The sequence below is a fragment of the Pipistrellus hanaki genome, assembly GCF_964339955.1.
Source record: "Pipistrellus hanaki genome assembly, chromosome: 4".
NCBI lineage: Eukaryota > Metazoa > Chordata > Mammalia > Chiroptera > Vespertilionidae > Pipistrellus > Pipistrellus hanaki.
The window spans coordinates 99,567,030-99,710,828 of NC_140506.1; the positions used below are offsets into that span (position 1 = coordinate 99,567,030).

At 53.7% G+C, this 143,799-nt stretch overlaps 1 protein-coding gene and 1 pseudogene across 2 annotated transcripts in view; one reads left to right on the plus strand and one right to left on the minus strand.

Moving 5' to 3' along the window:
• Positions 1 to 14,413: 14,413 nt before the first annotated feature.
• OTOA (otoancorin) lies at positions 14,414 to 90,322 on the plus strand. Its single transcript, XM_084882707.1, has 28 exons — positions 14,414 to 14,502; positions 14,875 to 14,903; positions 15,059 to 15,089; positions 15,191 to 15,218; positions 16,790 to 16,877; positions 18,877 to 19,008; positions 21,399 to 21,634; positions 25,200 to 25,303; positions 30,120 to 30,220; positions 31,482 to 31,621; positions 33,293 to 33,416; positions 34,669 to 34,884; positions 60,001 to 60,168; positions 61,192 to 61,332; positions 62,146 to 62,201; positions 62,343 to 62,460; positions 64,353 to 64,426; positions 67,558 to 67,693; positions 68,563 to 68,753; positions 71,004 to 71,097; positions 71,619 to 71,748; positions 74,173 to 74,360; positions 76,745 to 76,900; positions 83,374 to 83,516; positions 83,692 to 83,828; positions 84,270 to 84,367; positions 87,665 to 87,860; positions 89,974 to 90,322. Exons 1-28 carry the CDS (start codon positions 14,415 to 14,417, stop codon positions 90,042 to 90,044), a joined length of 3,414 nt encoding a protein of 1,137 aa, XP_084738833.1. The 5' UTR covers position 14,414; the 3' UTR covers positions 90,045 to 90,322.
• Positions 90,323 to 135,648: 45,326 nt separating this feature from the next.
• Positions 135,649 to 143,799, minus strand: part of LOC311621776 — an 8,883-nt pseudogene continuing 732 nt past the window's right edge. Inside the window, exons 2-3 of the transcript in view lie at positions 137,387 to 137,451; positions 135,649 to 137,019 (exon numbers count right to left, since the gene is read on the minus strand). The product of the transcript in view is annotated as an uncharacterized misc_RNA (transcript). The remainder of the gene's footprint in view (positions 137,020 to 137,386; positions 137,452 to 143,799) is intronic.

Genomic DNA, 143,799 nt, shown 5'->3' on the forward strand with positions numbered 1-143,799 from the left:
GAGTGTATGTGTGTGTGAGTGTGTGTGTGAGAGTTTGTGTGAGAATGTGTGTGTGAGTGCTTGTGTGTGTGTATGTGTGAGTATGTGTGTGAGTGTATGTGTGTGTGAGTGTGTGTGTGAGTGTGTGTGAGAATGTATGTGTGTGTGTGAGTGCGTGTGTGTGTGTGATGACTGTCCAGGAAAGGGACACGAGCCCACTTAGGAACGGCAATGACGGAAACTTTGTAGTATTCCAGCGGCAAAAACAATGGTAATAATGGCTGCTGGTCGGTAAGTGTGTGTGCAGTGCTGGGCTTAGTCCTGTCATGTTACCTAGTTTCCCTCCGGATTTTGTAAGCAAGAAGTGGGAAATGCAGGGAGGGCAAGTGCACGGAGACCGCATGAGCGTCCGTCATGTCGGCAGCTTCGCCAGGGAGCCGCCGTTGCCGCCCCCACAGAGGAGGAACCGAGCCCAGCGAGGGTGAGGGCTGGCCCAGCGGCACACAGCTGGGCGCCCGCCTTAGCGCCGCTCCTGCTCCCGAGGTGGTGCCAGCTGCCGAGCTTCGGTTCATGGCCGCTGAGCAGAGGCCAGCAAGCAGAGCTGGGAAATGCTGGGTTTGGGGTGTGGTCCTGACACTTCACAGCTATGTGACCTGGGCAGGTTCTTGGCCTCTTAGAGCCCCTTCCTGGTCTGTGAAATAGATAATTGTAATGTTTGCCTCCGAGATTCTGCAAGGATGAAGTGACAAGTGTGTAGAGGGCTTACATGGAGTTCTCTCCTACTCAGTGGTTGCTGGGATATGCGCCCCTGGCACCCCCGCCGTTTGGGGGATCTCTGTGGGGCCTGACTCCTCTAGGAGACTAACTGGGTGGTGGGAAGAGCAGGGGGGAGGGCAGGGCCTGGGCGCCCGAAGATGCTCAGTAAGACCATCTCTCTCTCCTCCTTTCATTATGGAACCTCCAGCCTTCTGACTTCTTCCCCCGAGACCGAGAGGAAGAGGCCTGGCTGTCCCGAGTCGAGTCTCACCGGCAGGGCAGGGCTGGGGCAGGAGGGGCCCCGTGCCCCTCGCCCAGACAGCTCTCACCCTGGGAGTTCTGCGCCCTTGTGAGCTGCCATCCCAACACCAAGGTTTGAAACAGCACCAAATCCAGTTCAATCAGCCCGGTATCCTACAAGCTGGACAAGTTAGGGCATTTGCATTATAGTAATGAAAATGGTATCTTTTTGGGGGGTGGGGGGTGGGGGAGGGAATCTCCAAGTGGGGATCTGCAGGCCCATACGGGTGTCTGTGGTACAGATCTCAGACCGCCGCCTCGCAGGCAGTAAAGCCGTCACTGTGAATTGTTGGTTTGCTTCTGGATGGATGGCCCAGCGGTGGAGGAACCTCCGGCATCTTTGCCAGTTTCCTGGGAAATGAAATGTTTCTCATCCGTAAGGTGAACCACTTGTCCTGGCTCCCCGGGGACAGGCCCGGAAACGGGGCTGCTGGTCTCCCTACCCATCCACATGCGTGTGATGTCTCAGGAAACTGTTTGTAAGGCATGTGGTCATTTTTGCGTTATCATTTTAGGTTCCAACAGGGCGGTCCTGCTCGCCTGATTTCCACCTCCCCCCCCACCCCCAACCAATGGGGGTTCCAAGGGGCGGGGCCCAGGGAGAAAACCATTGACTCCCTAATCACCAGGGCCCTGTGGGGCCTTCCAGCCCTTTTGGCCGGTCTCCTAAATGAGAATGACCCGAAGGACTTTCATTCAAACCCATGGGCTGGGTTTCCTTGGAACGGGCCTCGTCAGTAATCGTAAACTTCTCGGCAGCCTTAATGAGACGCTGTGCCAGGGGCACAAGAAGCTCGTTGTCTGGGAAACTGGAGAAGGTGACTGAGGCCAGTGCCCAGGGCAGCGGGCCGAAGGGCAGGGACAAAGCAGGAGCCAAAGAGACCCAACCAGTAGGGTTGTGGGAGGTTGGGAAGAAGCCTGGGGCAGGATGGGTGGGTGAGCGCATCTACAAAGTGCTTTGAAACCCAGAGTGGAAGGTGCAGCTTTGGTGTCTGGAGGTTTCAAAAGTTTTAGTTTGTTTTTGTCCTGGGCAGTAAAACGAGCATAACTGTTTGCAAAGTTGGTTGTGGAAGCCCCCTCGGGGGATAAAGAATCTGTTTGCATACAGGCTAGACCACCAGGGAACTCTCCAAGAAAGAACTTGGATTCCTCTGAAACACTCTGGAAAGTTGTGCTTTTGGGTTTCCCATCAAGTTCCTGTTAAGAGGGGGTACCTGCTTTAGGGTGTAAGCATAGTGTAATTCCCAGACTTCACCTGACCTGACCCAGGAGCAGCTCTGAGTGGTCCCCCCTTCTCCACTTCACCAAGAGGACACCAAATCCTCATGTTTTCCTCAGCCCTCTGCCCATTCCTCACAGCCCCGTTCCTCACACCTATCCACCCTCTTTTACTTCATTTTTTAAATATATACATTTTTAATAGTTGATAGTATTACAGATGTTTCCTGTTTCCACCCCTCCCATAACCCCCCTTCTCCAAGGCCCTATCCACCCACCCAGGTCTTCACCACCCTATTGCCCGTGTCCATATATGCATATCTCTATATGTAAAAAGCCAGGGACCTGAATGCCATAATGACCGGTGGCTGTGACACCCACAGCAGCCAGTGAACTGCCTGCAGCCCCTCACCCAGCTAGCTCCTCCCCCGATGGCCCCCCTACCCCATTTGGGGGTGGGGCTGACCGGCCAACCTCTCACGGCCCCTCCCCCCAGCTGGCCCTGCCCTGATTGAACTCTGATTGGCAGGCCTCCGAACAACCTCCTGCCGTCTCCTCCTCCCGATAGGCCCAGCCCCCGACCCACCCCAATTAGGGCCAGGCCGGCAGGACCCCACGGGCACATGAATGCATGCACTGGGCCTCTAGTAACAATATAAGTGCTCTGGTTTGTATCTTATTGGCCCCCATTTCCACACCGAGGTATGTCAGTCTGTTCCATGCCTCCATTCTTCAGGTCCTATTTTGTTGGTCAATTCATTTTGTTTATTAGATTCCAAAAATAAGTGAGATCATGTGATATTTGTCTTTCTCAGTTTGGCTTGTTTCACTTAGCATAATAGTCTCCAGTTCCATCCAGGCTGCCCCAAAGGATAAGAGACACCTCCTTTTTACAGCTGCATAGTATCCGTTGTATAAATGTCCCACAGCTTTATCATCTATTCATCTTCTGAAGGGCACTTGGGCTGTTTCCAAGTCTTACCTATGAACATAGGGGTGCATATATTCTTTCTGATTGGTATTTTAGAGGTTTTAGGATATATTCCCAGAAGTGGAATCACTGGGTCAAACAGAAGTTCTATTTTTAATTTTTTTGAGGAAACTCCATACTGTTCTCCACAGTGGCTGCTCCAGTCTGCATTCTCACCAGCAGTGAACTAGTGATCCCTTTTCTCCACATCCTCACCAGCACTTATTTGTTGATTTTTTGATGATATTCTGACAGGTGTGAGGTGATATCTCATTGTGGTTCTAATTTGCATCTCTCTGATGATTAGTAGCTTTGAGCATATTTTCATGTCTCTTGGTCATTTGTATGTCCTTTTGGAGAAATGTCTATTCAGGTTCTTCTGCCCATTTTTTAATTGCACTGTTTGTCTTCCTTTTGTTGAGTTGTATGTGTTCCTTATATATTTTGGATATTAATCTCTTATCAGATGTATCATTGCCAAATATGTTCTCCCTGTGGTGGGCTCCAATTTTGTTTTGTTGATGGGTTTCTTTGCTGTGACGAAGCTTTTTATTTTGATGTAGTCCCATTTGTTTATTTTCTCCTTAGTTTCTATCAGCGAAAATTCTGCTATGTGAGATGTCTGAGATTTTACTGCCTATGTTTTCTTCTAAGATTTTTATGGTTTTATGCCTTACATTTAACCATTTTATCCATTTTGAGTTTATCCTTGTGTATGGTATAAGTTGGTGGTCTAGTTTCATCTCTTTGCATGTGTCTGTACAGTTTTCCCAATACCATTGTTGAGGAAAACTGTACAGGTGTAGGTCAATTTCTGGGTCCTCTGTTCTGATCCATTGGTCTATATGCCTTTTCTTGTGCCAGTACCAGGCTGTTTTGGTTATAATGGTTTTGAAATATAGTTTGATATCTGTTATTGTGATCCCTTTAACTTTGTTCTTCTTTCTCAAGATTGCTGCAGCTGATATCCAAGTTCTTTTATAATTCCATATAAATTTTTGGAGTATTTGTTCTAGTTCTGTGAACTGTTGGTATTTTAATAGGGATTGTGTTGAATCTATATATTGCTTTGGGTAGTATACACATTTTAATGATGTTAATTCTTCCAATCCATGAATATGGTATACATTTCTATTTCTTTGAATTTTTCTCTATCTTTTCAATGTCCTGTAGTTTTCCAAGTACAGGTATTTTCCTCCTTAGTTAAGTTTATTCCTAGGTATCTTTTTGTGTTTTTTTTTTTTTGTTGCAATAGTAAATGGGATTTAATTTTTTTTCTCTTTCTGAGAATTCATTATTGGTGTTTAAAAATGCCATCAATTTCTGGAGGTTGATTTTGCATCCTGCTACCTTGCCTAATTCGTTAAAAAATATAATTTTTATTTCAGAGAGGAAGTGAGAGGGAGAGAGAGATAGAAACATCAATGATGAGAGAGAATCTTTGATTGGTTGCCTCCTAAATGCCCCACACTGGGGATCATTTGGGAATGGAACCACAACCTCCTGGTTCATAGGTCGACGCTCAACCACTGAGCCACACCAGCTGGGCCCTAATTCATTTATTAAGACTAGTAGTTTCCTGGTGGAATCTTTAGGGTTTTCTATGTACAATATCATGTCACCTGTGAATAATGACAGTTTTACTTCCTCTTTTCCAATTAGGATGCCTTTTATCTCTTCTTCTTGTATGATTGCTGTGGAATTCCAGTACTACATTGAATAAGAGTGGTGAAAACAGATATCCTTGTCTTGTTCCTGTTGTTAGGGGAAACGTTTTCAGTTTTTTCCTATTGAATATTGTGTTTGCTGTAGGTTTGTCATGTATGGCCTTTATTATGTTAAGGTCTGATCTCTCTGTTCACAGTTTGCTGAGAGTTTTTGTCAAAAAAGGGTGCTGAATTTTGTTGAATGCTTTTTCTGCATTTATTGATGTGATCATGTGATTTTAAACTTTCATTTGATTTATATGATGTATCATATTTGTTGATTTGCAAATATTGTACCAGTCTTACATCCCTGGAATAAATTCCACTTGAGCATGGTGTATGATCTTTTTAATAATTTGATGGATCTGATTTGCTAATATTTTGTTGAGAATTTTAGCATCAGTTTTCATCAGGGATATTGGCCTGTAATTTTCTTTCTTTGTAGTGTTTTATCTGGTTTTGTATTAGGATAATACTGGCTTCATAAAAAGAGCTTGTAAGTGTTCCTTCTTCTGGAATTTTAAAGAATATTTTGAGGAGGATAGGTGTTAGTTATTCTTTTAATGTTTGGCAAAATTTACCTGTAAATCCATCAAGTCCGGGACTTTTGTTTGTTGGGAGTTTTAAAATTATTGCTTCAATTTCATTGGTTGTAGTTCCCTTACTCATGTTTTCTGATTCTTCCTGATTGAGTTTTGGAAGATTGTATGTTTCTAGGAATTTGTCCATTTCATCCAGATTGTCCAGTTTGTTCCATATAGTTGTTCATAGTATTTATTTACAATCCATTGTATTTCTGTGGTGTCTGTTTTTAATATCTCCTCTTTCATTTCTGATTTTATTTATTTGGGTTCTTTCTCTTTGTTTCTTGATGAGTCTGGCTAAGAGTTCAACAATCTTGTTTATCTTTTCAAAGAACCAGTTTTTGTATTCATTGATCTTTTGTATTGTATTTTTTTAAAATATATTTTTTATTGATTTTATACAGAGAGGAAGGGAGAGAGATAGAGAGTTAGAAACATTGATGAGAGAGAGTCATCGATCAGCTGCCTCTTGCACACCCACTACTGGGGATATGCCCGCAACCGGAATCGAACCCGGGACCCTTCAGTCCCCAAGCTGACGCTCTATCCATTAAGCCAAACCGGTCCCAGCTTGTATTGTATTTTTTGTTCTCTGTGCATTTATTTCCACTCTGATCTTTATTATTTCTTTTATTCTATTTCCTCTGGGCTTTTCTTGATTCTCTCTTTCTAATTCATTTAGTTGTAGGGTTAGATAGCTTAGAGTGCTTTTCTTGTTTTTTTTTTTTGTTTGTTTGTTTGTTTACTTTATATTTTTTTTATTTTTTACTTTTTATTTATTTATTTTTTCGAGGTAGGCCTATGGTCTATGAACTTCCTTCTCAGAACTGCTTTTCCCATGTCCCATAGGTTTTGGGTGGTTGTGTATTCATTTTCATTTGTTTCCAGGAAGTTTTTAATTTCTTACTTGATCTCATTGGTAACCCTTTCACTGTTTAATAGCATATTATTTAGCCTCCATATATTTGTTTTTGATTTTTTTATTGTAATTGATTTCTAACATCATGCCATTGTGATCCAAGAAGATAATTGGTATTATATAAATCTTGAATTTGTACAGACTTGTTTTGTGCCCTAACATGTGGTCTATCTTTGAAAATGTTCCATGTGCGCTTGGGAAGAACGTATATTCTGTTGCTTTTGGGTGAAATGTTCTGTAAATATCAGTTAGATCCATTTGATCTAGTGTGTCACTTAAGGCCTCTGTTTTTCATTTTCTATAGCTTTTGCAGAGAGATTCCAGCTTAAGACAATTTAAATGTCTGAAATCGGACCATGCACGCATTCTGTCTTACAGCTAGGTTCTCTCCCCACAAGCACATAGATTCCAGACATATTTCTAAATTTTTAGGACTTTTTTATGGCGAAAAAGGAAACTTTAATTTAGCCTACTGAGAGAGTGGGCTTCCATATTGGATCGCCATGTGTCTCCCTTCCCCCACATTCTGCTTACTTCAGGGGAAGCATCAGCAACAGAGCTGGCTGAATTTCTTTTCATGCTTAATAGATAAAGATAGATCTTAAATTTTTTCTTTCTTTTTTGCTTTTTTAAGTAATAACTAATCACCCAATTTGGCCAAGGTTTGCATTTCCCTACCATATTCCTCCACTCCCATTTTGGAGTGGGCTCTAGACAGTCCCCAATCAGGGACCACAGACTGAAAGTAGAGGCAGGCATTTCCTCTGGATCTTCAGCTATATAATGATTGTGAAGTTGTTTTCCTACCTTCTCCCATGCCTCTATATTTACCTTTTCTTCCTCAGAAAAACATGGGCAGGTTTTACTCACAAAATCCAAAAATTGAAAAGCTGTTCATACCACACAGAACAGCCCCTTGCTTGAAGTATAGCCTTACGCAGGGATACGCAGACATTCTTTCCCTTCGATTCTGAATTTCCCATGTTTTAGACCATGTTTTATCTGCACTTCTTACCTTCCTTTTTGCTTTTTGCATGTGCTTCACTGGAGCGTCCTTTCACCTGACAATTGCAGTTCTCTCACACTCAGGCCCGCATTGAGTGCACTTGGGCTGAACGCAGCCTCGAGTTGGGTGCCACTTGTGCCGAGCCAGCACAGCCAAGGGTTTGGCGAGCCTGAGAGAGGGCTGGTGAAGGATGAAGAAAAGACAGACAAAGAGAATAAGCTGGGTCTAGGTGGATTTTCTCTGCCTGTCTGAGGCCACAGAACAGGTCCAGACTGCAAAGCTGATGCTTTATTTATAGTCAGGGGCAAATAAGGTAATTTACAATGTTCTTGTAAGTTTCACTTGTTTTGGCAGCACTTGCTGCACCTCCCACAGCCCATTAGCTACCCAGGAAAGATCTAGGGAGCAGTCACAAGATCAAGCTAAATTATGCTTAGAGGACTGTGCCCTCCAAGCTGGGACTTGTTTGAGACTTTGCCAGCAGGTCAGTCTGTGGCTTAACCCTATAACCTCTCCCTACAAACAATAATTCTTTAAAATCTTAAATATCCAGTCAGGGCTCAAATTTCCCCAGATGTCTCGTATTTTTATTTTATGGTTTTCTTGAGGATCCAAATAAAGTCTCTAATTGGCTGATGTAGCTAGGTTTTTATTTTTATGTTCACAGTTCCTCCCTCCATCTCTCCCCCCACCCCCCATTCTTTGCAATATATTTGCTGAAGAAACTAGGTTGTTTGTTCTTGGGGAATCACCCACTCTTGATTTGCTGGTTGTAGCTGGTTTACCCAATATCTTAAGGAAGGAAATGTGCTGGAATCAGCCCTTAAAACTCGCGTCGTTTCTCCTTGGGCACTTTCTTGGTAATCTCCTCCAGCATTATGGGTTTAAGGATATGTTGAATGCTCTGTATGTGGAGCATTGTTTCATATACCAAAAGGTTTAAGGTTAAGTTCCCAGTCAGGGCACATACGGAAGGCAACTAAGCTCTCCCCTACTGCAGACTCTAAGAGCAGAATGCCTACTTGCTGTCTCCACTCAGATATATAGGTGGCATCTAAGTTAGTATGCCCACTTCCAGTGTGTTGGCTGTGCCTTCCCAATACATCCAGCATCCAACCATTTCTCACCACCTCCCTGCCATCTACGACAAAGTCATTATTGTCGCCTCGTACTGGTTTCCCTTGCTCAACCACTGCCTCCTCCATGATAGTCTCAGGGTTATTGGTTCAGGTTTAAAAAGTAAGAGCGTGCCTCTCGCTCTTGTGCTTATGTCCCTTCAGTGGCTCTCATCGCCCTACAAGTAAAAGTAAAGGTGCTTAGCAATGGCCTTATCTCACCTTTTTCTAGACCATTCTTTCCACAGACATTCCATGTTTGAATTTTGAAAATATCAATCTGGATTTTTGTTGTTATTTAATAAACATACATATAGAGCTTTATTTGTGTCAAGCATTGTTTCCAAGTGATTTACTATTTTAAAAAAAATCCTCACCTGAGGATTAGCTAATAGATTTTAGAGAGAGGGGAAGAGAGAAAGAGAGAGGACAAGGGGGAGAGAGAAAGGGGGAGAGAGAGAGAGGAAGGAGAGAGAGAGAGAGAGAGAGAGAGAGAGAGAGAGAGAGAGAGCAGTTGCCTTCCGTACATGTCCCAATTGGGAATTAAACTTGCAACCTAGGCATGTGCTCTGACCTGGAATTGAACCCAAAACCTTTTGGTATATGGATTGAAGCTCCAAACAACTGAGCCATACAGTCTTGGGCTAAGTGATTTACTACTTTTTTTCTTTTCTTGATTGCTAATAATGGTAGCTTGCTTTTATTTATTTTAATTTAAATTCTTTATAGTTTAAAGTATTACATACGTCTGCTTCTGTTAGAGAGTGGGAATTTTTGAGCACTACTGAGGCCGTAAACTATGCCCCAGATAGAGTTGTCAGTGCTGACACCAGGCCAGGCCTTGAGATAGGGTCTCATGGCCCCTTCCCAGCACGTAGGCCTTCTTTCATACAACACTGTCAGCTTTCTGAAGAACAGGATGACCCTGTGAACAATATGATCATCAATGGCATGATCTTGACGCTGCTTGGGAAAAACTGTTTTGTCTTGGGTTACTTGTTCTACAAAAATAGGATGTGGTTAATGTGCTTAAAAGTGGTCCTGCACAAAGGGTCGGGACTGCTCTCTGGACTCCCTGCGTGGAGAAAGGCAGAGCAGTCGATAGCCAGCTGGCCGGCCGGCTCTTAAAGGCTCCCTAAATTTTAATTTGGTCTAGACTCTAGTGGTCATTCACTTGCCTTCACTCCACAACACTTCCCTCCCCCCACTGGCCTCTCTTCAATCGGGGCGGGGGTGGGAGGGGTGGAGAGGAGACATATGTAATACTCCCAACCCCAAACACATGCCCTCACCCCACTATTATCTGTGTCCATTGGCTGTGCTTATATGCATGCGTACAAGTCCTTTGGTTGATCTCTTACTCCCCTTTCCTCTCATCTTCTTCTGCTTTCTTTCTAAGGTTTGACAGTTTGTCTGATGCTTCTATATCTCTGCATCTGTTTTTGTTCATTAGTTTATGTTGTTCATTATATTCTACAAATGAGTGAGATCATGTGATATTTATTTTTCTCTGACTGGCTTATTTCGCTTACCATAATGCTCTCCAGGTTCATCCATGCTGTTGTAAATGGTAAGAGCTCCTTCTTTTTTGTAGCCAAGTAGTAGTCCATCATATAGATGTAGCACAGCTTTTTAATCCACTCATCTGTGATGGGCAGTTAGGCTGTTTCCAAATCTTAGCTATTGTAAATCAGCTGCTATGAACATAGAGGTGTATATATCCTTTCTGATTGATGTTTCTGATTTTTTGCTATATATATATATATTCCTAGAAGTGGGATTACTGGATCAAATGGGAATTCCAGTTTTAATTTTTTGAGGAAGCTCCATACTGTTCTCCACAGTGGCTGCACCAGTCTGCATTCCCACCAGCAGTGCATGAGGGTTCCTTTTTCTCTGCATCCTCGCCAGCACTTGTCATTTGTTGATTTGTTGATGACAGCCATCCTGACAGGTGTGAGGTGGTACTGTATTGTCGTTTTGATTTGCATCTCTTGGATGATGAGTGACTTTGAGCATGTTTTCACATGTATCTTGACCTTCTGTATGTCCTCTTTTGGAAAGTGTCTATTTAGGTCCTTGTGCTATTTTTTGACTGGGTTGTTTATTTTCCTTTTGTTAAGTTGTATGATTTCTCTGTAAATTTTGGAGATTAAATCCTTATCGGAGATAACATTGGCAAATATTTTCTCCCAGGCAGTAGTCTCTCTTGTTGTTTTGTTGATGGTTTCTTTTGCTGTGCAGAAGCTTTTTATTTGATGTAGTCCATTTGTTTATTTTCTTTTTAGTTTCCATTATCCTAGCAGCACTATCAGTAAAGATATTGCTATGACATATATTTGATATTTTAAGCCTATGGAGTCTTATAAGATTTTTATGGTTTCCTGTCTTACATTTAAGTCCTTTATCCATTTTAAGGTGTTTTTTTTTTTTTTTTTTTTTTTTTTTTTTTTTTTTTTTTTTTTTGTGTGTGTGTGTGTGTGTGTATGGTGTAAGTTGGTGGTCTAGTTTCATTTTTTTTTGCATGTACCTGTACAGTTTTTCTAACACCATTTATGCTATTGCCTCCTTTGTCAAATATTAATTGAGCATAATGGCTTGGGTCGATTTCTGGGTTTTCTGTTCTATTCCATTGGTCTATATGTCTGTTCTTGTGCCAGTACCAGGCAGTTTTGAGAACAGTGGTTTTGTAATATAGCTTGATATCTGATATTGTGATCCCTCTGATTTTGTTCTTCTGTCTGTGGCTACTCAGGGTCTTTTTTTATTCCATATGAATTTCAAGGTCTTTGAAATATACCACTGGTATTTTAATGGGGATTGCATTGAAACTATAGATTGCTATGGGTAGTATGGACATTCTAATGATGTTGGTTCTACCAATCCATGTAAGAGATTTACTATTAGCTACTTTATCCTCAGACCACACTATGCTGGGTATACCAATATTTACTCCATCTTACAGATGAGAAAACAGAGGTCCAGAAAGATAAAGTAACTTGTGCAACATCACACAGCTAGTAAGTGGTGGTGATGAGATTCAAACCAGGCATCTGGCTTCTCAGTCCATGCTTTTCTTTTCTCTTTTGAAATAAACATTTGTGCAGTATAATTGATATTAAAATAAAATACATCCATTTAAGGTGTACAGTTCAGTGAGTTTTGATTAGCATTTGTACATTTCTGTATAACAGCCACCACCACCAAGATATAGTAATTTCACCCCATGAAGTTTCCTTGTGCTCTTTTGCAATAAACTCCTCCCACTGTACGTCACTGTTTCCTAGGCACTCCTGACTTGCTTTCTGTTACTGTAGATTATTGTGTCTGTTCTATAGTTTCATATAAATTGAATCATGAAATATGTACTCTTTTGGATTGGCTTTTGTTTGGCATTACATCTTTGAGGGCATCCATATTCTTATTTAAGTTAGTTTATTCCTCTTGCTATGGTTATAATGTGATTCAGTTTCTTTCATCACTTTAAAACATTTTTTTTTTTGCCATCTGGTAGATCTATAATGATTTTATGGTTTTAATATTTATTTCCCTAATGGCTAATGATGTTGAATATCTTTTCATGTTCTTACTTGTCTTCTGGATATCCACTTTGGTGGAATGTCTGCTCACGTGTTTTATCTATTGACTAATTGGATTGTTTATCTTTTTTAAGGTTTAGTTTTGAGAGTTCTCTATATATTATAAAGTGTGTGTGTGTGTGTGTGTGTTTTGGCAGTTTGATTATGATGTGCCTTAGTGTGGTTTTCTTTGTTTCTTCTGCTCGGAGTCTGTTGAACTTCTTGGATTTGTGGGTTTATAGTTTTATGAAACTTGATAAGATTTTGGCCATTGTTTCTTTAAATATTTATTCTGCCACCCTCTTTTTTCTGGGGCTCTAATTACATGCAATTTAGATGTTTCATAGTGTCACCAACTGTCTCCTCAGTTCAGTGAGACCTGTAGGCTCTGTTGGGACCCTCCCTCCTTGTGCTGAGGTGTGGAGGCCCCCGGTAGTGGGCTTGCAGAGCTCTTTTAAGTGTAAAGAAAACCTCCCGAGTAGGGAAAAGCCCAGTTCTCCCCTCCTTTGTCCGTTCCTGTGAGCCTGTCACCTCTGTGTCTCCTTCACCACTCCACACAGCACACTTCATCTGGCCACTAAGTGTGTGAAGGTTTCCCCCACACTAGGCAATTCTATGATGCCGGTGGGTGTCCTACAATTTAAATTCTGACACTGTCTGGAGAAAATGCCAGACCCCACTGGTTAAGGGCCCAGTCCCACCAAACCTCTTTTACCCCACTCAGATGCAAATTGCGAGTGGTAGGTCCCCAGGTTACACACAACTTCTGTCGGACTTGCTTAGGATCGGAGGGCCCCGCCCCGCCCTGATGTGTGATGGATTTGGTGGAGCGGCTCGCAGAGCACAGGGAAACACTCATGCTTAGTGACAGTTTATTAAAGGGCGCGATGGAGGACACAGAGGAGCAGCGAGGTGAAGAGCTGCACAGGGGGAGGCTTGGAGGGTTCTGAGTCCAGGAACTTTCGTCATGTGGCGTTAGGGTGCCCACCCTCCCAGTGTGGATGTTTGCCATCTTGGGAGATGTCTGAACCATGCAGTATTGGGATTTCCCTCCTTTTGGCTGGTCAGCCATTACCTTCCACTCCAGCCTCTCTCTGGAGGGTGGGGGTAGGCCTGAACATGCCGGGCTTTAAATCATGGCTTAGTCTTTAAGATGATCAGCTCCCATCCGGGAGCCGTCCAGAACCATCTAGACTCGCCTTCATGGAACAGAGAGTGCCCTGGTGCCTTGTCACCCAGGAATTTCAAGGATTTGGGGGGCTCTGTGCAGGAGCCAGGAACAGGACCAGTATACGTACATTTCCTAGTGTCTCACACCTTCCCTTCTCTCAGGAATCTCAGCCTTGCGTTACCTGTCACCCAGTATCTAAAAACATTTGTTCATATATTTTGGTTGGTTTTATAATTATTTAAAGTATGAGATTTTATCTACTGCCAATGACCCCGTCATATCTGGAAGCAAAAGCTCAACTCATTCCTTTTTATTGATGAGTGGTATTCCATTGGACGGATATGCCACATTTGTTTAATCTTTCACCTGTTGTTGGCATTCAAGTTGTTTCTAATTTTTGGCTCTTATGAATGAACCTGTACAGTCTTTGTGTGGATTTAAGTTTTAATTTCTCGTGAGTAAATGCCTAGGGGTGTATTCCTGGGTCATAGAGTATTATATATTTAACTTTTAAGACATTGCCAAACAGTTTTCCAAAGTGGCTGTATCAGCAACATATGTATTAGAGTTCTTGTTCTCCATTACCACCAAAACGTGGTATTATCAGTTTTTAAAATATTTTGCCATTTTAGGGAGAATGTAGTTGTATCTCATTGTGGGTTAAATTTGCATGTTCTGATAATTAATGATGTTGATCATCTTTAATGTGCTTTTTGGCGATTTGCATTTTTAAAATAAAGTTTATATATTTCTACATTTCTCCCCATTGGCTATCTTCTTCTAACTGAATTGCAAGAGTTCTTTTTATATCCTGGACACAAATTCTTTGTTAGATACAGCAGAGTCCTTGATTTTAAGCACTCCTCTTGCTTGGCTGAGGGGAATGGGGGGAAGGTACGACTTTCAGTAGGTGAGAGAGGCTGTGTCTTAGACCGGGATAGGGGTTTACATGGGAAAAGTAGATAGGATTTTAAAATTGTTTTGAAAAAACCTTAAGGGATTCTGGGTCTATTTGTCTTTCCCTTTTGTCTTCTGAATCTTTTAAATATATTTAAGAAATCAAACTGGAATTATTGATCTATAATAATCATGCTTGAATTAATTACAGGAGGATGACTCAGGAATCTAGGGCATATGCACCTGTCCTTTTCCTTTTTCTGAGCCATGGAGTGGCCAGTCTCAGCGCAAATTCCAGCCAGGGTGAGTCGCAGGGAGGAAACCTCTCATGGTTTCCACACATCCAGGGGATGGAGAGGGGATGGGCCAGATTAGGTCCTTAATGCTGTGAGGTATTCTGGAGTGTGTGTGCATAGGTGTGTGTGTACAGGTGTGTGTGCACATGATGTGTGCACAGGTGTGCGTGCAGGAGCACATGGAGGTTTTCACGGTTATTCTAAAAGGGGTTTTCAAACCAAGCTTTTCTCACACTGGGCACATATGGGTGCAGGTGTGACTAACACGCACTATCATTTTCCTCCATGGCTTTTAGGGGGACTCTTATCTGAACCCACATTTGTATCTTGGAAGGTTACACAGTTCAGCTCTAGCTGTGCATTCACTGTTTTCTTACAGGTTTGCATCCATTGCTGCAGAAAATGGCAGTGAGTATTCCTTTCTTCCTTCCCTCCCTCCCTCCCTCCCTCCCTTCCTTCCTTCCTTCCTTCCTTCCTTCCTTCCTTCCTTCCTTCCTTCCTTCCTCCCACACCTCCTCTCCAGTTTTGGATGTTATACTTATCTGTTGTCCCTTTGCCTTTAGGAAGAAATAATAGATGGAAACTATCTGAATGGTAATGTCCCCACCTGCTGCTTCTAAGAATTTCACGCCGAAGGTGCCCATCTCTTTGGAGTGCCTCATTTTTAAGCATCTTTCATTTTATTCCCATTCTAGCATTTCTGGATCTCATACAGTTTCAAAGGTAACCTGCTCTTGGGGCAGGGGGGAGGGGGATAGATTTTTAGTAAAAGTTCTTCATGACAGTCTCTTAGTTGTAAAAGGTAATACATACACATTGCAAACAATGCCAGCCGAAGCACCAGTGTGTTTTTAAGGAGACACAGTTGTTCCACAAGCTTATTCCCTTGCTCCGGCACAGGAGCTGGGGGCGGGGGGGGGGGGGGGGGGGGGCGGGGGCGCGGGGGCTTGGCTGTTCGAAGTGCTTTATGCACAGAAACACTCAGGCCCTCCCAGCACCCCAGGGCCCGCTGCCACCCATTAGGCGGAATGATGACTCAGGCCGGGGTGCATCCAGCCACGAAGTGGGGAGGGGAGCCCGCCCATGGCCTTCGCCGTGGTGTCGCCCGCGCCGCGGACAGCCCTGTGAGACCCCTGGGGCACAGGCAGGGTTCTGGGGAGCCCTGTGGAAGGACAACCACTGCAGATATTTGTCTGCCGGGAGTGCTGGCCGCACGGCAGGGGCGCCCGATCATGCTAACGTGAAAGATGCCCACAACACTCCCCTCCCTAAGATGACTCCAATGGGTAGTTTTAGGAATATTTTTTCAGGCTAAGGTGTTGATTTATTAATTTGTTATCCATTCATCACGTATAACAAAAACGGGCTTCTGAAGGCCTTCCAGGGGCTGACGGAGGAGGCTTCACGCCGGCAGGCACGCTCTGCGGGGAGGGTGCTCCATGGGCGCACATGGGAGCTGGCCTCGCACCACTGCTGGGGTGTGAGCTGTGCCGGCTTTGGCTGTTATGAGGGGAGCCGTCATTTCTATGTGCTGCACCATTCAAAGCACGCTCCCAGTGTAAGCAGATGGAACCCCGACAATGCATAACACAGACAGGGAAACCGAGGCACAGGACAAGTCAGTAAGTTGCTGAAGGCCGTGCAGTTGCATGACTGAGCCAGTATTCAAATCCAGTTCCGAACCCACACTCCACAGTGCTATTCCAGCCTCTCATGGTACACACAGCTCCTGCTTTCATTTATTATTATTGTTACTAATTTAAAAATATTTTTATTGATTTCAAAGAGGAAGGTTGAGGAAGAGAGACATAGAAACACCAATGATGAGAGAGAATCATTGATTGGCTGCCTCCAGCATGCCCCACCTAGGGGATCGAGCCTGCAACTTGGGCATGTGCTCTTGGCTAGACCCTTCAGTCAGCAGGCTGACACTCTATCCAGTGAGCCACACCTGCCAGGGCCTGTTTTTCAACTTAACTTAGTGAGGAAGCCTTCCAGGTTCACCTGTTTGAGCTGTAGCTGGTTTAGGGGGATTGCTGTGGGAGCTGGAATGCTGCACAGAGCGCAGAGGCTGGTCATTGTCCTTCGGAGAAGGGGATCCAGGCTGATTCCTAAACTGGAAGCTCCCCCGGCCCCACCCACCGCGCCCCCTTCCTCCGCACTCACGCACAGTTTCCGGCATCCCAGCCGCACTCCCCATCCTCCACTCCCGCCCAGTCACTCAGCTAGCAGGAGAGCTGCCTGTCAGGGGCGGGGAGCCGCCTGGTGACCTTCTCCCGTCTCTCTGACCGAAGCTCCCAGCCGTGGACGGCAGACCTGTCCCACGCAGTCCTGGCCCACCTGACCGCGCGGAACGTGGCCTTCACCGCCCCCAGCCTGCAGGTGTGTGCCCCCCCGCCCCCCCCATGTGCCCTCTGCTCAGGGCCGCAGCCTCGGGCCCGGTGGGTGGAGAGGGGCCGGGTGTAGAAGCGGAGAGGGGCCGGGTGTAGAAGCGGAGAGGGGCCGGGTGTAGAGCTGGGCTTCGCCCCAAGGAAACACGTTCCGTCCAGTTTTTCTTAAAACACGATACAATTCTTGGTCTACAGTAGCTTTTATCTTCCCATCTTGGATGGAGACATGGTGCCTTAGGGTGTAAGCTGAGCCGCCATAACAAAGAGACCCCAAATGACAGCGCTCAAACAATTTAGTTTATTTCTGTCTTCTGCAATAGTCCACAGCTAAGCGGGAGACCCAGAGAGGATATGTGAAAAGCCCATCCAGAGGCCAGGCTCCTTCTAGCTCACCACTTTGTCAGTCATTCTCTAGGCTGCTGCCCACATCCTGAAACAGCACACCCATTCTCCACCCAAGGCGGGGAAGGCCGGGGGGTGGGCGGGAAGATGGGGATGGGGGGGAGGAGAGATGAGGCAGGAGGAGAGAATCAGGCGGGGGGTGGGGGGGAGATAGGAGGAGAGAATCAGGCGGGGGGTGGGGGGAGATAGGAGGGAAGAATCAGGCGGGGGGGGGGGGCGCGGGGACAGGAAGTGAAGGCGGGCAGCTTTTCCTTCAGGGATGTGAGCTGCCTCCCACACTTCCTTTGCTTACCTTCCTTCGCTCTCAGTCCATGGTCACGTTACTGCAGGCCTTTCTCAGAGGCCACGGACCGATTTGGACGAGTGGGATTCTATCGCTAAAAGGAGCAACAGGGGAATAAGTATCAGTATCTCGGTCATGCATCCAAGAAATATTTTTCTTCACTTTTAACCCAACTACAAGCAGAATCATGCTCGGTGGCGTGGATCTGGGCCTCGGCTGGCAGGCCGTGTGCTGGGTCTTCGCCATTGCCCGGGGAACAGCACCCACAGAAAACCGGGGGATGCTCTCCCAGAGTTCAGGAACTGTTCTCTGATTCCGCAGAGAACTCGTGTCATGGATGAATGACGTCTGACAGCTGTGTTTCCATGTTTACGTGATGAAAACAAAAATACCAGCCAGCACTTGCAGCGGCACCCGTCGGAGAGCTAGCCGTGCGCCGTTCACAGGGCACCTCATCCCTACTGCTCGGCGGGCTGAGGCAATTTAAGACAAGAAATGCCTGACCCTTTCTCTCTAGCATGTGGTTTCTCATGAAATTCATATATGCATATTCGTATGATACTACCTGTCTCCATGTATGCGCAAATATATACTAGATATTGAGCGAATGAATGGTAATACTACAACACTGCCATTGAGCAACAAACAAAGAGTATAAGTGTGTCCCATGCAATGTGTGGGATATGCTTATGCTAAAAAAGTTATTCCTTGCTTACCTGCGATTAGACTCAGCTGGGTGTCCCGTGTTTTCTCTCGCAAACTGGTGAAGTGACTTGTCCAAGGCCACGCAGCCAGGACGTGGCTCCGGAGACCACCTTTGCCCGGGCCACCTGCCCTGGCCTTCCCGGAGCAGCTGTGTTTGAGGGAAGCTGAGGAGGAGCTGCCCGGGGAGCGGAGGGAACCGGGCAGGAGAGCTGCGGAGGGAATGCGTTCTCACTCCTGGACTGCTTGTCTGGCCCTCGTAGCTTGGGGCCTGGGCGAGCGCCCACGGGGGGCACACTCTCTGGACCCGGAGCCTCCGTCCCCCAGGGGGCAGGCGGGCAGGGAGACGTGGGCTGGCTGGGTGGGCGGCGAGCTGATGCCCAGGTGGGGCGCGCCCAGCATCGCCGAACCTTCGTTTTCCGTGAGAGGCTGGAGATCTGGATTGTGTGGGAACACCCTTCTCTCAAAGCTGGCAGCTGAGGACACCCCCACCGCCTGCCGTTGGGTGCTGCCTGGGGTCTCTGCAGGGTAGGAGGCTGCGGGCTGGCTGCGCCGTGTGCGGTCCCTCCCGTCTGTCCTCACGCACCTCCTCCCCCACGTCCAGGCAGCCGTGGAGCACCACCTGGAGCAGCGCCTGTACCAGCCCGGGCAGCTGCGGGAGGACCTGCGGGGAGCGGACGCCCAGCAGTTCCGCACGGCCATGCAGTGCCTCTGGGCCGACAGGAAGGACCGCTGGGTGAGGCTTCGGAGGGGAGGGCGGGCCGCCGTGCTTGCTGAGTTGAAGCACGTTGAGCCTGATTCAGGTTCTGAGCTTTCTTTCTTTCTTTCTTTCTTTCTTTCTTTCTTTCTTTCTTTCTTTCTTTCTTTCTTTCTTTTTTTTTTAAATATGTTTTTATTGATTTTAGAGGGAGAGGAGAGGAGAGGGAAAGAGATAGAAACATCCGTGATGAAAGAGAACCAGGATTGGCTGCCTCCTGCACGCCCCACTAGCGATGGAGCCCACAGCCTGGGCATGTGCCCTGACTGACCGGAATCCATCCAGTGACCTCTTGGTTCCTGGGTTGACGCTCAACCACTGAGCCACCCTGGCCAGGCCGGCCCTGACCTTTCCTGTCTCCTTCTTCCTCTCCACCCCCTGGCAGATTTAGGCCCGAGATATTCTCACTCTCTGAAAATCAAAGGAAGAGCCCTCATGGGCACACTTGTGAATGGGCGCTCTGCCCCCAGGGAAACCGGGCTCAGAGATAAAAGACTGGTCCCTGACCTCAGGAGTTGACAGTTTGGAGTAGGGACAAAAAGCAGATCATTTTCACAAAAGTTAGTGATGTGGGAGCAAAGCCAGGCCTCAGGCCCAGAGAGCCCGTGGCCAGCCCGCACCGCGAGGCGAGATTCCTGTCGGAGGCAGGTCTTGTGGGCCAGTGTCCCCAGAAGGAGTTGAACCACATTTTCATCAACAGGGGTTTACTTTAAAGTCTGTGATTTAAAAAGAACGGAGACATTGAACCTGTGAGATTCGTAGTAGAAATGTAGTGTTTCCTTCTGAAATGAATTGAAGTTTGTAAAAAAAGAGTTTGTTAAAACATACAGAGTAAATAATAGAAAAGAAAGTGCCAGTTTAGGCAAAACGGGGATTTCCAGGAAAACGATACTGATGAATGTGCATTGGGTTTACCAGGTGCCAGGCCTGTTCCCAAGGCTGGCCCGGAAGCTGTTTCTGAAAAGGGCCTGGCACCTGTGGTTTAGGCTTTGCCCGCCGTGCAGTTTGCACAGCGGCTCACCGTGCCCTGGAGCAGGCCGGCACCACAGGGCAGGAGTGATGGCGTGGACGTGCTCCATAGCCCGGCCCCCGGAGCGGGCAGTGGGCCTGTGGGCCGCGGTCTGCCAGCAGTGCTCTCAGCACGGACCCTGTGCGGGCGCTGGATTCTCTCCTGAAATGGGGCCGTAGGAATCTTACTGTTTCAGTGCTCAGAGGAGGAGCTGGGCGGGGAAAGAGAGGGCTGTGAGCCTGCTGGTATCGGCTGAGCCCATGAGCCCTTCTCAGGATAACGTGTTAAATCTGTAAAGTAAACAAAGGAAGCCAATTCTATTGAAACACATTCATCAAAATGTGTAAATATAACATCTGTGGAATGTCTTCTGCGCACCCTATATGTATTATCTCCTTCAAGGCGGGTGGGAGGTAGGCACTGATTCTATCTCATTAAGAGGAGGGACGCAGCCTGGGGTGAAGTGATTAGGGACACACACAGAGTAAGCGCAGGGCCTGGGGTTGATCTGAGGATGCCTGGCCTTCAGACGCGTGGGCTTACCCTAAAGGAGGACCATCTCTGAGAAGACACACTGCTAGGCACAGCGGTCAGTGCTCAGAGAATGGTGGCTGTTATTTTCAGAGGGTGTGTTGAGTGAAGGACAGTGGGCCAAATCAGGTGTGACAGCCCTGTGAGCATTACTGTGTTCTGTGGCTCACAGGAGTCATTCATTCACTCATTCATTCATTCACTCAGTCAGTCATTCAACAGCTTATTTCTCAAGATTGTCTACGTACCAGGCATTCTACTGGACACATGGCTTGGGCCTCAAGGACGCCCCTGGATCAACCCCACACTAGAATCAGGTGCGAGGGCTCCAGCCACCCAGTGAAGTCAGGTGCTACAATGGTGCTTGCCCAGTGAGGCTGATGTGCTGACCAAGTAGACCACCGGCTTGGAGGAAAGACAGCCCCATGAGCATCTTGAATGCATCAGAGCGTTTGGCTCAGTATGCTCCTAGGAGCACTGCTGCGGTAGAACTGATCTGACATTATGGTGACTCCTGAGCTCAGCCTTGGAGGACAGGAGGAGTGAGCTGGGTTTCAGCAGAGGAAGGAGTAGGGAGGAATTCCGGCTGGAGCCAGGGCCGGGGTGAGCAGTCACGGGCATCTCAGAACGGGCTGTGCTGTGCAGATGGAGCAAATGGCAGCCTTGACTTGGTCCTGGAGGCGAAGGCAGGTGGTAGAAGGCTTGGCACGCAGCGTGGGGTTACACAGTGGTCCTTGCTTTCCTCGCTGCTGCTAATGTGGTCCCTTCAGTGCCTCTGCACCCAGAGACCGCGCTCAAACCCCCTCCCCCACTGCCTTTATGCCTTTAGGAGCTGGAAGGTGTCGTCATTGACTTGGGAGCGATCCGAAAACAAGCCCTGCAGAGCCCGGGCGTGAACCGCAGCCTGCTACTCATCACGCTGGAGAGGTGTTTCCAGGAGCTGAGCTCCCTGGAGTGCGTGGAGGTCCTGGGCAAGCTGCTGCGAGGGTCCCCGGGCAGCTTCCTGCAGCCCGACCTCCCCGAGAGGCTGCCCCCCGGCCTGCGCCAGGACGCCTTCCGGAACCTGTGAGTCCCCAGCCCTCTCACTCCACTCGCTGCCCACAGGTTCTTGTGAGAGTCCAGGAGGTGACACAGGTGTCCAAACACCCGAGGCGCACTGAGGGGTTGTGAAGTCAGTGTTCACGCACAGCAGCTCATTTCCAGAATTCAGAACCATCCACAGAAATGGGTACGTTTTTGTCAGGGCGTTTCCACCTGGTGACCCTGGTCCAGGCGCTGCCGGTGACACAGTGGAATCCCAACGTCAAGAGTCACTTCGTGCGCTCTCTGTGCCCTCAACTGGTCAGCTGTTGCTGGTTTTGTACCGTAAACTTGATCTCTTATGTCTCCCCATACAGAAAAGTCTGGTGGATAAATTTTCTTTGTTCAAAGCTTATTCTGGCTTCACCAATTATTTTAAATCGGTTAATCTTGAAAAGGAATGAAAATTGAGCGCATTATGCGCTGTTGAAGCGTATCTACATTTCTATACACACGCGGATATGAAGACAATGTTTGTACTTCAACTGCATTTTCAAACTTCCAGGAGCATTTTAGGATGGATTTCCTCTGCTCAAAGCTCAGCCTGGCTGAAAAGAAGCACCAGTGGAGAGCTCAGCTGTGAAAGTGTGGTCCATGTCCAGGGCACCCCGAACGGGCAGAGGGAAGGCGGTGGGACCGGTCAGTGTGCGAGGTCTGGACAGAAGCTGGAAACCTGCGGAGTTTAGAGATGGTTTGATTAGTGTCTCCCAAATTCCCGTCACTCAGGACCTCACGATTTTTGCCGTATCTATACACATCTGTGCTGTTATTTCCTTCCTGTTTTTCTTTATAGGGACTCATTTTTTCCTTAGTATTTATTTAAAAAGAAAATTTGATATCATTATTGCAAATGGGAAATGGGTATTATTTGTCTTAAGTAAAAGTAGTCATAAAAGTAAAAACGATAACAAAAAACGGTGCCACTCAGTGCCAGCGAGGCGTGTGGCTCCCCGAGCCGAGTCCCTGAGCCCCTCCTCCTGTCGTGAAAGGGAGCTGGGCCTGAGCCCTCCCACCGCACCTCCTCCCGAGAGCGGGCTGACGGGCACTGCGGGGTGGGGGGTAGGAGTGAGGAGGTAGGGGCGGGGGAGAGAGAGGGGTAGGGGCAGGGAGGTGATGTGGGGGGGGGGTGCTGGCGGGCACTGTGGGGTCGGGGGAAAGGTGGGGGTGGCGTGGGGGCTGGCGGGTACTGTGGGGTGGGGGGTAGGGATGGAGGTGGTGGGGGGGACTGGCGGGCACTGCGGGGTGGGGAGAAGGGGGTAGCACCTTGCCATGAGAAATTACACCTTGGGTGCGGGATGCCAGTTAGAGGGTTGTGTCTGAGACTTGACAGGCCTAGACCTTGCGACCAGCCAGCTCCTTCTGCTAATTCCATCTCTTTATGGCCCTAAAGAGCCTTTCCAAGCCCAAACATGACTTAGAAGAGGGGAAGGACCCTGACAGCAGCAGCATGGGCGGGTCTGTGTGTGTTTGCTTTCAGCACCGAAGGGCTGTGCGGTCACAGGTCACTGGTGCTGACCTCTGTCTGTCGCAGGGTCCGTTCTGGGCCCCTTTGCTCGGTGCCATTACACAGCCCTCCCCGCTGCCCGCTCCCCCAGACTGATGTGCGGGGAGTGGATGGGAGAGAACGCGATTGGAGAGGAATTTTATTGGCCACTGCTCATCTGAGTCAAGTGTCAGGACACCCATTCAAACTGTTTTTGAAACTCTTGTTTCCAAGAGGGAATTACAGATCCTGTAGTCGGACAGTTCAGCGCAGTCAAGTCCAAAGCTCACACGGAGTCAGGAGCATCTTTGGACTGCTGTCCCCGCTCTGCCGTCCTCACGGGCCTGCCTGCGCCAGGCAGAGAGCCCTGTCCAGAGGGGCAAAGTCTCTTCCCAGCAGGTCCGACCTGATGCTCACTGGTCCAGACCGGGTCCCGTGCCATTCTTGGGCCAATCACTTGTAAATGGATCTAATATGCTCAAGGCTGAGATGGGGTGCCATCCCACCCAAACCTCATGGGTGAGCCAGGAATGGGAGAAATGTTTCTCCAGGAGCAATCGAGGTGCTCTATGAGAAAGGGGTGTGGATGGCTACTGCAAAACTCTCTATGGACCCGAATAAGAGCGGGGAAAGGTTGCGGACCTCGTGGATGGAAAGACAATGGAATAATGCTGATCTAACATCCCGGTTCTCAGTGCGGTGGGGGTCCGGAATGTGCCCCCACGCCCCCTGAAGACGAGCTAACGGGCCATCTAACAGCCTCTTCTTATGGACGGAGAATCCGAGGCCCAACAAGGAGGTGCACCCACGGTGGGTGGCGCCGTGAGGCCTGCCTGACTCCTGCCCGTTTTGTCCTTTTCCTGCTCTGCCCCGTCACCCCCTTCTTGTGAGCGGAGGCCTTTGTTCCCTCCTCGTCCAGATGAGGAGCCTGAGGCACGAAGGGATGAGCCCCAGGTCGGACTGCAGGGGCCGATGGGCGAGGTTTCATGAGGCTCACCACTTCCCGAACCCGTGTGCCTGGAAGAACAACAAAACCAACAACAGAAGCCAGTGAAGACCAAAGCACCGGAAGCACACGGACTTAAGGGACAGTTGCTTGCTCACCTTGACGTGACTAGGACAGCGGCCGGGGAAAGGAAGCTTGGAAAGGCTGGGACAGTCCGCTGAGGGGTTGGTTCAGTGGGTGGGTGGGGCAGGGGACCCCGGGGGAGCTGAGCCTTGCTGTCAGAGGTCACTGTCTTTGGCCAAATGGGACTGCAAGGAGGGGACGGTGACGTGGGCCACAGGAGCAGGGTGGGGGGACACCAGGTTCCAGCGGCTAACAGGGACCGGCCACTGTGCACCCAGCGGGTCTGTAGCAGCGCGTGGCGGTGACAGGTGCGGGAGGACGCGGAGCAGCCGGGGCCGCACACGCTGCTGGTGGAACGTAAAACAGGCAGGCACTTCGGAAAACAGTCCGGCCGTTTCTCAAAAGGCCAAATGCAGGGCTGCCACCTAACCCAGCCACGTCCATCCGGGCGTCATCCAAGAGAAATGAAAGCGTGTGTCCACAAACACCCTGCACAGCAATGGCGGCGGCAGCACGGCCGTCACAGACAGGCGAGCCTCAGGCCCCCACGGGGGGCGGTGGGGAGATGGGGCTGTCGCACAGTGGAGCGTTACCTGGCCACAAAAGGAATGAAGCGCTAACACGCATGCACCTTGGCAGCATGACGCCGAATGGAAGAAGCCAGTCTCAGGGACGCCTCGTCTGAGTCCATTATCTGACATGTCCGGAGGAGGCAAAGCCAGACAGGAAGTACATGTGCGGTCTGTAGGAGTGGGGGTGCTGGAAGGTGAGGGCACGGGGGTTCTCCATGAGGTGGTACTGGTTGTACAACTCTGTGGTTACACTGAAAACCATCAGAGTGTACACTTTAAATGGGAAATGGCATGCTGTGTGAGTTATAATTTCAATCAAGAAGTTATCAAGGGAGCAGGAGGTTTCCAACACGGAGGGGGCGGGGCTGGGCGTGAGCCGCTGTCCCTCAGAGCAGCCTCCACCTGTTGTCCTTCTTGTGCCTTTAGGTCCGCGGTGTTCAAAGACCTCTACGACCAAACCTTGCCCCGTTCCCAGGGAGCCCTCTACTCCTGGATGGCCGGCGTGCTGCGGGCGTCCCCCGGCGCCACCGGTGAGCCTGAGCGCGGGCACCGCCCGGGGCCGCCATCCTCAGAAGAGGCTGCCGGGTCTCTGAGGGCGGGCTTCCATTCTGTGCCACTTGGGGTTTTACCTGCCCCTCCCCAGACTGGCAGGAGAGTTTGTGAGGCTCAGGGAATAAGACACGAACCCGCTTCGTGAGCGCTTTCCCCGTGCGCAGGTCTGAAGTAAGGCCGCATCCAGGTCTCCCAGACGGTGGGACGGGAGCGGGGTGGCCTCCTGGGTGTGAGGAGAGCCTTTAGAGCGAGGTCGCAGGTTCAAAACTCGTGTTAAAGTGGCACAGGGTAACCTTTAAAAATAAAGCCTCGCTCGTCCGGCGTGGCTCAGTGGTTGAACATCAACCTATGAACCAGGAGGTCACGGTTGGATCCACGCTCAGGGCACAGTCCCCCGTTGTGGGCTCGATCCCCAGTAGGGGGCGTGCAGGAGGCTGCCGGTCAATGATTCTCTTTCCCTTCCTCTTTGAAATAAAAAAATAATATATTTTTAAAAATAAAACACAATCTAGGAAATAAAGCATTGGAGTTTAGCCCCAAGCTTCTTGGCAACCAGAGCAGAGATAGGTCAGGATCCGTTTTCTTGGGAGATGTTTATCAAAAGCCTGCCATGTCCCTCTGGGGCACAGAGAGTCCAGCTCCCAGAGACAGGAAGTAGCATGCTGGTGGTGTGGCTGGGGGCAGGGAGCTTCGCTTTTAGGGAGCGGAGGTCCGGCTTTGCCAGATGAGGGAGTTCTGAGGTGGAGGCAGGAGGGCCCACGGCAGCGGGCATGCTGGAGGCACCAGGACGGTCAGACGGAAGGTTTATGGGGTGCATTTGACCACAGTGAGAACGAGCGATACAGAAAAAGAACGCCCTGTGGAAGAGCAATGCCAACAATTCCTTCGGCAGCTTCAGCGTGCGGAGTGTGCACACAGGACGAGCCTTTGAATGCTTTCAGAAAGCCCCCATCTGCCGGCCACCGGGCACAGAGGAAGCAGACAGCCTTCGCTGGGCGGAGGGATGGAGAGCCCGCCAGGCCAGCACACACTCTGTGCGAAGGGGCAGGAAATAGTTTAGACTTTGTGCCTCCAGGGTTCAACTCTGGTGTTACAGCAAAAGCAGGCACAGGCAGGAGATGAACAGGCCTGGCTGTGTCCCATAAGCCTTATTGATGGACACTGAAACTTGAACTTCATGGGTCACAATATATTCTTTCTTTTTTGATTTTTCTTTCAATGATTGAAAAGTGTAAGAACGGGGGTGGGCTGTGGTCTGCAGGCCTTGGGCCAGGGAATCGGGGAGACCTAGCATTTCAACTGATCCAAATGTGTGACCCCTCCCCTGCCAAGTGGGGATGGGAGCCCGGCCGCAGGGACAGAGGGAGCCTGTGGGATTGAAGTGTGGGGACCCCCCTCCCCCAATTCTCTGTCCTGCGGGAGCCACTCTGCTAATTACCAAGTCAAATGTCCGAGTCCCCATCTAGGGATCCTGTGCTCACCTCAAAGCTCTGCTTCCTGTTGGGGTCACCCTGTTGCTCACATGACTCAGCCCCCAGCAGGGCTGCCATCGTTGCTCCTGATGATGACTCACTGCACCCCCAAAGCTCCCTGCCCCCCTTTTCCCCAAGTGCTAACAATGAATGTTGCTGTTTATAAAAGTCTTTTATGGGAAGATTGGAGCATGAGGCCAGTTCTAGCTCAGGGAAACTTGAAACTGGATCCTGGGCATAACTGCTCTTTTAAAAAATTTAAAAACTTCTCAATCTGCCCAGCTCAGTGGTTGAGCATCGGCCTTGAACCAGGCCATGGCGTGATTCCCGGTCAGGGCACATGCTCGGGGTGCAGGCTCGATCCCCAGTAGGAGGCGTGCAGGAGGCAGCGGGTCAGTGATTCTCATCATTGATGTTTCCATCTCTCTCCCCGTCTTCCTTCCTCTCTCTGAAATCAATAAAAACATATTTACATTTTTCAGTCAGAGTTGACATACACTATTAATTAGTGTCAGATGTACATCACAGCGATCAGACATTTACACCCTATGAAGTGGTCCCTCCAGCAAGGCTAGCACCCCGGCCGCGCACATGGCCATGCAATGCTATTGACCGTATCCTGTGCTGCACTGTGCATCCCATGACCACTTCGCAACTTCCAGCCGGTACTGCTAATCCCCTCACACGCCCAAGCCCGTCCCCTACCGCAGCCATCAGTCTCTTCTATGAGTTTGCTTCAGTTTTGTTTGTTCATTTATTTTGTTCTTTAGATTCTCACCTACATGTAGATGTAGGTGAGATCACATGTATTAATCTTTCTCTCTCTGACATTTCACTTAGCAGATGCCCTCTAGATCCATCCATGTGGTCACAAATTAAAACAAATGTTTTTGGGGTTAAAGGTCATTTGAGGATATTTCTTTCCATTGATTTTTAGAGACAATAGAAGAGAGGGAGTGAGGGAGGGTAGGAAAGGAGAGAGGAAAGAGAAAAGGAGAGAAAGAGAGAGCGAGATGTGAAAGAGACACATTGTATGGTTGCCTCTTGATGGATCCCCAACTGGGGCCGGGGATCGAACCTGCAACCCAGATCTGTGCCCTTAAATAGGAATGGAGCCTTAGACCCTTTGTTGTGCAAGTGGGTGCTCTAACCATTGAGCAATACCAGCCAGGGCAAGATGTTATTCCTTTTTTATTGTTTAAAGTATTGCATATGTCTCCTTTTCCCCAGTTGACCCCCCCCACCACTCCCACCCCTAAGGGCAGGCCCCCACCACCCCAGTGTCTGTGTCCATTGGTTACACTAATATTCATGCATACAAGTCCTTTGGTTGATCTCTACCTTTCCCCTCCCCGCTCTCCCCCCACTCCCCGCCCCTTGTCTCTGGATCTATTTTTGTTCATCAGTTTATGTTGATCATTATATCCCATGTATGAATGAGATCATGTGATATTTATCTTCGACTGGCTTATTTTGCTTAGCATAATGCTCTCCAGGTCCATCCATGCTGTTGTGAATGGTAAGAATTCCTTCTTTTTTCCATTGTGTAGATGTACCACAGTTTTTTAATCCACTTAATCATGGATGGACCTGGAGAGCATTATGCTAAGCAAAATGAGCCAGTTGAAGATAAATATCACATGATCTCACTCATCTCCTGATGGGCACTTAGGTTGTTTCCAAATCTTAGCTATGGTAGATTGTGCTGCTATGAATATAGGGGTGCATACATTTTTTCTGATTGGTGTTTCTAGTTTCTTAGGATATATTCCTAGAAGTGGGATTACTGGGTCAACTGGGAGTTCCATTTTTAGTTTTTTGAGGAAACTCCATACTGTTCTCCACAGTGGCTGCACCAGTCTGCATTCCCACCAGCAGTGCACGAGGGCTCCTTTTTCTCCGCATCCTCACCAGCACTTGTCATTTGTTGATGATAGCCATTCTGACAGGTGTGAGGTGGTACCACATTGTTGTTTTGATTTGCATCTCTTAGATGATTAGTGACTTTGAGCACGTTTCATATGTCTCTTGACCTTCTGTATGTCCTCTTTTGGAAAGTGTCTATTTAGGTCCTTTGCCCATTTTTTTGATTAGATTGTTTATCTTCCTTTTGTTAAGTTGTATAAGTTCTCTGTAACTTTTGGAGATTAAACCCTTATCTTAAATAGCATTGGCAAATATGTTCTCCCATGCAGTGGTCTTCTTGTTGTTTTGTTGATGGTTTCTAAGATTTTATTCTTTATTATAGCCGAGTAGTAATCCATTGTAGATACGTACCACTTCTTTATCCACTCATCTACTGATGGACACTTAGGCTGCCCCCCTGTCTTGGCTATTGTAAAGAATGCTGGGGTGCAGATATCTTTTCAAATGAGTGTTTTCATTTCCTTCAGATAAACACCCCAGAGCGGGATTGCTGGGTCAGAAGGTCATTGTGTTTTGTGTTTTTGAGGCCCCTCCGTACTGTTCTCCATAGTGGCTGCCCCAACCTGCACTCCCGTTCACGGTGCACGAAGGCCCCTTTTCTCCACACGATGGTTCTTCAAGTTCTGTTGCCATCCCACTGATGGGAAATTCAAACAGAGTGGCCGAGCCCTCGCGGAGTTCAGGGGAGAGAGACAGTGCCGCCGGCTGGGGAACAAGGTCGGCTTGCGGGAAGAGGATTTGTTTGAGCTCAATCTGGAAGGTAGGATTTGGAAGCAGAAGGGTATCAGGGGTGGGGAACATCGCGCCCGCTGGCCATGTAAGTCCCTCGAAATCATGTGGTCTGGCCCTGCCAAGGCATTAGGGGTGAGTTAATTAAATGTTTGACCAAACATAGCAGGCTCATTTTTAAGGTGATAATTTTGTATGGCTCTTGGATGATGTTATAAATATCCACATGGCACTGGGCAGAAAAAGGGTTCTCCACCCCTGGTTAGGTGAAAGGCATTCTAGCTCATAGGAAGGCCCACACAAGCAGAGTTTGGTGATAACCAACAAGGATGATAACGGTAGTTAGTAATGAAGAGTCAGATATATCTGAAGTTGCCAGGTTACTTAGTAACGAAGTGAGCTAACATAAAGCTGTACTGTGGTCTGAGGTCTAACCAATGATCTGCATCTCTACCAGCTCCCGATGCTGCTGGTGCAGCCGGGAGAGCACACTGCTGAGTAGCCAAGCCCCACTGGCGGCATCTGCTGCCCAGTGAGGCTTGTGTCCGGGGGCAGCGTGCTGTCCGTGAACGAATGCAGGAAGGAGGGCCTGCCTTCAGGCCCCGCCACAGCGCACGGCTTCTGTTCACGCCTGCGCTCCCTGACCCATTGATTTATTTGCTTGCAGATGGGTCTGCTTCCTGGGTCAGCGCAGAAAACTTACGGATTTTGGGGAGATACATGGTCCACCTCCCCCTTGAAGAAATCATGAAAATTAGCCCTATGGAAGTAAGTCGGGAGGCACGCTCACTGTCCCCCTTGCTAATTCCCCGGGTGCCCTGGGCACTGGACACTGACCAGCGCGGGCAGCCGGGGCTCTAAGGAACCCGGGGGAGGGCCTCCCGCGGTCAGCCCCCACCATGTCCTAGTGCCGTCGAGCTGAGCCGAGAAAGGGCAGCCGTGGTCACGGAGACAGCTCCGGCAGGAGCCGGTGTGACAGGAGGTTGTGAACCAAAAGTCACTTGAGTATTTTTGTCCTCGAGAAAGGCCATGGGACATAGCGTTTCTGGCCAGGAGGCATGAGCCCAAGTGGAAGGCAACGTGGAGGCGTAGCGTCGAGCTGTCCCGAGAAACTTAACTTGTGGCCGGGTGGTCCTCTCCTGCGGCTGACCAGCCACCCCGCAGCCCCCAGAGCGCGCCTCCAGCCTGAGGCGTTGGGGGGTGGGGGTGGGATAAGAGGGGTGGCTCGCTCTGCTTCCGCCCCGAGTGACCCATCGTCCCTGGCCCGTGAGCGAAGCCTGCTTCGGGCGACAGGCTTGTCCAAGGGCCCACCGACCCACAGGGCCTGGCTTTTGTGAGACCGGAGGCAGCACTGGGCTCCCCTTTGACCTGGGAGGCGGGCGGTGCTGAACGTCTTCAATGCTGTCACCCTATCACAATGTGGGCTGAGCCTGCTTTCCCTCCCAGGCAGGTGAGATTCTGAGGATAAGGCAGGTGCATGAGAGGATCAGGAGGCCACAGGCACCTTTTCTTCTTCATCTGGGAGGGTGGGAGGGCGGGAAAGCGGGCACAGGGCAGTCTCCGAGGGAGGGCAGCTGTCTGAGGCTTTTAAGCTCAGAAAGCAGTGCATTGAAATGGGTGTTAATGGGACAGCCTTGGACACAGGCAAAAAGTGAGCAGGAATAGGAAGATGTGCTACTCAGATTCTGTTCCAGTTCACTTCTTAATCTTACAAAGAATACAAGTTTTTAATTGCCCGAGGCCATTTATAAACTCACTCATCTCATCAAAAAAATTGATTCCCCCAAACAGGAAATGTGTGGGCCACCTTCTCTAACCTCAATATAAAAAGCCTAGAAGTAAATGTGCAAATATTAGCTTTAAAAAGTTCAGCTTCATGGATATGAAAAATAATGCTTCCTTAATACAGTGGGGCTTTCTGAGGCTGGAGGCACCCAGCAGCCAGGGGCCCCATCGCCCTGGCACCCTGTGTCTGGGATGGCCCTGGCCACGTCCGCCCCCGGCTGACCTTCCTGTGCTTGTCCACCAGATGGGGCTGTTCATCAGCTATGACAATGCCACCAAGCAGCTGGACACCGTCTATGACATCACGCCGGAGCTGGCCCAGGCTTTCCTGGAGCGGATCGGCTCTTCGGACTTCGACATGAGGAACGCCTCTACCGTCCACAGGCAGGGCCCTCGGAGCTTTTGCCCGAGATGCAAGCACTCTAAGAGTCCGGTTCCTCCGAGCAGCAAAGCCTCCGGGAGGGAAGGGGAAGGGCTGGTCCCTGAATAGTCTGGGGCCTCCAAGATATTCTCCAAGGCCTGAGGGGGGACGGAGGCTTTCTGAGGTCTCCTGGTTGCCAGGCATTTATGCAGCTTTGTCAAGCTCAGGGTTTAACTCGCGGTTTGCTGTCCATCCCAAGGTAAAGTGCAATTCCCAGCGAGTTGGGTGGAGTGCTGGACACGGTTCCTGGGCCCCCATACTTGTGAACTCTTGTTCTCGAGACTCCCAGGCGGGATGTTAGAGCCCAGGTCAGCTCTAGAATTTAGGGGCTGTAATGGGATCCTCCAGGAGCCATTCCCAGCAGGAGCCGTGCTCAGGAAGAGGCCGAATGCTGGGGGGAGGAGGGCATGCAGTGGGGGGATCTCCAGGGCCTTGCTGTCTCCTCCAACATCACCTTAAAGTTTTCCAAACTCACCTGTGAGAATGTCATTACATAAAGTGTTACCCCTTCTTCCTCCATCCCTAGAAATTCTCACCAGCAGCCAGGGTCTCATGTTTCTATGGCTGCACAAAGGAGAGCTAGTGGGACCTGAGCCAGGCCTCCTGGTTTGATCCTGGCTCTGTGACTTACAAGCCGAGTGGTTTCGGCGTGTTCATGCCCCGCTCCGTGCCACCCTTCCTCTGCCTGAGAAAGGGAGCCTGCCCCCCCCCCCCCTTCCCGCCGCACTGTGGGACCACACGGGACACGCAGTTATGTGCTCAGGAAAGGCTGTTATTCTCAGCGCTCATTCCCATCGGCCTTCGCCTCCCCGTCACCTTCCTCAGTAGACACATGTCAGACCCTCTCCTGTGGACACGCCTGAGCATGGCCGTGCCTGGGAGGGCGGGGCCAGGTGCAGCATGGCCAGGCAGGCGGGCAGCATGCCACACCCAGAAGACAGCATGGAGCGTTAAGAGCAGCCAGGACTGAACGTGTGCTCCGTCCCCGCCAGGAAGTGTGCTGACCGTCAGCATGGCTAGCCTCACGCTCAGTGCCCCAGCCCCACACCCATCACACGTACCACGACGTGCTCACCCACACAGCAAACCTCCCCTTCCAAAGCCCCGGGCGGGGTGCCTGCGCAGATGGACTGCGGGAGCACCTTGCAGGGAGGTCAGGTAGCCTGCCGAGTCCGGACCTGGGCTGTGCTCTTCACCCCTGGGGCGGTGCTCCCAGCTGGGCCAGGGTCACAGCCTACTGCTGCCCACACTTCTCTGTCTCTTGGTTTCCTCTCCTTTTGAAAAAAATCATTGTCACCAGGGGGTAGTATGTAAGCACGCTGAGCGCCAGCGAAGGCAGGAAGGCAGGAAGGCAGGCGGCGGGCTGGGGAACAGGAGCCGGGACAGCTATTTCTTTCCCTTCTCTCTGTTGTCCCCCGGGTGCTTACATACTACCCCCTGGGCATGAGTCTGGGCCCCAGAGAACCCCTGGCGGGCAGCGGCCTGTCTCCCATGGAAAGGGGCGTTCCTGTGGCCAACGGCGCCGGCTCCTCAGGCCCCTCCCCCAGGAGGAGAGCTGACAGCCCCGGGCTCCAGGCCGGCTTCCCTGCTGGGCGCGCAGGCCCTGCGCGGTGTCAGCCTTCTCTCTCCCGCAGGCTGGGGCTGCTCGTGTGTTTCTATGGAGACCTGGAGCTGCTGGACGCCACCCTGGCCCGAGTCCTCCTCCACCAGATGATCAAGTGCAGCCGCCTCCGGGGCTTCCAGGCTCGCGTCCAGAAGGTGCACACAGGACGCACAGCCCCGGCCCGCGCCTCAGTCTTACTGGCCAGAGCAATGGGGAGACTTGCCCGGCCTTTCGGGACCTGGATCCAGCCGGAGTGGAAGGGGTCTCAAACACACGAGCTTAACGTGGGAAGGAGCGACACAAAACTAGGAAAAGTTTGTTTGGATTAAAACTCTCCGAGTGGCCACCCCAAGCTTAGAGGTGCAGTCACCAGGGACCGTAAGGGTAGCTTCTGAGGCCCCCGGTGGAGCCGACTGCGCGTCTAACGGCGCCCAGGTGGCTAGCTGCTGCCCAAAGACCACCCGCCAGTGAGCCGTGCTGTCTGGTGCCCTCGCTGGCAGATGTGGACGCTGAAGGCAGGAAGGCAGGAAGGCAGGCAGGCAGGCAGGCAGGCGGCGGGCTGGGGAACAGGAGCCAGGACAGCTATTTCTTTCCCGTCTCTCTGTTGCCCCCCAGTGGCCATTTCAGGACGGCCTGGAACACAGGCACCTCATCTCAAGTGAATACATAGGTTCTTCACACAAATCCAGGTGTTAGAACATGAGCCGTGCTTGCTTTTTTCCTCTTGTGCAGAGGTCATGTTACAAGTGGTGACATGGAAACAATTGGGAAACGCACTTGACTAGCGCTAGACAGACATAAAGTAATTGTCCAGGTGGTCACAGAAGCGTGGGATTTTGTTAGATATCATTTTAAGTGAAAAATATAGAAAAGTACACTTCTGTTCATATGCCAATTATGTAAAAATATGTACTATCGCTTATTTATAAAGGCATCGAGGTCTTAGCAGCCGATAGTTATTTGTGTGAGGCAGGATTTTCAGGAGGCTTACTTTGTGTTACCACTGGGAATTCCTCCCATATAGATTGCACATCGTCATAAAACCCCTGGGTGTTTCAGGAAAGGAAGGCAGCCATGCGTACAGCTGTAGAGTTCAAGGTCACACAGGAAACAGATGCTGTGAGAGCGGCTGGCACTGTGGGTGAGGTGGACAGGGTCCTCCCGCCATGCTTTCAGGCTCATTTAGAGACAAATTAGTGTTTAAATGAAGCACAAGGTCAAGGCCGGAGGAGGCGGTGTTCTCTGGGTGACTAGCTGTCGGGCCTGGCAGGAGTCCCGCCCAGGCTGGGTCCTCTCCCCCTGGGGAGGTGGGTGCTGGAGGCGGCGTGGAGTGGGCACCCAGGACGCAGCCAGGGGCACTCCTGTCCAACTTGCTGTCGACTCTCACTGCAGTTTCTCCCCTGCCAGCTCAAGGCCCACCTCCTGGGCATTGCCACGGAGAACCAGACGCTCAACGAGACCCTGGGCTCTTTGTCGGACGCGGTTGTGGGCTTGACCCACCGCCAGCTGGAGTCCCTGTCCCCCCAGGCTGTGCACAGCGCCATCTCCACCCTCAGCCAGGTGTCGGGCTGGGCCAAGAGCCAGGTGGTCATCTTGTCCGCCAAGTACTTGGCCCATGAGAAGGTCAGTGGGAACTCTGAACTCTTAAAAAAGGTATTTTTATTGAGGAAGGGAGAGGGAGAGATAGAAACATCAGTGATGACAGAGAATCACTGATTGGCTGCCTCTTCCGTGCCCCCCACCGGGCATCGAGCCTGCAACCCAGGCATATGCTACAATCAAACCATAACCTTCTGGTTCATAGGTTGACTCTTAACCACTGAGCCACACCAGCCAGGCTGAACTCTTTTTGTTGCTGCTAATCCTCACCTTACGACATTTTTTCCATTGCTTTGCAGAGAGTGGGAGAGAGGGAAAGAAGGGGAGAGAGAGTGAGTAGACATTTGGGTGAGGAGACACATTGATTAGCTGCCTCTCATATTCGCCCCCACTAAGGGTGGGGCATGACTCTGCAACCCAGGTACATGCCCTGGACTGGGAATGGAATTATCCACCCTTCCGCTGCAGGCCGATGCTCTAATCACTGAGCCACCGGCCAGGGCTCTGACCTCCTTTCAATGCCCGGCACCCAAGGGCCAGCTCTGAGTACACAGCGGACAGCTGAGGAGGACTCCTCGGTTCAAATCCTGTCCTTCCATTTGCTAGCTGGACGTTTGCTACCTTGGACAATTGACTTAACTCCCCCTTGCCTCAGTTTCCCTATTTGTAACATAGATGGGTACCAGTCACATCTATTCCATAGGCGGCTGCATGGCTGACACAGTCAGTACCCAGGAGGAGTGGGGACACCCGTGGCCCCGGGTGTCGCTGGGGGTGTGAGACCTCGTTGAGCAAAGCTCAAGAGTCACCCCACGACGTCCTTGCTGGTTGTTGGGGCTGCGAACACACCTCTGTCCCACGTCAGAGATAGTGCTCTTCCTTTCCAGTCTGTCCCCACAGACCCCACAGACGTCCCCACAGACTGTCCCCACAGACGTCCCCACAGACTGTCCCCACAGACGTCCCCACAGACTGTCCCCACAGACTGTCCCCACAGACTGTCCCCACAGACGTCCCCACACCCACAGACTGTCCTCACAGACTGTCCCCACAGACTGTCCCCACAGACTGTCCCCACAGACGCCCCCACAGACTGTCCCCACAGACGTCCCCACAGACGTCCCCACAGACTGTCCCCACAGACGACTGTCCCCACAGACGTCCCCACAGACTGTCCCCACAGACGACTGTCCCCACAGACTGTCCCCACAGACGACTGTCCCCACAGACGTCCCCACAGACGTCCCCACAGACGTCCCCACAGACGTCCCCACAGACGACTGTCCCCACAGACTGTCCCCACAGACGTCCCCACAGACTGTCCCCACAGACGACTGTCCCCACAGACGACTGTCCCCACAGACTGTCCCCACAGACGACTGTCCCCACAGACGTCCCCACAGACGTCCCCACAGACGACTGTCCCCACAGACGACTGTCCCCACAGACGACTGTCCCCACAGACGACTGTCCCCACAGACGTCCCCACAGACTGTCCCCACAGACGACTGTCCCCACAGACGACTGTCCCCACAGACGACTGTCCCCACAGACGTCCCCACAGACGTCCCCACAGACGACTGTCCCCACAGACGACTGTCCCCACAGACGACTGTCCCCACAGACGACTGTCCCCACAGACGTCCCCACAGACTGTCCCCACAGACGACTGTCCCCACAGACGACTGTCCCCACAGACGACTGTCCCCACAGACGTCCCCACAGACGACTGTCCCCACAGACTGTCCCCACAGACGACTGTCCCCACAGACGTCCCCACAGACTGTCCCCACAGACGACTGTCCCCACAGACTGTCCCCACAGACGACTGACGTCCCTACAGACGTCCCCACAGACGACTGTCCCCACAGACGACTGACGTCCCTACAGACGTCCCCACAGACGACTGTCCCCACAGACTGTCCCCACAGACGACTGTCCCCACAGACTGTCCCCACAGACGACTGACGTCCCTACAGACGTCCCCACAGACGACTGTCCCCACAGACGACTGACGTCCCTACAGACGTCCCCACAGACGACTGTCCCCACAGACTGTCCCCACAGACGACTGTCCCCACAGACTGTCCCCACAGACGACTGACGTCCCTACAGACGTCCCCACAGACGACTGTCCCCACAGACGACTGACGTCCCTACAGACGTCCCCACAGACGACTGTCCCCACAGACTGTCCCCACAGACGACTGTCCCCAGACGACTGTCCCCACAGACGTCCCCACAGACTGTCCCCACAGACGTCCCCACAGACGACTGTCCCCACAGACTGTCCCCACAGACGACTGTCCCCACAGACGACTGTCCCCACAGACGTCCCCACAGACTGTCCCCACAGACGACTGTCCCCACAGACTGTCCCCACAGACGTCCCCACACCCACAGACGTCCCCACAGACTGTCCCCACAGACGTCCCCACAGACGACTGTCCCCACAGACGACTGTCCCCACAGACTGTCCCCACAGACGACTGTCCCCACAGACTGTCCCCACAGACTGTCCCCACAGACGTCCCCACACCCACAGACTGTCCCCACACTGTCCCCACAGACGTCCCCACAGACGTCCCCACAGACGTCCCCACAGACGTCCCCACAGACGACTGTCCCCACAGACTGTCCCCACAGACTGTCCCCACAGACGTCCCCACACCCACAGACTGTCCCCACACTGTCCCCACAGACGTCCCCACAGACGTCCCCACAGACGTCCCCATAGACGTCCCCACAGACGTCCCCATAGACGTCCCCACAGACGACTGTCCCCACAGACTGTCCCCACAGACGTCCCCACACCCACAGACTGTCCCCACAGACGACTGTCCCCACAGACTGTACCCACAGACGTCCCCACAGACGTCCCCACAGACGTCCCCACAGACTGTCCCCACAGACTGTCCCCACAGACGTCCCCACAGACGACTGTCCCCACAGACGTCCCCACAGACGTCCCCCCACAGACGACTGTCCCCACAGACGACTGTCCCCACAGACGTCCCCACAGATGTCCCCACAGACTGTCCCCACAGACGTCCCCACAGACGTCCCCATAGACGTCCCCACAGACGTCCCCATAGACGTCCCCACAGACGACTGTCCCCACAGACTGTCCCCACAGACGTCCCCACACCCACAGACTGTCCCCACAGACGACTGTCCCCACAGACGTCCCCATAGACGTCCCCACAGACGTCCCCATAGACGTCCCCACAGACGTCCCCACAGATGTCCCCACAGATGTCCCCACAGACGACTGTCCCCACAGACGTCCCCACAGACGTCCCCACAGACGACTGTCCCCACAGACGTCCCCACAGACGTCCCCCCACAGACGACTGTCCCCACAGACTGTCCCCACAGACGTCCCCACAGACGACTGTCCCCACAGACGTCCCCACAGATGTCCCCACAGACGTCCCCACAGATGTCCCCACAGACTGTCCCCACAGACGACTGTCCCCACAGACGACTGTCCCCACAGACCGTCCCCACAGACTGTCCCCACAGACGACTGTCTTCACAGACTGTCCCCACAGACGACTGTCCCCACAGACTGTCCCCACAGACGTCCCCACACCCACAGACGTCCCCACAGACTGTCCCCACAGACGTCCCCACAGACGACTGTCCCCACAGACGACTGTCCCCACAGACTGTCCCCACAGACGACTGTCCCCACAGACTGTCCCCACAGACTGTCCCCACAGACGTCCCCACACCCACAGACTGTCCCCACACTGTCCCCACAGACGTCCCCACAGACGTCCCCACAGACGTCCCCACAGACGTCCCCACAGACGACTGTCCCCACAGACTGTCCCCACAGACTGTCCCCACAGACGTCCCCACACCCACAGACTGTCCCCACACTGTCCCCACAGACGTCCCCACAGACGTCCCCACAGACGTCCCCATAGACTGTCCCCACAGACGACTGTCTTCACAGACTGTCCCCACAGACGACTGTCCCCACAGACTGTCCCCACAGACGTCCCCACACCCACAGACGTCCCCACAGACTGTCCCCACAGACGTCCCCACAGACGACTGTCCCCACAGACTGTCCCCACAGACGACTGTCCCCACAGACGTCCCCACAGACGTCCCCACAGACGACTGTCCCCACAGACGACTGTCCCCACAGACGACTGTCCCCACAGACGACTGTCCCCACAGACGTCCCCACAGACTGTCCCCACAGACGACTGTCCCCACAGACGACTGTCCCCACAGACGACTGTCCCCACAGACGTCCCCACAGACGTCCCCACAGACGACTGTCCCCACAGACGACTGTCCCCACAGACGACTGTCCCCACAGACGACTGTCCCCACAGACGTCCCCACAGACTGTCCCCACAGACGACTGTCCCCACAGACGACTGTCCCCACAGACGACTGTCCCCACAGACGTCCCCACAGACGACTGTCCCCACAGACTGTCCCCACAGACGACTGTCCCCACAGACGTCCCCACAGACTGTCCCCACAGACGACTGTCCCCACAGACTGTCCCCACAGACGACTGACGTCCCTACAGACGTCCCCACAGACGACTGTCCCCACAGACGACTGACGTCCCTACAGACGTCCCCACAGACGACTGTCCCCACAGACTGTCCCCACAGACGACTGTCCCCACAGACTGTCCCCACAGACGACTGACGTCCCTACAGACGTCCCCACAGACGACTGTCCCCACAGACGACTGACGTCCCTACAGACGTCCCCACAGACGACTGTCCCCACAGACTGTCCCCACAGACGACTGTCCCCACAGACTGTCCCCACAGACGACTGACGTCCCTACAGACGTCCCCACAGACGACTGTCCCCACAGACGACTGACGTCCCTACAGACGTCCCCACAGACGACTGTCCCCACAGACTGTCCCCACAGACGACTGTCCCCAGACGACTGTCCCCACAGACGTCCCCACAGACTGTCCCCACAGACGTCCCCACAGACGACTGTCCCCACAGACTGTCCCCACAGACGACTGTCCCCACAGACGACTGTCCCCACAGACGTCCCCACAGACTGTCCCCACAGACGACTGTCCCCACAGACTGTCCCCACAGACGTCCCCACACCCACAGACGTCCCCACAGACTGTCCCCACAGACGTCCCCACAGACGACTGTCCCCACAGACGACTGTCCCCACAGACTGTCCCCACAGACGACTGTCCCCACAGACTGTCCCCACAGACTGTCCCCACAGACGTCCCCACACCCACAGACTGTCCCCACACTGTCCCCACAGACGTCCCCACAGACGTCCCCACAGACGTCCCCATAGACGTCCCCACAGACGTCCCCATAGACGTCCCCACAGACGACTGTCCCCACAGACTGTCCCCACAGACGTCCCCACACCCACAGACTGTCCCCACAGACGACTGTCCCCACAGACTGTACCCACAGACGTCCCCACAGACGTCCCCACAGACGTCCCCACAGACTGTCCCCACAGACGTCCCCACAGACGTCCCCACAGACTGTCCCCACAGACGTCCCCACACCCACAGACGTCCCCACAGACTGTCCCCACAGACGTCCCCACAGACGACTGTCCCCACAGACGACTGTCCCCACAGACTGTCCCCACAGACGACTGTCCCCACAGACTGTCCCCACAGACTGTCCCCACAGACGTCCCCACACCCACAGACTGTCCCCACACTGTCCCCACAGACGTCCCCACAGACGTCCCCACAGACGTCCCCACAGACGTCCCCACAGACGACTGTCCCCACAGACTGTCCCCACAGACTGTCCCCACAGACGTCCCCACACCCACAGACTGTCCCCACACTGTCCCCACAGACGTCCCCACAGACGTCCCCACAGACGTCCCCATAGACGTCCCCACAGACGTCCCCATAGACGTCCCCACAGACGACTGTCCCCACAGACTGTCCCCACAGACGTCCCCACACCCACAGACTGTCCCCACAGACGACTGTCCCCACAGACTGTACCCACAGACGTCCCCACAGACGTCCCCACAGACTGTACCCACAGACTGTACCCACAGACGTCCCCACAGACGTCCCCACAGACGTCCCCACAGACTGTCCCCACAGACGACTGTCCCCACAGACGACTGTCCCCACAGACGTCCCCACAGACGTCCCTACAGACGTCCCCACAGACGACTGTCCCCACAGACGTCCCCATAGACGTCCCCACAGACTGTCCCCACAGACGACTGTCCCCACAGACTGTCCCCACAGACGACTGTCCCCACAGACGTCCCCATAGACGTCCCCACAGACTGTCCCCACAGACGACTGTCCCCACAGACTGTCCCCACAGACGACTGTCCCCACAGACGTCCCCACAGACTGTCCCCACAGACGACTGTCCCCACAGACGTCCCCACAGACTGTCCCCACAGACGACTGTCTTCACAGACTGTCCCCACAGACGACTGTCTTCACAGACTGTCCCCACAGACGACTGTCCCCACAGACGACTGTCCCCACAGACGACTGTCTCCACAGACGTCCCCACAGACTGTCCCCACAGACGACTGTCCCCACAGACGACTGTCCCCACAGACGTCCCCACAGATGTCCCCACAGACTGTCCCCACAGACTGTCCCCACAGACGACTGTCCCCACAGACGACTGTCCCCACAGACGTCCCCACAGATGTCCCCACAGACGACTGTCCCCACAGACGACTGTCCCCACAGACGTCCCCACAGACGTCCCCACAGAGGACTGTCCCCACAGACTGTCCCCACAGACGACTGTCCCCACAGACGACTGTCCCCACAGACGTCCCCACAGACGTCCCTACAGACGTCCCCACAGACGACTGTCCCCACAGACGTCCCCATAGACGTCCCCACAGACTGTCCCCACAGACGACTGTCCCCACAGACTGTCCCCACAGACGACTGTCCCCACAGACGTCCCCATAGACGTCCCCACAGACTGTCCCCACAGACGACTGTCCCCACAGACTGTCCCCACAGACGACTGTCCCCACAGACGTCCCCACAGACTGTCCCCACAGACGACTGTCCCCACAGACGTCCCCACAGACTGTCCCCACAGACGACTGTCTTCACAGACTGTCCCCACAGACGACTGTCTTCACAGACTGTCCCCACAGACGACTGTCCCCACAGACGACTGTCCCCACAGACGACTGTCTCCACAGACGTCCCCACAGACTGTCCCCACAGACGACTGTCCCCACAGACGACTGTCCCCACAGACGTCCCCACAGATGTCCCCACAGACTGTCCCCACAGACTGTCCCCACAGACGACTGTCCCCACAGACGACTGTCCCCACAGACGTCCCCACAGATGTCCCCACAGACGACTGTCCCCACAGACGACTGTCCCCACAGACGTCCCCACAGACTGTCCCCACAGACGACTGTCTTCACAGACTGTCCCCACAGACGACTGTCCCCACAGACGACTGTCCCCACAGACGTCCCCACAGACTGTCCCCACAGACGTTCCCACAGACGACTGTCTCCACAGACGTCCCCACAGACTGTCCCCACAGACGACTGTCCCCACAGACGACTGTCCCCACAGACGACTGTCCCCACAGACGTCCCCACAGATGTCCCCACAGACTGTCCCCACAGACTGTCCCCACAGACGACTGTCCCCACAGACGTCCCCACAGACTGTCCCCACAGACGTTCCCACAGACGACTGTCTCCACAGACGTCCCCACAGACTGTCCCCACAGACGACTGTCCCCACAGACGACTGTCCCCACAGACGACTGTCCCCACAGACGTCCCCACAGATGTCCCCACAGACTGTCCCCACAGACTGTCCCCACAGACGACTGTCCCCACAGACGTCCCCACAGACTGTCCCCACAGACGTTCCCACAGACGACTGTCTCCACAGACGTCCCCACAGACTGTCCCCACAGACGACTGTCCCCACAGACGACTGTCCCCACAGACGTCCCCACAGACTGTCCCTACAGACGACTGTCCCCACAGACGACTGTCCCCACAGACGTCCCCACAGATGTCCCCACAGACTGTCCCCACAGACTGTCCCCACAGACGACTGTCCCCACAGACGACTGTCCCCACAGACGTCCCCACAGATGTCCCCACAGACGACTGTCCCCACAGACGACTGTCCCCACAGACGTCCCCACAGACTGTCCCCACAGACGACTGTCTTCACAGACTGTCCCCACAGACGACTGTCCCCACAGACGACTGTCCCCACAGACGTCCCCACAGATGTCCCCACAGACTGTCCCCACAGACTGTCCCCACAGACGACTGTCCCCACAGACGACTGTCCCCACAGACGTCCCCACAGACTGTCCCCACAGACGTTCCCACAGACGACTGTCTCCACAGACGTCCCCACAGACTGTCCCCACAGACGACTGTCCCCACAGACGACTGTCCCCACAGACGTCCCCACAGACTGTCCCCACAGACGACTGTCCCCACAGACGACTGTCCCCACAGACCGTCCCCACAGACGTCCCCATAGACGTCCCCACAGACGACTGTCCCCACAGACGTCCCCACAGACGTCCCCACACCCACAGACTGTCCCCACAGACGACTGTCCCCACAGACGTCCCCATAGACGTCCCCACAGACGTCCCCATAGACGTCCCCACAGACGTCCCCACAGACTGTCCCCACAGATGTCCCCACAGACTGTCCCCACAGACTGTCCCCACAGACGTCCCCACAGACGACTGTCCCCACAGACGTCCCCACAGACGTCCCCCCACAGACGACTGTCCCCACAGACGACTGTCCCCACAGACGTCCCCACAGATGTCCCCACAGACTGTCCCCACAGACGACTGTCCCCACAGACGACTGTCCCCACAGACCGTCCCCACAGACTGTCCCCACAGACGACTGTCCCCACAGACGTCCCCACAGACGTCCCCATAGACGTCCCCACAGACGACTGTCCCCACAGACGTCCCCACAGACTGTCCCCACAGACGACTGTCTTCACAGACTGTCCCCACAGACGACTGTCCCCACAGACGACTGTCCCCACAGACGACTGTCCCCACAGACGTCCCCACAGACTGTCCCCACAGACTGTCCCCACAGACTGTCCCCACAGACGACTGTCTCCACAGACGTCCCCACAGACTGTCCCCACAGACGACTGTCCCCACAGACGACTGTCCCCACAGACGTCCCCACAGATGTCCCCACAGACTGTCCCCACAGACTGTCCCCACAGACGACTGTCCCCACAGACGACTGTCCACACAGACGTCCCCACAGATGTCCCCACAGACTGTCCCCACAGACTGTCCCCACAGACGACTGTCCCCACAGACGACTGTCCCCACAGACGTCCCCACAGATGTCCCCACAGACGACTGTCCCCACAGACGACTGTCCCCACAGACGTCCCCACAGACGTCCCCACAGAGGACTGTCCCCACAGACTGTCCCCACAGACGACTGTCCCCACAGACGACTGTCCCCACAGACGACTGTCCCCACAGACGTCCCCACAGACGTCCCTACAGACGTCCCCACAGACGACTGTCCCCACAGACTCCCCACAGACTGTCCCCACAGACGACTGTCCCCACAGACGACTGTCCCCACAGACGACTGTCCCCACAGACGTCCCCACAGACGTCCCCACAGAGGACTGTCCCCACAGACTGTCCCCACAGACGACTGTCCCCACAGACGACTGTCCCCACAGACGTCCCCACAGACGTCCCTACAGACGTCCCCACAGACGACTGTCCCCACAGACGTCCCCATAGACGTCCCCACAGACTGTCCCCACAGACGACTGTCCCCACAGACTGTCCCCACAGACGACTGTCCCCACAGACGTCCCCATAGACGTCCCCACAGACTGTCCCCACAGACGACTGTCCCCACAGACGACTGTCCCCACAGACGACTGTCCCCACAGACGTCCCCACAGACTGTCCCCACAGACGACTGTCCCCACAGACGTCCCCACAGACTGTCCCCACAGACGACTGTCTTCACAGACTGTCCCCACAGACGACTGTCTTCACAGACTGTCCCCACAGACGACTGTCCCCACAGACGACTGTCCCCACAGACGACTGTCTCCACAGACGTCCCCACAGACTGTCCCCACAGACGACTGTCCCCACAGACGACTGTCCCCACAGACGTCCCCACAGATGTCCCCACAGACTGTCCCCACAGACTGTCCCCACAGACGACTGTCCCCACAGAAGACTGTCCCCACAGACGTCCCCACAGATGTCCCCCACAGACTGTCCCCACAGACTGTCCCCACAGACGACTGTCCCCACAGACGACTGTCCCCACAGACGTCCCCACAGATGTCCCCACAGACGACTGTCCCCACAGACGACTGTCCCCACAGACGTCCCCACAGACTGTCCCCACAGACGACTGTCTTCACAGACTGTCCCCACAGACGACTGTCCCCACAGACGTTCCCACAGACGACTGTCTCCACAGACGTCCCCACAGACTGTCCCCACAGACGACTGTCCCCACAGACGACTGTCCCCACAGACGTCCCCACAGATGTCCCCACAGACTGTCCCCACAGACTGTCCCCACAGACGACTGTCCCCACAGACGACTGTCCCCACAGACGTCCCCACAGACTGTCCCCACAGACGTTCCCACAGACGACTGTCCCCACAGACGACTGTCCCCACAGACGTCCCCACAGACTGTCCCCACCGACGACTGTCTTCACAGACTGTCCCCACAGACGACTGTCCCCACAGACGACTGTCCCCACAGACGTCCCCACAGATGTCCCCACAGACTGTCCCCACAGACTGTCCCCACAGACGACTGTCTCCACAGACGACTGTCCCCACAGACGTCCCCACAGACTGTCCCCACAGACGACTGTCCCCACAGACGACTGTCCCCACAGACGTCCCCACAGACGACTGTCCCCACAGACTGTCCCCACAGACGACTGTCCCCACAGACGACTGTCCCCACAGACGTCCCCACAGACGTCCCTACAGACGTCCCCACAGACGACTGTCCCCACAGACTCCCCACAGACTGTCCCCACAGACGACTGTCCCCACAGACGTCCCCATAGACGTCCCCACAGACTGTCCCCACAGACGACTGTCCCCACAGACTGTCCCCACAGACGACTGTCCCCACAGACGTCCCCACAGACTGTCCCCACAGACGACTGTCCCCACAGACGTCCCCACAGACTGTCCCCACAGACGACTGTCTCCACAGACGTCCCCACAGACTGTCCCCACAGACGACTGTCCCCACAGACGACTGTCCCCACAGACGTCCCCACAGATGTCCCCACAGACGACTGTCCCCACAGACGTCCCCACAGACTGTCCCCACAGACGACTGTCTTCACAGACTGTCCCCACAGACGACTGTCCCCACAGACGTCCCCACAGACGTCCCCATAGACGTCCCCACAGACTGTCCCCACAGACGACTGTCCCCACAGACGACTGTCCCCACAGACGACTGTCCCCACAGACGACTGTCCCCACAGACTGTCCCCATAGACGTCCCCACAGACGACTGTCCCCACAGACGACTGTCCCCACAGACGACTGTCCCCACAGACTGTCCCCACAGACGACTGTCCCCACAGACGACTGTCCCCACAGACGACTGTCCCCACAGACGTCCCCACAGATGTCCCCACAGACGACTGTCCCCACAGACGTCCCCACAGACTGTCCCCACAGACGACTGTCTTCACAGACTGTCCCCACAGACGACTGTCCCCACAGACGTCCCCACAGACGTCCCCATAGACGTCCCCACAGACTGTCCCCACAGACGACTGTCCCCACAGACGACTGTCCCCACAGACGACTGTCCCCACAGACGTCCCCACAGATGTCCCCACAGACGACTGTCCCCACAGACGTCCCCACAGACTGTCCCCACAGACGACTGTCTTCACAGACTGTCCCCACAGACGACTGTCCCCACAGACGTCCCCACAGACGTCCCCATAGACGTCCCCACAGACTGTCCCCACAGACGACTGTCCCCACAGACGACTGTCCCCACAGACGACTGACCCCACAGACGACTGTCCCCACAGACTGTCCCCACAGACGACTGTCCCCACAGACGACTGTCCCCACAGACGTCCCCATAGACGTCCCCACAGACTGTCCCCACAGACGACTGTCCCCACAGACGACTGTCCCCACAGACTGTCCCCACAGACGACTGTCCCCACAGACGACTGTCCCCACAGACGTCCCCACAGACTGTCCCCACAGACGTCCCCACAGACGACTGTCCCTACAGACGTCCCCACAGACGACTGTCCCCACAGATGTCCCCACAGACTGTCCCCAGAGACGTCCCCACAGACGTCCCCACAGACTGTCCCCACAGACGACTGTCCCCACAGACGACTGTCCCCACAGACGACTGTCCCCACAGACTGTCCCCACAGACGACTGTCCCCACAGACTGTCCCCACAGACGACTGTCCCAACAGACTGTCCCCACAGACGACTGACGTCCCTACAGACGTCCCCACAGACGACTGTCCCCACAGACGACTGACGTCCCTACAGACGTCCCCACAGACGACTGACGTCCCTACAGACGACTGTCCCCACAGACTGTCCCCACAGACGACTGTCCCCACAGACTGTCCCCACAGACTGTCCCCACAGACGACTGACGTCCCTACAGACGTCCCCACAGACGACTGTCCCCACAGACGACTGACATCCCTACAGACGTCCCCACAGACGACTGTCCCCACGACTGTCCCCACAGACGTCCCCACAGACGTCCCTACAGACGTCCCCACAGACGACTGTCCCCACAGACTCCCCACAGACTGTCCCCACAGACGACTGTCCCCACAGACGACTGTCCCCACAGACGTCCCCATAGACGTCCCCACAGACTGTCCCCACAGACGACTGTCCCCACAGACTGTCCCCACAGACGACTGTCCCCACAGACGTCCCCACAGACTGTCCCCACAGACGACTGTCCCCACAGACGTCCCCATAGACGTCCCCACAGACGACTGTCCCCACAGACTGTCCCCACAGACGACTGTCCCCACAGACGTCCCCACAGACGTCCCCATAGACGACTGTCCCCACAGACGTCCCCACAGACGACTGTCCCCACAGACTGTCCCCACAGACGACTGTCCCCACAGACGACTGTCCCCACAGACGTCCCCACAGACGTCCCTACAGACGTCCCCACAGACGACTGTCCCCACAGACTCCCCACAGACTGTCCCCACAGACGACTGTCCCCACAGACGACTGTCCCCACAGACGTCCCCATAGACGTCCCCACAGACTGTCCCCACAGACGACTGTCCCCACAGACGTCCCCACAGACTGTCCCCACAGACGACTGTCCCCACAGACGTCCCCATAGACGTCCCCACAGACGACTGTCCCCACAGACTGTCCCCACAGACGACTGTCCCCACAGACGTCCCCACAGACGTCCCCATAGACGTCCCCATAGACGTCCCCACAGACTGTCCCCACAGACGACTGTCCCCACAGACTGTCCCCACAGACGACTGTCCCCACAGACATCCCCACAGACTGTCCCCACAGACGACTGTCCCCACAGACTGTCCCCACAGACGACTGTCCCCACAGACGTCCCCACAGATGTCCCCACAGACGACTGTCCCCACAGACGTCCCCACAGACTGTCCCCACAGACGACTGTCTTCACAGACTGTCCCCACAGACGACTGTCCCCACAGACGACTGTCCCCACAGACGTCCCCACAGACGACTGTCCCCACAGACTGTCCCCACAGACGACTGTCCCCACAGACGACTGTCCCCACAGACGTCCCCACAGACGTCCCTACAGACGTCCCCACAGACGACTGTCCCCACAGACTCCCCACAGACTGTCCCCACAGACGACTGTCCCCACAGACTGTCCCCACAGACGACTGTCCCCACAGACGTCCCCACAGACTGTCTCCACAGACGACTGTCCCCACAGACGTCCCCATAGACGTCCCCACAGACTGTCCCCACAGACGACTGTCCCCACAGACTGTCCCCACAGACGACTGTCCCCACAGACGTCCCCACAGACGTCCCCATAGACGTCCCCACAGACTGTCCCCACAGACGACTGTCCCCACAGACGACTGTCCCCACAGACGACTGTCCCCACAGACGACTGTCCCCACAGACTGTCCCCACAGACGACTGTCCCCACAGACGACTGTCCCCACAGACGTCCCCATAGACGTCCCCACAGACTGTCCCCACAGACGACTGTCCCCACAGACGACTGACGTCCCTACAGACGTCCCCACAGACTGTCCCCACAGACGACTGTCCCCACAGACTGTCCCCACAGACGACTGTCCCCACAGACTGTCCCCACAGACTGTCCCCACAGACTGTCCCCACAGACGACTGACGTCCCTACAGACGTCCCCACAGACGACTGTCCCCACAGACGACTGACATCCCTACAGACGTCCCCACAGACGACTGACGTCCCTACAGACGACTGACGTCCCTACAGCCGTCCCCACAGACGACTGACGTCCCTACAGACGTCCCCACAGACGACTGTCCCCACAGACGACTGTCCCCACAGACTGTCCCCACAGACGTCCCCACAGACGACTGTCCCCACAGACTGTCCCCACAGACGTCCCCACAGACGACTGTCCCCACAGACTGTCCCCACAGACGACTGTCCCCACAGACGTCCCCACAGACTGTCCCCACAGACGACTGTCCCAACAGACTGTCCCCACAGACGACTGACGTCCCTACAGACGTCCCCACAGACGACTGTCCCCACAGACGACTGACGTCCCTACAGACGTCCCCACAGACGACTAACGTCCCTAAAGACGTCCCCACAGACTGTCCCCACAGACGACTGTCCCCACAGACTGTCCCCACAGACGACTGTCCCCACAGACTGTCCCCACAGACGACTGTCCCCACAGACGACTGTCCCCACAGACTGTCCCCACAGACGACTGTCCCCACAGACTGTCCCCACAGACGACTGTCCCCACAGACGTCCCCACAGACGTCCCCATAGACGTCCCCACAGACGTCCCTACAGACGTCCCCACAGACGACTGTCCCCACAGACGTCCCCACAGACTGTCCCCACAGACGACTGTCCCCACAGACTGTCCCACAGACGACTGTCCCCACAGACGTCCCCACAGACTGTCCCCACAGACGACTGTCCCCACAGTCTATGGGGACAGTCCCCACAGACGACTGTCCCCACAGACTGTCCCACAGACGACTGTCCCCACAGACTGTCCCCACAGACGACTGTCCCCACAGACGACTGTCCCCACAGACTGTCCCCACAGACGACTGTCCCCACAGACGACTGTCCCCACAGACTGTCCCCACAGACGACTGTCCCCACAGACTGTCCCCACAGACGACTGACTTCCCTACAGACGTCCCCACAGACGACTGTCCCCACAGACGACTGACATCCCTACAGACGTCCCCACAGACGACTGACGTCCCTACAGACGTTCCCACAGACTGTCCCCACAGACGACTGTCCCCACAGACTGTCCCCACAGACGACTGTCCCCACAGACTGTCCCCACAGACTGTCCCCACAGACGTCCCTACAGACGTCCCCACAGACGACTGTCCCCACAGACGTCCCCACAGACTGTCCCCACAGACGACTGTCCCCACAGTCTGTGGGGACAGTCCCCACAGACGACTGTCCCCACAGTCCCCACAGACGACTGTCCCCACAGACTGTCCCCACAGACGACTGTCCCCACAGACGACTGTCCCCACAGACTGTCCCCACAGACGACTGTCCCCACAGACGTCCCCACAGACGTCCCCATAGACGTCCCCACAGACGTCCCTACAGACGTCCCTACAGACGTCCCCACAGACGACTGTCCCCACAGACGTCCCCACAGACTGTCCCCACAGACGACTGTCCCCACAGTCTGTGGGGACAGTCCCCACAGACGACTGTCCCCACAGTGTGGGGACAGTCCCCACAGACGACTGTCCCCACAGACTGTCCCCACAGACGACTGTCCCCACAGACGACTGTCCCCACAGACTGTCCCCACAGACTGTCCCCACAGACGTCCCCACAGACGTCCCCATAGACGTCCCCACAGACGTCCCTACAGACGTCCCCACAGACGACTGTCCCCACAGACGACTGTCCCCACAGACTGTCCCCACAGACGACTGTCCCCACAGACGTCCCCACAGACGTCCCCATAGACGTCCCCACAGACGTCCCTACAGACGTCCCCACAGACGACTGTCCCCACAGACGTCCCCACAGACTGTTCCCACAGACGACTGTCCCCACAGACGTCCCCACAGACGACTGTCCCCACAGACGACTGTCCCCACAGACTGTCCCCACAGACGACTGACGTCCCTACAGACGTCCCCACAGACGACTGTCCCCACAGACGTCCCCACAGACGTCCCCATAGACGTCCCCACAGACGTCCCTACAGACGTCCCCACAGACGACTGTCCCCACAGACGACTGTCCCCACAGACTGTCCCCACAGACGACTGTCCCCACAGACGACTGTCCCCACAGACTGTCCCCACAGACGACTGTCCCCACAGACGTCCCCACAGACGTCCCCATAGACGTCCCCACAGACGTCCCTACAGACGTCCCCACAGACGACTGTCCCCACAGACGTCCCCACAGACTGTTCCCACAGACGACTGTCCCCACAGACGTCCCCACAGACGACTGTCCCCACAGACGACTGACGTCCCTACAGACGTCCCTACAGACGACTGACGTCCCTAAGACGTCCCCACAGACGACTGTCCCCACAGACGTCCCCACAGACTGTCCCCACAGACGACTGACGTCCCTACAGACGTCCCCACAGACGACTGTCCCCACAGACGACTGACGTCCCTACAGACGTCCCTACAGACGACTGACGTCCCTACAGACGTCCCCACAGACGACTGTCCCCACAGACGACTGACGTCCCTACAGACGTCCCTACAGACGACTGACGTCCCTACAGACGTCCCCACAGATGACTGTCCCCACAGACGTCCCCACAGACGACTGTCCCCACAGACTGTCCCCACAGACGTCCCCACAGACGACTGTCCCCACAGACTGTCCCCACAGACGACTGTCCCCACAGACGACTGTCCCCACAGACTGTCCCCACAGACGACTGTCCCCACAGACGTCCCCACAGACGTCCCCATAGACGTCCCCACAGACGTCCCTACAGACGTCCCCACAGACGACTGTCCCCACAGACGTCCCCACAGACTGTTCCCACAGACGACTGTCCCCACAGACGACTGTCCCCACAGACGACTGTCCCCACAGACTGTCCCCACAGACGACTGACGTCCCTACAGACGTCCCCACAGACGACTGTCCCCACAGACTGTCCCCACAGACGACTGTCCCCACAGACTGTCCCCACAGACGTCCCCACAGACGACTGTCCCCACAGACTGTCCCCACAGACGTCCCCACAGACGACTGTCCCCACAGACGACTGTCCCCACAGACGACTGTCCCCACAGACGTCCCCACAGACTGTCCCCACAGACGACTGTCCCCACAGACGACTGTCCCCACAGACGTCCCCACAGACGACTGTCCCCACAGACTGTCCCCACAGACGTCCCCACAGACGACTGTCCCCACAGACTGTCCCCACAGACGACTGTCCCCACAGACGACTGTCCCCACAGACGTCCCCATAGACGACTGTCCCCACAGACTGTCCCCACAGACGACTGTCCCCACAGACGTCCCCACAGACTGTCCCCACAGACGTCCCCACAGACGACTGTCCCCACAGACTGTCCCCACAGACGACTGTCCCCACAGACGACTGTCCCCACAGACGTCCCCACAGACTGTCCCCACAGACGTCCCCACAGACGACTGTCCCCACAGACTGTTCCCACAGACTGTCCCCACAGACGTCCCCACACCCACAGACGTCCCCACAGACTGTCCCCACAGACGTCCCCACACCCACAGACGTCCCCACAGACTGTCCCCACAGACGTCCCCACAGACGACTGTCCCCACAGACTGTCCCCACAGACGACTGTCCCCACAGACTGTCCCCACAGACGTCCCCACAGACTGTCCCCACAGACGACTGTCCCCACAGACTGTCCCCACAGACGACTGTCCCCACAGACGACTGTCCCCACAGACTGTTCCCACAGACGACTGTCCCCACAGACGTCCCCACAGACGACTGTCCCCACAGACTGTCCCCACAGACGACTGTCCCCACAGACGACTGTCCCCACAGACGTCCCCACAGACTGTCCCCACAGACGTCCCCACAGACGACTGTCCCCACAGACTGTTCCCACAGACTGTCCCCACAGACGTCCCCACACCCACAGACGTCCCCACAGACTGTCCCCACAGACGTCCCCACACCCACAGACGTCCCCACAGACTGTCCCCACAGACGTCCCCACAGACGACTGTCCCCACAGACTGTCCCCACAGACGACTGTCCCCACAGACTGTCCCCACAGACGTCCCCACAGACTGTCCCCACAGACGACTGTCCCCACAGACTGTCCCCACAGACGACTGTCCCCACAGACGACTGTCCCCACAGACTGTTCCCACAGACGACTGTCCCCACAGACTGTCCCCACAGACGACTGTCCCCACAGACGACTGTCCCCACAGACTGTTCCCACAGACGACTGTCCCCACAGACGTCCCCACAGACTGTCCCCACAGACGACTGTCCCCACAGACTGTCCCCACAGACGACTGACGTCCCTACAGACGTCCCCACAGACGACTGTCCCCACAGACGACTGACGTCCCTACAGACGTCCCCACAGACGACTGTCCCCACAGACGACTGACGTCCCTACAGACGTCCCCACAGACGACTGACGTCCCTACAGACGTCCCCACAGACGACTGTCCCCACAGACGACTGACGTCCCTACAGACGTCCCCACAGACGACTGACGTCCCTACAGACGTCCCCACACCCACAGACGACTGTCCCCACAGACGACTGACGTCCCTACAGACGTCCCCACAGACGACTGACGTCCCTACAGACGTCCCCACAGACGACTGTCCCCACAGACGACTGACGTCCCTACAGACGTCCCCACAGACGACTGTCCCCACAGACTGTCCCCACAGACGACTGTCCCCACAGACGACTGTCCCCACAGACGACTGTCCCCACAGACGTCCCCACAGACGTCCCCACAGACGACTGTCCCCACAGACTGTCCCCACAGACGTCTCCACAGACGACTGTCCCCACAGACGACTGTCCCCAGACTGTCCCCACAGACGTCCCCACAGACTGTCCCCACAGACGTCCCCACAGACAACTGTCCCCACAGACTGTCCCCACAGACGTCCCCACAGACGACTGTCCCCACAGACGTCCCCACAGACTGTCCCCACAGACGTCCCCACAGACGACTGTCCCCACAGACTGTCCCCACAGACGTCCCCACAGACGACTGTCCCCACAGACTGTCCCCACAGACGACTGTCCCCACAGACGACTGTCCCCACAGACGACTGTCCCCACAGACTGTCCCCACAGACGTCCCCACAGACGACTGTCCCCACAGACGACTGTCCCCACAGACTGTCCCCACAGACGTCCCCACAGACTGTCCCCACAGACGTCCCCACAGACGACTGTCCCCACAGACTGTCCCCACAGACGACTGTCCCCACAGACTGTCCCCACAGACGACTGTCCCCACAGACGACTGTCCCCACAGACGACTGTCCCCACAGACTGTCCCCACAGACGTCCCCACAGACGACTGTCCCCACAGACGACTGTCCCCACAGACGTCCCCACAGACTGTCCCCACAGACGTCCCCACAGACGACTGTCCCCACAGACTGTCCCCACAGACGACTGTCCCCACAGACGACTGTCCCCACAGACGTCCCCACAGACTGTCCCCACAGACGTCCCCACAGACGACTGTCCCCACAGACGACTGTCCCCACAGACGTCCCCACAGACTGTCCCCACAGACGTCCCCACAGACGACTGTCCCCACAGACGACTGTCCCCACAGACGTCCCCACAGACTGTCCCCACAGACGACTGTCCCCACAGACTGTCCCCACAGACGACTGTCCCCACAGACGACTGTCCCCACAGACGTCCCCACAGACTGTCCCCACAGACGTCCCCACAGACGACTGTCCCCACAGACTGTCCCCACAGACGACTGTCCCCACAGACGACTGTCCCCACAGACGTCCCCACAGACTGTCCCCACAGACGTCCCCACAGACGACTGTCCCCACAGACTGTTCCCACAGACTGTCCCCACAGACGTCCCCACACCCACAGACGTCCCCACAGACTGTCCCCACAGACGTCCCCACAGACGTCCCCACAGACTGTCCCCACAGACGTCCCCACAGACGACTGTCCCCACAGACGACTGTCCCCACAGACGACTGTCCCCACAGACGTCCCCACAGACTGTCCCCACAGACGTCCCCACAGACGACTGTCCCCACAGACTGTTCCCACAGACTGTCCCCACAGACGTCCCCACACCCACAGACGTCCCCACACCCACAGACGTCCCCACAGACTGTCCCCACAGACGTCCCCACAGACGACTGTCCCCACAGACTGTCCCCACAGACGACTGTCCCCACAGACTGTCCCCACAGACGACTGTCCCCACAGACTGTCCCCACAGACTGTCCCCACAGACGACTGTCCCCACAGACTGTCCCCACAGACGTCCCCACACCCACAGACTGTCCCCACAGACTGTCCCCACAGACGACTGTCCCCACAGAATGTCCCCACAGACGACTGTCCCCACAGAATGTCCCCACAGACGACTGTCCCCACAGACGACTGTCCCCACAGACTGTCCCCACAGACGACTGTCCCCACAGACTGTCCCCACAGACTGTCCCCACAGACGACTGTCCCCACAGACTGTCCCCACAGACGTCCCCACACCCACAGACTGTCCCCACAGACTGTCCCCACAGACGACTGTCCCCACAGAATGTCCCCACAGACGACTGTCCCCACAGAATGTCCCCACAGACGACTGTCCCCACAGACTGTCCCCACAGACGACTGTCCCCACAGACTGTCCCCACAGACGACTGTCCCCACAGACGACTGTCCCCACAGACGACTGTCCCCACAGAATGTCCCCACAGACGACTGTCCCCACAGAATGTCCCCACAGACGACTGTCCCCACAGACTGTCCCCACAGACGACTGTCCCCACAGACTGTCCCCACAGACGACTGTCCCCACAGACGACTGTCCCCACAGACGACTGTCCCCACAGACATCCCCACAGACTGTCCCCACAGACGACTGTCCCCACAGAATGTCCCCACAGACGACTGTCCCCACAGAATGTCCCCACAGACGACTGTCCCCACAGACTGTCCCCACAGACGACTGTCCCCACAGACGACTGTCCCCACAGACGACTGTCCCCACAGACATCCCCACAGACTGTCCCCACAGACGACTGTCCCCACAGACTGTTCCCACAGACTGTCCCCACAGACGTCCCCACACCCACAGACGTCCCCACAGACTGTCCCCACAGACGTCCCCACAGACGACTGTCCCCACAGACTGTCCCCACAGACGACTGTCCCCACAGACTGTCCCCACAGACGACTGTCCCCACAGACGACTGTCCCCACAGACGTCCCCAGAGACTGTCCCCACAGACGTCCCCACAGACGACTGTCCCCACAGACTGTTCCCACAGACTGTCCCCACAGACGTCCCCACACCCACAGACTGTCCCCACAGACTGTTCCCACAGACTGTCCCCACAGACGTCCCCACACCCACAGACTGTCCCCACAGACTGTCCCCACAGACGACTGTCCCCACAGACTGTCCCCACAGACGTCCCCACACCCACAGACTGTCCCCACAGGCTGTCCCCACAGACGACTGTCCCCACAGAATGTCCCCACAGACGACTGTCCCCACAGAATGTCCCCACAGACGACTGTCCCCACAGACTGTCCCCACAGACGACTGTCCCCACAGACGACTGTCCCCACAGACGACTGTCCCCACAGACGTCCCCACAGACTGTCCCCACAGACGTCCCCACAGACGACTGTCCCCACAGACTGTCCCCACAGACGACTGTCCCCACAGACGACTGTCCCCACAGACGACTGTCCCCACAGACTGTCCCCACAGACGTCCCCACAGACGACTGTCCCCACAGACTGTTCCCACAGACTGTCCCCACAGACGACTGTCCCCACAGACTGTTCCCACAGACTGTCCCCACAGACGTCCCCACACCCACAGACTGTCCCCACAGACTGTCCCCACAGACGACTGTCCCCACAGACTGTCCCCACAGACGTCCCCACACCCACAGACTGTCCCCACAGACTGTCCCCACAGACGACTGTCCCCACAGACTGTCCCCACAGACGACTGTCCCCACAGACTGTCCCCACAGACGTCCCCACACCCACAGACTGTCCCCACAGACTGTCCCCACAGACGACTGTCCCCACAGACTGTCCCCACAGACGACTGTCCCCACAGACTGTCCCCACAGACGACTGTCCCCACAGACTGTCCCCACAGACGTCCCCACACCCACAGACTGTCCCCACAGATTGTCCCCACAGACGACTGTCCCCACAGACTGTCCCCACAGACGACTGTCCCCACAGACGACTGTCCCCACAGACGTCCCCACAGACTGTCCCCACAGACGTCCCCACAGACGACTGTCCCCACAGACGACTGTCCCTACAGACGTCCCCACAGACGACTGTCCCCACAGATGTCCTGGACGTCTGTAGGGACGTCTGTGGGGACAGTCTGTGGGGACAGTCGTCTGTGGGGACGTCTGTAGGGACGTCTGTGGGGACAGTCGTCTGTGGGGACGTCTGTAGGGACGTCTGTGGGGACGTCTATGGGGACGTCTGTGGGGACAGTCGTCTGTGGGGACAGTCTGTGGGGACATCTGTGGGGACGTTTGTGGGGACAGTGTGGGGACGTCTGTGGGTACAGTCTGTGGGTACAGTCTGTGGGGACAGTCTGTGGGTATGGGGACGTCTGTGGGGACAGTCTGTGGGGACAGTCGTCTGTGGGGACGTCTGTGGGGACATCTATGGGGACGTCTGTGGGGACGTCTGTGGGGACGTCTGTGGGGACGTCTGTAGGGACGTCTGTGGGGACAGTCTGTGGGGACAGTCTGTGGGGACATCTGTGGGGACAGTCTGTGGGGACGTCTGTGGGGACAGTCGTCTGTGGGGACGTCTATGGGGACGTCTGTGGGGACAGTCTTTGGGGACAGTCGTCTGTGTCCCCACAGACGTCCCCACAGACGACTGTCCCTACAGACGTCCCCACAGACGACTGTCCCCACAGATGTCCGGGACGTCCCCACAGACTGTCCCCACAGACGTCCCCACAGACTGTCCCCACAGACTGTCCCCACAGACTGTCCCCACAGACATCCCCACAGAAGGTCCTGCTGAGCGGGGTGGGGGCAGACCCAGCTCAGTCTCCTGCACGTGGCCCTGGCAACATGGGGAGGAGTATCTGGCCCACGCCCTAGCCTTTATCTTGGGGATTAGTCTCTGCTGGGCCCAGCAGAAAGGGCTCGGAGCCCTGAGCCCTGCACGGGGTGGCTCCTACTCCTCAGTCACAGCCAGCCCTTCCCAGGAAGCAAAGTGGCTCCTGAGGATCGGTCGGGCCAATTCCAATGTGACAACAACAGCCTTTGTCAAGCGCTCACCCTGGGCCAGGCTCTGCTCCGGTGAGCTAATCACTTAGTCCGCACACCCCGGTGGACGGAGTCCTGACTGGCTCTCAGCTCCTTCCTGTGAGGCACACAGCACAGACGGCATCGCCACGGCCGCAGGAGAGGCACCCGCTGGGACTGAACCCAGGGCACCTGGCTTCGCAGCCTGCTGACACTGGGCATGGCGCCAGGACCACTGCCCGCCGGTCCTCACCGGCCTGCAGGCCAAGGCTGCGTTCCCCTGGCCCTGCTAGCCTCGGGCGACTCCAGTCTGAAGGCGTGGCAGCCCTTCCCTGCGTTGCCTGGGGACACGGGGGCTCGCCTGGCATTCACTGCGGTGGTGTCGGAGTGAGGGGTCTGTCTGGGTCCCCCAGCTCTGGAGGAGTGAGAGGCTCTGCTTCTGTGGGAGAATCAGAGACTGTCCATCCTTCGGAGCACAGCCGAGGGAAGCCACGCAGCCAGCCTTTGTAGAGCCATGGAATCTGCCTGCGTATATGGGAACGCCAGATGAGGCGGGAGCATGCACAACCTGAGTACAGACATATTGTCACAAAGCATCAGACTCATATCCTGAGACGTACCTTTATTATTTGTAAAATGTATTTTTATTGACTTCAGAGAGGATGGAGAGAGAGACATCAATGATGAGCGAGAATCATTGATCGGCTGCCTCCTGCACGCCCCCTTTTGGGATTGAGCCCACAACCAGGGCATGTGCCCGGGGCCCTTCAGTCCGGAGACCGATGCTGGCCGGGACTGAAGCATGTCTTTATTTCAGGGGAGTTTCTGCCTGGAGGCAACTGAGGCGGGCTTGGCCCTGCCAGCTGCCTGCGGGAGACAGGGTGAGAGCATGGGGGCCTCCGCACCGAGGGGCCAGGCTGGTCCCCGAGAGCCTGGGGCCACCGGGGGTGGCGGCTGGTCCGTTCCTGCCCATTGTTGCCGTGTGGGCCCACATTTTAAAAAGCCAGAGACTCACCTGGATTTTTGTTGGAAGTCCCCACATGTTAAATGCCAGCTAGTTCAGACGAAACATACTCGTCAGAGCAGCCCTCGGCGGCCAGCGTGGCTCTCGGGCCTGCTTCTTGGCTGTGTCCACAGGCAGCAGAGTACCCCCGTAACCCCCCTGGGTTGGTACTGCTCCGTCCAGTTCTGACATTTACTCTCTTTCCTGAGAGAGGAAGGAAGGTCTGGGGGGCAGCATACCCGCCTCCCGGTGCCCGCCCTGCCGCCCGGCACACAGTGGGCCTGGCCAGTGTCCTGCAGGCATAGGCCTTCGAAAAGCTTCGCCCCTCTCGCCGGTCCCCCAGGTGCTGTCCTTCCACAGCGTCAGCCAGATGGGCGTGCTGCTGGTGGGCGTCGGCGCCCAGGCCTTCTCAGACATGGACCCCAGGGCGCTGGCGCAGGTCCTGAGAAGCGCTGGCTCCCTGCCCGTGTCCGCTCTGTCGCCGGCCCAGCAGCAAGGCATCCTCAGCAAGGTGAGGGGCAGGTCCCGCGGGTGCCCAGCGCGTGCCCACAGCCTGTGGCTTTGGGGTTTGTGAGTGGGCGAGGTTAGCCCAGCCTCCAGGGAGGGGTTCCTCCAGGGAGAGGGTTCCTCAGGGGAGGGGTTCCTCCGGGGAGGGGTTCCTCGGGGGCAGGGGTTCCTCGGGGGAGGGGTTCCTCCAGGGAGGGGTTCCTCCGGGGAGGGGTTCCTCGGGGGAGGGGTTCCTCCGGGGAGGGGGTAGAGCCTGGAGAAGGCTTCTTCTGCCGCCTTCCCTCCCTCCAGAGAGCACCTGGCTCCGTTGTACTTCTTCCCAGACCCCACTGCTCTCCTAGCCCCTCACACCTGGAGGACTCTTCTTAAACTAGGTTTCCTGATATAACATTTAAATGTTGATTTTCCAGCCTCAAAGTGAGTCTGAAGCTTCCGGGGTGCTTCCGAAGCCCTTCTGGGTTCACAGTCACACCAGCTCCTCTTCTGCACTCGGCAGGGGCCTTGGGAGCAGCCTCTCTCTCAGACTTGCCTTTTCAGATCGCAGAATCTCTTAGAGACCAAACATGAGACATCTGCCCCCGACGTCAACCCCTGCAGCAGCAGGGGCACTGATGGTTAAAATAGAGAGCGAAGGTTTTGATTTTTTTACAGAGAGGAAGGGAGAGAGACAGAGAGCTAGAAACGCTGATGAGAGAGAAACATCGACCAGCCGCCTCTTGTACACCCCCCACTGGGGATGTGCCCGCAACTAATGTACATGCCGTTGACCGGAATTGAACCTGGGACCCTTCAGTCCTCAGACCGATGCTCTATCCACTGAGCCAAAGCAGTTTCGGCAAAATAAAGAGCGAAGGTTTTGAAATAAGACAGACATGAATCTCACTATCAACCACTCACTCATTAAGCCTCAGTTTTCTTAGCTGTACAATGGGGGCAGTGACCCCGGATGGGTTTGTGCTGGGGAAGCACGTGCACAGCGCCTGGCCTCTCCCCTGTGGCCGTCTGTCAGTGCCCTCTCGCTCTGCAGGTGGCCGGAGCGGGAGCTGGCGCCCCGGGTGTGGTGGACGTGCCACGGGCCCTCTTTCAGGAAGTGTCCCTCTTTGACTTAAGGAGGGAACTTGGACTCAACTCCACTGTCCTAAAGGAGAAGGCATTTCGGAGGAGTCAGGTATGACTGCTGAGATCGGACACGGTGTTTGAGGAGTTCCCACGCCAGCGAACCCCACCGGCGAGGCCTTCCTCCAATGAGATGACCTCGATTCCACACTAGCTGCCCTGAAGGGCACCCCGGAAGGCTCAGCCTCAGAGGGTTCCGCTGCTGCCCCAGGCGCTGTCCAGGGCACGGGTGCTGCCGCCTGCCTGCTGTAGGCTGGGGCTCCGGTGGCCCTCCGTGGGGTTGGTTAAACTGCTGGAGCAGCTCCAGAACGCAGAGCAGCCCTCTGTTCTTTGGGTCCCTGGTTTCTGGGGAAGGATGTGACAGGAACAGCCGGGGGGGGGGAGAGGCGGGAGCAGAGCGTGGGGGAGGGGCGGAGCTTCCCTGCACCCAGCCCCCCACCCCTTCACCAGCCCCACCATTGAGCTTCTAGCTCCCTCCCTCCCTGGAGGGCAGGGGTCGGCCTGAGAGTCCCACCTTCCGATGACACAGTGGCTTGCCGCTTCTGCTCCCTGGGCATCCTGTGTCCAGGAACTACCGGTGGGTCGGGCAACACTGAGGCAGAGGGCGGCAGCCCCGCTCCCTGCAGCGGCTCTCCCTCCTCCCTGCTCAGGGCGGCCTGGTGTGGGAGCGGCCCACCACCCCTCCCCTGCCACTTAGCAACTGTGTGCTCCTGGGCAAGTCAGCCTGGGAAGCCTCTGTCTTCCCATCTGTAAAATGGGTCGTGTGTGCCTTCCCCACTGGGCTTCCCGGTGCTGGGCCCAGCACGTGCTTGTGGGGTGAATGCCCCCCCCCCCCCCCTAAGCTGGCATTGTTCTCTCCCCTCAGGCCTTGTTCCTGTTTGAGCTGCTGTCCCAGACCAGCAGGCCCGCCGAGCTCCTGAGGTAGGGAGCGCAGCTTGCTAGCTCTTCGGAGCCCGGGAGAGCTGGGCAGGTCCTCTGCAGCCCATGCCACGTGGGCTCTGCCTTCTCTCCTCCTCCTCCCCGTCTCACCCAGCGGCTCTCCCTGCCCCTGTCTTTCTCCAGTGCCGGGCAGCTGGTCAAGGGCATGGCGTGCTCCCACATCGACGCCATGAGCGCCGACTCCTTCCTGGCCCTCTTCCAGCATTTTGAGAACAACCTCTCTCTGCTTTCACCCTATCAGGTACCTTTCTGCTTCTGCTTCTCGCTTTCTACCCGGGAGCTGACCCTGCATTGACTGGCTCTGAAGATAGTGATGCCGGCAATATTCTGGTGCAAATGATGGTGTGGGCCCAAATACCGAGCCCGGCTTTCCCCAGGTTCTTTCGTTTTTTAAAAAGTATGTTTTTATTGATGTCAGAGAGGAAGGGAGAGGGCGATGGAAACATCAGTGATGAGAGAAAATCATTGCTCGATGCCTCCTGCACGACCCCCTACCGGTAATGGAGCTCACACCCGGGCAGGTGCCGGGCAGGGAATCGAAAGTGACTCCTGGTTCATAGGTCAGTGCTCAGCCATGAGCCACGCCGAACGGGCTCCAGTTCTTTCTTAGATGCTCCGCATGGCCCGCCTCCAAAGCCGGAGCTTTCGCAGGGCGGTCATTCCGCACTCCGCTCGGAGCCCTAAGGCACACCCGGAGGCGCAGCGTCGCCCGCTCACAACCGCATCCCAGACCGAAGGCCGCCCGTCAGCCACAGGCTCGCCCGGCCAGCGTGGCCAGGACAGAGCTGCTGTAGGGTCTTTTCTTTTCACTGACACCTTCGAGGTCCCCGGTGACATGCTCCTCTCACAGACAAACACTTCGGTGCTGGGCATGTCTTGGGCCTTGACTGAGGTCATGGCTTCGCGGGTATTTGCATACGTCCAAACGCATCGATTGTACACTTCAAACCAGTGTGGCTCTTAGCGTACAGTGATAGTTCAGTAAAGCTGTCAGGAATGCAGGTTGCCGGCTTTCTCTTAGAGCAGGTCTGGGGGACCCTGTGGGCTGCCTCCTCACCGCTCCCTGGTGGGAATGTCCCCGGGGGAGGCGGAGGCGGGGCGGGGGCGGGGAGGCCAGCCGCCTGGAGCAGAGCCCCCCAACTCCTCTCCCAGACGCTCCTGTTCTTCCACCTGCACATACCGCTTCCTCAGAAAAGTGGCCTTTTTTCTTTATATTTTTTGCTAAAAACACGTAATTATCATATAAGAAATAGCAAGAAAGTAAAATTTCCCTGGAACAGTGGTCCCCAGAAATTCTGCTGTCACACTTGAGGGAGGTGCTCCTGGCATCGCGTGTGTGGGGCCAGGGCCGCAGCTTCACACACCGAGCGCAGAGGGCAGCGTCCAGCACATGGGAACCCCCCCCCCCCGCCTGCTGCCCCCCCTCCCCCTCTCCCCCTCTCCCCATGCCAGCACCCAGCTCATGGGAACCCCGCGCCCCCCCTCCCCACCCCCCCTGTGCCAGCGCCCAGCTCATGGCCACCCTCCTGAGGCCAGCAGGGCTGCGGCTAGACTGCTCCATGGGCAACTGCAGGGAACGCTGGCTCCTGACTCTGAGGGTGGGGTGTGTATAAAACACACTGACCTGCAACTTAAAAAGTACAAGCGAACTCATACTGTGTACACTGTTCTCCTTAACTTATATACAACACATTGTGTGTGTGTGTGTGTGTGTGTATATATATATATATATATATATATATATATATATATATAAAAATTAGGGTATGGACATCATTGCATATTAATATATGCAAATTTACCTGAGGAAACAGGTAATTGTGCAGTATTCCGCTGTCCCATAATTTACCTAAGCAGGCAGCCCCCACTGAGGGCCATGACGGCGAATCTTCCGTTTTTGCCATTATAAACAAAACTGTGGGGAGCATTCTTAGACTTAAAGTTTTGTGTTCATCTTTAAGCTATTGCCTCAGTTTCCTCATGCACAAACTGGCACAGTGGTGGTCCCTACAGGGTGTTCTGTAAACAAGACACATCTGTGAAGGGCTCAGAGCAGAGCTTGGGCCAGACAGCACAATCTTGCTTGTCCTTCTTGTCATTTCACTAAATGCTACACCTTTTTCCATCTTTCAGGTCAATTGTTTGGCGTGGAAAGCCTGGGAGGTTTCCGGGTCCTTCATGCAGCCCTTTCTCTTGGCTGCGCTCCCGTGAGTGAGCGTGGGCCCCTTTCTGGCTAGGCCACAGGATTGGGGGCCCACCCAAACCAAGTGCTCCTCCCCCTGGGGGATTTGTGAGGAGCCAGAGGCGGAGTGGAGCGTCCCTGGACAGGGACGCCCTCGAGACATAGGGCGTAAATTCTGGGCCCACAGGTATTTCAGACCCTTGCTTTTTCTCGTTATTTAAAAACCAAAGCCAAAGCAGCCGAGGCCCAGGAAGCAGGTCCGGCCTGGCAGCCTCACTCTGTGCCCACGCTCCAGGAGGCAGGGCTGGGTGAGCTGTGGGGCTTTGCCTGGTATGTGTGGGCACTCAGGCCTGGGGGCAGTCCTACTTTCAAAACATGGTCTGGACACGGTTTCTGCTTTTCTCCTCTTGCTGTTATTGTCTTCATTCATTCAAAAACATTTATTGAATGCTTACTATGTACTAGCTCTTAGAAATAACTAAATTTTCCCCATAAAGAGCTTACAAGCTCATAGGGGAAAGAGTTAAGCATGAAACCAATTATAGTATCAAGTTGATATTTAGTTAAAAGTGATAGACTCTTAACTCAAATTGGCTTAGGCAATAAAAGGCAATTTTGTATTTAGGTAGCTGGAATGTCCAGAGATGGATTTCAGGCATGGCTAGATCCAGGGGCTAAAATTATGTCATCTGCCTCTTAGCCTTGCTTTCCTCTGTAGGCTTCTCTGTCAGACAGTCTCTCTCTGTGGTGGCCCCTGGCAGATCCAAAGTTACATCTTCCTAGTTTCATGTTTGGGGAAGAGAAAGACATTCTCTTCCCATTCTTCCCAATAAGACTTGGGCTGGACTGTCATGGGCCTACGTTGGGCCAATTTGCTCTTCTTGACCCAGCCACCGGGTTGGGAAGGATGGATAACTCGGCTGGAGCTGAGAGTGGATGGGACCCCCAAAGCACACGGTCTTACAGTGAAGGGGTGATTCTTTGGGAAAGCCAGGTGGGAATGGGGCATGGACACTGAAGCAGTGGAGGGAATACTAGTCTTTTCTTCAGACAGGAAGTCAGAGCCTGAGGAATGAGGTGGGTTAATGAGTGTAAGAGGGACACTCCAGGCGGGGGCCAGGCGTGCCGCCCCGCAGGGATACGTGCAAGGATGTGATCTGCAGAGTCGGTGTCAGAGAGAAGGCCAGAGAGGAAGAGACCGTCAGACCAGGGAGTGCGGTGTGGGGCCCTGCGGGTTCACTGTGTTCTGGGCACAGCTCTCAGATTTACTTTTCAGAAAGGCCATCCCCGCTGCCCGTGGTAGAAAGCAGGGCCTCAGCGGGATGGGGGCGTATGGAATCTTGTCTGTAACCTGGGCCTGGGCTGCCTGTCTCCTTCCGCCGGCCCTCCAGCTTTCCCACCAGCACTCTCCATTCCGGAGCCATTCACTTTCCTCCTCACATGTGCCAGCCGCTGAAATTTCCTGTCTTACCCGCTGGTGGCAGGGCCTCCCCCTTACAATGAAGCATCCTGCGAGCAGGGGCCTCCCCTCGTGTTCTGTTCACGGTGCCGCTGGCCGCCAGCACGGTGCCTGACACACAGCAGATGCTCTGCAGATATCTGCCGAGTGAGTGAGTGAATGAATGAAGAAATAAATGGAACTGGGAGTGGAGAGACAAGGGAGATTTGAGTAATATTAAGGCCAGCGCAGTGACATTGGGATAAAGGGGGAAAGGAGTCTGGGATGGCATAGAGGAAGAATGTCAAATTTAGTTTTGAAAGAGTCACATGGCGATGAGTTAGGGCACCTGGGTGTAGAACAGTCTTTTTTAACCTTTATTTCATTGTTGCCTCCCAAACATTTTAATTTCTCCCCAGTGAGAGAAATGGTGAAGAATAACTTTGTTGAGTAGGGCTGAGCTTGGTGAGTCACAGATCATTGTAATAACATTAGCTTCCCTCCCTCCCCTCCTGCCCTGGGGTGACATTGGGCCTGCTGAGGACACAGTAAGAGCTGAGGGGGCAATTCTGGCTGGAGACAATGGAATTGGGAGTCATTTCTCTTGCTCTCTTCACTCCCTCCTCACATTTTTTCCTCATTTTTATTTTCTTCTCTTTCCTCTTTGTCCCTTCCTTTTTCTATTTTATCTTTTCATTTTCTCCTCATTTCTCCTCTACTGGTCATCAGTCAACATATGTTTATGGAGATACTATTCTGAGATCAATGCTGCTAGAGCATAGAAGAGGAGCATGACGGGGAGTTTGGTTTCTGCCAATAGGAGAGGAGCATGATAGGAAGTTTGGTTCCCATCCCTAGAAGAGAAGCATGATGGGATATTTGGTACCCATCCCTAGTAGGGGATCATGATGGGAAGTTTGGTTCCCATCCATAGGAGAGGAACAGGATGGGGAGTTTGGTTCTCATACCAAGAAGAGGGGCATGATGGCGAGTTTGGTTCACACCAGCATTAGAGGAACATGATGGGAAGTTTTGTCCCATTCATAGCAGAAGAGCATGATGGGAATTTTGAACCCCATCCTTAGAAAAGCAGCATGATGGGAAATTTGATTCCCACCTGTAGGAGAGGAGTAGGATGGGGAGTTTGGTTCCCATTCTTAGGAGAAAAACACAATGGGGAGTTTGGTTTCTCTCCCTAGGAGAGCATCATGATGAGAAATTTTTTCCCCCCCATCCATAGGAAAGAAGCATGATGGGAAGTTTGGTTCCCATCCCTAGAAGAGGGGCACTATGGGAAGTTTTGTTCCCACCTGTAGGAGAGGTGCTTGATGGGAAAATTTTTCCTTCCCTAGAAGAGGGGCACTTGGTTCCTATGAGGGGTTTGGTTCCTATCCCTAGAAGAGGGGCATGATAGGAACTTTGGTTCCCATCCCTAGGGGAGGAGCATGATGGGAGTTTGGTTCCCACCCCTAGGGGAGGAGCATGATGGGAGTTTGGTTCCCACCCCTAGGGGAGGAGCATGATGGGAGTTTGGTTGCCATCCATAGAAGAGATGCACATGGGTGGGAGGCTTGCAACCTGCCCAAAGGAGCCACATCACTGGGAGAACACACATTAAAGAATCCCCTGTGAGAAGCTCTTGGGCATGTAGACCCCGGCCCCCAGGGCAATCCAGAGCAGTCACCGTCTTCCTGCCCTTGGTTCCCACCTCTCTCCAGGGCTCGCTACCTGGCATCCATGCCAGCCTCCAGGTGTGTGCCCCTTCTGATCGGCCTGGGGAAGATTCGGTTGGACTCCTTGGTGTTAGATCCCCACAAAAGGACTCTGGTCCTCAGGAAAGTGCAGCAGTGCCTGGTAAGGAGCCTTTCTGGGCGGCACTTTCACTGCTGTCCCCCCCTCCCCCCGGGGCCCCCGGGAGCCCTGGCCATCTGGCTGGGACCTCAGCCCGATGTGTGTCTGAAGCTGGCTCTGAAGCCACTGTGTGGCAGTCTTGTCCCTGGTGCTGGAGACTGCTGTTCTGGGGCCCGAAGGAGGGCAGACCGCTCAGGGGCCAGGAAGAGCCCAGCACAGTGTCTGGGCTGTAGACACGCCTCTGCTGGGGGCCGTCTATGGGCTGTGGGAGAGTCACCTTCCCTTCCCGAGCCCCAGTCCCTATCTGCACGTGGGCTGAGCACTTCCTGCGCAGAGTTGTCGAGGCCCAGGATAGGCGAGGTGCTGTTCAGTACCAAAGCCCAGTGGGACCCGGCCTCGCCGACATCTTTAATTATTAGCAGTTAGTTACTCTGGAGATGAACGTGGACCAAGACCTGCAAACGCCCAGCATGGCCGCAGAGCGAGCGCTCGGGAACCGCTAGCTCAGCTGTCATGTTGAGAAAGCGCTCTGAAGACCTTCAGGGCTGCACGCACTGGGCGCTGCTTTTCTTGTTCATGTGCTGTTGTCACAATGGTCCCAGCTCGGGGGCTCCTCAGGCAATGGCAACGAAGCCAGCCCTCATCCACCCCCTCACCACATGCCAGGCCTCTGTCCACACTGGCTCCCGTGGGGTCTCCCCAGAGGTCCCTCAGGTCTTCCCGGGCGAGGTCAGGCTGGGCTACCTGTACTGGTCCATGCAGGGCGGGTGGGAAGATGCAGGGTTTTCTGAGGTTTGGGGATGGGAAGTGATTTTAAAGGGTCGCCATGTTGGGCCCCGCTGGTCCTGCCATGTGCCACGTGTCGGTTTCAGAACAACTCCATTGCCGATGAATACACCGTGGACATCGTGGGGAACCTGCTCTGTCACTTGCCAGCGGCCGTCATCAAGCACGGAGTGTCCCCCAGGGCCTGGGCCACTGCCCTGCACGGCCTCAGAGCCTGCGCAGACCTGAGCCCCGAGCAGGGGGCTGCGGTGAGGCTGCGGCTGCTGGAGCAGCATGGGTGAGCGGGTCGGGCGCAGCTCCAGGTGGGCCTGTCTGGCCTAGGGGCACAAGCCCTGGCCTTCTGCCCTCAGACAGAGTCTCCTGCCTAGGATGAGGCTAGATGCTTGCATTCATTCTGCAGACCGGCCTTCTTCTTTTGGCCTCAGACTCCCTGGAAAGGGAGAACCACGGTAGCTGCTTTCAGGCCTCACGTGGCTGTCCCCACACATCTTGGCACACAGAAAGGGGAAGCGTTGTTGTCATGACATAATAATAATGACCACGGGGATGATATAAATAACAGAGGTGTTGTCACTCTCAGTGAGTGAGGGTCCCTGGGAAAATGAACTGTTTTTCCCCTGTAGAATTTTCTGACGTTTGCTCAGATAGTTGAGTAGGGCCTAGTAGGGTCAATGGTTAGACGACAAATGTTTTTGAAGAAATGGCTGTATCCCAGGCACTGTACTATTATAAAGAGTTAAGAATATGGAGTTGGGAGCAAAATTCCTTGGGTTAAAATTTTGTTTCTATCATCTACTGCCCGTGTGACCTGGGAAAAGTTACCAAATTTCTTTGCACGTTATTTTCTCATCTGTAGAATGGGGACAGTGATAGTCCCATAGGATGAACTGAGTTAATGCAAACACAGTGTTACCACAGTGCCCAGTCCACAGGACTATGTGGCAACTGTGCTCCTCTTAGAGCCACAGATGCAGCAGTTCCAGATGGGTGTGGTTCCTGACCTCATGGAGCTCAGGCCTAGCGGGATTACATATATACATTAGAGTGTTAGAGGCTGGGTGCACGAATTTGTGCACATTGAAAGAAAATTAATTAGAAGAAATATTTTAGAGGCGGGGGAGGGACCAAGGGAGGTTGGCTCCAGGGTGTGCCTGGCCCATCTCGCCCAGTCCTGATTGCTAGACCCCAGCAGCAAGCTCACCTACAGGTCAGAGCCCCCTGGTGGTCACTGCACATCATAGAAACTGGTTGAATGATTGAATGAATGGTTGGATACTTAACAGTTTAAGCATGTATATATATATATATATATATATATATATATATATATATATATATATATACACACACACACACACATATTGTGAATCCTCATTAAGGATATTTTTCCATTGAATTTTGGATAGAATGGGAGATGGAGAGATTGAGAGAGAGAAACACATCGATTGGTTGCCTCTGCACTTGCTTCTGACCAGGGCCGAAGATTGAGCCTGCAATCCAAGTACGTGCCCTTGACTGGAATCAAACCCAGGACCCTTTAGTTCGTGGGCCGATGCTCTATCCACTGGTCCAAACCGGCTAGGGCTGGGATAATATTTTCAATCAAAGAGATGGGGGGGGGGGGGGGAGGTTTGGCCAGAGTTAGCTTGCCTAGGCCTAAGAGAGGGGTTATCACTACTACCTGGGCAGCCCCCTTTCAGAAATGCCACCAAATGTGGTGTGAGGCACTTCACTGAAGACATTTGTGGTCTCTGTAAGAACAACAGTAGATTCTATGTTAGTGCTGTCAGTATCCGGTCAGTATTCAAGAGGATATTTTGTTTCATTATAAGGGAAGACTCTTATGACAATTTAAAGAAACACATAGATCATTACTCTTCTATTGAAGAGGGCGAGGAAGGAAATGACTGAAATTTAACAATTCAATTTAAGCTACAAATGGGTTGCTGAGTTCAGAAATTGAATGTAATGGAAAACTGCAGGGATGGACTTCAGGCATGGTTGGATCCAGGAGCTCAAATGGTATCCTCAGGAATTTTTCTCTTACACTCAGCTCTGTGTTCTTGGGTGTGGTCATACTATCACCACTGGTGATAGGAAGGGCCTCCAATATCTTTTTTACTACACCGGATACCAGAAGAAAAAGAAAGAGAGAGAGAGAGAGAGAGAGAGAGAGAGAGAGAGAGAGAGAGAGAGAGATTGAGATTATTTATTTATTTATTTATTATTTATTTATTTTTATTAAGGTATTATATGTGAACATATCTTTCCATTGCCCCCTCCCCCATGCCCATACATGCCTTCTCACCACCCCCCCAGAGTGAGAGAGCTTCTTTAGCAGTTCCTTCAGAATTCCTAGGGATGATTCTGATTGGTCAGCCTGTATGCACAGCAGCTTGGCCAGGCAAGTGGGACCATGTGGTTGGCAGTCTTCCCACACATGAAGATAGTCTGTTTCTGAAAGAAAGGATGCTGGGACAAGGACAACAGCACGGCGTCTGATTTATTGCTTTTTCTCTCTTCTTAGACCCCCTCAGAACTGGACAGCCGAGACGACGAAGGACTTGGGACCCTTTCTAGTACTTTTCTCAAAAGATGAATTAAGCTCTGTTGCCACAAAGGTACCTGTGTGTCCTCTTGTGAGAAGGCGGAGGGGTCTGGAGGGGAGACTGTGGTCCGGTACACTCCACAGGGTGCTGCGAGTTTGTTTTCTGGAACTGCCCCTGCCCTGAAGGGCTCAGGTGTTGGCAGCTTCACCCCAGGAGGCAGGACGGGAGTGAGGCCACCGCCGCCTGAGCTCCCACCCTTCCACATGCCTCTAGCCCTGCTCTTCCCACACGCATGCTTGTTCCAGGTCTTACATGCACCAGTGCCATGTGCATACACACAGGCCAGCCTATGTAAAGGGCGTGTGCTTTCACTGTTAAACATCTGTTGAATTATTGTGGAGGTTGAATATTGCTTTATATGACCCTTTGTAGAAACCAGGTTAGTTGGGCTAGGGATTAAATTTATGTGAGAAGCTGCTATGAAGGAAGGAAAACCTGAGCCAGCAAGTCCTGGTATAGCGTAAGGCTGCTTTCGATGTGTCTACTGTGCTTCATTATTTCTCCTCCTCATTCCTCTACTCTACCCCACACAGTTTCCTGATATCCTTCAACAAACAGCTTCCAAGATGGTGGGGATCTTGCCACCCAAAGAATTCCTCTGGGCTGTCTTTGAATCTGTTCGGAACAGCAGCGAGAGGGGCTCTGACACTGACCCCAGCCCTGGTGAGTGAACGGGGCACCTGAGCTGGTGCCAGGGCACAAGTGTTTCGGCGGAGTCGCTGGCGTCGAGGCCTCCTCTCTGGAGGACTGGCGAAATGGTTGCAAAGCAACAGGCTGGCAAGAATCCACACACCAACGGCCCCCTTGTATGGTGACTTGAAGGGCAGCTGCGTGCCTGACCCAGGCCGGTAGTTACTGGTGGACACAGCATTTCACAACGGTTGGCTTAATGGGCCCCAGTGGCTGAGCGGCTGTTTGCAGGGCTGGGGCCAGGCTGGGTGGTCTTGAACCCTGGTCGGCCGTGTGCTGAGTGTGTGGTCAGGGATAGCTTTTTAACTTCTCTGTGCCCCTGTGTTCATCCTCTGTGAAACGGCAGTGGAAGTTCCTACCTGAATAGGCTATGCAAGCTTGTCAAACTGGCCGGCGGGCCGCATGCCTCGTTCATTATGCAGCCTGCCGGCCACGGTTCCACATACTGGGTGAGGACTAGTGGATTTAACCTCTAATATAGGAAATGCTCAGGGAGTGTTAGGTGTTTTTATTAAAAAAAATGCATTTTTATTGATTTCACGTTCAAATGTTTTGGGGGTAGCCAGACAATAAATGATGCAGTAGCATGCTGAGTGAGCTAAGTGCACGAAGGGAAATAAAGCAAGGGGAGGGGTCAGGGAGTATGGGTGGGACTGTGATCTGAAAAGGGATATTTCAGTGAGAACCTGACACTCTAGTAAAGACCTGAGGGGGTGGGGAGGGACCCGTGGACATTTAGATTTAGAGTCTTCGAGGCAGAAGGATGGGTGAGGGGGTGGGGTGACACTGGCCTGCCCTCAGGCCTTGGCGAGAGGCCTGAGCCCTGGGCGTCCCTGGGAAGGGGCTCCCGGGCGTCCAGCGGGATGTTCCGACCTGATTTGTGTTCCCGGTGGCCTCCACTCCTCAGCTGTCTCATGCTCCCGCCCTGAGGGCTGGGCACCGTGATCTCCCCCACTTTCCCAGGGGGAAAAGGAACTGGAGGGTCAGGGAGGAACTGGAGGGTCAGGGAGGAACTGGAGGGTCAGGGAGGAACTGGAGGGTCAGGGAGGAGCTGGAGGGTCAGGGAGACGAAGAGACAGGGCCACAGTCTCAGTTAGTAAGTGGCAGCTCTTGGGTGTCCCCCCCATTCGGGGGAGCTCAGAGCCTTGCAGCCAGAGGCCAGGTGGCAGCACTCATAGTCTGTGCACCCGTGGGAGGGCTCGCCTAGTGCGGGGTCTGAGCTGCCAGCAGTGCCTCAGGGTTAGTCACCGCTGTGCTTACAGCCGCTGAGGGCTTAGCAGGAGTCCTGCTCGGCTTCATTTCAGCTGACCTGTGTGCTGAAATTCCACAAACGTACGCTGGGCACTGGCCCTGTGCCCGGGAACGCAGCGGCAGGACGGCTCCGGTTCCCTGCTCAGCCACTCTGGTCCTCCGGTCCACACTGCCGCCTGGGCCTGTTGTCCCTGGAGACGGAGAGGGCATCTAGGAGGGACGAGTCTCTGTCCCCTCCACGTGGGTTATGATAATGATGTCTGAGGGCCTCGCACGGGGCCCTTGACCTGGTCCAGTCTCACTCTTTGATTGAAATCCAGCGAATTTGTGAGGCCGGAGTGGCACAGGCTTGGGAAGCGCAGGGAGAGGCTGGTGCTCGCGGCTTGTCAGCATCAGCGTCCAGGGTCGCTTTTAAGACAGGAGCTGTGGGTGTTCTCCCCGGTTGCCACCTCTGGGCCACAAAGGCGATCTCTCGCCTCCACGCTGAGGGTGGGCACTGGCTCACCAGGTGAGTTCCAGCTGCTCAGTGAGCTGGGCGGGCTCTCCTGCCACTGCTCCTCTTGCCTGGGAGGGAAGGCCCCGCCCCCATGATTTTATGGAGGCCAAGGCACCCCCCTCCCACTCTTAGGAGAGGTCCTTTCTCATAATCCTGAAACCCTCAACTCTGGGTTTCAAACTCAAATGGGTGAGGTGGGTGGCAGGTGGGGTAAACAATAGAAAGTGTGAGAGTGCTCACTGCCTCCCTACACCACGTGCTTCATGGGTGACGCCACGTGGTCCTCACAGAAGTCCGACCAGGGGTTCCCGCTTGTCCAGGCAGCACACACGCACGGAGGGCTAAGAGCTTTGGATTTGAATTTGCAGCCAGGATCTTCACGGGCAGCTCCTGCTGCCCTCAAGGCAGTTTGCAGTCTAGCTGTGATGCTGCAAAGCTCCTACTGGGTGCAGGTGGCTGTGTGACACATTGGCATGCTCACGATGTTGTTACCAGGTGATTAGAAGTGGGGCTCAAGCTGCCCCGGGTCCTGCTGCCAGTTCTCTGTTCGCTGCCTCTCGGGGATGAAGCCGACAGGAGCATTACTACATCAACACGGAAACACGTTTCCTGAGCTGCTTTCCTCCTGCCTCCCCCGCGCTCCGTTTCAGGTTGCCATGGAGTTGAGGTCCCCTCTTCCGATGACATCTTCAAGCTGGCCGAAGCCAATGCCTGCTGGGCCCCCCAGGACCTGCGCTGCCTGGAGGAAGCCACGTTCCTCAGGAGCGTGGAGCTTCTGGGGGCCGTTGGGGGCTTCCTCCGGCCTCAGCTGACCGCCCTGAAGGAGAAGGCGATCCAGGTGAGTGCACCGGGGGCGGGATGGCTAGCAGGAGGAACCCCACACCACGGCCAGCCCGTCTGCCACCGAGCCCGAGCCAGCAGGGAGCGCTCCCCTGTTTTCCGGTTGCAATTTCACTGCGGGAAGTATCCAGGCCTCCCCTCGGCACCTCCGTTTCCTCCCTAGGCTGCACAAAGACCATCCAGTGGGCGCTGCGTGAACCCCATGTGTGGGTGAACCCCAACTATGGGTGAGCCCCATTGTGGGTGAACCCATTCTGTGGGCATATCACATTCTGCAGGTGAATCTCATTCTGTGGGTGAACCCCATCCTGTGACCGAACCCCATCTGCTGGTGAACCCATCCGCAGATGAACCCCATTTGTAGGTGAACCTCATCCTGTGGGTAAACCCCATCTGCAGGTGCACACCATCTGTATAAACCCCACCTGCAGGTGAACCCCATTCCTGGGTGAACCTCGTCCATGGATAAACCCATCCATGGGTGAACCCATCCTGAGGGTGAACCCCATCTGTGTAAACCCCATCTGGGGGTGAACCCATTCTGCGGGTGGTTTGGGCCTAGGCAGGATGGTTTCTAGGAGGTGCTCTTCATCCTCCTCCCCGAGAACCCCAGCTGAAGAGAACCAGAAGAAGTCTGCCATTTTTATTTTCAGCTGTAGGGAGAGTTGTAGAATATAATTACTAGAGGCCCAGTGCACAACATTCATGCACTAGGGAGGGGGTCCCGCAGCCTGGCCTGCACCCTCCTGCAGTCTGGGAGCCCTTGAAGGATGTCCTACTGCTGGTTTACAGGGATCAGGCCTAAACTGACAGTCGGACATCCCTCTCGCAATCCGGGACTGCTGGCTCCTAACTGCTCACCTGCTTGCCTGCCTGCCTGATTGCCCCTAACCACTCTGCCTGCCAGCCTGCTTGCCTCCAACTGCCCCCCACCACTGGCCTGTTCACCCCCAAATGCCCCTCCTGCTGATGTGCTCACCCCCAGCTTCCCTCCCTACTGGCCTGCTTGCCCCCAACGGTGTCCTTGCTGGCCTGCTCACTCCACACTGCCCCCCTAACCCCGCTATCCTGATCACCTCCAACTGACCCCCACTGACAGCCTGCTTGCCCCCAACTAGTCCCCCTGCTGGTTTGCTTACCCCAACGGCCCCGCCCCCCACCAGCCTGATCACCCACAACTGCCCTCCCCTCTTGGCCCATAACCACCTCTACTTCAGCCCCGCCACCATGGCTTTGTCCAGAAGAACATCCAGAAGGTCTCCTGGAAGGTCTTCCAGTCTAATTAGCATATTACCCTTTTATTAGTATAGAGAGAGGCTTGGTGCACGGGTGGGGGCTGGATCAGGGTAGGGGTTCCCTTGGGGCGTGGGGCAGCCTAGGTGAGGGGCTAAGGCCGTTTTCAGGCTGGTCAAGTCCCCTAGTGGGACCCTCACCCCATGGGAGAGTGGCCAGCCTGGGTGAGGGCTGATGGCTATTTGCAGGCTGGCCACACCCCCTTCAGGGTGGAGGTCCCTACTGGGGTGCCTGGCCAGTCTGGGTGAGGGGCTGATGATTGTTTGCAGGCTGGCCAAGCCAACAGCGGGGACCCTTGCCCCATGGGAGTGTGGCCAGCCTGGATGAGGAGCTGAGGCCTGTTTTCAGTTGGCTATGCCCCTCCCCTCCCGTGATCCAGGCTCCCAGCCCCTTCTTTTTTTTTTTTTTTTTTTTTTTTTTTTCCAGCGCCTCCTTGAGTGGAGGCCAGGGCTAACTGGAAGCAGATATCTGGGATTCATTTATCTTCTATAATTGAAACTTTGTAGCCTTGAGCACAGGCCAGGGTCAGCCAGGGCAGGTGAGAAGCTTGGCCTCCTCTATCACCCGGGGCAACCCAAGCTTCCTGCTTGCTCCAGCTCCATGGCCGCCACCGTCTTTGTTGAGTTAATTTGCACACTTGCTCCTGATTGGCTGGTGGGCACAGCGGAGGTACTGTCAATTTGAATGTTTCTCTTTTATTAGTATAGATAGCCAATTTTCCCTTTAAGAAGCCCATACTAATTTATATTCTTAACATCAACAAATGAGGGTATCCTTTACCCCATATCTTTCCAGCACCAATAAATGCTCATTCTTTTTACTCCTTATCAGTACCATCGGCCAACGTGGTGTTCTTTGATTGTTCTTAATGTACATTTTAAAAAGTTATGACTGAGAGGGAATTTCCCCCATATGTTTATTTATTCTTTTAGGAATTTTCTGTTCATATCTTTTGCCTATTTAAAAAACAAAATATAATCATCTTTTTCTTAATGATTCACAAAAAAATTTAAATATTAAAGAGGTTTACCCTATGTCTGTTTTACGTACTGTCAGTAAAGCTCAGTCTAAGCTTTCTTCCCTCTGAAGGTCTGGGACACGCCTTCTTACTGGAAAGAACACCACATCGTCTCGCTGGGCCGCATTGCTTTGGCTCTTAACGAGAGTGAGCTGGAGCAGCTAGACCTCAGCTCCATTGACACCGTGGCTTCCCTAAGCCAGCAGTCAGGATGGACCCCAGGACAGGTAGGCGGATGTTGCTGCACAGGACGGTGCCTGACAAACTCTGCCCCCCCGTCCAGGGCTGGACCTTTAAATACTCCATCATCACTGTCATTTTGAATCTGTTTTTATTGAGTAACTTTTCTCCTAATTATGAGCCACGTTTTCTTATGTGTAAGCGTAATAATTTTGACTGGTTGGTGGGCACTGTGAATTTTATATTTTGAGGCTTGATTTAGTTATACTCCTTTGAAGAGCATTGGGCTTTGTGCTGGAATACACTGAAATTACCTGCAGATCAGTTTGATTTGGGGGCCTTCCTTTGGAAGGTGATAAGGGTGAGTGTGGAGTGACCTTCAATCTGCGGTTAGTTGATCCCCATGACTGAGATGTGGTTCTGAGAAGAGTGCCTAACACCGCTCTGTGTATTTCAAGGCCTCTCTCGTCAGGACGGTGGGATGTGGACTCTCTCCAGCTCCACATGAGCCCTGAGAATTGTCCAGCCCCTGCTTTCTAATGCCTCGGCCTGACATTTACGTGGACTTTTGCTTCCTGCCTGTGTAGGTCAGTGCTCAGCTGACTTGAGAAGGCCTCCATGCAGATCTCTGGGGTGAGCTGTCTGAGTAGGGCTTTCCTTGCCAGCACTTCCTCACCAACTATAGGTGCTCCGACCTCTGCAAACGTGAACCTCTGTATCCTCAACTAAGCTGGACCACTGGGCGTGTTTGGGTTCCCTTCCCTGCTCCATGGCCTGGCAGCTGCCTCGGGGCAGTGAACAAGGGCAGTTTAGGGGTCACCTTAGTTGCTCTGCTTTTCTCAGGATTATAGTCCTGTGCTGCTTGTTGTACAACATCTGAAGACATTCCTTCTATGTAACTTGTCCAGTCTTCTTGTTTTTTGTTGGAGGGCGACTCCTGTGTCGGTTAATCCTTCATGTGCTAAGAAGTTCTCTCCAGAACTTGTTTCAATTGGAGGGAGTTAATCCACTGTATTGCCAGTGAGGAGGTCGCAGCCGCTCTGTGCTATCTCATTATCAGGGTCATCGTTAGCACTGGGCTTACACATGATCTAATTAGCAACCAACAAAAACTACCCTTCCTCATCAGTCTTTGAAAAAGTCCTAGCATTGCCCTGGTTGGTTTGGCTCAGTGGATAGAGTGTCATCCCAAGGACTGAAGGGTCCTGGGTTTGATCCCAGTCAAGGGCACATGCCTGGGTTATGTGCTTGATCCCCAGTGTGGGGTGTGCAGGAGGCAGCTGATCAATGATTCTCTCTCATTCTTGATGTTTATATATGTCTCCCTCTTCCTTCCCTTCTGAAATCAATAAAAAAATATATATAAAAGGCGAAGTGTCTGTGATACACAGTGACCACCAGGGGGCAGACACTCAATGCAGGAGCTGCCATGGCACACACTGGCCATTTAAAAATAAATAGCACCATGGACCCAGCACCAACAAATCAACATTCAGCTTCCCCTAAGTGGGACATAAGACCCACCACCACCCTGGATGACACCTCACGAAATCGCAGCCAATGCTGCCAAGACCCCATGGTGCAAAATGTGGCCCACAGCCAGCCCAGCCTGGAAACGATCACTATGGGCGCTGGGTAATTACATCACATAGCAACGCCCGGCTTCCTCTCCCTAGAGACTAGCCTCCTTGGAGTTTCTTCAGCCTAGGTGCAAACATTTGACAATTTAACCAAATGTTTGTGAATAATTTTCCTATGCCTCATCTCATTTGATCCTCACAGAAGTCCTGGAGTAGGTAGATAGGAGACTCGGTAGAATCCTGTTTTCATTAGCTGGAAAATGGAGATTTAGGAAGTTTAGAAACTTGACCCGACTGAAAAGAAGTTAGAAATGGTGGATCTTGAAAATGACTTCAGGTTTTTTCACTCTACAGAATATAGTAGAATACTGCTGCAGTTAAATATTTCACCCTTTGTTCTCCCTGCGTGATCTACAACAATAATCTACTTTATGTTGATATTTACTGCTGTGTTGCTGACAATTACCTGAAAGAGAAGTTGGGGTGCTTCTCTGGGCTGGGAAAAAGTTTAGCTAAATCAGAAAGCAGGTCTAATTAAGCAAGTTTATTCTATCTATATTATAAAAGGCTTAAGTTGACTCACACATGAGCGATACATATAAAGCTCTCATTGGTGCCAATTGCATGCATGTGTTTCAGTCTGTCATTGTTGATAGTGAATTTGGTTGACACTTCTTTTACAGAGAGAGGGCAAATAGTAATATTAAAATATTTCTTCTAATTAATTTCCTTTCAATGTGCACAAATCTGTGCACCAGGACACTAGTCCTATAAATTTAAGGGTAATATGCAAATTGTATCCTCGACCGGGAATTTGATTGGAATTCTACCAGGAGGTGGAGCAGGCCTGCCAACCACCTGTGGCCACTCCCCCTGGCCAGCTCAGCCAGATTGGGCCCTATCAGGGTGGGCCGGCTGAACCCCACCTGTGCATGAATTTGTGCACCAAGCCTCTAGCATATATAAAAAGAAAAAGTCCCAGCATTGACTCACTTATGTGACTGCCTCTCCTGACAGCCCCTGTGGTCAGGAGTAGAGTCTGCTGGCTGGTCAGGGAATGGCTCCATCTCACCATGTCCATATGAACTGAGAGTGGGGTTAGTGTATGGTAGGCTTCATACAGGTCCCCAAAGGTGTCTGGGTCCTGATCCCTAGAACCCGGTGTGGCAAAGGGCTTTGCAGAGGTGATTAATTTAAGGACCTGGAGTTGGGGAGTTATCCTGGATTGTCCAGTGAGCCTTGTGTGATCATACGTGTTCTCCTAAAAGGAGGCAGGAGGGCCACACACAGGCGCGTGATGATGGGTGTGGAGGACAGAGACCTGAGGTGTGTGCTGCTGGCTGCAGGATGGGCTGAGTCAGGGGTGACAACCCCTGGAAGCCAGAGGCAAGGGGAGCACTTCTCTCGAGGCTCCAGAAGAAACGTCCTCCGACCCACTTCAGGACTGAGGACCTCAGGGACTGTGACAGAATACATGTGTGTGTGTCAACCCATTACATTTATGGTAAGTAGTTAGAGCAGCAAGAGGGAATACATACCGAGCGGTTTGTCAAAGGCATGGTGTCAACAAAGAGAGAACAGATTCAGGGCAGGCAGCCACGGCGTGTCCCGCACTCTCAGGGGACACTCTAAGGCCGAGTGGCACCCCCCAAATAGGACACGTGTGAATTGTGACCTCTGGAGCTGGGTGATGTGGAGGCCCTGGCCACGAGGGTTACATGAGCTAATACATGTGAAACACTTCACACAACGCCTGGCACACAGCATTCAGTGAAAATTAGGTGTTTTCATTGTCAGCACCAGCATCTTCATCGTTGTCATCATTACACTTCCTCTCTCTCTGGCAGTTGAATGGTCTCCGCATTTGCAAGATGAGAAACTTAGACGCAGCAATCAGGTTCTTTCCACTCTGACATTCCGTAGTTCTGGGGTTGAAACCTTTCTAGTCACATCTGGGAGAAAGCAGAGAAACATATCCAACTTGGAAGCTAGAGTATCTCCTTTTGCAGCAATTTTAGTTTCCATGGGCCGCAGTGAGATTTGTCAATATGTTTGAAGAAAATGTGCAAACCTAATATTTGCTTGTGTCATTTGTGCTCAGTCCCTTACCATTACCTGTCAGTCAAACCCTTAAGTGCATGTCCTCGATTAGTAGACCTGGTGGAACTACATTAACAGCGAGTTCAGCTGAAAGCCAGCAGCAGGAGAAATAACCTCTTCTAGAAGCTGGCGAATGAGCAGAGCTCAGAGCGTACAGGGTTTCATTTTCCAGTGCTTATTATTGCCTGAAAGTATTAGTATTAATAGTGGTGGGATCATTACAGATACACTATGTTTTAGCTCAGCACCGGGCAGGCTGAGCATGCATTTTCCAGCTCCCAGTGGCAAGGACAATTTAATACCACATCTTCAAGTCATTTGTTTAAATTGTATTTTTGCACTTTCATTTTAAAATGGGCATGCCTGATAGTTGGGGGAGCACATATTGCTGTGAGCCAACTAGTGAACCTGGCTGTGAAGGCTTATTTCTACCTTTTCTCCGACCTGGCGCCTTCGAGAGGGCAGGCTCTGGGGTCCACCTGCGAGTCTTATCCCAGGACTATTATTTGCTAGCTGTGTAACCTGGGCTCAGTTACCCAATCTCTCTGTGCCTCAGTTTCCTCATCTGTGAAATAGGGGCAATATTCATGCTTACTTCGTGGGGTGGTTGTGATGATTAGGGAGGTGGGATATGTGACGTGCTGGCACACAGTAGCATTCAGTATTATCAGCTAGTATTTTGGGTGCATATAAATGCCAGGCAAACACACTGCAGTGTGCGTGTGGTGTCACTGAAGTCCCCCATGGAACTGTGAGCTTGGTGATCATGGGGGCAACTTCCTGTGGAAACATGGGAAATCTCCCTGAAGCCAATCCACCACGTGGAGGCAGCATCGGATGCCATTTCCCAGGAGTGCACATTGCCTACCTCTTCCATCCCTCACCGTTCAGCCGCCCTTCACTCTCATTCTCCACTGAGCGCCAGGCATTGTGTTGGGTGCTGGGGATACAGCAGTGAACTAGCTGGCTAACGTATGTATCTTTATTGGTTCTACTTGGTGATACAGACAAAAAAAGAGAGTAATTAAGGTGGAAAATTGAAAAAATTGTGATAAGTGAGAAACATCAAGTGGACAAAATGCTCATAGAAATAGCAAGAAGGGAGGCTAGTTGAGAGGGGGATCCAGGCAGGCTTCTCTGAAGAGATAGCATTTAAACCAGAGAAATGGGAAAGCAACAGCCACATGGAAACTGGAATTCCGTCGCTACAAGTCACTTTTTTTAAACATCCCAATCATTGCGCAAACTTTCAACGCTGTCTGGATCTCCTGGTATGATTGGGATGGACTGATGCTAAAGGAACATGGAAGTTCAGTGTCCCTGTCATCCTCACACCCACTCAGGAGGCGCGTGTCCTTGGCTGTCTCCTCCCACTTGGCCCTGTGAGCTCTTGTCCTCTTGTATCTTTGCCCCTGCCTCCCCCCGCCCCCCACGAGCACAGAGGGACCAGACTTTCTTATGCAGCTCTTCTCCAGCAGATTGACCCGGATCCTTCTTCAGGGCCAGTGTAGGCAGATCAAATACATATCAGGGCTCATTTCGTTACAAGTGGCAGGAAACCCAACTCAAAGTGGCTTGAGCAAGAAAAGGAATTTATTGATTCCTATAATTGAAAAGTTCAAGTATAGAGTTCCTGTATGGCTAGATCCAGGGACTTCCACACTATTATTAGGATTCTGTCTCCCACCATTAAAAAAAAAAATTTATTGATCTCAGAGAGAAGCGGGGAGAGAGAGAAAGACAGAAACATCAATGATGAGAGAAGAGCCATTCATTGGCTGTCTTCTGCATGCCCCACACTGGGGACTGAGCCCACAACACAGGCATATGCTGTGACCCGAAATCGAACCATGACCTCCTGGCTCATAGGTCAATGCTCAACCACTGAGCCATGCTGGCCAGGCTCCCGCCATTTTTTTTTACCCAGATTCTCTTTTGGTGGCTTCATTAGAGGCAGGCTCGTTCTGTGTGATGAGTTCTCGTAGATTCAGGTGTTTCTCCTTCCCAGGTCCAGTCCAGAGCAAAGAAAGCTTTCCTCTCCTAATTATGCCAGCTAAAGTCCTGGTAGGTTTTGCCTGGATCACATGTCTCATCTAGTACCAATTAGTGCAGTCCAGCTAAGAGATGCCTTAACTGGTCAGGAGCAGGCCATGGAATTGCCCTCCGGAAGGGTCATAAACAGTGGATGGCCACTCTGTAGAACTTCAGGGACCCTACACATCAGCCCCCTTACAAGAAAGTTCATTGAAGAGATCCTGTGTTTTTCCAACACCACAGCACTTGATGTGCTGCTCTCTGGAGCTGAAGAATGAGGGCAAGTTATGTAGGACCTTAGAGAAAGAAAAATTCATTCTAGCTCAGATAGTGAGGGAAGGCTTCAAGGAGAAGATGGCATTGGACTTGAACCCCCCAAATGAAAGAATGGTTGAATTTTCAATAGTGGGAATGAGGAATGGCATTTCAGATGGAAGGACTGATCTGAGCACAGGCACAAGGCAGACGAGGGTCAGGTTTTGTCAGAAAGTCGTGGGAACAGATACTGGAAAAGTGTGGATCCTGATTCAGAACTTCAGTGTCCAAGCCTTCTGAAGGTTATGAGCGACGGAAGCAAAGCCATGAAGCAGTGCCTTTGATGCTGGTGGAGTTCGCAAGCACTTCACTGCCTGCAGACGCCTCTGTAGATCAGAGCACAGACGCAGAGGCCAGCTGGTGCCATGGTTTGGGATGGGCACTGGGTCAAGGAGTAGGGTGGGGGGCCCATCAGGAGGCTGCTGAGTTGCCCCCTCAGACCGCTTGGTCATCCCTGGGAGCTCATCTCCTAGCCCTCTTCATTTCCATAGGCCACATCCATCCTGCACGGCTTCCTGGAGGACTCAGGCTACGGCATCCAGGATCTGAAGAGCTTCCACTTAGTGGGACTCGGTACAACCCTGTGTGCCATGAACGTCACCGAAATCTCCCTTATAAAGATCTCAGAATTCAGGTAACCAAATTATAGTGTGCAACAGGCCAAGGATGGATGGGTTGTTCCTTCAGCAAGATCCTCCGCTTCTGATGCTTGGCCACGCTTCTGGGCACCAATGGGGTTAGCTGGGTCCTTTTCCGGTGCCGAGCTGACACTTTTTTTGGCTCATGCTATGTCCCTCCCTCTTAACCAGGGTGGTGGTGGCCAGAATCGGGACCCTGCTCTGCAGCACCCCTGTCTTGGCCGAGTTCAAAAGGAAGGCAGAAGTTGTGTTTGGGGATCCCACCAAGTGGTCCAGCTCTGTCTTGCAGGAACTCGGAACTATTGCCGGTAAGAGTCACCTTGACCGTGCCCTTCTCTTTTTCTGACCTTAGACCTGGGGACAGGAAAGGAATCCCGGACATCTGTACAGTTCCAGTAAAACCTGGATGTCAGCACATGAAGTTGCAGAGGGTGGGGTTGCAAATCTGCCCTTTGAACAAGCTCTCTCAGCAGTTCTGTGCACCCAAAGTGGTTTAAAGTGTGATGGAATGGACTGCTGAATAGGTTTACACCGGATCTCAAAATGCACCTTCTCAGTGTCCATTTCATCGTAGGAGACCCATCAGGCTAACACGACCCCCGCTGTTTTCCCGCGTTGATTAGGACAGAGTTCCCAGGGGCCTCCAGGGCCTTCTGAAGGAGGGACACGCACCTCCCGCTACATCATTCATAAAACAAGTTGTGTTCTGCAGTCGCGAAGCAAATCCCGTGGTTCCTTTTTCTCCTCAGCCGGATTAACGAAGGAAGAGCTCCGGGTGCTTGACGAGGATCTGATGCCGTATTTCCAACCATCAGCAATCAGATGCCTTCCTGCTGAGATATTCAAAGTAGGTCCTCGCTTCTTAAGGGAGCGGGAGCTTGACCCCATTTCAGCGGTGGACCTGTCATAAGATAACTGCATTGTTTTTTAAGTTTTTTTCTTAAACGTTTAACTTATGTTTTAATTGTATTTAGCTATTTATTTTAAAATACTGTTTATTGCTTTCAGAGAGGAAGGGGAGAGAGAGATAGAAACATCATTGATGAGAGAGAATCATGGATCAGCTGCCTCCTGTATGCTCCACACTGGGGATGGAGCCCACAATCCAGGCATGTGCCCCAATGGGGGACTGAACCATGACCTCCTGGTTTATAGGTCGATGCCCAACCACTGAGCGACACTGGCCAAGCTAGTTGTATGTTGTTGTTTTTTAAAGTTACATTCTCTTCATAGCAAACGGCACTGACTTTCTGTTAATAATGACATGACAGGTCCATATTCCCTTATCCCCAACCACTGGGGACAGGTGTTTTATAGAATTCAGAATTTTCTAGATTTTAGAGAGATCACTTCATGACTGTACAGTATGTAACTTCACAGCCCCAGTGGTATCTGGGAGGCACCAGTAAGCACATACATTGCTATTTCTGTGAGGAAACTGATACTTCTGGCCAGGCACACTAAGAGAGAGACTCCAAATGACTTCACGCCAGTTTGTCTTAAATTTTAGAAAAAACTTTTCACTTGCAGACTTTTTTGGACTTCAGAGTTGGAGATGGGAGATTGTGGTCCTGGGTAATATTTCCTTTAAAAATACATTTCGGTAAACACATGGAATTGATTTAGAGAAAGGTGTTTAGAAAGCCGCAGCAGGACAGGCGACAGCCCCGCATGGAGCGTATGGAGAGGGAGGCTTGGCCACTGAAGCCGGGGAAGCTGGGGATGCCGGGCAGGCAGAGGCCCTCGCTTCCCCCGGGCACAGCTGCTCTGGGGGGACCGGCCCGGGCCGTCTTCCTTGCTGGCTAAGTGGGATCAGACACCCGAAGGAGCTTAGGCAAACTCCCATGATGCCTCATCACTGGTTCATTTCAAGACACGCAGAGCCGGAACCATCCCCATGCCCAGGACAGCTCCCACAGGCAGGCGCCTGGCTGCCAGGGGAACAGTCCGAGTGCTGCAGCTGCTGACTGGCTCATGGCTGGCATGGGGGGCGGCCTGTGCCTGCTTCCTGGCTCCGGCAGGAACTCGGAAATCCCTACTGACCGCCTGTGCCGGGCAAGCCGGCCGGCCCAGCGCACCTGGCATGGCTGGGGAAGGGAAGCAGTGTCGCAGGGCCTGGAAGAGACCTCAGGGTGCAGGGCTGGGAGGGTGGCGGGAACCTGGGGAGGCTGCTGGGCTCTGGCACCGCAGGGCAGGGTGATGGGGGTGCGGGCCCAGACAGGGCAGGGTGATGGGGGTGCGGGGTGCCCAGGCAGGGCAGGGTGATGGGGGTGCGGGGTGCCCAGGCAGGGCAGGGTGATGGGGGTGCGGGGTGCCCAGGCAGGGCAGGGTGATGGGGGTGCGGGGTGCCCAGGCGGGGCAGGGTGATGGGGGTGTGGGCCCAGGCAGGGCAGGGTGATGGGGGTGTGGGCCCAGGCAGGGCAGGGTGATGGGGGTGCGGGGTGCCCAGGCAGGGCAGGGTGATGGGGGTGCGGGCCCAGACAGGGCAGGGTGATGGCGGTGGGGGGTGCCCATGGGTGGTGCGGGGTGCTCAGGCAGGGCAGGGTGATGGGGGTGCAGGGTGCCCAGGCAGGGCAGGGTGATGGTGGTGGGGGGTGCCCATGGGTGGTGCGGGGTGCTCAGGCAGGGCAGGGTGATGGGGGTGCAGGGTGCCCAGGCAGGGCAGGGTGATGGGGGTGCGGGGTGCCCAGGCAGGGCAGGGTGATGGGGGTGGGGGGTGCCCAGGCAGGGCAGGGTGATGGCGGTGGGGGGTGCCCATGGGTGGTGCGGGGTGCCCATGGGTGGTGCGGGGTGCCCATGGGTGGTGCGGGGTGCCCGGGCGTGCAGGCTCCTTTCACTGGAATCTCAGAGTGAAGTGTGGGCAGCCGCTTTGGATCTGTTTTGTGAGATCCAGTGGCCCAAGGTTCAGTCTGGCCTCGGGGTGTGGAGTCAGCGCCCCTAGACAAATGGCTATGCTTGTGGTACAGACTGCTAATGGTGGGTCAAGGGTAGCCGAGCAGCCTGGGCCCGCACATGTGCGTGTGTGTGTGCATGTGTGTGTTTGTGTGTGCAAGTGTGTGTGTGCGTAGAGAGAGAGGAGGCGATGCCCCAGGCAGGACAGGCGAGAGAAGAGGGGAGAGAGGAGGAGGGAAGAGAGGGGAGGGGGAAGAAAGGGGATGAGGGTAGAGGGGAGGGGGGAGGAGGGCGGCGGAGGGGGAAGGGGAGAAGCCTCCCCCCTCCTACGCGATGGCGACCCCTGGCGGCACCCACCGGGATCCCGGAGTGAAGGGGCGGGGGAGCAGTGGTGGCCTGAGCTGTGTCCTGAGTGGGGCAGGGAGGGTTGACTGGAGTCCAGGAACGCACCTCCCGGATGGGAAGGAGGGGGGAGAAGGGAAAAGGAGGGGAGGGGAAGAGGGGGAGAGGGGTGAGAGGGGAGGGGAGGGGGATAGGGGAGGGGGGAGCGGTGGGGGAGGGGGGAGAGGGGTTACAAGAGGAGGAGGGGAGAGCAGAGGGAAGGAGGGGAGAGGAGGGGGTTGGAGGGGGAGGAGGGAAGGCGGGAGCATGAGCCCCTCCTGGGACCATGGGGCCTTGGAAAACCAGCCTTGAAGTCTGTGGCCTCCGCACACCCGCGGGAACCGGAGCCTCCTCGGAGCTGAAGCGGCTCAGAAGGCGTGTTGGGTCGTGGGAGACCCCGTGCGCGCAGAAGCCCCCACGTGCGGTGCCCACGCAGACACCCCTGGGAGACCCCGCACCCCCCCCCCCCCCCTTGGGCCCCGGTGCCCGGTGGACCCCGCGCAGAGAGGAGCCTCCGGCCACCGCGGCGCCCACACTGAGTCCCTGCCTCGCCCTCTGCCCGCCCGGCCGCCGGCGCTGCACGGAGCCCTGGGAGCCCCTCCGCCGGGGCCTGCGGGGGGTCTCCGGAGCTCACTGCCTTAGCCTCCAGGGCACCTGGACTCGGCGCTGCCGCCAAAAGCCCGGCTAGAATTCTGAGGGCTGCGTTCATCTCTGGGCTACGGTAATGGTTACGGATGGGAAGTCGTTCCGGGTTTGCATTTTTGGAAATTTGCTTTTAGAAAATACTTTCGATAGCGAAAGTGTCTGATTTTAAGGACAAACTGTAAAGCGGGCACGGCAAGGTACCCGAGGCGCTGCCCTTCCCCCGCAGGAGCTCTCCGCCCAGCAGATCGCGGCCCTGGGCCCCGAGAACGCGGCGGCGGTGACCCCGGCCCAGCGTCGCCAGCTCCGCGCGCCGCAGCTGCAGAGCCTCCAGCGGGCGCTAGATGGCGCCAAGACGCGCCCCTCGCTGGAAGCTCCCCTGAGCGCAAGCCCCAGCCAGACCCCGCCCTCCCATTCTCGCCCAGGTGAGCCGACAGCCCCTGCCATCCCATCCCTGGTCCTCACCCGTGTCCGCTCCGGGCCTGGGCGGGAAGGGCCAAGATGCAAACTTACTGGAGACCCTGCCTTCAGAGAAAAGTCCTGTCCACCGAACACGTGACAGTGACTCAACTCCCCACTGCACGTGGAAGAATATTTTTAATGATTCTTTTATTGATTTCAGAGAGGAAGGGGGAGGGAGAGATAGAAACATTGATGATGAGAGAGAATCATTGATCGGCTTCTGCATACCTCCTACTGGGGATCGAGCCCGCAACCTGGTCCTGTGCCCTGGCAGGGAATCAATCCCAGGACCCTTAAGTCTTCAGGTGGATGCTCTATCCACTGAGCCAAACCGGCCAGGATCAGGGCAGCTTTTAAAAGCCGCCAGTTTCACTGGCCTCCCCCAGAACGCACTGGATCAGAGCCGCTTACGACCAAACTCACTCCGCTGGTGCCTTTGCCTCCTGCCTTCCCACTGTGTGGCATTAATTACCAAGTCTAACCAATACTCACTGGGCACCTGCTATGTGCGGGCCTGCGGTCGGGGCTGGGAATACAGAGGTGAGCATGACAGGCCCAGCTGTCTTGTAAATGAGTAAGTGATTTCCCAGCTGGTACGGGCAGGGCAGGGCAGGGAAGAAGCAGCAGGTGAGTGAGCAGGGGCTGAGCTGAGTGGGGCATGGGACCTGGCTTCCTGCCATTCCTCCTTGCCTCCCCCCCCCCCCACCCACTTTGTGATTCCTTCTGTCTTTACTATCCCTGGGCTAAGACGCGGGGAGACAGTTGTGAACAAGCCACTCGTGTCCTCCACCCTCAGAGTGTGGGGCCGGGAGACATGTCGCAGTGGCGGGAGGCAGGTGCAGTGGGGAGCACAGGCATGGAGGGAGCACAGGGGAGAGGCGCTGCCCTCACGGGGGACACTGGGGAGGGGCCATGGAGACGTCCCGAGGCGGTGAGTGCCGGCTCAGCGCCACCCAAGGTGGGGAGGTGGGTGCTCAGCCGGGTGAGGGGTCCCGGTGGAGGGAGCAGCTTGAGCAAATACCCAGAGAGAAAGAGAATGTGGGCTTAAGCCTGCACTCTCCTCTCCCAGCCGCCCCTTGGGCTGGCACAGTAGGGGCTCCCAATTGCTGCTGCCGCAGTGGCCAGAGGTGGCGCTTGTAAAGCGGAGCCCTGCCCTGGGACTTTCTGTGATTATCTTTCAAACGTTAAATGCAATGTGCATACATTTAGAAATTACTTTTAAATGTTGTAGCATTTTTGTGTGTGTGTGTGTGATACACACAATAGATGATACATGTTTCCAGAAATGTAAGGCCTGAAAAGGGATGCAGTGACCTCCCCTCCCCCCCAGCCTGCTGCCAGTGTCCTGAGCCTGGTGTGGATTCGTCACCCTGGCGGACCTCTGCGCTGTGACCCAGCTTACGCGCTTTGTTCTGCGGCCTGCATTTTTCACCGGGACAGTCCCGGTCTGCCTGTAGGGCTGTGCAATTGCTGGTTTTCTGGTGCCATAACTTTAGCGAACTAGGTCCGTGCAGACGGGGTTCACGGGGTCTGCCTGTTCTGCAAAGGACGCAGCAGCGAGTGCCCTGGTGTACTTTGCTTCCGTTCAAGATGCAGGAGCAGCTCTGTGCGAGGGTTTGGCAGTCCTGGCTGATACTGTCACGTCCCTGGCAGAGCGGAGAGCGGCCGGTGTGCCCTGAGCCGGCAGTGCGGGAAGTGGCCAGGGCCCTGGCAAAGTCTTCCCTGCAGGTGCTCAGCCGGGCACGTCCTAGACGCCGCTCCCTCCATCACGCCCAGGCCTGGGCGCTGGCCGTGGTGAACACTCCAGTGGGCCAGCCTTGAGCCTCTTGCTTCCTAAACTTGCTTCCTGCTCTGATTCTTAGAATTCAGATGCCTGGGCCTTGCTGAACCGGAATCTGCCGGGGGGGGGGGGGTCTGCGTTTTTAACCAGCTCTGCAGTGACTCCTCTGTGAGGCAGCTCTCGGGAAATCCTCACCCTCCAGTGCCTGCTTTGGGCACCATTCCCATTTAGGTCGGAGGAGTTGGTATGTGCCCGCCTGGCTGGGAGACCCTGTACTTCCCTGTGTTTCCTTGCAGGGGCCTCCGCCTCCCGGGCCCTTTGGCTGGGCTGCCCGCTGCTGGTCCTAGTGCCCACGCTCCCTCGGTGAGCCGCCTGCTGGCACCCCTCCACTGCCCACGCCCTGCAGCAGGCCTCGCCCAGAGCTGCCACCAGAGCGGCACTGAACGAAGGTCCCGGAAGGCCACGCTGGCTCCTGCTGGGCCCAGGCCTCGGCCCCATCCAGCCTCTCGCCGGCCGGGCGGACAGCAGCTTTCAGGAAGGGGGTCGGAGGGGGCTGCCATCGGCCTGAGGACCTTCCCGCGGTTGCTGCCCTCTCTCCAGGGAGAGGCAGACAGAGAGCTCCTGCCGTGGCCTCCGCCCGCAGGCCCCGGGGCTCCAGGCGCCCCGGCTCCTCAGCGTCGGCAGGGTGGACACGGTGACCCGGCTTCCTGCCTGGCTGCTGCGATTCACTGGCGTTTCGGGGTGTTCCATTGCTTGGGAATTAAAACCTTTAACATGATTCAACATGAAATCGGTTCTGAAATATGTTTTTCAGACGCCTGTGTTCCGCCGGGAGCAGCCCAATGGACGGCTGGTTCCCCTGAGTTCTCTTCTGGCAGCCGTGGCCCCGCTCTCCGGGCCGGGGTGGGGTGGACTGAAATGAAAGGAGCCGCTGCAAAGCCAGTCACAGGGAGGGCCAGGAGGCCCGTGGCCAGGAGGCTGTGGCCTGGAGGCCATGGCCAGGAAGGTCGTGACAAGGAGGGCCGTGGCCAGGGGGCCGTGGCCAGGAGGCCCGTGGTCAGGAGGGCCGTGGCCAGGAGGGCCGTGGCCAGGACGGCAGACAGCCTTTAGGGGCTGGGAAAGGTGCTTCTTTAAGTTTCAGGCTCAGGGAAGCAAAGCTCAGGAGGGGGCAGCATGTGCTCTGTCCCCGGGCCGTGCCTTCTGGGTGACAGCCAGCCAGGTGCCCTCACCACTCTGGGGTGCCCGCGGCCACTGAACACTCCCTTCCCCCAGCACATCCCACCCCTCCCTTCCCCGACAGGTGGGTTTTTAAAAGGAGCGTGGCCCTAGCCAGTTTGGCTCAGTGGATAGAGCCTCGGCCTGCAGGCTGAAAGGTTCCAGGTTTGGCTCTGGTCAAGGGCATGGAGCTCAGTTGCAGGCTCAATCTGGCGCGTGCGGGAGGCAACCAATCGATGTGTGTCTCTCTCACATGGATGTTTCTCTGTCTCTCCCCTCCCTTACCCTGTGAAAAATCAATGGAAAATATCGTCGAGTAAGGATGAACAACAAAATAGCATGGGTAGCAGAGGCCCTGGTCCGGTCGCTCGCTGGTTATAGCATTGTCCTGCTACCCAAGGCTCGGGTTTGATCCCCGGTTAGGGCACATACAAGAATCAACCAACGAATGTGTAAGTGAAACAACACACCTGTGTTTCTCACTCTCTCTCCCTCTCAAATAATAATAAAAAAAGAAATATGACCAGGAAAGAGAAAAAAGCCAAAAGAACGCTCTTCCTTCTCCTCAGAGGAGCCTGGCGCTCGTGGGTCTGAGTGGCGCTGAGGCTCTGGCTCGCGGTGGCAGCCACATCCGTGCTTCCTGCGGGCTGCCAGGCCCCCGTGAGGGCTGGGTGGCGGGGCCTCACTCCGCCTCTGGCCCAGAGGACCCCCCCTCAGCAGGCGCACAGCAGCCGCAGCACACAGCCTGGCAGGTGCTGCAGAGACCGCCCGTGAATGTCACTGGTGGTGGGGACAGGCGGGAGAGGGCTGGGTCTGGAAGCGGTGGCCCGGCAGGTGCCATGTGGATGAGGATTGGGTTTCTGTGGGCGGCAGGGACAGGAAAGGCGCCGATGCCTCCCAGCCAGATCATTGGCGTTGTACAGGCCACGCCGCCGGGTAGCTAGGCTGGGCCCACGCCCGGAGGGGGCCGCTGGGCGGCCGTGCCTGGTGTCTGTGCACGTTTGCGGCAGAAAGACCCTCGATCTCGTCAGGATTCCTCTGTCGCCGGCCTGGCGGTGACAGCGAACAGGCCTCCCTCCAGTTAGACTTCACCCACCAATGGCATGTGCTTGTGTTTTGCTGCCCCTGCCATCCTGTGCTCTGACCTTTTCCAGGCCCCGGCCCGTTTTGGAGGGCCGGCTCAGACAGCACGCTCACCTCGCCCTCATCGCTCCCCTCCAGGGGGTGCTGCTGGGATCCCCATTTCCCAGGTCAGGGAGAGGTGTTCTTGTCACAGGCCTGTCTCATGTGGGAATTGAATGCTGTCTGCGTGTGTTTTAATCTCCTGCAGAGCAGCCTCCTTTAGCTTCTCTAACAAGTTAGATGAGAGAGAGACTGTGGATTCCTTCGCCTCTTCTGGCGGGCGGCCAGTGGCCTCACAGCACACGTAATTGGTGATGGCCTCAGGCAGGAAGACAAATCCAGCTTGTGCCCGCAGGCCCCGGGCGGGTGCAGCCCTGTGCACGCGGGGAGGGTGCTCCGCTCACCTTGCAATGTCAGCCCAGTGGTGCACCCCGTCTCCATCTGCATCCCCAGCTGGAGGCAGGCATCACCGTCGCCTGCAGGCAGGTGCCAAGTGCCAGCGCTGGTTCTGACAGGTCAGCACCGGGCCATACTGGCTGTGCTGATATCACGCCCCAGATCCTTCGGCTGAACTCCCCCTTACGCCCACTCCCCACACGGCCCGTGCGAGGGCAGGGCATCTCTCCGAAGGCTCTCCAGGCCAGGGAACGGCACGTGGGGGAGGCACATCCCCGTCTTCGGAGAGAGCACCCCGGGAAGCCGTGGGCTCCTGCTCCTGCTCCCGCTCCCGTGGGGTCCACCCGCTCCCTGCAGGCCGGGCTGCGCGGCCCGCTCTCCACGCCGCCTCTCCATGACCTGCTCTGAGACCCGGCGGGAAACCCGAGGCTGATGGCAGCGGCTCCTGGGTCTGGGTCCCCGGGAGGATTTGGGATGGGAAGAACGGCCACTCTCCAGCAGGGACCCTAAGCTATTGTGGGCAGCAGCCCTCTCTTGTCACCTCGCTGCCAGGGTTTCCGGCCACAGGCCCAGCAGCTGGACCTCGGGTGGTGACCATTACGCGTTTGTTGAATAGATGAGTGAAACCACTCCCCTCCTCGCACCCACTGAACTCAGTAGGACCTTTGATCAGACGAATGTTGGGCAACTTCAACTCCAGGGCACCTGGGGAAATACGATCGGAATATATTATTTAACTAACCTTCCTGCGAGCTTCCCACCAGCCCCTGTGCCGGGCACTGCAGACACAGAGCACAGCCTGGTCCACGGGCACAGGGAGGCAGTGACACAGGCCAGGGAGTGATAACACGGCAGAGAACTAACCCTGAAGGAAGAACTGGGAGCGTCAGGTGGTGGTGGTGGTGGGGGGGTGGGGGTGGAGGAGAGGGTGGGGAGGGAGTGCGGGAACAGCTTTAAGTAAAAATCAGGTGGTCAGGGGAAGCCTCATAGAAATGAGGATGACTGAGCAGAGACTTGAGGGAGGCAAGGGGGTTCACGCATATCTATCTATCTATCATCATCTATTTAATATATCATCTATCTATCTATCATCTATCTATTATCTATCTATCTAATCTATCTATCTATCTATCTATCTATCTATCTCCTCATGTATATCTATTATCTATCTATCTATCTATCTATCTATCTATCTCCTCATGTCTGTCTGTCTATCTATCTATCTATCTATCTATCTATCTATCTAGCATGGTCTCCAGGCCTCAGGACGAAAGACAGTGAAAAGGAATAGAGAGACATTTGCTGCGGAGGGCAAGGGCATGGAAGCAATATAAACGTCAGAAGCTTCCCTGCTTCTCTCTCTTGTTGAGGGAGGCGGGCATTTCTGGTCCCATCTGTTTGTGAAATCCTCGGGGGAGCTGGCGTTCGGGGAGGTCTTGGCTGGAAGGGTCGCTCCGGGCGGCCCCAGACAGCTCTCTCCCGGTGACACCGGCTTCCTGGAAACCGGCGGTGGCTCCTGGAGCTGCGCCGGGCCCCCTGCATTCTTTACGTGGTGTCTGGCTCCCTCGCTGCTTCCTGGAAAAGGGTCCTCCACCAGTTCAGTCTGACCAACTGGTGCTGGCAGATTTACTTGGGCCGTCGCACCCTGGTCCTGGCCTGGGGAGGCTCTGTCCTCACTCCGCGCTGCTGCTGGCAGCGGGGAAGCCGGGAGCTGGCGGAGCCCTCTGAGTCACGGGAGAGACCCTCTCCACTGCATCCCTGCCGAGAGCCAGGGGAGGTCCTGGATTCAGGCCTGGCCAGACCCAAAGGCCAACCGGGTCCTCAGGAGTTGGTTTCCCTCTTGTGGTCTCTTTCTCTGCCCTCTCACAGCCTGGCCCTGCTCACAGCTGGGCTCTCTTTGATGGCAGCACCGTTGGCATTAAATGGAGAGCCAAACACTTCAGCCATGTTGAGAGCGAGAGCGAGAGCGAGAGCGAGAGCGAGAGCAAGATTGATTGTCTTTCCTGGTCGTGCCAGCAAAGGCCCCGGATTTACTGTGATTGGGCCTCCCCATCTCTGAACTGACCACTGAGGCCAGGACGACGGAGCACCCCCACTGGCCACTCCAGCTGAGATCACCCTCAGGACTACCCAGGACCACACAAGCTGAACAGGAAGAGCTGATCCCATGGGAGCTCAGTCACCAGAGGGTGGCGGGCAGACTCAATGGCTCCAAGTGCCCTGGCCTGCATGCCTGTGAAATCGAACTCGAGGGACAGGCAGAACCTGCCAGGTGACAGAATGTCACTCCCGCCAGGTTGCTCATCGGTTGACTCTGAGCTAATTAAAAAGGAGCATCCAGGTGGGGCACCCTTTAAAGGAACGAGTCCTTCTTGAAGTCAGAGTCAGAGTGTGTGAGAGCCCCTGGAGGGCACAGGGCAAGGACCAGGGTGGATCTGGGGGGTGAGAGTCCCAGGCTGACACAGAGAACGCAGTCACACAGGCTGAAGTCTGAAAACAGCCAGCCGTCTGGGAAAAGAACCCCAGCCCCTGCTGACACATGATGCCTGCCCAGCGAGACCTGAGCAGAGGACCGAGCTGAGCCAGGCTCAGGCTTCCGACCGACCGACAGACCAACCAACCAACCAACCAACAGCACTGTGCCCTCATAAAGTGTACTGCTTACACTGCTGCTATGTTTCTGTTGATTTGTAGCAATAGCAAGCTGATACACAGGATGAGGGGAAAGGAGGAGGCAGACATCTCTGGTTGAAACATACTGTACTGTGGAATTAAAGCTCAGCCTGCAAAATTGTCCACGTCCAGCAACCCCACCTTGCCCCAGGAGAAGTTTCCTAGGGAGGGCATTTACTCATTTTCTAGGATCTTTGCTTCTTAGAAGAAGGGAGACCTGGTATGTTTATCTTATGCACTTGTCATTTATAGGGACTTACCAGCAGCTCTTCCTTCCTCACAATGTTGTGAATTTTCTTAATGGAAACACCCCTCTGAGACTGTTATTCATGTGAAGTAGGTGGGATTAATCCTACCTTTGGTTCCAGGTCTAGGCTCCTGATTTACTTAAACCAATCAGCACACCGCATTCCTCAGGCCACAGTGATTGATTTAGGCATGGACCAATGAGAGCCATGTTGTGGATTTTTATTCAACCACTAGAGGTCTGGTGCACAAAATTCATGCACAGGGGGTAGGGGAGATGGGTGTCACTCAGCCCAGCCTGTGCCCTCTTGCAGTCCGGGGCCCCTCAGGGGATGCGGGCCTAAGCCATCAGTCGGACATCCTTAGTGCTACGGTGGAGCAGGAGAGGCTCCCACCACTGCCGCTGCGCTTGTCAGCTGTGAGCCCGGATCAGGGCTTCTGGCTGAGTGGTGCTCCCCCTGTGGGAGCACACTGACCACCAGGGAGCAGCTCCTGCACTGAGTGTCTGCCCCATAGTGACCAGTCATTCCACTGTTTGGTCAACTTGCATATTAGCCTTTTATTATTGGGTCGGCAGCTAAGTAATTGCGGGTTTCACACATATATGGCTTCAGTTGAATTTTTAGGTTTGCAGACGTAGTACAAATGTAAAACACATTTTGTTATTTGATAGTTGGCTATTCAGCTGTTAATCAGTAAAAAAAGTTTTTTGATCTGTTTTGTAGTTTTCGTTTGGCGTTCGTTGAAAAATGGAAAATCAAAAGGAACATTTTCGTCATATTTTGCTTTTTTATTTCCTCAAAGGGAAAAACGCATCGCAAGCTCATAAAAAGTTATGTGCTGTTTATGGTGACGAAGCCTTAAAAGAACGGCAGTGTCAAAATTGGTTTGCCAAATTTCGTTCTGGTGATTTTTCACTCAAAGATGAAAAACGCTCTGGTAGTCCAGTTGAAGTTGATGACACCCTAATCAAAGCAATAATCAATTCGGACTGTCACAGTACAACACGTGAGATTGCAGAGAAGCTTCATGTATCACATACATGCATTGAAAATCACTTAAAACAACTTGGCTATGTTCAAAAACTCAATACATGGGTTCCTCACGAACTGAAAGAATCACAGTTAACGCAACGCATTAGCAGCTGCGATTTGCTAAAGAAACGTAATGAAAATGATCCATTTTTAAAACGACTGATAACTGGCGATGAAAAATGGGTTGTTTACAACAATATCAAGCGGAAAAGATCGTGGAGCAGGCCAGGTGAACCAACTCAAACAACATCAAAAGCTGATATTCATCAAAAGAAGGTTTTGTTATCAGTTTGGTGGGATTACAAAGGAATTGTCTACTTTGAACTCTTACCACCCAACCGAACGATCAATTCTGATGTCTACATTGAACAACTAACGAAATTAAACAATGCAGTTGAAGAAAAGCGGCCCGAATTGACAAATCGAAAAGGTGTTGTATTCCATCATGACAATGCAAGGCCACACACATCTTTGGTCACTCGGCAAAAATTAATGGAGCTTGGTTGGGATGTTTTGCCACATCCACCATATAGTCCTGACCTTGCACCATCTGATTAATTTTTGTTTCGATCTTTACAAAACTCCTTGAATGGTAAAAATTTCAATAATGATGATGATGTCAAATCGTACCTGATTCAGTTTTTTGCTAATAAAAACCAGAAGTTTTTTGAACGTGGGATTATGATGCTGCCTGAAAGATGGCAAAAGGTCATTGATCAAAATGGGCAATACATTACAGAATAAAGTTATTTAGTTCCATGAAAAAATTGTCTTTGATTTTCTTTAAAAAATCCTCAATTACATAGTTGCCGACCCAATATATAGGACTAGAGGCCCAGTGCATGACATTCGTGCATGCAGGAGGGGGGCGGTGTCCTTCAGCCTGGCCTGCACCATCTCCAATCTGAGGCCCCTCGGGGGATGTCTGACTGCCAGTTGGACACCTCTCTCACAATCTGGGACCACTGGCTCCTAACCACTAGCCTGCCTGCCTGCCTGATTACCCCTAACCACCTCTGCTGGCCTGATGGTCCCCAACCACCCTGCCCTGCTGGCCTGATGGCCCCAACTGCCCTTCCCTGCCAGCCTGATTGTCCCTAACCACCTTTGCCTCAGCCCCCACCACTGTGGATTTGTCCGGAAGGAAGTTGGATGTTGGAAGATGGCCGGTCACCGGTCTAATTAGCATATTTCCCTTCTATTAGTATAGATTGGAGGAGAGGGGCAGCACTGACTCTTTCCTTCTGGACATGAATTGGCCAGTGACTTGAAATTGTGAGAAGCTGTATGAAGGAATGGAATTAAGACACTGAAAGAGGAATGAAATTAAGAAATGGTGTGAGAAAAACCAGGAATGGTAGAAATTATTGGAGCGTGGATCAAACCACACCTGCAGTTGTGCTCAGGACCATTCACATGTAAAGAACCAACTCCTGGCACCTACACCTGGATAGAGTGACTCCTCTTCCCTGTTTATTCTTAATTTTTGGTGTCCATAGATTGTTTTTATTTTTAAATATTTTTATTGATTTCAGAAAGGAAGGGAGAGGGAGAGAGAGATAGAAACATCAATGATGAGAATCACTGATCAGCTGCCTCCTGCATGCCCCTCACCGGGAATTGATCCCACAGTCTGGGCACACACCCCAGACTGGAATCGACCCAGGCCACAGGTTGTTCTTTATTGTGGGTGCAGTTGATCTGAAGTGCCATTTGCTCTCCAACCAGTAAGTATGGACATGGCTGCACACAGCCCCTAACAGCCCCAAGCTTTTCCCCGAACCTGGCTCAGATGAACCTGGGTGATGGGTTACAAAGACCCTGTTTTTGAAAACTGTCTTTACACAGATGTTAAAATGGAAAAATAGTGTTCAGGTTTTTCCTTGTCTTGAGCCTGGGCCTGTTCTGGAGATGCCTCTCCTCAGAGATTTCCCCTCCCCCACATCATCACCCCCCAACTCCAGGGGCCTCCTTGTTGGGAATTTGGCCTCAGGGGCTGAGTCATACCTGAGTACAGGTTCCTGTCCCCCGAGGGCACTCTCATCTGCTGCTTTTCTTCCTCCTGAGCCTCCCACGGGGCAGAGCGGGGCAGAGCTGGGCGGAGGAGGGCCTTTACTCTGCTTCTGGGCCGGATTTGCGGGCACAGCCACCGGCTCTTACCGAGTCTGCGTTCCCAGGTGGCACCCGGCAGTGGCTTGTCCTGTGACTTCCTGTGATGTGGCTCTGGTCTTGGCACAGACGCTGGGCTTTCCTCCTTTTCCGTGTGTAGTGTGTGACTGTCCCTGTGACCAGACCCTACACTGGTCTTGTCAAGAGCTGGGCTATAGAAGCAAAAGAACGGTATGCGTGATGCTGCTCCCTGGAAACATCCTGGCCCATCTTCTCTCTGTTTTCCCCCTCTGTCTCCCCTCCCGCCCCTGCCTTCCCAAAGCCTGACACTCTTGCCCGCGTGCCCTGGGACGTGCTCAGCGGCCTCTGCAGGTCACGGTGCTGCACATCCCAGGGACACTCCGCTTTGAGCAGCGGAGCTGCTTCCCGCTTGGGCTCTGGGTAGATCCACAGGGTGGGTGAGGGTGGGCACTTCAGTCCTGAGCAGACTGCCAGGAGGCACACCTTTTCCTTCCAGAGAAGACCATGTAAAACGCGGTTCGGGGTCTCCACGCAGCTTCTGAGAGCCTGTGGCGTCTGCTCCTTCCCAGAATGGAAGACTTCTGTCCTTCCCCGAGCCCCAGAAGAGCCTGGCTGTTGTGTTTTGGGTTCTCCCACTCTTCTCCCCTTGGCTCTCCTGCTCTGGCGTCCAGTGGGAATGGCCCAGGCGTTCCCTGGAACTGTGAGCCCCCTCCTGCCAGCGAGGCTTTCTGTGCATCCTGGACCTCGCAGCTCCTGGGGTGGCTCTTTCTCTGGTTCCAGAAGCCCCTGTCTCCCTTTCAGACCTGGTGGTAAGGGCTGCCCACTGCCGACAGTTCCAGGGCACCCCATGTTTTCTCTTAACCCTGCCCACACCGCTGCAACAATCCCTTCATTCATAATCCTTCCATGGCGCTGAGTGTGCCGCCCTCTCCCTGCCAGGACCTGACTGTGCTCTGTGCAGAGTTCTAGTTACCTCCGAAGCCGGCTCCCCAGGTTGTTGCCAGAGCCCTCCAGGTGTCCAGCAGAACAAAGCCCCCTCTTTAAGCCCGGCCCCCTTTCTTAGGGAGGGATGTGGGTTACGATCGACCAGATATCTGTTCCCTGAGTCTGCCAGCATCTTCTTGTACTTATTGTCCAACAGCTTAAAGCTATTGAGAAATGCATGCAAACGGCATTTTAATAGAACAAAGAAAGTGCCCAATGACATTGTTTTGATCCCATTGTATATTAATAACAGGAAAGGCGCAAGGGGAAGGCCAAATAGGATAGGCATGCCATTTGCCCGGAAGCTGCACCTTAACACTCCTCAGGGCCTGGCCAGGAGGACAGACACGTGGCAGGAAGGTCTGGGTGACATAGGGACGGTACCCGTTTGTCAGTCACACCAGAACAGTTGTGGCCACTGCACGCACGGGAAGATCTGAAATACTGAAGATCCTAAACAAGGGGTTTGTGCTCCTGCCCGGGTTTGCGTTCCCGGCCAGTAGGACCCTCACACGCCTGCAGTCGCTGATGGACGCATCTAGCCTGATGCTACCCCGGGCCCAGCGCCACCAGGGAGCAGACTCTGCACACTGGCTCTGCGCCGCTGAACCCCAGCGGCACCTCTTCCCAGATGGGATTAAGGGAAATGGGACTTCAGGAACCCAGGGTGTCATTCCACACAACTGAAGACCACTCCTTCTCCCCTGCAGGTCTCAGAAAATTCTCTTTCTTCAGATATCGGAAGAACCCACTTCCATTAGCGATGGAGAGCGGACACCCATGCATTTCTCGGACAACAGTTTGACTCAGGCTGTTGGGTCCTGTGTGAAGGAGAAGGACATTCTCAGAAGAAAGCTTTAAGCCCTGTGCTTTATGGCATTTCCGTTAGTATCTTAGACAAGAAGGCTGCTACAGAAATGCAGTTAGCAACATTCTTGGAAAAACATGGGTTAGGAGAGAATTGAAGACCACATATCACCCACTACCTTGATGACATACAGCTGAGGCTGTGAAACTTTTATAAGTGAAGCTGAAGGAACACAGAAGAGTTCCCGAAGGGCAGTTCTTGAGTTGGTTGGTTCATACAGGGAAACCCCGGGAGAGCTAAGACTTTGTTAAATACCTAACACTCCCTGCAAGAAAGATAAATGCAGATGTTTAAGCATGTTACCTGCCAGCAAAATTCAGTGAAGTCATTGTAGTGATGGCTAAAAAAAGAAAAAGAACCAGGAAAAACTTCAGGAGCAAATTGTATAAAAACATATCAGGAAGTGGCCATTTCTGTGTGAGCCACCAACAGCTCTCACGGGGTCCTTCCAAGAACTTCCTAGCTGTTCCTCCTGGCTCAGATGTGTTCCTTTAGGGATTACTTTTAAAAAAATAGTTTTATTGATTTCAGAGAGGAAGGGAGAAGGAGATAGAAACATCAATGATGAGAGAGAATCACAGATCAGCTGCCTCCTGCATGCCCCGCGCTGGGGATTGAGCCCACCACCCCCACATATGCCCTGACTGGGAATCAAACCGTGACCTCCTGGTTCACAGGCTGACGTTCAACCACTGAGCCACACCAGCCGGGCTAGGGCCTACTTCTAACACAACAACCAGAATGCTTCTTAAAAAAAGGTGGAAACAATCCAAAAGTCCATCAACTGACGAATGGATCAACAAGATGTGGTCTATCCATGTGATGGCATGGAACACAGACACATGCTATAATACAACATGGATAAGCCTTGAAAACATTATGTTCCATGAAAGCCAGTCACAAAAAGCCATGGATTGTATGATTTCACTTGCATGAAAGGTCCAGAATCCATAGAGACAGACACTAGCACCCCCTCCCTGCCCAGCCAGTGCCTCTGCCCCCTGGGCTCCCACAGCTGCCCTGCAGAGCCTAGGCCCCCGGGGGCTGCGCTGAGAACCAGGCGCTCCTTCAAAGTAACCAATCAGCTTCCAGAACCTTCCTACAGGCCATTTCCTAGCTCTCCTGGGGTTCTGTGTCCCTTATTCAATCAGATCCTTTCCCCAGGCTAGGCCCCGCCTCTTATGGTGCCATTTTAGTTCCCATTGGCTGCCTCAAAGTGGCAGAGCCTCCACTGCACCTAGTTGGTCTCCACTGCGCAAGCGCCCAGCAGGGCATTGCCTTTGTCTTTGTGTGCTTTGCGGAGTCTGGGTGAGTGGGGGGTGTGCCCCTGGGAGATTGGAAAGCTGGCCCCTCGTCCGCACTGGGGCCCTGGGCTGTTAATCCCCTTGGCCGGCAGGGCGGCAGTCCCTGGGGAGCCTAGCAGTCCTGCAACGTCCTAGGAGGCAGGCCCCCTCGCTTGTTATGCTTCATCTCCTCTGATTCCCTTTGCTCCCCTCCTTTATTGCTAACTAGCTACTGTGCTAACAAAGGCACATCCCTGATATTTCCAGCTTTTCTTCCTGCTTCAGTTTGCTCTGTAGCACGTATGACCTATTACATAGTTTACTTAGCTTGTGGTTTGTTATCTGTCTCCATCCCCAGAATGTAAGCTCTATGAGGGAGGGGTTTTCATTTTTTTAAAAAATTTTATTTTGTTTTATTTTATTTTTACTGGTATATCCACGGTATCTAGAACAGTGCCTGGTACATAGTAGACACTCAATAAATATTTGTTGGATGAAAGAATGAAAAGCTACCATGTGTTCAAGCAGTTATTACTTGCAGCATAGGAAACAGTACCTATTAAAGAAATACATCTTCCTGCAAATAGTGTAGGAAAATGCCATGCAAGTTGCCAAATATTAGATTAAAATGTTCTTTTGAAATTGCAGATTCTGGAGGATAATATAAAAATAAGGGCAAACATTCCTTTATTTGTACAACTTTCCCCTTATTTTTCCACTCTGCCTCTCATGCAATTGCCTGGAGAATCATCAAACATCATTTAAAGAGTCTTCATTGCTCTTATCCCAGAATATACAGAGTTGTCCGCATGAGATGTAGCAAGTTAGTAGTTAAGGGTGGCTGTCCCAAGGAGCTGAATAGACATTTCTCAAAAGCTGGCACACAGCTGACCCTCGATACATGAAAAGATGCTCAACATCACTAATCACCAGGGAAATGCAAATCAAAACCACAACAAGATGTCACCTAACACCTGTCAGAATGGCTACGGTTAATGAATCAACAAACAACACCTGATGGTGAGGATGTAGACAAAAGGGATCCCTTGGACAGTGCGGGGTGGAAGGGGGCACGGGAGGAGGGATGTAGATGGTGCACTGTGGAAAGCAGTATGGAAGCTCCTCAAAAATTAGAAATGGAACTGCCTATTGACCCAGTGATCCCTCTCCTGGGCATATAAACAAGGGAAATAAATTCAGCATCTCCATGTTCTATGCAGCATTGTTCACAATAGCCCAAGACCTAGAAACCACCCAAATGTTTCTATATAGAGAGAGACACTAAAAAGAAGGCAGTCCTGCTATTTGTAACTTTGTGGATGAACCTGGAACACGTTGTGCTGAGTGGAATAAGCCCAGACAAAGACACGCCCTGCATGGTCCCACTTACGTGTGGGATCTAAAGAAGTTGAACCTGTAGAAGCAGAAAGTAGAACTGTGGTTGCCAGGGCTCAGGGTGGGAAACGGAGAAGTTGGTCAGACGGTACAAAGTTTAGTTACTCAGGAGGAGCAGGTCTTGGAGAACAAAGGAGTTTGCTCTCTTGATTCCTCTTTGCACCTGACTCCTGACTGGTGGGGCCCTTTGGCTTCTGCTTTCCTACGTTTGTCCACATGGCCCGTGTGGGCCCCACACGCAATGGGCTAAGGGGCTGCAGCCAGCCTGAGGCTGGACTGGACCCGGCCCCAACATGGGGAGGAAGCTCTGGACACTGGCTTTGCCTCTAGCTCTACTGAAACCCCAGCCACACGTCTTCTGTGACTGGACCGAGGGAAATGGGACTGGGATTCACAGGGATTTAATTCCATGTAATTAAAAATAACTCACTCTCCCATGCGAGTCTCCTTTTTCTCGGGAGAGTGTAAGAAGTCAATCCCGCAGCACCCAGTGGGGAAGAGGGCACACTTCTGGTGTCGTCTCCAGCACACACACAGGGTGACTCTGTGAGGGGGTGGGGTGTTAATTAGCTTGATTGTGGTAACCATTTCACCATGCAGACACATGCCAAACCACATTGTACACTTTAAATATATGCAGTTCTACTTATCATTTATATCTAAATAATAAGCTAGGAAGAATATTTTACAATTTTCAGCTTACTGAGACCGAGGTTCTTTGGTGATAATCTGGCCACCAGACTATTTTGTGTGTGGATCTGAAATGCCACATATTCTTCATCTCTCAAATTGCATTATGCGTTTACAAAGCAATTTGTATATATCAAGGGTTGAGTAGTCTGAGAAACTTCTATACTTCAGTTTCTAGGTAAAATAAAATGAGAAAGAATGGGCCTTGTACTTGTGATATATGGAACTGTGAATCCAAAGTTTAAAACAAGGGTGACGACTAAGAGACAATAACAGGGAAGGGCTGGGCCCGAGGAGGGCTGCAGACCAAAGCCCTGTTCACTCCAGGGGCGGGGGGAGAAGGGGAGGGGAGCAGTATGACCTCCAGGGAGGCAGCTACCGCCGGGGTGTCCAGAGCCAGCGCTGGACCTGCAGTTCCTTTCCGGGAGTGACTGCAGCCCAGAGGAATTTTATGAAGTGCCTCCCGCTGTGGTAGGGTGGGCTGATTACCAGAAGGTTAAAGTCCTTCGGACCAGGCCAGATGGCTCCCTGTGACCAAAGCGAGGACTGAACTTGTCCCCACTTGTCAGCTTGGCAGGTGCTTTGTGGGGAGCCCAGGGCACGGGCTCCCCCTCCTCACTGTGTTGCTCAGCATCTTACACTGAAAATGGAGCTCAGGCAGACCTGTGTGTAAATGAGGAATGCCGCCTGGTGAAAGGTTATGTGGGACTGGCACTCCCGCCAGAGTCAGGATCTAGAAGCTTCACTTGAGATTTGCTTATCTGACAGCGTGGTTCTTAAATGATTTAACGGATGGGGGCTTCCATGACATTCCAGCAGAATTTGACTGTACTTGTGTGTATTCTGGGTTCATTTGGAAATTAACAATTGAATATATGTAAGAGGGACCTACTTGGTTTTAAATAATCTCTTTTATTCTTTGTGGAATATTGGTAACTACAAATTAATTTAGCCCTAAATGGTTCAAAGCCCTTTTTGTTTGAGCTCTGGGAATAATGTTTTTCTTCTTTTCAAAGGTGTAACATTTCTGCTAACAGTAAGGAAGATAACAAAGGTAAGAACCTTCAGGGCTTTTTCAAGACAAAATGGTATTCCGAATCGGACATTCATTACCCTGAAGAGGCACTCTGCTTCGGGGCCTGTGACTTGAGGTCTGTCTGTCTGTCTGATGCATTGCTTCGCTGAAACTTCAGGTGCACACATGGTCATTTTGAAGAGCAGAGAGATGAGCAGCTGCTATTTGATCCCTAAATCTTCTCAGAGACATTTAGAGATTTGCCACCGATTTGGTTAAGTTTATTTTCCATACTCTAAGGTCGGCAAACTCATTAGTCAACAGAGCCAAATATCAACAGTACAGCGATTGAAATTTCTTTTGAGAGCCAAATTTTTTAAACTTAAACTTCTTCTAATGCCACTTCTTCAAAATAGACTCACCCAGGTCATGGTATTTTGTGGAAGAGCCACACTCAAGGGGCCAAAGAGCCGCATGTGGCTTGAGAGCCGCAGTTTGCCGACCTAAGGTGAAGGCAGGATGGCTGCTCCCCTCCCCCCACACCTCAGAAACATGGGTGTTTCTTCACTTACACATTCCAGGGCCTCAGAGGAGGAGGGCAGAGGTTGAAGAAGGGTTAGAAGCAAAAGGGGGTGGGGAGAGACTCTCATTGCCATGTGAACAGGGCACTGTGTGGCACAGTGCGGTTTGGATTGCTGGCTTAGCAGTGGATTATTCTACCTAGCTCTTGGTGCTGTGAGGAGGTTTAAGTACGGTCATGGTCATGGACATAAAGAGCTTGGAAGTGTCTGGTGGGTGTTAGCGGCTGCGTTCCTTATTCGCAGGATTCCGGTGGGCCCTCGGTGCAGCGGAGGACGTGTGATGGGGATGGCCACGCAGCTGGCCACTGGGCCCAGTGAGCTCTTCAGGATTTAGGCTGAAGGAGTGGAGGCCCTGGGAGAGCCCAGGGAAGGAGACAGCTTTGCCACAAGAGCTGGGGACTGGCCACCACTCTAGCAGCTTCCGGGACCGTGGCCTCCCAGCTCCGACCTTGGCGAGGGAGGCGTGTGTGGTGCTGTGACGCCCGGGCTGCTCATGGCATACACTCCACTCCTGCAGCTTTGACGAACTGTGAGGCTTTTGTTCCTCCTCGAAGCATGTAGACGTACATCACAGCGTGTTTCCAGGATGATCGCCACCATTAATTTTTAAAATTATACTCCCTTCTTCTTCTTTTTTAAAAAATAAATCTTTATTGTTCAGATTATTACAATTGTTCCTCTTTTTTCCCTCCTTTGCTTCCCTCCACCAGGTTCCTACCCTTTCCCCACCCGCCACTGTCCTCATCCATAGGTGTACAATTTTTGTTCAGTCTTTTCCCGCACCCCCTAATCCCCTTTTCCCTGAGAATCGTCAGTCCACTCCCTTTCTATACCCCTGATTCTATTGTATTCACCAGTTAATACTGTTCATCAGATTTTTTAATTCCCTTGGTTTTTAGATTCACTTATTGATAGTTACGTATTTATTGTTCATAATTTTTATCTTTATCTTCTTCCTCTTCTTAAAGAATACTTTTTAGCATTTCATATAATTCTGGTTTGGTGGTGATGAACTCCTTTAGCTTTTTTTTTTTTTTTTTTTTTTTTTTTAATTTGTGAAGCTCTTTATCTGGCCTTCAATTATGAGTGATAGCTTTGCTGGGTAGAGTAATCTTGGTTGTAGGTTCTTGCTATTCATCACTTTGAATATTTCTTACCATTCCTGTCTGGCCTGCATAGTTTCTATTGAGAAATCAGCTGACCATCTTATGAGTGCTCCTATATAGGTAACTAACTGCTTTTCTCTTGCTACTTTTAATATTCTCTCTTTGTCTTTTGCTCTTGGAATTTTAATTATGATGTGTCTTGGTGTGGTCCTTTTTGGATTCCTTTTGTTTGGGGTTCTGTGCACTTCCTGGACTTGTAAGTCTATTTCTTTCACCAGGTGGGGGAAGTTTTCTGTCACTTTTTCTTCCAATAGGTTTTCAGTATCTTGCTCTCTCTCTTCTTCTGGGACCCCCATAATTCTGATGTTGGTTCGCTTGAAGTTGTCCCAGAGGCTTCTTACACTATCTTCAACTTTCTGGATTCTCTTCTTGCTTTTGTGGAGGAGTGTCCTCTTTGTGTTCCAAATCTTTGGCTTGATTCTTGCAATCTTCCATTCTGTTTTAGGACTCTGTATAATATTTTTTATTTCATTCAGTGTATGGTTTATTTCTAGTTAATCCCCTTTCGTATCCTCAAAAATCTCATTTATTTTATTGGCCTTTTCTAGGAAATTCTTGGAAAATCTTATAACTGTGGTTTTGAACTCTATGTCCATTTTTTTGTTTGTTGCTTTCCTCCATTTCCTTCCTTTGTGGCCTACCTCTTCTCTGCATTTTAGCTGCTTCCCTGAGTTGATGGAGTAGCTTTGTGTGCTAGGTGTCCTAGCAGGGCCCAGTAGCTCAGCCTTCCTAGTTACCTGAGGTGGACAGTCTTGGTGCAGCCCTTTGTAGGCTATGTGTGCAGTCTTGTTGTTAAGCCTTGCTTGTTGTTGGTATCACTGGGGAGAGATGATCCCCAATTGGTTGTGAGGATCAGCAGTGGCTCAGCTAGGTGGGCTTCTGTGCTCAGTTTGGATGGGGCAGAGTCTTGGGGTGGAGCAGACAAGCTTTGGTTTCCTATCAGCCCCACCCTAACAGGGTCCTGTTCCTGGGTCCCTCAGTAATGGCTGTTGGCGTACACACCTCTGAGAGAGTTTTGCCCACTGCCTGACAGTCCAATTTCATTCTGACTGAAGCTGTATATCAGTGCAACAGGGAGGTTTTATTTTCCTCCCGAACAAGCAAGCTAACCATGTGTTAGCTGCCTACCCTCTCCGTGCACGCCACGAATAAGCCAGCAGTGTATTCGGTGGCCACCCCTTCAGCGCACACAGATCTCTGCACCTCCACAGCTCCTGAGACTCAGCGTCCTTTCTCTTCCCTTCCTAGATGGTAAAGCTTCCACTCAGCCAGCCTTCTGGTGGTTCAGGGTGATGTTTGCTCTGTTTTCTAGTTGTAATTTTAAAATTGTTGAGGTAGGCTGCATTTAGGTGTTTACCTTTTGCCACCATCTTGGTTTCTCCCTATACTCCCTTCTTTTGAAACAGCATAAGAATAAGGAGCTATACCTTTTCTGTATACCCACCATCCCATTTCCCTCCACCATATTCTCATAACCCTATTTAGTGTCAAACCAGGAAATGGCTGCTGACTTAATACTACTCAATTTACTTATTTAATTGCTTAATTGGTTTAATCTGGACATTATCCAGAAGCAGCTACCTCAAACCTTGGAAATCCTGGCCCAAGAAGTTGCAATTAGGCTCCATGAGAATGCCAACAGCTTATGCTCTGGAAATTCCCATGGTGTCTCGCCCTTGTCTTGTGGGGTCAGTGTGGGTTTTCTCACTGTGGCCACTTTCTTCAAACCCTGAGTGTGGTTCCAAGGCAGCTTGTTGGAGGAATTTTGTTCTTCGTTTGTTTGAGCAAATGAGGTAGCAGTCATGATAGGGGCCAGGAAAATCATGTCAGCTGATCTCATTGTCATAAAATATAATAAAAGAGGAGGAATGTTACTAGATAGTAATATTGAAAGGACCTGCTGGTAGTAAAAGTGAACCCAGCTCTTTGCTCAGCTTTGTGGAGGGAATTGCTTTGGATACAAAAGTTGATGGCTGGAGAACTTATGGATCAAAAAGGGGTATAACCTCAGGATTGCATACAAGGAAAGGAGAGGCAGTTTGGGTGGAGGTGAGTGGGTGGCAAAGAGAAGACAAATGCTGGCCCACTTGAAGAATAGCAACATTACAAAGGACAAAGTTGCAGATGTGGCAAAAAGGGGAGACTGGTAAGAGGACAGTCATGAGCATTGCCCACTGATGCTCTCTGTGTATTATTCCCTCAGCCAGCACCAGTGGTGGTCTTATTCACAGGAGGAATCAAAGGCTTGGGTATGAGGTTGGAGGTGGTCAAAGAAGAATGGGTTTTAAAAAGGGAATGTGGTCGCTGTCCTTCTGACATTCTTGATGCTCTCTCCTCTGCTCTGGACAGTCATTCTCTTTCCAAGTGTTGCCTCATCTACCTGCGAAACAGGCCTCCAGTTCACCGTTTCTGTGCGCCTCCTCTGCCATCACCCTTGGTTACCACCATGTCTCACCTGCAGGTGGCAGCAGCTGAGCCCCTCTCTTCCTTTTTTGCTCCTGCCTTGCCTGTTTTCTAACAAAAGTCAGGGGAACCTCGGACAAATGTGTATCTGCTAAAGCAATCCCCTGCAAAGGCTCCCTTCACATGGCCATCACTTCCCAAACCCTTACTGGTATTGTGGCCCGATCCCAGCAGGGCCCGACCTTCTTCACCAGCCTCAGCTGTGCTACTGCCTTGCTGATTGTCCTTCATTTCCCGGCCTCATCCTCCCTTTCCTTCCCCATGGTCTTCATGTGTGTTGTTCCCTCTATTTAAAACACTTCCTTCCACTTTGAACCACTGAAATCAGATATGTTGTGGACTGAATGCCTGTGTTATGTTAAAACCTTGCCCTGCAATGTGGTGGCATTAGGAGGTGGGCCTTTGGCAAGCAATTAGAATTAGCTGAGGCCTGAGGGGGTGCCCTGTGAGTGGGATGAGTGTCCTTCTGTGAGTCCCGGGAGAGCTTGCTTCCTGTCCATGCTCTACACCAGGCGAAGACACAGTGAGCAGAGGGCAGACTATAATTTGGAGATGGACTCTCACCAGCGCCCGACTCCGCTAGCAGCCTGGCTTGGTTTCCAGCCTCCAGAGCTGAGCGGAGTAAATTCCCGTTGTTTTCGGGACGCCCAGTCCAAACAGACAAAGGCACAGATTCACCTAAAACGCCAGTTCTCCAACTCTCCAAACTGAAGTAGGCCTTCTGTATAATTTAGAGTGGCATGTTTTCTTCCCCATGCATTTACAATGTGTAGTTGTATGTTTGTTCAATGATTTGTATCATAAAGTCCATGTGGCCAAGAGCTTTCGCTCCCCTTTGTATTTCCAGGGCCCACACAGTGGAAACGGGCACTCACTAAATATTTGTCAATATTTACCAAGTGATCAATGAACGAACGAATGAAGGAATGACTGGATATGTAGAGGATTGCTGACAATCCTGGCTTTTGGGCCTTTAGTATAATTTTTCATCTACTTTCTTAAAAAACAGTAAGTTTAAAGTTATACTTTAACCTAGAAGATATGAGTTTGAAGCAAAAATTTGAAATCCGTGATAGGTGACAAGTAATGGCTGCATGTCCACACAGCCCGGTGCCCTTGAGCTGTGATAGGACTTGGCCTCTGAGTCTGCAGCGTGAACTTGGCCACAAAGATGCTGAGTGCAATGCCAGCCACAAGTGGCAGCAGAGCAGCGGCGGTGGTGTCAGTCTTAAAAGCATAAGCTATTCTGAGCTGCTGCTTTACAATGGGCTTATCGTGGAGCCGCTGAAAGGGGCCCAGACCTATGTCTCCGCCTGGCGAAGAGTCTGAGCAGGATCGCGTGAAGCACCCCGCTGGCAGACACTGCAAACCACTTTGCGTGATCTTGGAGGCCAAGGCTGTGCTTGCTCTGCCACGCAGAAGGAAAGTCTTGTTTGGAGCAGAACTGTGAGAAGTCCAATCACACCAACAGGGTCAGGTTAGAATTCCTGGAGGAACGGGCTATGGCAGGAAACCTGGGCCCGGGGCTGTGGACATTGCTGAAATTGTTTTGGGTCAAGTTGAAAAAGGTGCCCTTAGTGAGCTCAAAAGGAATGCCCGAGGGCCTGGGGAGAGGCCAGGCAGCCGCCCCAGTTTTCATGAAGGATCCGTCCTCCGTCTCAGCGTCAGGAAGTCCCCGAGGCTGCTCGTGGCACGGCCGCCGGTCCTGAGCGGACAGGACGCCGCTCTGTGTTGTCTGACTTTCAGAAACGGAAGGACCAGCGCACCAGTGCTTCGCTAATAATAGTCTTGAGGGGAATTCTCATTTTTTCCGACGGCCAGTCGTTTACTCGCTCATCAGAACAATGAAGCAAATGTGATGCTGTCCTCTGGGGAGGGCGTGTTGCAGGCCCCGGTGCGGATGTGGGCGGTCCGGGTGCTCAGTGAGCCTGACCCCTCGCTCCTCCGTGGCCCCCTGGCCAGGCCGTGGCTCCTCCAGAGGTTTCTCCCGCCCACCTGCGTGCGCACACACAGGCCTTTCCTTTGTCCTGTGCGCTCGCTCTTTTTAGGTCAGATTCACACTCCTCCATGTCCGGTCCCCTCTCCTCTGTGTCCAGCCCCCTCTCCTCCGTGTCCTGTCCCCTCTCCTCCGTGTCCCGCCCCATCTCCTCCATGTCCAGCTCGGGTTCGTCCTGGCGGGCAGGGAGCTCGGTCCCATGAACTCACCCAGAGCCGCAGCTTTCTGCTGGTGTCTGCTTCACCTGTCCCTGGGCCTGGCCCAGCACCGCACCGCTCCCAACTCCGAGAGGGGCACAAGAGGCCGACTGACGATGGTTGAGGACCGTTACTCTCCTTCTGAGGACAGTGGAGGCTCTGACACATCCCCTCCACTCACAGTTTCTTGGTGAGAGTGCAGTTATGTGGCCACGCTTAGTTGCCGAGAAGTGAGAGGCCAGCAGGTGGCCAGGTGCTCCGGGGAAGCCCTGGGGATGCATAGAGAGAAGGGGTGAATGTGGGGAGCAGTGAGCCTCTCTGCCCTGAGTTCAGAGTCTGGCAGGAGCAGAAAGACAATGATATTGCATCTGTCATCAGTGCATCCATCCCAAGCAGCCCGCACTGTCCCAGGAGCCGGCAGGACCGCGAGGAAGAGCAGGGGTGCCGCTTTCTTCTTTGGCTCTTTTCTTTCCTTCAGAATCTGTTTCCGGGATGCCAGTTACGTAATGTGGAAGCCGTTCGGTCACTCAGACCACTGATGGAGCACCTGCTGTGTGCCAGGCATGCCTAGGCGCTAGGCAGCGAGAGGTCCCCATGGAGCTCCCGGAGAATGAAGGAAATGGACAGGCGTCAAACTGCAGTCAGACACCCGACCACAGTCACGATGTGCCGCCTGAAGGAAGAGTAGATTGTTCCGCGGAAGAGGATGAGGCATTGATCTAATTTATGTCAGAGATTGGGGGAGGGCATGGAGAAAGTGGTGTGCAAGCTGAGACCCAAAGAGGGGACGTGTTGTCCTGCCTGTGTGGCTCAGTGGTTGAGCATCAACCTATGAACCAGGAAGTCATGTTTCAGTTCCTGGACGGGCACATGCCTGGGTTTTGGCTTGATCCCCAGTAGGGGGTGTGCAGGAGGCATCCAATCAATGATGCTCGCTCATCACTGATGTTTCTCTCCTTCTGTCTCTTCCTCTCTCTTCCTCTCTGAAACGAATAAAATTACATTAAAAATAAAGAAAGTAAAAGTAGATGTGGTGGCATTGCCTTGTGGATGAGGGAGGGAAAAGAGTGACCTAGGCAGAGGGGTTGGGACAGTGGATGGGGGAGAGGGATGAAGTGTGGCTGGAGGGAGAGGTGAGGAGAGATCCCCCCGCCTCCAGCCTTTAGGTCAGTGGTTCTAAACCTTCCTAATGCCGCGACCCTTTAATACAGTTCCTCGTGTTGTGGTGACCCCCAACCATAAAAATATTTTTGTTGCTACTTCAGAACTATAATTTTGCTACTGTTAGTGAATTGTAATGTAAACATCTGTGTTTTCCGATGGTCTCAGGCGACCCTGCTAGCCTAAGTTCTCAGGTTCACGGCCCACAGGTTGAGAACCGCTGCTGTAGAGCCTCAGACCCTCTGTAGAGCCGGCCACCGGCTGGGCGCTCCTCTAGGTGGGCTCTCGTCCCCACTGGGCTAGGCTTCAGGCGGCAGGGGTCTAAGAGGAAGGGGAGGCAGGCAAGGCCACTGGGACTTACTCTCAGCACCCACTCCATCATTCCTGCCACGTTCTATTGGCCAGAGCGCACCCCCCAGCCAGCCCAGTCCAGGGTGGGAGGAGCTGAGAGTCACATTGCAAAGGGTGGGGTGCAGGGAGGGGTGGACATTGAGGCATTTGAATCACGTAAGGAAGTTGTGTGATTGGAACACAGGAGACAGGAGCAGGGCATGTGGCCGGGGGATGGGAACTGTGCCGTTCACGTCTTCCCTGCCATCTGGGTGGCCAGCTCTTTGGCTGCAGGTGTGTGGTCCCGTGCACCGGCCTGGACACAGTGGCCACCTGCCGCTCGGCCCCTGGGCTGGAAGCAGGAAGGGAGTGTGTTATGCTTTCAGCCTCTGCGGGCTTCCCGGCGGGGCGCTGCGGAGGGGGTTGCTGTCTAGACAGCGTAGCTGTTGCAGTTGCGAAGCTAACGCCTCACCACCAATCGAGCTGCAAAGAATCGCAGACTTGTCTAAATTATAATTTGTTGGTTGGGCCTTGAGTGGGGCTTGAATCCCCAAATTCCCTCTCACAACAAACATATTTCTCTCTGAACATCTTTTCAGGCGTTATTCCCCCAAGTGCGGTGTGCTGGTTTTAAGCTCTTGTCTCTCAATGACCCAGTCCGTCCAGACCGCAGTGTGTGCTGCCGGCTGGGGTTCTGTTGGGAGGAAGCCGGCAGGGAGGAGGCAGGGAAGGGACCCTCCTTCTTATTTGCTTGCTCTCCCAGGAAGCATCACCAGCAATGGCTCCCCCACTTGGTGGTCAGTTCTCTTTCTCTCCCCTCGCCCCAGATCCAGCCTCAGGAGCCCTGGAGAGACCAGGACTGTCTGGGCATAGTCTCCTCCTCGGAGGTCTGAGCCAGTTCTAGGACAGGCTTGCTGTTCGCTGACGGTTTCCTGAATGCCTTGCCAACGTGCTTTAAAACACCGCTTTCTTAATCACAAAGCGTCCACGTGCAGGAACAAAGGACCCAGGGCAACTTTCTCCTCCCAGATTTCTGAAATACCTTTCACTCGTTCCTTTCTCTGCCTTACGTCTAACCAGTTCTCTAACCCACATCCTGGCACTCAGCCGGCAAATGCTTATTGAGTGCCCAGCGCGGCAGCCTTCTCTCTCCACCGGGAGGCGCGACCTGCAGTTTTCACTCAGAGCTTTTCCCTGGGGTTCTTAGCTCTCGGGACACGAGGTACCTGCCACCGCACAAGAGCTCTGGCCATGTTGCCCTCAGGGTGAGCACTCAGATGAATATACTGGGTCTGAGAACCCAATGGAGCCACCATTTCTGTGCGGCGGTCCCGATCCTAATGATGCTCAGTTGAAGTTCTGGAGGAAGAAATTTCTAAATATGAGGAGGGTGGAGGGAACCCCCTCCCTGAAATCATCACCACCAAGCAATAGCAACCACAGCCCTGGAGAGGAGGAACTAAACACTGCATCAGAGAGCACAATTCGGTCCAACTGGGAGCCTGAAACCCACCGAAATCATTTGCACAGGAAGAGCCGGAAGCAGGCAGGTTGGCGCTTGCAGCTCTAGACCACAGGCTCCGGATGAACCTACGGGCTGCACCCAGTGCGCGCACCATGCCGGCCCCGGCTGCTTCTCATCGATGGACGTGAGGGAGGCACACTGCCATATGCTCAGGGAAACCGGCAGCTGAGCCGATTGGGGAAGTATCAGGAAATAAAAGCACAGAGCATCCTTGGTTTCATTCCCGTCACTGAACATGAATGGGACATCCGGCCACAGTGGTTCTTGGAACGCAAACTGCTGGTCCGTGGGTGCACAAGACACACAGCCGAAGGAGCGCCTTCCGTCTCAGCTTCCCGCGTGGCGGCTCGCCGTGGGGAGGAAGTTAGGGGAAAGGATGGCGGCCCCTGGATCGCCCTTGTCCCTGCAGCGAAGCTCCGCCTCGGGCCACCCACCACGTAGTCTCACTCACGTTGTCAGGCCACCGTGTCTGCGCCTCGGAGATGCTCTGGAGAAGACTGTGCCCAGGAGATGATCCAGCTGTGTTACGAGTGGGAGCGGTCACCCACAAAGAGCTGCCTCCTTCACTCACCGCACACGCTCCGAGCCGTTTCCTCCCGTGCTTTACGCAGGAATTGCAGCTCGTCCTTGTCCCTTCAGCCTGAAATGGTATGAAACTGCCAACACAGCTCAGTGGGGTCGGTCCTCCCCGCCCTGTGCGCTCTGGTGCTGTCAGGAGAAATGCCTTTTGAAGGTCCCCATGGAACATTAGTGGCTGGAAAGTTTTTTTCTTCTTTTTTTTCTTTAGCTATAACTTTGAGAAAACATTTGGGCGTGGAAGGGAGTGTCTGGAGTTCTTGACAACACACAGGACTTCTCACTGCGCTGGTGGCACTGCACGCGTCCTGACTGTCTCCACTGGCATCAAAGAGTTGAACAAATCTTGTAAGGAGTTTTGTCTAGAGCCATGAAAGCTGGCCTTTTGAGATGTTTTGGTCACAAAATGGATGCACGATATTATGTGTTTCTTATTGAACCAGTTTGTTGCACAAATCCCCAAGCCGCTGATGGAACGTTGGACAGAACTTCCACTCTAGGCAGGAATGGAAGTCTGTGCGGAGCACGTTGGCTGCAAATCTGTCACCTGCTCTGACGTGGAGGACTTCATTGGCCAAGGGAATGAAGCACATCTTCCGTGTAGGGCCCTTCAGCTGCCATGGTGGATACTGCAGAAAAACCGCCAGCTTGTTTGGCTAAACAAGCACGCTGCAGGGGACAACCCGCCAGACCTCCCGCGGCTGCCGAGAAGTGCCGCGCAGACGCCGGCCGTGGAGCTGGCCCGGTTCACGCTGCTTCAGCTAACCAACAGAGAGCGCTCAGATGTGCATTTACATTTTTTATACATTGAAAATGTATTTATTTTCTGCATATACAGAAGTTAAAAGCAAGTCTTTTTAAAGTCTTGGTCTCATTTCTTTATAACTTACTTTAAGATACCAGGTCTATTTGAGTGATACTGGGAATAGCTCTAAAATTGCACATAACCCAAAAATTTTCCCATCTTCTTGTAATCACATTTTAATGAGATTGCTTATCTGGCATAAAAAATTGGAATCGTGGAGTGGTCTTTGATTTCAACACCAAATCAGTTTCAGACTTGTATTTAAGTGGCAGCAGGAGTCCAAACTCTGAACCCCCAAAATGCATAGGGAAAGAAAACATTAGTATCCTTTGCCAGTTTAGGGTAGGACTGTGCCAGTAGAAACGAAATGCTCCCAGAGATTTTAAGTTGTATCCCTGCTGCTTGCTTTCTGTCCTGTGCTAAGTCTGGGTCAAGAGGGAAGAGGCGACGTGATGGCATTTGAAGAGAGTGAGTGTTAGTGACCTTGGCCAGCTCAGTGCTCTGGGTGGCTGGGCTCCAAGCTTCCCGCTTCCGGTGGAGACCTGGCCCCCCGCTGTGCCTGGGCCTGGCCTGGGGGGCGGGCACGCTCAGCGGGGGGTTAATAGTTCCCGCTCATGGCAGTTGGCCTCACCTCAATGGCAAGGAGTGCTGGCCTCCAATGACAGCACTTATGTGAAGTTTCTGCTTAAAGCGCCATTAAAAATTGAGCCGGAAAGCAGGGGTCAGCACACCTTTTCTGCCCAAATAGTCAATGTTGTTGGTTTTGTGGTCTCGGCTGCAACCACTGGACCTACTGGGTGCGGCCACCTTGGCCTGCAGGCCTGGTCTGCTGCGTCCTGACTTAAAGGAAGTTCTGACTGAAACAAGAGCTCAGGGAGTGAGTGCGTACAGCAGAAATAACAGCTGGGATGTCAATAAATTCGTGTGTGTGGTTTTTAAAAAAATACCGTGTGTATTCGGAGAGCTGGGACGCTTGTCGCCGGCCATGTGGTCCTCCTGCCCAGGCCGCTCCCCACAGAGACCGGGACTGCCCAGGGGCGGATCCTGAACCAAGGGTGCTGTGCCCTGTGAGCCTCTGCCGCTCTGGGGTCAGGAGGGTCCCAAACGGCTGGGGTGAGGCGGGGGGTGGGCTTCCCACATAAAGGCTGGAGTTCTTGGACTTCCAAGGGAGCACACGCAGCCCCCCACATGCCTGGGACATGCTTACCACACGGAACGTCTCATCACTGTTAACCCACCCGGTGGCTGTCCCTGGCTGAGGAAGAAAAGTCCGCCCAAAGGCTGCTTGGGAAGGAGTTTCGGCCCCGTCTCAGATCTTTCCGGTGCAAACAGCGTTCTGAGTTGTGGCCCTCGGTTTTGTAGTGGCTCCCGCCGGCAGGCCTGGTTGGGATTTTGTCTTCTTTGTATCTGATGAGTTCAGCCTGCCTTTGTCAGGGATGGAAGGGAGAACAGTTACAGAAGCTCCCAGATGAACAGTGTGGGACGGGCGGGAGGGTGACAACTCCAGGTGGTGATAGCGATCCCAGGAGTGCCACCATGCCTGTGCATGCCTGTGCATGCGTGTGCGTGTGAGCCTGCACGTGTGTGATGTGCGCGTGCTCAGAGGAGGGGCTGGCTGGTCCCGCAGAAGCCCTTCCCCGCCCTCTGAGCCCCTGGTCTGCGCCCCGACGCGATGCCGCGGGCCCGTTATTGGCCGGAGCGGTTCCTCCCTGGGTGAGTCCGTGTCTTTGGGAAACCGTCAGCCTCTGCACACGCCCCGGTGTCCTCCCTCACCGTGTCCGGCCACGCGCCTCGAGCCGCATAGACGGAGAGCTGGCTGGTCCGCGCCAGCGCGGGCTCCCTCCCAGGCTCGGGGGCGCCTGGCTCCCCGGGGGCAGCACCCGCGGCGTGGATGGCCATCCCCCCTTATCTGCAGGCTCTCCTTCCGAGATTCCTGCCTCTGTCACCCCATGTGGACGCCCCTGTGTGTCTGTCTCTCTGGCTCCAAGTTTCTCCCCAGGACACCGGTCACTGCATTTCGGGGCCACCTAACCCATGCTCACCTCACTTAGTGGTGACCCCGCTTTCAGGTAAACCCACTCGCAGGCACAGGAGTGAGGCCATGAACACACCTTCCTTGGTGCCATATGACCCGTAGGTGCAATGATTGCTTCCACTTCACAGAGGAGGGTCCGAGGTCCGGGAGGTTACGAATCTGCCATGACCGCAGGCTGTTAGTGGTGCCAGCATTCGGGCTCAGGTTTGCCGGGCGGCCGTGCTCCTGGCCGCTGTGCTCACAGTGCCTGGCCTGGCATTTCAGGCATGCCAGCTCTCTCAGCACGTGCCACAGACACGCACTGGATTAGCCGGGGTCATTGTCTAAAGCCCTGTGGCTCCGGGGAGCCGGGAGCCCGAGGAGGGGCGGGGCTGGGCTGCGCAGGGAGTTCTTCCTCGCCCCCTCGGGCTCCCAGAGTGGCTTGGTGGGCTCGCGCTCAGCTCCTGCTGCCACCTGGGAAATTGGTCTTCTGTGTTCGTTTTAAATGAGAGGAGGCTGGGAACAAAGAGGTTTTAGTGTGTGGAGTCTGGTTCTGGGGAAGATGAGGGACACGGCAGTCGATTGTTGAAGCAAAAGCCACTATGCAGCCGTCTCGCACCGTCCACCCCCTCGCTCATGCCGGACGGGCGGCCCCGAGTCAGCCAGACCCAGGCGCTCTCTCCGGGAGCACTGACATCTCAGATCAGGTTGCTCTGAGGGGAGGAAAGGAATTCCAGCGAAGAACCTTACTGTGTGATGTAGTTCCTACAGAAAATGCAAACACAGCACAGGGACCTGGTTCAGTACATCAGCCCAGAAGCACGCAGTCTGCACTCTGTATTTCTTGCCATGAGACCACTGAGGACACCCGCCTCTCCTCGCCACCTCTGAGGACACCCGCCTCTGAGGACACCCGCCTCTCCTCGCCACCCCGAGATGTCAGTGTCCCCAGGGTCTGTCTCCACATCCTCTCCCTCTCCCATCTGTCTCCTGGACAGCCTCGCCTTCTTGGCTCTCACCACTGGCTGCCGTGTCCCAAGGGCTTCCAGATCGCACCCCCCTAAGGTGCCTGACCTAGGTGTCCCTGAGAGTCATTTTAAATCGTGTTGAATTGGCACTGCATTTTCAGAGCTGAAATCTAGACAGTGTTAGAAGAGTCAGCAAAAATTCTCCCTCCCTCTGTGTCTTGTACCTGCCTAGTTTCTATCCTCACCAATCATTGCTGGTACTTATGACTCCTTCCAGAGGGCCCTAGGAAATACGGTATTTTCCCCTCAAATGTGCCATTTTACACACACATTCTGCAATTCTGATCATGACAGTGTTTAGAGAACTTCATTTTTTTCCTTTTTAAGTTTGTAATCACACGGCATTCCCTTGTTGGCTTCCCCGTAATTTATTTCACTGGTCTCCTGATAGACATTTGAATTGCTTCCAGTTTCCCCAACCCAGCACTGGGGGTGCACCTTGAGGTCCCCTGTCAAGCCCAGCCAGGCAGGGGGGCCCAGCCTCAGGTCCCCAGCCCAGCACCGGGAGGGGAGCATAGCCTTAGGTCCCCTGTCAAGCCCCGCTGGATGGGGGCATGGCCTGAGTTCCCCCGACCCAGCACTGGGGGTGCACCTTGAGGTCCCTCGTCAAGCCCTGCTGGGTGGGGGGCATGGCCTGAGGTCAAGCCCCACTGGGGTGGGGCAGGGTGTAGCCTCAGGTCCCTGCTGATTGCTTGTTAAGGCTCCTTATGGGAACTTGGCCTCAGCTGTGTGTGCAGCCATCTTTGTGATGGAGTGATGGTTAATTAGCATAGTCCCTTTTTATTAGATAGGATATCTCTACATCTTTCCATATTTATCTGTCTGTTTCTATCTCTCTCTCTGTCTTTGAGCTAGAACATTGGCCTTCCTCATTCGAACTCAGGCTGACTGGAACCATACCACTCACTCTCCTGAGTTTGAACTTCTGGGTGTCTATGCTCCACAGTTACACAAGCTGATTCCTATAATCTCTCTCTTTCTCTTTCAATAGAAAATATCTATATCTACTCTATATCTATATCCACATCAATCTATCTATCTATCTATCTATCTCTATCTCTATATCCACATCTATCTACAATATGTCTATGTCTATGTCTATGTCTATGTCTATGTCTATGTCTACGTCTACGTCTATGTCTATGTCTATGTCTATGTCTACATCTATGTCTATGTCTATGTCTATGTCTATGTCTACATCTATGTCTTTGTCTATGTCTATGTCTATATCTAATCTATATCTATAGAAGTATCTATAGTAATATAGATATTCTGGTAAGTCCCATAAGGGATCTGGATCTGTCTCTCCACACATACCTTTCTAGCACCTCTGACAGGCGAGGAGGGATCCAGAGAGCGGGCCTAAGAAGTGGGGTTAAGGACACTGCACTCTCCCAGGGAGAGGAACGTGCTGACAGCCAGAAGGCAGTGCTGGTGAGGAAGTGCACCTGGGACTGGGCCTCCTGATCTGAGAACCATCACAATCTTGACTGATTTCTCCAGGATTCTGGGAAGAGGAGCCTGTGGATTGTTAGTAAAGGTAACAAGTCTTGATCCACTGTTGTGTCCGCTTCATATTCATACGCTGTATGAGAAAGTAGAGCTTTAGGTTAAATGAAGACTTAAGATGGAGCCCTTTCTGATAGGACTGATGTCCTTCTAAGCAGAGAAAGGGACACCAGCCCTCTCTCTGAGGCCCAGCGGGAAGGCCATGTGAGGACACGGCAAGAGGGTGACTGTCTGCAAGCCAGGGAGGGGGCCTCACCAGAAACCAACCCTGGCACATTCATCTTAGACCTCGAACCCCTGGAACCATGACAAAATAAATGTTATTCTTTAAGCCACCCAATCTATGGTATTCTGTTATGGATTCTCAGCAGACTAATGTGCCCACTTTGTTTTTACTAATTTTAGTTATATGTAAGAGATTCTTTCACTCTTCTTGTGAAAATTAAATATTAAAGAATTTTTAACCACCAACTCCTATCTTGGTTCTCTAAACCAGCAGTTGGCCAACTATGGCCCATAGGGGCCCAATCTGGCTCTCTTGAGGAGTGTGTGTGTGTGTGTGTGTGTGTGACAGTCAACATTTCATAATATTGTTTGAACATTTTATAAGCCACTGTTCTTTTAAAAAAATATATAACTTTATTAATTTCAGAGAGAAAGGGAGAGGGAAAGAGAGATGGAAACATCAATGAACCCGGGACCCTTCAGTCCACAGGCTGATGCTCTATCCACTGTGCCAAAGCAGCTAGGGCAAGTCACTGTTCTTTACAATTCCTTTCTGGATTTGGGGCTTCTCAGATATAAACATTAAAGTTAGTGCTTTGGAACAGCACGTTTGAGATTGTATTTGTGTTGCAACATGTATAATGTGTTTCTTAAAGGATCAGATGGATTCGACAACTGCCAGTTTGAAGGGGCAACACGGAGACTCGGAACTATCTTCCACCAGGACAACAATGAGGGGCTTTGTTTTCACCCGGCTCTATCTGTTTTTGAAATAAAGTTTTATTGGCACACAGCTCATTCATTTGTACATTGTCTGTGGCTGCATTTGTTCTCCAAGGGCAGAGCTCATTAGTCACAAAAGAGAACATAGGCCTGAAAAGCCTGAAATACAAGGATTGCTGACCACTGCTCTCGACTGTGTCCAGGAGGAAGTGCTGTGACCAGTTTGGTGGGAATTCTTTCAGCTTCTATAGCACTGTGTTAATTGGTGTGTGTATGTTCCAATAATGGTTTGTCATATCTTTCTCTGCCTTTCAAATCAGGCAGCACTGTCTTGAAGACTTGCCCATGTTAGTAGATATACTATTCCAATGCAAACATTATTCATATTCATTTTGGTTGTTTGGCATTCCTTTTTTTTTTTTTGCCACGATAAACAATGCTACCACAAATATCCTTGTATACACCTCCTTCTGCACTTGTGTGAGTAGTGCTTCTCTGATTGATATTGACGTTGGAGCTGCTGGGCTGTAGACAGACATACTTAAAAATGTGACTAGGACACGATTCAGAAATAAAAAATGTATACAAGATGTGCACTGGAAACTCTCCCCTTTCCTAACCTTCTTCACCTTCCCCTCCCGCATAGTTGATAGTTTCTTGTCTGCCCTGCCAGCATTTCTTCATGAAAATAAAGCAAAAACCGTGCTATGACTTCTCTTGCTTCTTACACGAAAGGTAGCATCCTGTATATATTCTCTACCTCACTGTCTCCCCACTTGACAAGGCATTCTGGAGATCTCTTCATTACCATAAGCCTTCTCATATATGTATACAGAGCATCTACCCATCTGTTTCTCCAGGTATTTGTTTGTGTAGTATTTACAATGATGTACCACAATTTAACTATTCCCTTATGGAGGGTCACCTTTTCCCTGCTGTCTTTTGCTGCTACAAACAAGACATGCACATGTTACCTTTGGGTAGAAATGGGCACGTTGCCCTCCAGAGGGGCTGTGCAATTTGCATGCTACCTGGGTACACGGTGAAGCGGCTGACATGGAGCAGACGTTTGCCCATTGTGCTGGGCAAATTCCAACTGCTCCCACTCCCAGAACACGACATGTTTGTCACGTGTCCTTACTGCCCTCGTCACTGGGCTCTCCCTCTCCTCCTGCCTGACCAGCTGACTCTAAAACCTTCCCCCGCGTCTTGCCTTGAGGTCTGTGGCGCTCTCCCAAGGCCTGTCTGTAATAGAGGCAGTCGCTCCCTCTCTGCATCGCCACCGATGCGTGCTCACATCGCTGCCTCTGCCCTGCGCACTGTGTGTGTCACCTCTTCACTGGTCTTGTCCCCCTTTCCTCATTGTGGGCTTCTCTAGGTGAGAGACCACATCTTCATTCGTGTTTGTATTCCTAAAACCCAAGACAGTGCCTGTGCTAGAATAGCTCCTCAATAAATGTTGGCTGAATGAATAAATTAACATACAAATGATCACTCAGAACAGAGATGAGCCGACCACACTAAATTTGGACAGTGAATTTGGGAGTTCGAGCACGGGGGTGTTTATCTACTCGCCTGCCCTTCATGCAGATGAGCTTATCTGCGTGTGCTGATGGGTTTGATGTAATTTACATGCTGGCGGGGAGGCTGCCAGCTCACCGAGGGCCTAAGCTTGCCTTGGAGTGCATGTCGCACAGCGTCAGCCAACGAGAGGAGACTGTGGCTTTGGAACAAACATCTGCTTGACGCTGGGTAAATACTGTTTAGAGCCTGGTGTTTATGACCGTCTCTGTGATTAATCTGAATCCCATGTAATTTAGTATTTGATCATGGGGGACCCACAGAGATCATGCTCATAACTACAGTTTCAACTGCAAACACGGCATCTGCCATCCCACACTGGCCTCACGTCTAGGAGATGCTTTCATGTTGGGGTGATGCTGGGATGGGGTTAGAGTCTGTTCAGTGGCAGCCGTCTCATGTAGAGAGAACACTGTCTCCAAGGCCTACCCTGGACAGCCCTGATGTGGACAGCCATGGAGGCTGGGCACAGGGTGTCTCCTGTGGACAGAATGGAGTGATGGGGACAGGGTGTCTCCTGTGGACAGAATGGAGTGATGGGGACAGGGTGTCTCCTATGGACAGAGTGTCTCCTGTGGACAGCCACAGAGTGATGGGCACAGGGTGTCTCCTGTGGACAGCCACAGAGTGATGGGCACAGGGTGTCTCCTGTGGAAAGAATGGAGTGATGGGGACAGGGTGTCTCCTGTGGACAGCCACAGAGTGATGGGGACAGGCGTCTCCTGTGGACAGCCACAGAGTGATGGGGACAGGGTGTCTCCTGTGGACAGCCACAGAGTGATGGGGACAGGGTGTCTCCTGTGGACAGAATGGAGTGATGGGGACAGGGTGTCTCCTATGGACAGAGTGTCTCCTGTGGACAGCCACAGAGTGATGGGGACAGGGTGTCTCCTGTGGACAGCCACAGAGTGATGGGCACAGGGTGTCTCCTGTGGACAGCCACAGAGTGATGGGCACAGGGTGTCTCCTGTGGACAGAATGGAGTGATGGGGACAGGGTGTCTCCTGTGGACAGCCACAGAGTGATGGGGACAGGCGTCTCCTGTGGACAGCCACAGAGTGATGGGGACAGGGTGTCTCCTGTGGACAGCCACAGAGTGATGGGGACAGGGTGTCTCCTGTGGACAGAATGGAGTGATGGGGACAGGGTGTCTCCTATGGACAGAGTGTCTCCTGTGGACAGCCACAGAGTGATGGGGACAGGGTGTCTCCTGTGGACAGCCACAGAGTGATGGGCACAGGGTGTCTCCTCTGGACAGAATGGAGTGATGGGGACAGGGTGTCTCCTGTGGACAGCCACAGAGTGATGGGCACAGGGTGTCTCCTGTGGACAGCCACAGAGTGATGGGCACAGGGTGTCTCCTGTGGACAGCCACAGAGTGATGGGGACAGGGTGTCTCCTGTGGACAGCCACAGAGTGATGGGGACAGGCGTCTCCTGTGGACAGCCACAGAGTGATGGGGACAGGGTGTCTCCTGTGGACAGCCACAGAGTGATGGGCACAGGGTGTCTCCTGTGGACAGCCACAGAGTGATGGGCACAGGGTGTCTCCTGTGGAAAGAATGGAGTGATGGGGACAGGGTGTCTCCTGTGGACAGCCACAGAGTGATGGGGACAGGCGTCTCCTGTGGACAGCCACAGAGTGATGGGGACAGGGTGTCTCCTGTGGACAGCCACAGAGTGATGGGGACAGGGTGTCTCCTGTGGACAGAATGGAGTGATGGGGACAGGGTGTCTCCTATGGACAGAGTGTCTCCTGTGGACAGCCACAGAGTGATGGGGACAGGGTGTCTCCTGTGGACAGCCACAGAGTGATGGGCACAGGGTGTCTCCTGTGGACAGCCACAGAGTGATGGGCACAGGGTGTCTCCTGTGGACAGAATGGAGTGATGGGGACAGGGTGTCTCCTGTGGACAGCCACAGAGTGATGGGGACAGGCGTCTCCTGTGGACAGCCACAGAGTGATGGGGACAGGGTGTCTCCTGTGGACAGCCACAGAGTGATGGGGACAGGGTGTCTCCTGTGGACAGAATGGAGTGATGGGGACAGGGTGTCTCCTATGGACAGAGTGTCTCCTGTGGACAGCCACAGAGTGATGGGGACAGGGTGTCTCCTGTGGACAGCCACAGAGTGATGGGCACAGGGTGTCTCCTCTGGACAGAATGGAGTGATGGGGACAGGGTGTCTCCTGTGGACAGCCACAGAGTGATGGGCACAGGGTGTCTCCTGTGGACAGCCACAGAGTGATGGGCACAGGGTGTCTCCTGTGGACAGCCACAGAGTGATGGGGACAGGGTGTCTCCTGTGGACAGCCACAGAGTGATGGGGACAGGCGTCTCCTGTGGACAGCCACAGAGTGATGGGGACAGGGTGTCTCCTGTGGACAGCCACAGAGTGATGGGGACAGGGTGTCTCCTGTGGACAGCCACAGAGTGATGGGGACAGGGTGTCTCCTGTGGACAGAATGGAGTGATGGGGACAGGGTGTCTCCTGTGGACAGCCACAGAGTGATGGGGACAGGGTGTCTCCTGTGGACAGCCACAGAGTGATGGGGACAGGGTGTCTCCTGTGGACAGAATGGAGTGATGGGGACAGGGTGTCTTCTATGGACAGAGTGTCTCCTGTGGACAGCCACAGAGTGATGGGGACAGGGTGTCTCCTGTGGACAGCCACAGAGTGATGGGCACAGGGTGTCTCCTCTGGACAGAATGGAGTGATGGGGACAGGGTGTCTCCTGTGGACAGCCACAGAGTGATGGGCACAGGGTGTCTCCTGTGGACAGCCACAGAGTGATGGGCACAGGGTGTCTCCTGTGGACAGCCACAGAGTGATGGGGACAGGGTGTCTCCTGTGGACAGCCACAGAGTGATGGGGACAGGCGTCTCCTGTGGACAGCCACAGAGTGATGGGGACAGGGTGTCTCCTGTGGACAGCCACAGAGTGATGGGGACAGGGTGTCTCCTGTGGACAGCCACAGAGTGATGGGGACAGGGTGTCTCCTGTGGACAGAATGGAGTGATGGGGACAGGGTGTCTCCTGTGGACAGCCACAGAGTGATGGGGACAGGTTGTCTCCTGTGGACAGCCACAGAGTGATGGGGACAGGGTGTCTCCTGTGGACAGCCACAGAGTGATGGGCACAGGGTGTCTCCTGTGGACAGAATGGAGGCTAGGGACAGGGTGTCTCCTGTGGACAGAATGGAGTGATGGGGACAGGGTGTCTCCTGTGGACAGCCACAGAGTGATGGGGACAGGGTGTCTCCTGTGGACAGAATGGAGTGATGGGGACAGGGTGTCTCCTGTGGACAGCCACAGAGTGATGGGGACAGGGTGTCTCCTGTGGACAGAATGGAGTGATGGGGACAGGGTGTCTCCTATGGACAGAGTGTCTCCTGTGGACAGCCACAGAGTGATGGGGACAGGGTGTCTCCTGTGGACAGCCACAGAGTGATGGGCACAGGGTGTCTCCTCTGGACAGAATGGAGTGATGGGGACAGGGTGTCTCCTGTGGACAGCCACAGAGTGATGGGCACAGGGTGTCTCCTGTGGACAGCCACAGAGTGATGGGCACAGGGTGTCTCCTGTGGACAGCCACAGAGTGATGGGGACAGGGTGTCTCCTGTGGACAGCCACAGAGTGATGGGGACAGGCGTCTCCTGTGGACAGCCACAGAGTGATGGGGACAGGGTGTCTCCTGTGGACAGAATGGAGTGATGGGGACAGGGTGTCTCCTGTGGACAGCCACAGAGTGATGGGGACAGGGTGTCTCCTGTGGACAGAATGGAGTGATGGGGACAGGGTGTCTCCTATGGACAGAGTGTCTCCTGTGGACAGCCACAGAGTGATGGGCACAGGGTGTCTCCTGTGGACAGCCACAGAGTGATGGGCACAGGGTGTCTCCTCTGGACAGAATGGAGTGATGGGGACAGGGTGTCTCCTGTGGACAGCCACAGAGTGATGGGGACAGAGTGTCTCCTGTGGACAGCCACAGAGTGATGGGCACAGGGTGTCTCCTGTGGACAGCCACAGAGTGATGGGCACAGGGTGTCTTCTGTGGACAGAATGGAGTGATGGGGACAGGGTGTCTCCTGTGGACAGCCACAGAGTGATGGGGACAGGCGTCTCCTGTGGACAGCCACAGAGTGATGGGGACAGGGTGTCTCCTGTGGACAGCCACAGAGTGATGGGGACAGGGTGTCTCCTGTGGACAGCCACAGAGTGATGGGGACAGGGTGTCTCCTGTGGACAGCCACAGAGTGATGGGGACAGGGTGTCTCCTGTGGACAGAATGGAGTGATGGGGACAGGGTGTCTCCTGTGGACAGCCACAGAGTGATGGGGACAGGTTGTCTCCTGTGGACAGCCACAGAGTGATGGGGACAGGGTGTCTCCTGTGGACAGCCACAGAGTGATGGGCACAGGGTGTCTCCTGTGGACAGAATGGAGGCTAGGGACAGGGTGTCTCCTGTGGACAGAATGGAGGCTGGAGACAGGGTGTCTCCTGTGGACAGAATGGAGTGATGGGGACAGGGTGTCTCCTGTGGACAGCCACAGAGTGATGGGGACAGGGTGTCTCCTGTGGACAGAATGGAGTGATGGGGACAGGGTGTCTCCTGTGGACAGCCACAGAGTGATGGGGACAGGGTGTCTCCTGTGGACAGAATGGAGTGATGGGGACAGGGTGTCTCCTGTGGACAGCCACAGAGTGATGGGGACAGGGTGTCTCCTGTGGACAGCCATGGAGCCTGGGCACAGGGTGTTTCCTGTGGGCCTTTGATAATTGGCTGTCCTTTTTCCAAGGAGAAGGAGGTTAAAAGAAGTGTGGTGAGGAAAGTACATGGATCCATATCTTTTTCTATGGCAGATTCTTTCCAGATGCTTTCCTCACATTTTTCCCATTTGTAACTCAGAGCACTGTGGGGTCAGTATTATCAATGGCCATTTACACACACACAAGCTGGGTGAGAGGGCCTTGTTCTGGCTCTCAGCTAGCAGGTGCCTGTGCCTGACCTGCCAAAGCCCCTGCTTGCCTCAGGATACTGTCCTGCTGTCCCCAAGGATATGGTCCATGGCCCTCGGCAGAGCCATCAGCTGTGACAGTGCTGAGTCTCTGCAGATAGTGCTCACTGCATTGGCCCTGAACTCTGTCTTTTTTGCTTCCAAGTAAAATCATCAGATGCCTTGGCAGCTTTGGAGTTCTTAAGAACATCATCCAAATGCTTTGGTGAAAAGCCCACTGCTGGTGGACTGGAGCATATAGCTTACTAGAGACTTGGTGCATCAATTCATGCACAGGTGGGGTCCCTCGGCTGGCAATCGGGGCTGCGGGAGGTTGGCTGAGGAGAGGTTCTCTGGGAGGTTGGCTGGCCATGGGAGGTTGGCTATGGGAGGTCACTGACAATCAAGGGGCAGCTTCTGTGTTGAGCCTTTGCTCCATGGTGATCAGTGCCCAACATAGCGACTGGTTGACCGGTCGTTTGGTCGTTCAGTTGCTTAGGCTTTTATATGTATAAATGGTAGATAAGTGTCCAAGGGAATAGAGCATTTGCTAAGTTAAGAATTCTTTCTAGCTCCATAACTGCCATCAGAATGAAAACAAAACAAAACAAAACAAAAACAACAACAGCTGGGCCACTGGGTTTCAACAGAATCATCTACAGGCCTTTAAAAAACATTCATGCCTAGTCCCCAACCCCAGACCCACAGATATCTGATTCCACGAATCTTAGACAAGCTTTCCATGCTGTTCTGATGCACGGACAGGCTTTAGAGCCTGTGATCGGGGGTATGGGCCCCCTGAGTCTTCAGACCTTGAATAAGGAAAGGAGAATGCTTCCTTTGGATCCATCTTTTCTTTGTCACATCAGATCTCTCTCTCACGCACGTTTTGCTGGCAGTAAGAAATTCTTAAAAGCTTTTTGCTACTAAACCATCTGCTGGGAAAGCCTCCCACTAGGTTCCAAATGCCAGACTGTTCCCAGTAGCAATTTTCTTTATTATTTTGGGGAAAAGAATGAATTACATTTCTTCCCTATGAAAGAAACTACTTTAAAAATAAAAATGTTCATTATGGACTGGTAGAAGTTGCTTATATTTTTTAAAGAAATTGCTTTATTAGACATGTGTCCTGCGAGTTAGCTTGATTCTTGCCTGAGGAGCACGTTTGGATGATCCCAGTGCTGGATGCTCTGGTCAGCAGAGGAAGCGCCGAGGATGGAGACCAATTTAGCTCAAAGAATTGCAGGATGTTTTATTGACTTCCTGATGCCCACAAGCTTATGAAAGCAGTTCGTCCACTGCTATAAGCCTCACTTGAAGGTTCCTATGGTTTGTCACATTGTATGTTCTAACCCTTCCCATTACCGTCCACCCTGGGCAGCAGCAGGAGTGTTATAAGAGACCTGACAGCCTTCTCTGCCTCCATGTGGAGGTAGTTTTCCTTCAGTGTCGCGTCAGGTGATCTTATTCGGCTATGGCCCATGAGCTACCCACAGCCCGCTGGCCCCCGCCTAGCATGCCCCATGACCCAGCTCTCCCTTGCATCAGTGTGCTGTCCCATCAGTCCTTCAGAAGAAACATGAGCAGAAGTGATGTGTCACTTCTGAGTCAGCATTTTTAAGAATTGGGGTTTTTTTTAAATTTCTTTTCCCCCTCTGCTGACTGAGTGCAGTTAATTCCAAACCCCTGCAGCAATGTGGAACCCTGAGGTGGAGAGTGTGTGCGGCCCCGGGTCTCTGCCTGGAAGACTTGCTTTGCTCTGAGTGAGAAAGAAGCCCCTCTGGGGCTACAGCGCTGGGGTCGGAGTGTGCCTCTGACCCTGGACTTACCGCACTGAGCGAGCCCTGGCTGGAGACCTTCCTCTGGTGAAGGCACTCTGGCCTCCTGACACAGAGATGCTCCTGAGAGCAGTGTCCCTTCCTGTGCCCAGTGGACATGTGGGCTGAGTAAAGAACTTCTGTTCTGCAACAACCATCCTATACAATAAAAGGCTAATATCCAAATTGTCCCCTCGGGAGTTCAACCATTCGCTAAGACGTGCGCTGACCACCAGGGGGCGGTGTGGAATGAAGGAAGGCCCCAGCCAGCCGCTGACAGCCGGGGAAGGAAGATTCCGGCAGGCCTTGATCTCCCGCCAGGCCTAGGGACCCTACCGGAGCATGAACTTCACACACTGGGCCTCTAGTTCTAAGAGAAAAACACTGGTGTTTGGTACAGGATCACTGTCTGCATGGGAAAGGATACTAAGGAGGGAGAGGACTAGTGCAGTTTTGCCCATTGGGACAGGCAGCAGACAAAAACGGGCACCTATTGCCACCCTAGGCCCAGTTAGCCCCCACAGACAAGTGCCCTCCATGGTGCGGAGCCTGCCGGGACCATGCGGATGGCAGTACGTATCCTCAGAAGTCCCCACAGAGCAGGATGCGGGGTGGAGAGGGGACCAATGCCTGCCAGGCCCACGGGGGGTCGGCGATAGGACGGAACAATGACATGGCTGGGCACTCAGGCCAGGTGGGAAGGGGGTGGGAAGGGAGCCAACACAGGCCTCGGGGCAGCAGCGGCCACTCGGAGTGTGCAGGGTGGTGGCAGGCCAGCTGAGTCCATTTCTGTGGCTTCCATCTAGGGTAGGGGTGTCGAACTCAATCAGAGAAGGGGCCAAAATCTAAAATCCAGCCTAAATCGCGGGCCGAATGGTTTACTGAACAGTCATAAACTGACAATGTCATAAACTGACAGCGGAGTGCAGTGATGGCAGCGCGGTGTGGGCCACATTGCAAGGCCTGGCGGGCTGGATTTGGCCCGCGGGCCGTGTGTTTGACACATGTGATCTAGGGGAATGCAAGCGAACAAATTCTGTCTCGGAAGCGCCATTTGCTCCCAACATTTGCAAGTGACTTTGGGATTCGGGTACGTCTGTCAGTCTGGTACAGAGATGCCGCTGACATGTGAGCAGCGACCACAGTGACTGCAAGTGCTGGCTTGACCCTTCGCCTGCTGGGTCACGAGGGGCCTGCGGGCACGGCTTGGGGGAGCGTGAGGAGACTGACTTTTCCCAACCCAAACAGATACAGTTCATATGGCAGCAATCCACACAGGGCCTAGAATAGAATCAGAAAGAACTACCCTGCTGTCAACAGGGGGACTTAAACCTGAGACATGGAGCACCTGCATTCATCTGAGAAATAATCCTTACTTTCAACCTTAGAGCACCTGTACTTATGTGAATAGGGGTAGGTTTCTCACATGTGAATGGGGGCTAGGTTTTTCTTAAGTTTCCTTTCCAAGGCCTGCGCGAAGCGATGGAGGAGGTGTCTCAGCTGTGAATCCAGCAAGCAGACCCGATAAACAGGCTCAGACCAACCCACCAGGAGTCAAAACATCCTCTCATCCACATCCTCTCATCCCCTGAGGACCAAAGACAATAGCTGACGTCGATCCCAGCCTCACCCCGGCCCCTGTATTACCTGTCCCCATGTATTACCTGTCCCCTGTATTACCTGTCCCCATGTATTACCTGCCCCCCCTGTATTACCTGTCCCCTGTATTACCTGTCCCCCCTGTATTACCTGTCCCCCCTGTATTACCTGTCCCCTGTATTACCTGTCCCCCCTGTATTACCTGTCCCCTGTATTACCTGTCCCCATGTATTACCTGTCCCCTGTATTACCTGTCCCCCCTGTATTACCTGTCCCCTGTATTACCTGTCCCCCCTGTATTACCTGCCCCCCTGTATTACCTGTCCCCATGTATTACCTGTCCCCATGTATTACCTGTCCCCTGTATTACCTGCCCCCCCTGTATTACCTGTCCCCTGTATTATCTGTCCCCATGTATTACCTGTCCCCTGTATTACCTGTCCCCTGAATTACCTATCCCCCCTGTATTACCTGTCCCCTGTATTACCTGTCCCCTGTATTACCTGCCCCCCCCTGTATTACCTGTCCCCTGTATTACCTGTCCCCTGTATTACCTGTCCCCCCTGTATTACCTGTCCCCATGTATTACCTGTCCCCTGTATTACCTGCCCCCCCTGTATTACCTGTCCCCTGTATTACCTGTCCCCCCTGTATTACCTGTCCCCTGTATTACCTGTCCCCTGAATTACCTGTCCCCCCTGTATTACCTGTCCCCCCTGTATTACCTGTCCCCCCTGTATTACCTGTCCCCCCTGTATTACCTGTCCCCTGTATTACCTGTCCCCCCTGTATAACTCCATCCCCTGTATAACTCTGTCCCCTGTATAATTCTGTCCCCTGTATTACCTGTCCCCTGTATAACCCTGTCCCCTGCACCTGCTGGGAGGCAGGTTTGATGCTTGAAGCGCCCTGTCTTCTAGGCTGGTGGCCTTCCCAATAAACGCCTGATGGGATTCATCCCGCTTTCATTAGTGAACACAGTGACAGGCAGCCCGAGCCCACGGGGTCTCCGGGTGACTCTCTCAGGGTCTACCTCACAGGCTCCCACCTGCCTCGGGCAGCCTAGGGTCTAGCTGCTGCCCTGAAAGCAGTTTGCCGTGCAAACACACACAGGGCTGCCTGTACCGGGTGCCCCTCCTTCCTCCTTCCTCTTCCCCCCACCCAACCCCCCAGAGGAGTGCAGCGTGACCCAGCGCTCAGTGAGACACACAGAATCACCCATGTGCTTGTTTTTATCTCCTAATTAGGCGTCTCGGGCCTAAGTGATGCTGATGCCCACTGGACCACCTGCGCTGTGGAGGCTGCCTCCCAGCCTGCGGTGGCTCCCCGCGCCCCCTGCCGCCCCCTCCACAGCCTGCAGGGCGCACTTGGGCCTGACTCCTAAGTGAAGGATCCAGTGGCTCTCCTGCACTCTCCGCACCGGCCTCCCGCGGCGTCCTGGCCTCCGCCCGCCAGGGGCTGACCACATGCTCTGCCGTCCTGCCCCGCGTCTCCGTAGGCCGCTCTTGGGCGTTTCACACCCCGAGGCGGGAGGTGGAGGCCTTGACTTCCAGACTGTGTGGCTGGTTCCCAATGGCGTGAGGGAGCAGGCCCGCTAGCCCCCGGCCCCGAAGCACTGCCCAGCCTGCGTCCCCTCCGCTGCTCTTTCCATGAGGGGAACCCGCCTTCCCCAGCTCGCAGGGTGTCCATACTCACCCCTGCACCTGAGGGGCTCCGTAAACATCTGCGGAATAAATAGCCAGGAGCCTGAGGACCCAGACTAGATGGGAGGGGCAAAGTGCCCCAGGCCCGGCGCCTGACTGCCCCCACGGGTGCTGCCCAGCAGGCCCGCAGCTGTCCCAGGGCTCCCAGTGGGCCCGGTGGACCCTGTGGTCCCTGTGGTCCCGATGGTCCCGGTGGTTTTGGTGGTCCCGGTGGTCCCGGTGGTTCTTTGGTTCCGGTGGTCCCTGTGGTCCCAGTGGTCCCAGTGGTCCCAGTGGTCCCTATGGTGTTGGTGGTCCAGGTGGCCCCCGGTGGTCCCATGGGCGTCGGAGGGGCTGCCGGGCCAGGCGGCCTGGGGAAGGAGCAGGTCTCCGGCCGCAGCACATGGGAAGGGATGTCTTCAGTCTTCACTTAAGGAGAAGAGCTGGGAATGGACACTCGGCTCAGTGACAGTTAGGATGCGTTTCAATAAGCCTGCCAGCCCTCCGCTGGAGTCCCTCTGCCTCCCGAGTTCTCAGTTGCCCGTGGGTTCTGTAGGGGCTTCTTGTCCCTCTTTCTACCCGCAGCGCCTTGTACCGAGTGTGGTGTGGAGCCAGCCCTCGGCGCTGGGCGGGGTCGGTCTGGGACAGGTGCGTGCTGAGGCCTGGTGTTCAGCTGGCTGTGGCCAGCTTCCCAGGACGAGTCACAGCCCTGGGTGCAGCGAGTGGGAGGGATGGAGAGAGGTGGAGGACAGAAATGGAACATGCATTTGTTGTTCACTCACTCATGCAGTCACTGGTGGACTCCTGTGTGTGCTCTGCCTGGGAATGGCCATCTTGGTATATCCGGACCCCAACACCGAGCGCCGGGCAGGGCTTGCGCCTCTTTAGTCACCCGTTTGCTCAGCTTCTCGTCCCTCACAAGCCCCTGTGGGACAGGCGTGCTCCCGGAGAACAGCTCTGAGCAGGGAGCAGGGCCTGTAGGGTCCTGAGCGTCCATTTGAACCTGGAAAGGTCACTGCTAATGAGGTTGTTGTAGAGATTGAGTAGAATCACCAGTGCAAGCGCCCAGCCCAGCCTGCACAGCAGATGGTGATAGAGTGCGGTCTGGAGAGGCAGTGTGCCATGGTGGCGACGGTCTGGCCTTTGCAGCAGAGCCTGGGTTTAGATTTCTGCTGGGTCACTCACTAGCATCGTGAACTTGACAGTTTAGTTAACTTTCCCGGAGCTCAGTGTCCTTATGGACAACGGCACTGGCTACCAGGTCTAACTCGGAGTCGGTGTGGGGTTAGATGCCAGGATGCATATTCAGTTCCTGGCCACACAGCCAGCACTGGCTGACATACCTATCCCGGGGGCGGGAGTGAGGGGGGAAGGCGGGGTCTGCTGGCCGTTTGAAATTGCTTGGGAAATTGGGATTGGAGGAGGTTGCACGGTTGCTTATCTCCTAGCTGGTCAAGCTGTCTCTTCTGTTTTCTCCCAAATCAGCCCATCAGCATTCCTGTTGGCTCTGCCTTTAAAACACACCTACTGCCCCCTCCTTCTGCCCTGTCCCCTCCAGTTTTCTCCACACGCAGCCAGAGGGACCCCCATGCAAGCAATCCAGCTTGCCTTTTCCTCACAGTAAACACAAGTTGTTCCAGTGACTCTCGAGGCCCTGGCCTAGCTTGTGTGCCTGCTCCCTCCCCTCCTCTCCCACTTCCTGCCTCTCCCCCAGCCACACTAGTTATTTGCTGTTTCTGGAACACACCAGGCATGTTCCTGTTTCCGGCTCCTTGTACTGGAGTTTCTTCTCTCTCTCCACCCGCTCCCCCGCCCTCCCCACTCCCTTGTTTCTTGTGACTCATTCTTTCCCTTCCCCCAAGTATCTGCTCAAACGTCACCTCCTCCATGAGGCCTTCCTTGCCCACCTGTCTAAATACAAATATCTGCAATTCCAACACCTCTCACCCCTGTGCTTTTTCTGTCTTTTTATTAAAATAGTCCTTTGAAATCTTTAATTTCTAACCAAAGACTCAAATGAATACACACACACACACACACACACACACACACACACACACTAGTGGCCCGGTGTATAAAATTCGTGCACGGGGGAGGGGAGGTGTCTCTCAGCCCGACCTGCATCCTCTCCAATCTGAGATGCCTGTGGGATTGGGCCTAAACTGGCAGTTGGACAATGCCCTCGCAATTCAGGACTGCTCCTAACTGCTCACCTGTCTGCCTGCTTGATCACCCCTAACCACTCTGCCTGCTGGTCTGATTACCCACAACTGCATCCCCCTGCTGCCTGCTCACCCCCAACTGGTCCCCTCTGCTGGCCTGCTCACCCCCAACTGTGCCCCCCCCATCCCCTCGCCTGATCACTCCCAACTCCACTCCCCTCTGGCCTGATCATCCCCAAATGCCTTCTCCTCCTGGCCTGATCACCACTCACTGCCTCAGCCTCAGCCACGCGACCATGGCTTTGTCTGGAAGGACTTCTGGAAGGTTTATGGTCTAATTAGCATATTACCCTTTTACTAATGTAGATAGGATATGACATACCATCATAACTATAACATATGTACCAGTATTACTCTATGAAAATACATACCTAAGACATTACATTGTATATGTTGTAAGTAGTAGGAAATACTATATTCATAGCAATAATATACACCCTGTGACTTCCCTTCCTGATTTGGGAATAGTTCCCCAATTCTTTGAACATTTCCTGGCCCCTAATGTTTTTTTGTTTTTTTTTTTTTGTCATTCAGTGTAACTTTATTTACTGTTTATCGCACATGATTTAAGATCTTTAATTTCTAACCAAAGACTCAAAGGACTATTTTTTTTTCCATGCACTTTAACATTAACATCAGTGAATTCATGTATCCATGTGTTTTTATTGTAAACATCTGAATTATTCACATTGTCATAGATCCTAATCTCATAATCATAGACCATGCACAGGCTGGCAGCAAGCCAGGAAGCCACTCTGCAAGCAAACAGATACTCTGCATAAGGAGAAAAGTCATAGCACAACATTTAATGTCCAACCTGAGTCACCTCAGAATGTTACATATATTGACTTCTTAATTCATATAGTATCAGGAACTCAACCGCTTGGTTGGTGACGGGGTTGACCTGGTTTCAGGAGGACTATTCCTGAAATAATTAAGGAAAGGGGGGCTCAATCTTTTCTTGATTGCTTGCTCCTCCTCAGCACCTTCATCTTTCTTCTCATCCTCAGCTTCTTGGGCATCTTCTCCTTCACCTTCACCTCCTTCTTCTTCCTCCTTTGCATCCTCAAATTCTTCCTTGGCACCTTCTTCCTCTTCTTCTCATTCCTCTTCATCAGCCACTTCCTTCTCCTTCTCCGCCTCTTCAGCTTCTCCTTCAGCGGAGTGTTCATCCTTAGCTTCCTCGGCTTTTGCAGCTTCAATGGTCTCCTCCACCTCGATCTGCTCCTCCTGGACGTGGCTGGTGTATTAAGAAGGGAAGGAGCGAGTGGACATCAAGTAGGAGCGTCTGTAATCCACCTAAGGTAGATCGATCAAAGACCTGGGAACTCTGGGAACGCTGGCTATGCTTCCCATGCTGGTGAAACTGAGCCGGGTCTCCTCACCTTCCAAGAGTTTCCTGTAAGCTGCAATGTCAATGTTCAAAGCCACATTGAGGAGGTCCTGGTATTCTTTTAAATATCATGCCATTTCACTCTCTGTAGTTCTCAACTCATTTTCTAATGTGTTGGTTGTGTCCTGCAGAGCACTAACTTCAGCGTTCTGCTTCTCCTCCAGCCCTCACAGCTGCTTTCTCAGCGCTTAGGTCATGCCCGGCATGCTTTGATCTCCAGGGTCTTAGCCTTGAGCAGACGACGGCTTTCAGACACCTCCTCCTTGGTGGCGCGCATCCCGTAGGTGTTCTTGGCAGTGCTCTCGGTCTGCACGGTGCAGCGGCTCCTGCACCATTCTGCATTCTGCATGTTCTTGGCCGCCAGCTTCTTGTACTGGGCACGGATGTCCTTGCACATGGCAGAGAGGTGGGACTTGGAAAACATGTCCATCTCCACGGAGATCTGAGCTTACTGGTTCTGCGCCTGCAGCTTGGTGATCTCTCTGTGCACCTTCTTCAGAAAGGCCATTTAGTCCATCAGGCTGTTGGTGCGCTTTTCAAGCTCAGCTTCAGAGAGAGCCCCCTCACCTGCACTTTTGCTTGCCTCCATCAGCCAGCCTTCTGCATCATCATGGTTCAGCACCTCTTCCTGGTAGCATGGGGGGCAGTTCCTTCCCAGCCCTGGTGCCTGCTGACTGCCCACCGCCCTCTCCTCGCCAGAGACCTGTGCAGTGGGCCGGGACACAGGCATCCCATTTTCATTAAAATGTCTAACCCTAGCCTGCTCCCCTTGTGTCCACAGGCTGCCCGGGGACACACAGTGATCCCAGAGACCCTGGCCACCCCAGCGTACCCAGGGTTCTGATGGCTGCCTGGACACCGTGGGCGGCGTCAGGCGCTGCCCCCACCCCCCTTGCCCAGTTACCTATCCAGGTCTTGACCCAGCAGGCTACATCAGGCTCTGCCTGTCCAGCCTGTCTGGTTCCCGATGGCTGCCCAGACCCTGCAGGCAGAGTCAGGTACTGCCCAACAGGCCTGCTTGGTCCCCCATGGTGGCCTGGACATTGCGGGTGGCGTCAGGCTCTGCCCACCCAGCCGGCAGGTTCCCCGATGGCTGCCTGGACCCCGCGGGTAGAGTCAGGCGGCTGCCTAGACACTGCGGGAGGGGTCAGGTATTGCCTGCCAGGCCTACCTCACTCCGATGGCGGTCTAGACACTGCGGGCGGGGTCAGGTATTGCCCGCCAGGCCTACCTCACACCGATGGCGGTCTGGACACCTCAGGCATAGTCAGGCACAGCCCACCAGGCCTGCCTGGTTCCCGATTGCTGCCTGGACACTGTGGCCTAGGTGCTGCCGGCCAGGCCTGCCCTATTACCAATGGTGGCCTGGACCCCGAGGGTGGCGTCAGGCACTGCACACCTGGCCTGCCTGGTCCTGATGGCGGCCTGGTCCCTGATGGTAGCGTTAGGCACAGCCCGCCCCTCCTGCATACGCAAATTTACCCTCCATTTTTGTTGGCTTAATTTGTATATCACTCCTGATTGGCTGTGGGCGTAGCGAAGGTATGGTCAATTAGCATTTTTCTCTTTTACTAGTATGTGTGTGTGTGTGTGTGTGTGTGTGTGTGTGTGTGTATCAGAGAGGCAGGAAGAGGGAGAGAGAAATAAAAACATCCATGATAAGAGAGAATCATTGATTGGCTGCCTCCTGTACACCCCCTACTGGAGGTCAAGCCCACAACCTAGGCATGTGTCCTGACCAGGAATTGAACCATGACCTCCTGGTTCATAGATCGACACTCACTCACTGAGCCACATGGACAGGGCTATCTTTTTTTGAAAACTTATCACATCTAACCCACCACATCCTTATTATATTTATTGTCAGTCTCCCCCCCAGCTGGAATAAAAGTTCCATAAGGGACAAAGGTCTTATTTTGTTCAGTGTTTTGTCTTCTTGCCTAGAACAGTGCCTTGCACATAGAGGGCATTTATTAAATGTTTGTTAAAGAAAGAGTGACCCAAAGGGAAGGAACAACTTTAAAGATCTAGAGATTTAGATCTTAAAGACCTAAAGGTTGAAGCCTGCGAAGCATTTAAATATTTGCTGCCTACTGCAAAATCTGGTTTTATTTTCCAGATTACAAACATTCTGGTGAGTAAAACGATCTCAGAACATGGACCCTCGTCCCCTAATGGCACCTGTGGGCAGAGTGGAGCAGGAGTCCCTGCAGGTCGGCAGGCCCTTCACAGCTCAGGGGCTCCCGTCTGGCCGGGAGCGTCTGGCTCCGCTCTCCCCGGCAGCTCAGCCTCTGAGGCCGGTGCTCCTGGGGCTGGCCTCCCCTCTGCCTGGATTCTCTACTCACGTTTAAGTAAACGGGTGCTGGGGTGGCTGACCACAGGAGAGTTCTGTCTCACTCCAGCACACACAGCACATTCATGAACACATGAAGTAAACCTACTCTGCTGGGCAGGGAAAGCAGGGTGTGCTTATGCAGTGTCGGCACTTGGATTTCTCCGGGAGATGTGCAGTGGGTTTGGGTTTATCTGATGAAACTGCGACAGCAGCTCCTGGCCAGGGAGCTGAGCCCCATCCGCAGCCGGGAGGGGCCGGAGCGGGAGCTCACCGGGAGCTGGTGAGTGCATGCTCCTCTGGCTGATCTGCAGGGAGAACTCCATCTCCCGCATTTCCTTGCAATGGCGAGGAACAGCAGTTTGAGATAACGACCTGCTTTGGACTTGCACAAAACCCCAGGCCCTTCCATGAATGAGTTTTATGTGGAGGGCGGGGAGGCGCATCCGCCTCACACTGATACCATCTCCCGAGGACTCTCTCCCAGGGTCGTCATTAAGGTTTAATTAAATTTTATGTTATCAATTAGGATTAATCTACATTTAGTCTGAATTAGAGGGAGCCAATTATAAATAAGTCGACTTCTCTTTTATTCCTGAACACAAAATGAAGGTTTTTAAACTTCCTTTAGAAAAACCCCACACAAAAACGCACCCCCCCTCTGAACCAAATGTGCCCAGGAGGCTGGACATTCTATTAAAATGAGGTGAGAAGACGAGAAGGCTGGTGGCAAGGTGTATGGACAGAAAGTGGGGTGGTGAGGGGAGGCGAGGTGGCCCAAATGTGAGAGCAAGTGCGAGAGGAGCTTCCGGAGGCGCACTCTGCCCGCACGTCCAGCAAACGGACACGGCCCGCGCACAGTGGCCTCGTTTCCAGGAGGGTCTGGCCGCCGCTCCAGGAGCCTTCGGAGCCACAGTCCGCGCCCATGCCATGTGCCACGGCTCCGGGCAGGTCGAAGGGCACACACAGGCAGAAAGCCTACACGTGGAGGGAACAGGTCAAAGCGTTTCTTCTGAAATCAGGCTGATTAGACTTACCTAAGTGTCATGAGCGGGAGAACAGCCGTATGCTGACACAGTCAGCTGGGAGGCCCTGAGGCGAAGAGGTCTTTCCACTTTAAAGCGTGGGAGGCAGGGGGAGGCAGACCTGGCGCGGGAGAGGCGGACCTGGCGTGGGGAAGGCGGACCTGCGTGTTGGAGCCAGAGCAGAAGAGCCAGAGCGGCCTGCCTGTGGCTGGGCCGGCGCGGCCAGACAGCCCACTTCTGCTGTTTCCGGTTCTCTTCTTTCTGGGCAAAAGCAGGACCATGTCTCCCCTCTTCCACCTGGAAGTTGGACAAGGGCTGGTCATTTGTCCAGCCAATGGGATGTAGGAAGCCACGGGGTCAGTCCCGAGCAGACCTTGGCGGCTTTCTCCCTCCCGCCGCGGCCGCCATGGAAACGCAGTGCACACAGAGCCCCCAGCAGCCTAAGCTGGGCAGGCCTCTGGCCAACCTTCACGGGTCATGTTGCAAGAACAAGGAGCTTTCATTGTGTGAAGCCAGTGAGGCTGAGGTTTTTGTTACTGCAGCTTAACACAGCTTATCCTGCCGCATAGAACCTCTCTCAGCTTTGAGAGGTTCAAAGCTCATATTCTAAGAGTTGGTACCTACATCATTGGGTGGTTATATGAGGAGAAAACTGAACTAATCTGTGAAAGGTGTTTAAGTCAGTGTCTGGCACACAGCTAGTACTTACTAAATGCTATTATTGTTGTAGTTGGGGTGCTTATATATTATGGCCAAATGACCCCACATTGTGAAAATATAATAGGTTCAAAGTTTATATGTAAGCTCCTAGCATTTGCATATCTCGTCTTCCTACCTAAACTGAAGTCCCACATCAGGTACACCTTGATTGCTCTCGGCGACAGTTTCTAGAATAGACGCAGCCTTGTCATGCAGACCCTATTTACTTCCTCCTGTTTCTCACTGCACCAACCAATATCCCAGAATGTTAGATACGATTAAGAAAACACCAGGATCAACCTTGTGATGACAGCTCCTTTAGGGAGGCGTTGTATGTTCAGTGAGGGTTTGGGGACATGCCTGCATGGGCCTGCTGACCCTGTGCTCTGAGTTGGGCACAGTTTCTGGCTTGGGTCTCACTGAAGTGTGTGCAGTCGATGTCAGGTGTAAACAAGGTGAGGTACAGAGACTCACATTCTTTTGTGACCAATGGAACAGGTGTGCACCGTGAACTCTTCCCATGGGCTTGGGGTGCTATTGCGCCAGAAACCCTTCAGCGGGGGCCACGGGGCAGAAAGCCCGAAGAACATCCAGGAACAACGATGAGACCAGTTCTAACATTACTTGGGCCCAGATTTTAGAAGGCCAGTCTTACTCTAGAACCAGGGTGTGGCCCAGCATTGCACACTCATGACAGTTAGGCATGTTTTGGTTGCAAGGGTTGGAAACCCAGCACCAACCCCAAAGGAAATTTGTTAGCTCTGGTAGCCGGGAGGTTCAGCAGCTAAGGCTCCCAGCTTCAGCTATGGTTGTATCTGGTACTCAGAGCCGTCATGAGCTCTCTTCCACCCACGCTGGCTTATCTCTGTATTGATTTTTCTTTTCATGGCTCCTTTACATCGAGGCAGAGCTGACTGCCAGTCATCCATTGCTCTTGTAACTATTACCTCAGCAAAAAGACTGCCTTTCCCCAACAGTTCCAGGAAGAGGACCGGGGGGGGGGGGGGGGGGGGCGGGGGGCTCTAGGGTTAAGTTCACTAATCCACAAAGAATTTCTGCAAATGGAGAAGAGTAAAAAATCCAATAAAGAAATCGGCAAAGGGTAGGAGTAAGCAATTTTCAGAAGAGAAAATGCAAATGGCCAACAAGCAAATTACATTAAGCTCCTTCTTCGGTGAAGGGGAGAGGTAAATAAAAGTGACGGGAAGATGGAGTTAGGAACACGTCAGGATGGCCAGAGGGACACGCTTCAGACCAGGGCTTGATTGTGTGGCGGAAATAAGGACTCTTGTACTTTGCTAGAATGAGTAAAAATTGCTCTAATCATTCAAAAAAATCTGGAAATAGCTACTTAAGTTAAAAATAGATGTACTCTTTGACCCAGCCATTTCACTTTGGTCAGACAGAAATAAAAATGCCAGATCAACAGAACAATGTTTATTACAACATATCTGATACTTGAAAACGTCTGGACATAATCCACATGTCCAAAAATGGGGAATTATTAAATAAGTTATATTAATTCATATTCTTGAGTTTTATGCAGTTATTAGAGAAACAATATGTGGAGATATACCTATAAGGTCTTGTTAAGTAAAAGAAAATCAATTCTGTGTATCAAGATCCCATTTTTGAAAAAAAGAAGAAAAATCTACTCTTTTTTTTTTTTTTTTTTTTTGTATTAATATTTGCATGAGCCCAGGACAATTATGGAAAGACAAGTTCCAAGAAACTTGACATTAGTTACTCTAAAGGGAAAGGGTCACGTGGGCCTACATTATTGTGTGAAAGGAAAGTTTACTAAGGCCTCCATAAGGAAGGACAAACTGTGCCTGTGTCCCTGAAGCAAATGCAACACTGGACAGGTGCAGGGTGGCACCCTAAGTCTTAGGGTGAGCATGGGGGTGTTGTCCACCGTCTACTTCAGGGGCCTTTGGTGAGAGCTGTGCTGTGGGTGCGGCCCTGCTCTGCCAGGAGGGGAAGGTACCATCCGTTGACCTTGGTCACGCTGGACCTTCCCGCTGAAGGATGGCTGCCTGGTGGCTGTGCATCTGACATTTCAGCAAGGATGGCCTTTCTGTGCCTGCACTCAGCCAGCTCTCGTGCCGATGGGGGGCGAGGTCAGGGCCTGGTGGTCTCTGCTGTCCATTAGGTCTGAGCCATGTGGTTTCACTCGGTTGTGTGGAGCTGCTTGTGGGTTAGTGTTATCCATAGATAATGTGAAGGCCTAACCGTCACACTGTGTGCTAAAGGGCAGACAACTTTGACTCTGCTTGTTTTCCCTTACACTTTATTGTTATTATTATTTCAACTTTAAAAAATTTTTTAAATGTTCTTATTGAGGGTGACACTTGTTAGCAAATTTGTACAGGTTTTGGGAGCACAATTTTACAACACATCGTCTGTACACAGTATTGTGTGTTCGCCATCCAAGTCAAGTCTCCGTCCGTCACATTTATTCGCCCTTCCTCCCTCTCCCCTTCCCCCAGCAACCACCGCACTGCTGTACCCGCCATGAGTTCCTTCTCTTTTTTTCTATTTTGCTCAACCCCTCTACCTCCTAGCCCCGCTCCCCACAGCTGTCAGCCTGCACTCTGTGAGTCTGTCTCTAGTTTGCTTGTTAGTTCATTTTGTTCATAGCAGCATTGTTTACTGTAGCCGAGATTTGGAAGTGGCACAAGTGCCCATCAGCAGGTGAGTGGATAAAAAACTGGGACATGTACACAACGGAATACGACTCAGCCGTAAAAAACAAGGAAATCTCACCCTTTGCAACAGCCTGGGTGCACCCGGAGAGCACATGCTGAGTGAAATAAGCGATGGAGAAAGACAAGCACCACATGACCTCCCTCAGGCCTGGAAGCTAATGGGCCAAGTGAGCTGTCCAGCCTTCGAGACCCTCCTGGGTGCGGATTGCCAGGCGGGGCTTATGCCACAGTCAGTCGTGCAGCCAAGCAGCAGGCCCGGTGCTGGGCACGGTGCGAGGCAGCCGCTGGCCTGCTCCGTCCGTGGCCTGTGCTTTGCACAGCACAGAACGGCCATTCCTACTGGAAATGGGGAAAAGAGAACATCTCCTATGAATTGTTGAGTCAAAGGAGAGATAAAATATACAATCAATGACCATTTAGAGAACGAGAATGGGAATAATACATATGAAAATTTATGGGATAGGGCCAAAGCCCTTAAACTGCTTTGTATTGTTGGAAATAAAAATGAAGTTAGCTTTAAAATCAAGAACAATTAAAATTCACAAAAATTTGAAGGAAATCAAGAAAAATAAATTTTCCAAGAAGAAAGCAGAAATCCCTGGATTCAAAATCAGAAAAGCTCGGAATATGATAACTATATCCAAGAGGTGGCCGCCTGGAGAAAACCAGTAACGAGTGGCAGACACACCTCTGCTCACGGACTGAGGAGGGAAAGAAAC

Bases quoted from the DNA above. Each gene is read 5' to 3' on its own strand.
- OTOA (XM_084882707.1), top strand. From the start codon at position 14,415: ATGACTCAGGAATCTAGGGCATATGCACCTGTCCTTTTCCTTTTTCTG. The intron at 19,009-21,398 runs GTGAGGCTTCGG...TTATGCCTTTAG, and splicing joins CCGACAGGAAGGACCGCTGG to GAGCTGGAAGGTGTCGTCAT. The intron at 83,517-83,691 runs GTAACCAAATTA...CCTCTTAACCAG, and splicing joins ATAAAGATCTCAGAATTCAG to GGTGGTGGTGGCCAGAATCG.